The following is a 144,179-nucleotide window of genomic DNA, read 5'->3' as shown; positions in this document are numbered from 1 at the left end:
GACACTTAAATCTATACTCGATGTTAACAAATTTCTCTTCTTCAGAAACGATTTCCTTGCCATTGCCAGTCTACATTTTATATCCTCTCTACTTCGACCATCATCAGTTATTTTACTCCCTAAATAGCAAAACTCCTTTACTACTTTAAGTGTCTCATTTCCTAATCTAATCCCCTCAGCATCACCCGATTTAATTTGACTACATTCCATTATCCTCGTTTTGCTTTTGTTGATGTTCATCTTATATCCTCCTTTCAAGACACTGTCCATTCCGTTCAACTGCTCTTCCAAGTCTTTTGCTGTCTCTGACAGAATTACAATGTCATCGGCGAACCTCAAAGTTTTTACTTCTTCTCCATGAATTTTAATACCTACTCCGAATTTTTCTTTTGTTTCCTTTACTGCTTGCTCAATATACAGATTGAATAACATCGGGGAGAGGCTACAACCCTGTCGCACTCCTTTCCCAACCACTGCTTCCCTTTCATGCCCCTCGACTCTTATAACTGCCATCTGGTTTCTGTACAAATTGTAAATAGCCTTTCGCTCCCTGTATTTTACCCCTGCCACCTTCAGAATTTGAAAGAGAGTATTCCAGTTAACGTTGTCAAAAGCTTTCTCTAAGTCTACAAATGCTAGAAACGTAGGTTTGCCTTTTCTTAATCTTTCTTCCAAGATAAGTCGTAAGGTTAGTATTGCCTCACGTGTTCCAACATTTCTACGGAATCCAAACTGATCTTCCCCGAGGTCCGCTTCTACCAGTTTTTCCATTCGTCTATAAAGAATTCGCGTTAGTATTTTGCAGCTGTGACTTATTAAACTGATAGTTCGGTAATTTTCACATCTGTCAACACCTGCTTTCTTTGGTATTGGAATTATTATATTCTTCTTGAAGTCTGTGGGTATTTCGCCTGTCTCATACATCTTGCTCACCAGATGGTAGAGTTTTGTCATGACTGGCTCTCCCAAGGCCATCAGTAGTTCTAATGGAATGTTGTCTACTCCCGGGGCCTTGTTTCCACTCAGGTCTTTCAGTGCTCTGTCAAACTCTTCACGCAGTATCGTATCTCCCATTTCATCTTCATCTACATCCTCTTCCATTTCCATAATATTGTCCTCAAGTACATCGCCCTTGTATAAACTCTCTATATACTCCTTCCACCTTTCTGCCTTCCCTTCTTTGCTTAGAACTGGGTTGCCATCTGAGCTCTTGATATTCATACAAGTGGTTCTCTTCTCTCCAAAGGTCTCTTTAATTTTCCTGTAGGCAGTATCTATCTTACCCCTAGTGAGACAAGCCTCTACATCCTTACATTTGTCCTCTAGCCATCCCTGCTTAGCCATTTTGCACTTTCTGTCGATCTCATTTTTGAGACGTTTGTATTCCTTTTTGCCTGCTTCATTTACTGCATTTTTATATTTTCTCCTTTCATCAATTAAATTCAATATTTCTTCTGTTACCCAAGGATTTCTATTAGCCCTCGTCTTTTTACCTACTTGATCCTCTGCTGCCTTCACTACTTCATCCCTCAGAGCTACCCATTCTTCTTCTACTGTATTTCTTTCCCCCATTCCTGTCAATTGTTCCCTTATGCTCTCCCTGAAACTCTCTACAACCTCTGGTTCTTTCAGTTTATCCAGGTCCCATCTCCTTAAATTCCCACCTTTTTGCAGTTTCTTCAGTTTCAATCTGCAGTTCATAACCAATAGATTGTGGTCAGAATCCACATCTGCCCCTGGAAATGTCTTACAATTTAAAACCTGGTTCCTAAATCTCTGTCTTACCATTATATAATCTATCTGATACCTATTAGTATCTCCAGGATTCTTCCAGGTATACAACCTTCTTTTATGATTCTTGAACCAAGTGTTAGCTATGATTAAGTTATGCTCTGTGCAAAATTCTACAAGGCGGCTTCCTCTTTCATTTCTTCCCCCCAATCCATATTCACCTACTATGTTTACGATTAATATATGGGGACACAATATTTGTGACCAAAACATAATAAACCGAGTGTTCCTCTAATCAATGTCAATAAAATTCAACCATATCATTTTAATGCTAGAACTGCAGCACGAATTATGAACAGAGTTATTGGAGAGATAGATAGGATATATGTCAGTGGGTTCGTGGTCAGAAACTTTCATGACACCTCAAGTGTACCCAAGGAGTAAATTCGTCCTTCTATGCTATGAGAACCCACAAGTCCAGTACCAAATTTCAGCCAGCCAAATTAGTGCAAATATTTTTAATCAAAAAGGAGGAGCATCTTACAGTTCTCATGCTCAGCAGACAAACGTGAAAAAATACGACCACTGGTTAACGATCTAAGAACACGTCCAATGATCTCTAACATTCTGAAGTGAAAATGATATCAGGACAAAGACACAGCCTTGTATGTTCCTTAGTTAGCAAAGGTATCGTGTATTTCAGTTCAGCATTAAGCGCATTTACTTCAGGTTTCATAGTGCAATGACAGTTAAATGATTTTGAAAATCGTTAATCAAAGACATGCTTCCTCTGTACTACAAGGGCACTTGGCCTAAGCGCGAAACATCTCCCACATAAATTCTGTTAACTCTGCAGAGTGGTTCCAGCCAGCCGCTCGCCTGAGAAAAGTAATGGTGGTGGGGGTTTGTTCAAAGAGACAACGCACCCTCGCCAGCGAATGGAACCCTCTTGACCGAAGCAGCCTGCCCTGCTGGCACAGCTAAACTTCTTCCTTATTTGCTGCACACTAAAGACTGAAGATCCTTGTCTAGCAGACAACTAACTCCCGTCACCTGTGAGAAACACTTTCCACGTATATTTATCATGCATTTGGTTCCATGGGATTATGATACGGGAGAAATGCCGGTATTCTTAACCCGGAGATAGAAACAAAGAATCAAGAGTCGTTTCCTCGAGGATAGCTGCTGTTTCAAACAAGCAGCCGCCGGTAGTAAAACAACAGCAAGACGAAACGAACTATATGAAAGAGATCTAGCAGATTCCTTTCAACATTACATATTTTCATCACCAGTCGCATTATGAACAATTTTGAGAACGAATCACACATCACAATTTACAGAGGGCAGGAATACTAATTTCCTCTGGCATTTTAACTTTAGGTCACGCAAAGAGGAAGCAAAAACATTATCATGGGATCATTAACTAATCACGACCGTAGAATTTGCGCCTGACAGCGCGCTATCCCAAGCTGATTACTGCAGTCACTCACATATTCCAGCTAATGGCTCTTAATTTTGTAACGCGACTCGTAAATGTGTTGTTAATCGGGTCTGAATAATGTTCCACAGACAAATATTACATCTACATTTGAGTCACTAGTCCATGCGGTTTCCCTCGCAGTGCTCCAAGCATATGAGAGTTTATTGCTATATCCCAATATTTGTGCATGAACTTCTACTGGAGATGAAGGTTCCCTTAAGTTAATACCTGTATACGCACATCTAGATTCAACCACGAAGTATGCGTTGCAATAAGATGCGTCTGAAACTTCTGGTGGATCGTATCATTAATCAAAGAAAAGTAAAGGTACAAACTACTTTTATACACTTTCGAGATAATCTTCATTGCTGCTATACTTTTGGCGACGCTCAGAAAGCACATGTCACAAATGCCTTGTTTGGAATTCACCGAATTATTCACTCCGTCTTCAGACCACAAGTGGCCCATCGGGACCATCCGACCGCCGTGTCACCCTCACATGAGAATGCGGATAGGAGGGGCGTGTGGTCAGCACACCGCTCTCCCAGTCGTTATGACAGTTTTCTTTGACCGGAGCCGCTACTATTCGGTCGAGTAGCTCCTCAATTGGCATCACGAGGCTGAGTGCACCTCGAAAAACGGCAACAGCGCATGGCGGCTGGATGGTCACCCATCCTAGTGCCGGCCACGCCCGACATCGCTTAACTTCGGTGATCTCACAGGAACCGGTGTATCCACTGCGGCAAGGCCGTTGCCCACCGCATTACTGATGTCACATAAACACTGTAAATCCATTTAAATGCAATGCTGTGCAAAGTAATTGTTGGCGTGTACTTCTCTGGCTCGAACTAGTGTCACTAGGTACACTCCTCTCATCATTGTGTATACAGAAGGTGGTCCTAGCTCATTCGCGGCATAATGAATGTAGATTCAGAAGCAATATCCGGCATTACACGCTTTGTGCGACATGAATCGGAAAGAAATTTACTCAAATTTTTGACGATGATGACGTTGATTTTTTATTTGCTAATGCCTGTTTTCTCAGGGCGCCCCGATTATGAGTAGGTTTTTAGTATTGACATTGAAGTTGACATTCGTTTAGAAAGCTCTAAGGTTTATGGTATGTGATGACAGCAGTAGCCGAGACGACGTAATAAAGAAGGCAGTTATACTAAGATATCTGGATGGTTTTATTTTCAGAATATTCATGATCGTAGACTCATACAGCAATTTCATATATTTTATTAATAGAAACGTGAGGGTTAATAAGGTAATTGAATCAATAAGGAATTGTAACGAGGTAGGCAAATAAATTTCCTAAACAACTGGGGTTAGCGAAAAACTAAAATTTTGATCCTGGTCGCTTCACAGTGGCTCTTTCACTCACTCATTTACATGTGCTTTTTTCCCTTCGCGTAATTAGAATGCCTTTCAGACATTCTACGCAAATATATACGCAGTAGCAAGAACATCTAATGAATGAATCTTCGCGAAACTGCACAGTTCCTTCCAAAAATGATTCAAATGGCTCTGAGCACTATGGGACTTAACATCTGTGGTCATCAGTCCCCTTGAACTTAGAACTACTTAAACCTAACTAACCTAAGGACATCACACACATCCATGCCCGAGGCAGGATTCGAACCTGCGACCGGAGCGGTCACGCGGTTCCAGACTGAAGGGCCTAGACCGCACGGCCACACCGGCCGGCAAGTTCCTTCCAGAGTTTCGGCGGAAAACAGACTTGGTTTCCATTTAAAAATATTTTTAGGGAATTAATTTCGATACGTACCACGCACACGATAACATCGCCTGAAAAATTGGTTCCTGAGAGTTGATAATGAATTATACTATGAGTCGTTGTTGCATCTTTCCGGTTGCGAAATTTCCGCTGCATTTCCAGAAGGACATACCAGTTCTGAAGCCTCCAAATAAAGTTTTTAATTTGACAATAAAAATAAAGGTTATACATACGACTGGCACACAATTGGCAACTTCACGGTATTATTTTTTACTCTTCAAGTCGGTTGCCGCTCGCCATGTTTAAACCTGATATTATGCGTGAGAGTATTGGATTGTCCACCCCACGAACCCAGCATCAGAGAAAACTTGTTATCAGCATCGTACAGTTTTAAAACATTCTCAAGAAATGTTTTATCAGTTGAAGTTGTCAGTTTCCAGCATTTCCGGTTATTGATGTCAAAGTTTTTTAACAAGTCGGTTGTACGAGTGACTTCTTCTAAAACTTGAGGACGAAAGTCATCACTATTTCCTTGTAAGCACAGGAATAGTTTAAGTAGCAAGTACCCAGACGTTGTGATAGAATATGTACAAACCCAATGTTTTATGTTTACCACTAGCTGCAACAAAGAATTCGTCTTATAACGTCCGTAGAATTTACGTCCGATACTTGCATCCTGTTTGGTCGATGTTGATCACGTAGTCACAATTAAAACCAGTATAAATGTCGCTGTTTATGTGCTGTAATTTTAATTTTGCTCCAAGGAATATAGCTCCGTAGTTCGATCGTTTAGTTACCGGTTCACAACACTCATCCGAAACTAATCTAGCGTAACTTGACTGCGACGTGGACATTTATAAAACCTTACGAACAGTTTCAGATTCATTAGTCTCGACAACTACTAATGAACCACCTTCTACTTCGTCTCTATGAAGCAGTTCTTCGACATAAAAAAAGGTCAGTTCGTTCGTCAGCTCGTAAAACCGCTCGACGACTACCACTTTTGAAAATCTGCAACGCCGAGAAACAGAACTACCCGTTACGGGTAGTGCTTCGAAAATACACCTGTCTTCCAACGGTTGCATTAACCAAGACACAGCAAAGGTGACTTCCTGCTTGCCGTCGCCCGTCACACGCTCCCAAATATTAATTTAAGCGCTGGTAAAAGACTGTGTGTGTCACTATTTTAAGGTCATGTAACTGAAAAATTATAAAACAAACCACTAGATATTACTGCATAAACAAAAATACGTTTTACTGCGAATTCCATACTACACAAGGCATATACTACTTATGTCACAATACATTTTATGTTGATGGCATGCGGTCTAGGCGCTGCAGTCACGGACTGTGCGGCTGGTCCCGGCGGAGGTTCGAGTCCTCCTTCGGGCATGGGTGTGTGTGCTTGTTCTTAGGATAATTTAGGTTAAGTAGTGTGTAAGCTTAGTTACTGATGACCTTAGCAGTTAAGTCCCATAAGATTTCACACACATTTGAACATTTTTTTGTTGATGGCATACGATAAACACGGAGTACAAGTGCGGTAGAAAAATGGCTCTGAGCACCATGGGACTTAACATCTATGGTCATCAGTCCCCTAGAACTTAGAACTACTTAAGCCTAACTAAACTAAGGACAGCACACAACACCCAGTCATCACGAGGCAGAGAAAATCCCTGACCCCACCGGGAATCGAACCCGGGAACCCGGGCGTGGCAAGCGAGAACGCTACCGCACGACCACGAGCTGCGGACAAGTGCGGTAGAGTTTCGGAAAATAACTCCTTCCAAATTAAATACACGGACGTGACAAAATTCATGGGATGCTCCCTAATGTCATATCGGATCTCCTTTTGTCCGGTGTAGGGAAGCAACTCGACGTGGCAAGCTGTCAACAAGTTGTTGGGAGATCCCTGCAGACAATTTGAGCCACGCTGCCTTTATAGCCGTCCATAACTGCTGCAGGATTTTGTGCATGAAATAACCTCTCGATTGTGTCCCACAAATGATCGATTGAATTGATATCGTGCGGTCTAGGTGGCCAAATCATCCGCTCCAATTTTCTACAACGTTCTTCAAACCAATAGCGAACAGCTGAAGTCCATGAATGGCTACACATGGTCTCCAAGTAACAAAACATAATCATCTGATATCAACGAGCCATGTAAACACAACCCACACCATTATGGAACCATCATTAGCTTGCACAGTGCCTTGGTCGACAGCTTTGGTCCATGGCTTTGTGAGGTCTGCGTCACACCGCTAGGTCTTTCTTATTGAAATCGGGACTCATCTCACCAGACCACGCTTTTCCAATTGTCTAGGGTCCAACCGATATAGTCACGTGCCCAGGAGAGCTGCTGCAGGCAATGTCGTGCTGTTAGCAAAGGTACCTCTGTTGTAATAATCACTTTCTTTGTGTTCGAAAACATTATCGGAAAATAACAGGGAACGTTTGTGGCACAGAATTATAGTACCAGAGCTGTGCACATACCTCTAACTCCAAGCTCTTCATTACTATCGCAGAGGTGGAACTGGATGCTATGTCGAGGTGTGGCTGACATGGTACTGTAGGTTCTGCCATGTGTGCTGGTGTGGTCGGGTGTCATGAGCGGATCCTGTGATGCAACATTTACATTCACATCTTCCACAACACCAAATTTCTTCCTCTTATGAATTTCGATTAAAGGAATATGCAGAATTCATTATTTACACCAGTAGTTTCAGTACTCTTCTGAACATGAGGGGGAATTTTCACCACCAAGCAACAGCCCACAAACCCATCGCCATGTTCGAAAGAATCGGACAGAACTTCAGAGTTTGAGTAAATCATTGACTTGATGTCATTTGTCGGATACAGTTTTTTAAAACGTGTATAATTTAATTTCCAGTTGTATAAAAACACAGAAAACGAATTAAAATGACAAATGTAATTTTGTCTTTTATTGACATTCCAAACTAGCTGTACGCCGTAGTTTTCGTTTCATGAGTATTTCAAATCGAGAAACCCTACCTGTCCAAAGCAATGGTATCGCAATTGCTATTTTACTTATGAACCCTGCTACTACCGCGAACTGCCAACTGCCAATAGTAACGAGAACAATTTCAAGAGTAGCCCAATGACAAGCTACTCTGTAAGAAAAGATACTATCGACGAATGAAGGCAGGAGAGTGGGTACTGTCGGTAATGACGATCTGACTGGATGGTTGCACATTGAAACTCTGGGACTTCATATAGTAATGCCCGTGACACATGAGCTGCCAAAGTGGAGCAGTGGTCAACACACTGAACTCTTATTCCGAAGAACGTGGTTCATATCTCCGACTGGCTTTATGTGTCAGAATACGTAAGTGAAAACACCTGTCATGAGTACGATCCATTGAAGCCGGTATAAACGCGTCGGGTACAGGGCTTTTCCTCCTTTCGTGTCTGCGGCGTTCGCCATGACTGTCTCAATGCAGGATCACGCTCTGCTTGTAAAGCTGTATTACAAGAATGATAACCGCACACGTCACTCCGCACAAGTTCTGGACATTGAAAGGTTTGAAAAAGGCGTTGGATCGATGACTGCCGTGAGTCTGGAGCAAATGATTCGGAAATTCGATAAGATGGGTTCTTTTGGTGTGCAACCTGATAGAGGGAGGAAACAAATTGATTCGACGTCAGTGGAAGCAGTGGCTACAGCAATGCAGGAGGAGACGAGTGGTGGTGTGCAAACGTGTAGTGCACGGAGAATTGCCCGAAGATTGGACATACCCGTGAGCACGGCACGTAAAATCCTACGAAACATCCCTCTATGCTATCCATTCAAAATTATCCATGTGCACGAGTTCCTTTCTGTTGACCTGCCAGCGAAAGGCACCTTTGCTTTAGAATTCCTTGCTCGCATGGAAGTGGACGAAGGTTGGCCGAGGAAGATTTTTTGGACAGACGAAGCCCACTTCCATGTGATAGGGGATGTCAATACACAGAACTGTCGAATATAGGCAAAGGAAAATCCACACACGTATCAACCAGTACCACCTCATTCTGAAAAGGTCAATGTTTGGCGCGGATTTCCTGCATCATTTATCATATGGCCACATTTTTGTAAAAAACTGGTGTTTCCTGTCTTGTTACCTGCACTGTCACTGGTAAGCGCTATGAGTGTCTTTCGCGCAACCACGTCATTCCATCTCTCCTACAGGGTGGATGTGTGGATGGGATCATTTTTATGCAAGATGGCGTACCTCCGCGCGTTGCAAATCCACTTAAGCAGTTGCTGAAGCATCATTTCGGAAATGCTACAATTATCAGCCGCTTTCCCAGCAGCGTGGCCGTCCCGATCATCTGATCATAATCCGTGTGACTTCTGGCTGTGGTGCTATCTGAAAGATGTTGTGTTCAGTGTTCCGACTGCAAACCTAGCTGCAGTGAAGGCACGCACTGCGCAACACATTCTGATCGTGACCCCGGAAACACATCGATCAGCTGTGGAACATGCTGTTTCTCGATTTCAACTTGTTGCAGAAAACGGTGGACAGCACATTAAACATGTTTTGCGCCAGTCACACTGAAATTAATAATTCGATTTGGTTTTGATTGATGCTTTTAATGCTGTTTTTGGCCTCAGGACAATCAAAAACCGATTTTTCCCATTCGATGTTATATGACCATGACGTGGTGGATGGGCTTACTTAACTAACAGTATCACACCTGTACACCCATGCACATGAGTAGTGCGGTTTGTTTAACGTCAAACATACGCCTTAGGCATTGTTGTCTGATTCATTTGTCATTTGTAGTCGACCATTATTAGATTGTGTTGCTTACAGTGCAATCTATGGCAGCATTTTGTAACTGTTTATTTTTATTCTGCCACGCGTTTCCTTCCTTCTCCGACAATATTCACTTGCAATTTGGCGCCATTCTGACCAGTGATGTTATTATGATCACCATATATAAATATATATTAAAAAGTATGTCGTCTACATGTGTCTACACGTTTATTATAATAACTTGTAAAAATTTGAAGTAAACCGGAAAGGTAATTTTGAGATTTTGGAAACAATGTTTTCCCTTTATATATTAAATATATATGTATACAAATTATGTGTATTGAAAATATGCATATGTTACAGAATTAGGTTTCTTAAAAACATGCACGTGTTAGAATTCAACGTCTTGTCAAAATTTCAAAGAAATAGGTCAAGAACTTTCGGATATTAACGATCTTACAGAAATTGACATTTACATTTTCATAACGTTTTCCTTTTATTCTACGTATGCATTACATATATACTATATGTCATTCCAATAGGTATATAAACACACCTGAATATTCGAATGCAACGTTCAGTCAAAATTTTGGAGATTTGAGATTTTGAAGAAACGAACATCTACGTTTGTACTTAAATGAAAAACGTACCGTATATGTTCCTAATCATAAATCTCCGAAAGTTTTTGACAGATTGCTTCAAAATTTTGGCACAACGCGCATGAGCAATCGGTCAAGAACTTTCGGAAGTACACTATTTTGAACAAATGAATGTTTAAGTTCAAATGGCTCTGAGCACTATGGGCCTTAACTTCTTGAGGTCATCAGACCCCTAGAACTTAGAACTACTTAAACCTAACTAACCTAAGGACATCACACACACCCACGGTCGAGGCAGGATTCGAACCTGCGACCGTGGCGGTCGCACGGTTCCAGACAGTAGCGCCTAGAACTGCTCGGCCACCCCGGCCGGCGAACGTTTAAGTTTTTATTTATAAGGTGATGGTTATTGAAATATATGAAATAAAAGCGTCGTAACTCCTGAATGATTTGCGTTAGGACGTTGAAACTGCACGGTTGGTCGCGGGGCATGATGGCAAGTAGCATAACGTGAATATGGTTTGGTTTTGCGACGAAGACCACTTTCATTTCGGTGGGTTCGTCAACGAAGAAAATTAAAGCACTTAGGGGACTGTGAATCCACATTCCACGATTTGTGGTGTGCAGTCTACAGTCACGGAATAATCGGTGCGATATTCCTTGCTGGAACGGTGACTACCGAACGGTACGTGAAGGTTTTGGAAGATGATTACTTCCCCATTACCAGAAGTGACCCTGATTTCGAAAATATGTGGTTAGGAGAGTATTTGTTGTCCTGTAGGAGCACTTTGGGGACCGCATTCTGGCTCTGGGGTACCCAGAGGTCACTGGTATGGGCTTCCATTGGTCGTCATATTCTCCGGATCTGAACACATGCAACTCCTTTTTATGGGGCTATATTAAATACAAGGTGTGTGGCAATAATCACAAAACCATCGCTGAGCTGAAAACAGCCAGTCATGAGGTTATCGAGAGCATCGATGTTCTGGCACGTCAGCGGGTTATGCAAAATTTCGCTATTCGTTTGCACCACATCATCGCCAGTGGTGGCAGGGATATCAATTATGTCATAACCTAAATCTGAATATATGTAGTAACGTTTACACGTTGAATTAGGTGTGTGCGAGCCGCAGTTTGTAAATAATTTACGTTTTTTTCATATGCCTGTATGAAATGAACGTTAAGATACAAATGTGTCGATACGGAACATTTGTTGTGAACGAGCCTTAATTTTTTTTGTTTGGTTGGTATGACATCTGTAAAAGATATTTTGTACACATCAAGTCATGGAACAAAAAACATCATATGTTTTCATCGTGTTAACAATGTCGAATTTTGTATCAGAAAGTGATGATTTACGGAAAGCATTAATTTTTTGTTTTCATTTGCAAAAAGTGCTGCAGATTCGCATCGAATGCTTGTTGAGGCATATGGTGATCGTGCTCTATCAGAAGCAACATGCAAAAGATGGTTTCAACGGTTCAGAAATAATGATTTTAATGTAAGAAATGAAGAACGTGGAAGACCACCAAAAAAGTTCGAAGACGCCAAATTGCAAGCAATATTGGATGAAGCTGATACTTTGAGTCAGAAGCAAATGGCAGCAATGCTAAATGTTGCACAACAAACAATTTATGACCGTTTGAAAGCTATGGGAAAGATTCAAAAGTGTGGAAAACGGGTGCCACATGAATTGAATGAAAGACAGATGGCAAACCGAAAAACCATTTGTCAAATTTTGCTTCAAAGACATGAAAGAAAATCAATTTTGCATCGAATTGTTACTGGCCATGAAAATGGATTTATTTTAAGAATCCTAAACCGGAAAAATCATGGGTTAATCCGGGACAACCATAAACATCGACTGGGGCACAAAGAAGGAGCCTCCTAGAAGATTGTGAGCCTAAAGACTGAAGACAGGCACAACGGGCGTACCCTGGAAACGGTGAAAGATTTCACCGGCTAATCCTTCTAACACCAGATCAAGTTAAAGTCCAAAACCAAATTAACATCAAGATGCAACGGTCTTTATCAAGACCACCCCTTGTGACGATCTCGATAAATATTGAGGGATTCTCTAGTCATAAGAGTGTTTTATTAGCAGACATGTGCTATAAGCATAAATGCGACGTATTGTTGGTGCAGGAAACACACCGGGGAGCCACCAGCCACAGACCTAAAATAGCAGGAATGGATTTGGCCACTGAAAGACCTCACAACAAGTATGGGAGTGCGATTTTCATCAGACCCGGGCTCAAGGTAACATCAGCCGCAATGACAGAAGTAAATAACATTGAAGTACTTACCATTCACGCCCAGAAGTTCTCTGTGACGTCTGTGTACAAACCACCAGATGTGGACTTTGTTTTCCATGAACCAAACAATTTTACAAATGACCATATTAATTTTGTCATGGGTGATTTCAACTGCCATGGTGAAGCATGGGGATATAATGAGACTGATGAGAATGGTGTACAGCTTGAATCCTGGGCTGACATTAACGACCTACAACTCATTCATGACCCAAAACAGCCAGCATCGTTCAACAGCAGAAGATGGAGAAGGTGATATAATCCTGACAACATCTTTGTGAGTAGGAAGTTGGCAGCACAGTGCATGAAGCTTGTTGAAGAACCTATCCCAAGTACACAACACAGACCCGTCGTTTGTGTTGTGAATGCCATGGTTAAACCAGAGGAGGTGCCTTCCCGAAGACGGTTTAATTTCAAAAAGGCAGACTGGCAGAAATTTAAAGAGCAATTGGATGAAGAGATTGAGAAAATCCCTCCTCGATCAGATGAGTATGGTAGATTTATCGATCTTGTGAAAGGGATCTCAAGGAAAAACATCCCAAGGGGTTGCCGTACCCAGTACATCCAGGGTCTGACTGGCACCAGCAAGGCCTTACTCGACACGTACCAAAACCTGTTCACTCAGGACCCCTTCAGCGAAGATACGATGGAGGCTGGAGGGGAACTAATGCAGGGTATTGCCGAGGATAAGATATCACGGTGGTGCAAACTAGTCGAGAATCTTGACATGAAACAAAACAGCAGACGTGCATGGAAATTACTGAAAAACTTAAGTGGGGACCCAACTGACCACCAGCAGAAGAACAACGGGGTAACAGCAAATCAGATTGCTAGCCAACTTCTGAAGAATGGGAAAAAGCAAAGGGAAAAGAGAAAGGGAAAGAGTTATACCCCAAGAACAGAAAGATTACGGACTCCTCAATGCTTCATTCACAGCAACCGAACTGGAAGACGCCATTCAGAGTATGAAACTGAATAAGGCCGCCGGAACTGATGACCTTAGAACGGAGCAGATAAAACAGTTTGGGCCCAAAGCTCGAAACTGGTTACTACAAATGATGAACACCTGTATTAAAGAGCTGAATATTCCAAAACTATGGCGGCGGGTGAGAGTGGTGGCTTTACTAAAACCTGGCAAGGAGGTAAAGGACCCCAAAAGTTACAGACCAGTGTCACTTCCATGCCATCTCTATAAGATACTGGAGCGGATGACTCTCAACCGGGTGGTAGAAACTATAGATGGAAAGCTCATAAAGGAACAAGCCGGTTTCAGACCAGGAAGATCTTGTTGTGGGCAAATACTTAATCTCACGCAACATATAGAAGACGGGTTTGAAAAAAAATTAATAACTGGAGCAGCTTTCATAGATCTTACTGCTGCATACGACACGGTAAACCACAGAAAGCTATTGCGCAAATTATATCACCTCACAGAGGACTGTAGGTTGACGATGGTTATTGGTAGTCTTCTGCAGAATCGAAGATTTTATGTCTCCCTAAATGGTAAGAACAGTAGATGGCGACTGCAGAAGAATGGCTTAGCCCAAGGAAGTGTACTTTCTCCCATCCTTTATAATGTGTACACTAATGACCAACCTATACCTCAAGATGCAAGACTCTTCGTATATGCTGATGACACAGCTGTGGTGGTCCAGGGGTCCAATTTTGATGCAACATCTGGAAATTTCTCTAGAGCGCTTGAAGAACTGGCTCAATACTATGACGTAAATCACCTCAAGTCAAACCCTGACAAAACCCAAGTATGTGCTTTCCACCTGCGCAATAGAGATGCTGGAGTTGAGCTCGACGTTACATGGCAAGGTAAGAAGCTAAAGCACTGTCCAACACCTAAATACCTTGGGGTTGCACTCGACAGAACGTTTTCCCTCAAGCAGCATTGCCAAAACACCAAGGCTAAAGTCAGCTCCAGAAATAACATCATCTGCAGGCTGACAAACTATGAATGGGGAGCTCAACCATCAGTACTGAGAACATCAGCACTTGCTCTGTGTGTTTCTGCAGCAGACTATGCAGCGCCAGTATGGGAAGCATCTGCACATGCTAAACAGGTCGATGTAAGTGTAAATGAGACAATGCGAATTGTTACAGGCTGTCTCAGACCCACACCAACGGGTAATTTGTACCTACTTGCTGGAATTGCCCCATCCAAGATCAGAAGGCAGGTGGCAGCAGACGCTGAGAGAACAGATTCTCGACGCCCACTGAATGGGCACGTCACTCAGGCTCGGAGGCTTAAGTCTAGAAATAGCTTTATTGCAAGAACCAAGATCCTTGACGGTTCACAGGAAGATAATAGAGTCCGTAGATGGGAGAATCAACAAACCGCACTGCAGATAACACCAAAAGAGCAAATGGCACTTGGAAATAAAATTCCTTATACAGTGTGGAGAACACTAAATAGGATGAGGGCTGGTGTACCCAGATGCAAAACTAATCTGTGTAAGTGGGGACTGCTGACTAACGATGACGACGTTCTTTGCGGATACGGAGAGGTACAAGACGAGGCACATCTGCTCATGTGCCGACTACTGCCGGAGCCCTGCAGTTTTAGTGACCTGCTACAAGCCAATGACAAAGCCGTTGTGGTGGCTAACTATTGGAAAAATATAATTTGATCTGGACACGGAAAAGTAAAGTAAACTAAAGTATCAGCATCGACTACAAAAGCAGATCAATTGGGCAAATTTTGGTGGGATCAGAAAGGTGTGGTGTATCATGAGCTTCTAAAACCCGGTGAAATTGTGAATACTAATCACTACTGACAACAAATGATCAATCTGAACTATGCATTGATCGAAAAAAGACCAGAATGGGCCAGAAGACATGGCAAAGTAATTTTTTTACGCGACAGTGCACCTACACACAAAGTAAAACTGGTTCAGGATACAATCAAAACACTTGGCTGGGAGCTGCTACCCCACACGCCGTATTCACCAGACTTAGCCCCTTCCGACTACCATTTCTTTTCATCAATGGGACACGCATTGCCTGGGGAACACTTCGATTCCTACGAAGAAGTTGAAAATTGGTTTGCTTGAAAAGACGAACATTTCTATTGGCGTGGTGTCCACAAATTGCCAGAAAGGTGGTCAAAATGTATAGAAAGCAATGGTCAGTACTTTGAATAAAATGTTTTTACTTTTCAATTCAAAATTAGTGTTTCATTTTCACAAAAAAACGCTCATTTCATACCGGTACACCTGGTAGTTCAAAAGTAGTCACACTGAAATCTGCCATCACAAGCATCGGAGAACAGTTACACGCAGAAGATGTGCACACTGAAACGTTTTAAAACTAAATCAGCGTTCGCTTGCCAACAGAAGTATCAGTCCCTGTGCTTCTTCTGGTAGTCTCTGACGTCCTCGTCTAAAATATTTGAATTCTTTGGAAGTTGCAGATACTAACCCGGAACAAAAGGCGTTAGCATGTGTGGTGACCATCTCTGTCTCTCTCCTCTCCTACTAGCTCCTACCCCCTCCCCCACCCCTTCCTGCAGCAAGTGTTGCGCGAGCAGCGTCCGTTGTGCGTGATTGGCTTATTGCCCTGTCCCTCTCTCTCTCTCTGTTGAGACGGACGCAAACACTGGCGCTTCTTCGGAGATTTTAATTACGCGCCGGCCGCAGCGTCCCTGCGTGCCGCACAGATGGCCGCGGAAACCGTATTACTGCCCCCATCCCTAAACCCCTTCCCCCACCACCCGCTTTCGTCGTGTCCAACAGAAGCAGGTATCGCTTTCTGCCACTGCTGCTGACGAACCGCCGCTCTTTGACGTCCAAAAATTGGCTTTTTCTCGCGAAAGGGAGAGCCGCTGTTATTACGAGCATCATTAAATTGCGCCCGGCCTTTAGGCAGCATGCGATCTAGACCTGGGCTTGAGCCCTTTCGGCGCAGAAGTAACGTCGGAGATTGGATCATCCGTGCGTGTATCAGAGCAAGCGCTAATTAAAAGAGGCCGCAGTCACAAGTCTTTTATTATTTGCTGAAAGTCTTCACATTTCCTTAAAACCACAGGATGAATATGCTGAAATGACCCCGAATCCAGAATGCGAATTATTTTATCTTTTGAAGTACAGTCGGCATTGTTCTTCCCTTGAATCTTAATTACTTCTGTTTAATTTCACTGTGTCACCTGCTTTTTGTTGCGTTGTTTTGATGTAGAGCCCAGAATCCTGCATCATTTTTGTGGATCAGAACAACACAGTCTGTAAGTTTTAAACATGGCTGCTTTCTCAGCGACGGTTTACAAAGTAATATTAAAGCAATAACAACCCTCGGTCGCAAAAAGTAAGTTTCGGCACTACTATGAGTGCCTTCATCAGAAGTATAACATTCAAACTGGCCTATAACAAACGCACAAAAAATATGGGAATTTTTTTTTGTATAAGAGTAAGAACTGACTAACAGTACAAGAAACAAACAGTACTTACATATCAAGTATAAAATAAATATCAAGCGATTATTTATTAAATTAATTATTAAATGGTTTATATTGGTTTCATTTCATGTTATATCGTTTTTCTATACGGTGAGTTATTCAGCTCCCTTTGTAATTCTATAATGGCATGCTTAACCTTTAAACTGTGCTTCTAAACTCTTATGTAGACAAGATGTTACCATGTCTGCTGCTGTCAGATGAAATATTTCCTTTTATTTCATGTACTACATAATGTTCATCATAAAATTCGTCTGTCTATATTTTGAATGTTCGGTAGCCTGTTTGTATCTGCGGCTACTAGATGGCACTTTTGGTGTGATGTTTACCTGCCCGCAATTGCTAAAGCAGGCACCTCAGTCTGTTGCTACCTGTCGCTCGACATGTGCGAGCAGCCCATAGTGGCTCGCCTTCCATGTATTCTTTTTCAAAATTTTGTGACTGAAGCTTGATCGCTTGATATTTATTTTACAAGTAACATGTAAGTACTGTTTCTTCCTTGTTCTGTTAGTCAGTACTTACACTTGTATAAAAATTTTTTTCCATAATTTTTGTACTTAATTTATAGGCCCGTTTGAATGTTTTACTTCTGATGAAATCACTCGCAGTAGTGCCGAAACCTAGGTCAAAAGACTTAATTTTTGCGACCGAGGGCTGTTATTGCTTTAATTTTATTTTGGAAACGGTCGCTGACCACGCAGCCATGTTTAAAACTTTAAAATTTTTATATTTCAAGACGAAGCTTGTATGGTCCATTAATGTGACAGTATCATCTATATTATATACGCAATGACAAGAATTATGTAATGGACAGGATTCACTAAGACACGGAAATGCTGTGATGTTTGCAAATAATGACGTCTGTTTCTGGTTTTTGTGTAATTTCTAGACAATGTACGTCAAGCTACATTTGCATTGTGTAAGTAAACATAAATCTCCTGATAATTGCAAAATGTAGTCACACAGTCCGATTGTATAAATTTTTGTATAGTATATTTACAAGTGTTCTGAGGCCTGAAAGGGTGCACAAACTTGGAACACGGAATACGGTAATCATTTAGTCTTATTTGGTAGAACACGAAAGAAGTTCAATATACAGACTTACCTGGTTATATTTATCATGATTATTCCTTCAAAATATTATTATTTCTGTTTCTTAAATTTTAGGTCTGAAGATAATCCTAACTGACCGAAATTAATTACCTGTTTTATTAAAGTGTTGTGGTACATGACTGGACTCATACAAAACAAATATTTCCCAGATCGCAGTACAAGCTTTACGCAACTTTGTCGCAATTCGAATACCATTAAATGCGTTGAATAAGTCACGGAAGATCCCACCTGGTGATCTTTTATCATATAGTATGTGCTCAGTAAATTTATAAGTAAGTGACTCAGTAGAATAGCCCTTTTGAATCCAAACTGTGACTGGCTACGTACCTCAATACTACAAATGTGGGTATATTCCGTGGAAACATTACCTTCTCAAAATTTTTAGAAAATGACTTAAGGAGTGTCACTGGATGGTAGTTACTGACATCTGTGGAGTCACTCATTTTACAGAGAGGTTAATTAAAGCATATTTCATTCATTCAAGGGAAACGCTCTGAGTAATTGAGAACAGTACGTTTTGCACGGCCACAACTTTTTAATGTCTTATTGGAGATATTCCGAACCCCATCTGAATATCTAGTTTTTAAAGTCATAATGATGGTTCTTTCAGATGGGGATCTGAGATTAATTTTCGTTTCACTAAATGTACTCTGTGTTGTTCCTTCAGTGTACTGTTTTTATTTATTTTCTGAACTGTTTGCACCAAGTTTCTGACTTATTTTTAAAAAGCAATTATTAAAAATATATGCTATTGGTGAACTTTCTTCTTCAGTACTCCCATTCTCTTTGACAGAAATACTATTCATCTTCTTTACTTTGTCACTTTTCTCAACGTGTAACAGTATTATTTACAGTAAGAAAGTACTTCCTGGTCGTTACTTGTTCAGGGTATTTATTTGGCGCCAAGGCACATAGTGATGCAAAGTTCAGTTTTTTCCCAACTGTAGTGAACCTTACGAACATCAGTTTTCCAGTAATGAACCATGTATATTTAATAAAGCTCTGAAATATAGTGTGTGTGTGTTGTGGTCTTCAGTCCTGAGACTGGTTTGATGCAGCTCTCCACGCTACTCTATCCTGTGCAAGCTTCTTCATCTCCCAGTACGTACTGCAGCCTACATCCTTCTGAATCTGCTTAGTGTATTCATCTCTTGGTCTCCCTCTACGATTTTTACCCCCCACGCTGCCCTCCAATACTAAATTGGTGATCCCTTCATGCCTCAGAGCGTGTCCTACCAACCGATCCCTTCTTCTAGTCAAGATGTACCACGAACTCCTCTTCTCCCCAATCCTATTCAATACCTCCTCATTAGTTATGTAATCTACCCAGCTAATCTTCAGCATTCTTCTGTAGCACCACATTTCGAAAGCTTCTATTCTCTTCTTGTCCAAACTATTTATCGTCCATGTTTCACTTCCATACATGGCTACACTCCATACTGAATATAGTATGAATACAATAATGGATCGTAGAGCGATTACAGACACTATTATAATTCAGGTGTAAGTTTCAGTTAACTGTTTAAAATTCTCTAAATTTGAACAAAATAGGAATGCAGTCGCAGTGAATAACGTTATCACTGAGGAGTCCAATAGATCACATACAAGTTGCAATACAGACAGAATGAATGTCAATGATGCAAACCATAAGTTAACTTCAAGTGCGGCGGTAATCATGAAGTTAGGCAAACGTAGCTCGATTGTGTTTATAAATACAACTAACTACAGTAACAAAACAAAATAAATTTCTAGACGAAAATAGAATGTCCAAGATTGAAAAAGACGTAACAGTAGCAACATCCAAAAAATTAAATGATTATCTTAAGGTACATAATGAAATGATCACCCATAGAGATAAACAACAACTCGGAGTCAGGAACCCACGGACTCCAGCTTCGAGGGTACAGCTTCAGGTCCATAAAGAACACCTTCAAAAAAAATGGCTCAAATGGCTCTGAGCACAATGGGACTTAACTTCTGAGGGCATCAGTCCCCTAGAACTTAGTACTACTTAAACCTAACTAAACTAAGGACATGACACACATCCACGACCGAGGCAGGATTCGAACCTGCGACTGTAGCGGTCGCGCGGTTCCAGACTGAAGCGCCTAGAACCGCTCAGCCACTCCTGCCGGCAAGAACACCTTCCTGTGAGGCCTGTGGTTGACAGTTATGGTGTTTAAAAAGAGTTATAAACTGTATACAGAAACTCGTCGAGTGCCTATAGCAAATGCTATGAAACTTGTATCCCTGGATATTGTTAACGTTTGTACAAATGTACCAACTGGGAATGATTATTCACCAAATTTGCTGGTTCAGAATACATGATCACAACCTAAAAGTGATAATTTATTTTCTTTAATTCTAACTTAAAATTACTTTAAATTCAGTAACTAAGAGTATTGTAAGAAAGATGGCCTAAATATGGTCAGTGCTATCTAAGGTTCTTTGGCTGACATTTTTATTAACCATCTTGAAAACAAGGTCTTTTCCGAGAATCCCACCCTTTTTCTGACTAACGGCAATGAAAAGAAAATCGAGAAATTGGTAAATCAATTCAGTATGTTACATGAAAAAACAATTTACTTGTGTTATAGGAACAGAAGGGCCCACTGATTTGAGTGACCTAAATATCAAAAATTTGTGTGATAAATAACATTTCCACAGATTTCGTAGAAAACTGTATACAGATTATATAGTAAATTACAAGGCAAATTACCCATTTCAGGCCGAGCGGTTCTAGGCGTTACGGTCTGGAACTGCGTGACCGCTACGGTCGCAGGTTCGAATCCTGCTTCGGGTATGGATGTGTGTGATGTCCTTAGGTTAGTTAGGTTTAAGTAGTTCTAAGTTCTAGGGGACTGATGACCTCAGCAGTTAAGTCCCATAGTGCTCAGAGCCATTTTTGAACCCACTAAATATGCTCTTTATCATTTTCCTTCTTTCAGAGTAACACATTCTCAAAAGGAGTACGAATTAGAATTTGGCACAATCATCTATATCGCAAAAACAAGTAATTACTCTGGTGATTATGTACTTGATATTTATAAACAAAGTTGCTAAGAGGTATAGAAGGAATACAGAACTACGGGCGGATTCAGACTTGGGCGATGAAAGCAGCAACAAGAGTTACATTTACCGTCCGAGTACAGGGTATTTACCATCAACTTTCAGGAAACATAATTTGCATTTATTTTGCAACTCATATTTACTAAATGTTAATTTTGGCTAAAGGAAACAAAAATAACATACATTAATCAAGAGCATATAAAATATTGTGCCCAGTTGTGACGCATGTTGCATCGGACAAACTGGACCCAGAATCAAAGTTTGCTACAGTGAATATGTAGCGCTCAAACGGAGGGATGAAGCTGAAGAATCAAATTTTGCTGCTCAAATGGTTCAAATGGCTCTAAGCACTAGGCGACTTAACTTCTGAGGTCATCAGTCGCCTAGAACTTAGAACTAATTAAACCTAACTAACCTAAGGACATCACACACATCCATGCCCGAGGCAGGATTCGAACCTGCGACCGTAGCGGTCGCTCGGTTCCAGACTGTAGCGACTGGAACCGCACGGCCACTCTGGCCGGCTTTGCTGCTCACCTGATCCAGAGCGGACAAGTAATTCCATATTGCTTGGCACATTGTAACGGCCCCACGTGAGCCGCTACATGGTTCTCTGATTGTTAAGACTAGTGTAGCCAACCATTGTGAAGAGCTTCGAATACGGCTACGTTGGGTCAGAGAGGTATTAGTGGCCACTGTGAGGTTGGTATAGGTAGAAATCGCTTGCGCTCTCTGAGCCCTTCCGGCCACCTTGTGTGGGCCCCGGACGGGAGAGACGATTAGGATACTCTTCTCTAGGACGCCTGTGAGTACGGATGCTCTGAGTAGCATCTCTGTTTCCTGAGCTGAAATGTGTGAGAGCTTTGTTTGAGTTTCCAAGTCACTCTCGTGCGTGGCATTAATAATCATGCCGCACCAACTAACTTAAACAGGAAATGGTGTTAATTTCAGATTTATTTATTTCGCATATGGCATTTAAATACATTTCAGTAGTGGATCACGTTATTCTACATTACATAAAATTACATTTATTCACAGACAAACATCTAGTCCTTGTAAATATTCGATGGGATTTTGGGATGCCACTAGGAATTTCTCAAAGTTCCCCACTGAACGCTCTAGCACTGCATTCTTCTCTGATGTGTTGTATGGTGTGCTTAGGCGCGCCGCAGTCACATGCTGGCGAAGACAGCAGTCCCCATTTGAAGAATGAGTCAGCACATCTTCCATGCCCAGTTCTTAATCGGTTCAGAGTTGACCAGATCTTGAGGGGCTGATCAAACCCAGGATCTGCCTCGGTAATACAAGCCATTAGGTGGCAAGTTGTTGGGGCATTCTCGAGCCATTCCCTTCTCCAAGAGTTGATGTGAGACTCAATGAGGCTGACGAGAGCTAGAAGAGGATGTCTTGAACGAAGCTTCTTGGTTCTCAGATCAGGTATATCGATATGTACCGGTAGTTCAGGGTTTGCTTCGATCTTGTTGTATTCCCTGACCACAGTTGCTTCTCGTCGTATTTTTGGGTGTATATGACTCAAGACAGGTAGCCATATGTTAGGGGTAGACCTAACGGTTCCTGAAATAATGCACATGGTGTTGTTAAGTTCGACATCGATTTTGTTCATATGACTACTGTTTAGCCATACTGGTGCACAGTACTCCGCCGCAGACGTCCTCAGAGTTGCCGTTTCTTCCCAGATGGTTCCGCTGAGTTTATGGATGAGGCTGTTTCTTATTTTCACCTTGGCAGCTGCTTTTGTAAGTTGTGATATAAATGACAGGGTTCTATCTAACATGACCCCTAGGTACCTTGGCTCCTTGTTGTGGTTGAGGCGCGTGTCGTCAAGGTATACTTCCAGGGCTCTGTCGGCTTTTCTGTTACTGAGGTGGAACCAAGTTACTTCTGTCTTTGTGGGTAGCCAAATTTCATACAAGCTGTTTCTGGCACGTCAGCAATGTATAGGCTGAAAAGCAGTGGGGCTAATACCGAGCCTTGAGGTAAGCCATTTTGAAGGAATTTCTGGCTACTGACTTTGTTTCGAATGACGATATGGAATCCTCTGTTACCAATCATGTTACCAATAAGCTTTGTCACTTTTTGACAGGGAATCATCTTCATCAGTTTATAGAATAGGCCTTGTCTGCAGACGGTATCATAGGCTGCTGACAAGTCAATGAAGGCCACAGATGTTTTTAATTTCTTTTGGAATCCTGCTTCAATATGTGTGGCCATGACTTGGTCTGCAAAGCTTCGGTTCGGGAGAAAGCTGGCTTGTTCTACTGGGGTGGGCGTGAGTATTGTCTAACCGATCCTGTTAAGCTCCAGAAGTTTGTACACCATGCTAAGCAGTGCTATAGGCCTGTAGTTTTGAAGAAGATTCCCGGTTTACGTGGCTTTAGGAGGGCAATTATCTTGGCACGTTTAAGTTCTTGGGGTATGTTTTCTGTCTGAAATAGTGATGTGAAGAACTTTGGTAACCATATTTTGATATATTTGCTAGACTTGATAAGAAACTCTCGGAGGATGTCATCTGAGCCAGGGGCTTTACCTGGTTTTGTGTCCTTTAATGCCGCTGAGATCTCTTCTGCGGTGATTTCGCATGAATATTTACTGTCAACACTGGCTGTTGCTTTTAGCTTTCTAAGTCATGTTCAATGAGTATTGTTGTCTCTTGGTGGATTACCCCTTTAGGTGTTTTAACAATGTGCAAACTAATTTTGTTAGGTGTTGTGGGGTTTTCTTCTCGAGTGATACGGCTGGCTCCTCCTAGTTTACGAAGTAGGGACCAAGCTTTTCTGCTGGATACTTTGTGAGTAGGCTGTTTAGCTTTTTATGTTGGTAACGCCATGTAGCGCTCTATATGAAAATCACTGGCTGGGCTGTGTGCAGTCTGTGGCTGCATTGTTGTTTGCTATTGTAGTGTTGGGCAGTTGGCTGTTAATAGCGTGTAGCGTTGCGCAGTTGGAGGTACGCCACCAGCAGTGGTGGATGTGGGGAGAGAAATGGCGGAGTTTTGAGAGCGGATGATCTGGACGTGTGTCCATCACAGACAGTAAATGTGTAAGACCGGATGTCATGAACTGCTATATATATTATGACTTTTGAACACTATTAAGGTAAATACATTGTTTGTTCTTTATCAAAATCTTTCATTTTGCCAACTACGCCTATCAGTAGTTAGTCCCTTCAGTACTTAGAATCTTTTATTTAGCTGGCAGTAGTGGCGCTCGCTGTATTGCAGTAGCTCGAATAACGAAGATTTTTGTGAGGTAAGTGATTCATGAAAGGTATAGGTTATTGTTAGTCAGGGACATTCCTTTGTAGGTATTTTTCAAAGTCAGATTGCGTTGCGCTAAAAATATTATGTGTCAGTTTAAGCACAGTCATGTATAATTTTTCTAAGGGGACGTTTCATATGTCGACCCTTAGCCGAGGATACCTCACTGGAATCTTCTGATTTTTTCTTGTAGTGTAATTAGTGTAGCTTTTGTTTATTGCTAGTGCGTAATTGTAGAGAGAATCTCCTTTGTAGTTGCAGTCTTTTATTGTTGTACAGTAAAACAGTTGTGGCATGCATGTAGATTTGCACCAAGTATTTCCCAGCTGCACTTGCGATTAACCAATTTCAATGCTTTGTTAATGTGTTTTCTTATTTTGTCCTTCAAATTATGCTTTTCTGTGTTATCGTGTGAAATATTGTGACAATAATGGCGTGTGAAAAACGTAATACTAGGCTCCAAAGTAAACTGAGAAATGACAGTGAAGACGAAAGTAGTGTGTTAGCGCCACCGTGTAATGAAATTACTAATGTTCAAACTAGTAATTTGGTAGTTGTGCATAGGGAAGTGGAGCGAGCTACAAATAATAGACAGTGAAACAATTAGTGAACAGGGAAGCATTATCGATCGATCGGTCGGCAACAGCTCGCCTCAGGAATCCGAAATGACAGGACACAATTTCAGAAATACTGTAGATTCAGGTTTTGGGTCCTCACCGTTTTCTCAAATAAGTCAAGACACATTTTCTGATTGTCTAAATGTGAATGTTGCCGGTGCAAATTCACTGCCGAAAAGCACTGAGGAACATGTTTCAGACAGCAGTGCATTGTTATTACAATTAATAGAACAAATGGGACAAAAGCTTCAAAAGTTGGACACAATGGAACAAAATCTTCAAAAGTTAGACAGAATGGAACAAAATCTTCAAAAGTTAGATACAATGGAAGAAAATCAGAGATAATCACAGCAAAAGTTAGACACGATGGAACAAACGCTTGAACAAACACGTGAAGGTTTAACTGCTGAGTTACTTAAAATCGAATCGAAATGTCAGAAAGACTGTAATGATGTAAAAACACAAATTTGTAAGAATTTTCAACCTATTTTTTCGCGTCATGAAAATGCATTACAGAATCACGAAGCAGCCATAAAAGATCAGCAAACTATTGTTTATGAAAATCACGACACCTTGCAAGCTAAAATTGACTTAGTTGCATCTACCGATTCGGTTACGCAACTTGCAAAAACTCAGGAAAACTTAAAGGACATAGTAGATACGATTTGAACACAAATGGACACTCTGAAAGTTGGTTCAGAAAAAACACACTGAGGAAATAAGTTCACTATCGGAGAAAGTAGCCGAACTTTCGGATCAGTTCACTAACATGTCTACAAAGGTGGATGATGATTTGAATGACACAAGACCTGTAGCCTTCACTAACACAGAAAAGTATGAACAAATTAAGAAATTCAAACAAAATCAGACTCAAATTAATACGCAACACAAAAGAGAAATCCGGGAAGTACAATATCAGTTGGCACAAGTAATACAAGAATTACATATTTCAGAGGACACTCGCGCTCCAACACGGGAAGAGGGACTTAGAAATACGGGAAAGCCACAAAATAATAACACAGGGCACTTCGGAAATTATGAAAGAAATTGGCAAGGTACACCGAATTAGGAGATGGAACCGCCGAAAAGAAGTAAGAATGACCGACATGCGACTCGCCGACATGATGATTTTTACTATAAGCAGTTTATTACTACACGTAAATTCAAAACATTTAAGAATTCCGGCAACTTGGAGAATGAACCAGCTGAAAGAATGCGATCGGTAATTCACGATTGCCACAGTGAAGGAGAATTTTATCACGCCTTCCTCTCAGCATATTGGTCTCAAGCCACACAAGACCGAGTAAAACATAGCATCATAATGATGAAACATTTCGAACAATCTGAATTTTCCAGTCTTGTCAAATATTTCGAAGACATCTTACATAAGAATCAGTATCATTCAAACCTATACAGCCCCTCAGAACTCCTCCTCATTTGTTTAATCAAATTGCCTGAACATTTACGACATATTATTTTGGCAGGACGTTGCAAAGACGACATTGAAGCTTTTCAGGGACTGTTACAGGAATTGGAAATTGACACTGACAATCGCGGAACTCAAAAACAGGAGCACAACAATTATAGATCACATCCGCCACAATTCCGCGATGATAGAAATAATAACTGGACATGACAAGGCTATTCTTACAACGTAAATCGAGACCAAAGCAGACACCATCCGTATGACAACCGTTGGCAGAGTAGTAATAATTACAGGGAAAGATCACCTCTCCGCAGTAATGACTATCACAGAGACAATCAGAGAAACAGACAATATGGGAACCAAAACAATTATTATCAAGGGAGACACAATAACTTCAGACGCAACAGTTCAGTGCACAGTTACGATTCAGGGAGAAATTCTCCACCACGTGACCGACAAGAAAGAAATACTGGAATCTACCGACATGACGACAGACGATATAATCGTAACAACAGACCTGAATTGCATCAGAACTGGCGGGATTCAAACGGGGCAGGACCTTCTCTACGAGGTCAATTTGTAGAAGTTAGGTCTCCTAATCCTAATAACGACGCTCGCCAACAAAGAGACACACAATGACTCGCACCGCAGGCAGCCATGTGCACCGGCTGGCTCAGAGAAAAATAACATAGACGCTAACCTTGAGAAAAATTCCAGTATTCTTTACCGACGTATACCACATGATAATTGCGTTAAAGCTGAAACTCTGCGTATTAGGAAGAGTAAAGGATTGCACCACATTTCGCATGTAAAACCGTTTATTGAGAGATAATCTGTTTTTTTTTTTAACTTAGTCTTTGCTATAAAATTTTTCACTTCACGTTACTAGTACTCTTTGTCACACTTAGAAACTGTCAACATGAAAATATGTTTTAAAACTAACTATCCAGTCTAGAACCTAGAGAACATATTTAGACGGTAATTACGAATGCATTGTCATAGTGAACAGACGACACAGTGTTATTGCGTGTGTACATTATTGCTTGTTAGTTGCACGATTACATAACGACTATAAGGCTTACATACTTAGAACATATACTGCTAATAAGATTTTAATGCAACATTTCGGTTTACTTGAAAAGACATTCTTTATTTGAAGCACTTTCTGTGGGATTAGAGATGACTTAGCACTTGGTATCTTTGACAGCTACATGATTATATCACGATGCTACTAATGTGTGACACAATTTACATTGTTGCTTTTGTGCTGTATCTGCTTTATATCTGCACAGTTTTTCTGAATTCTTCTGGAAAGGAAAACATGTTTTAGTAGTAACTTTAGTGGTATAGCTACAATGAGACAGCCTTTTCCGTAGCACAACAACACGTTACAGTATAGTACTTTCTTGATTACGGTGCTGTACGTAATAACTACGATATCTACAAGCATAGCATTTCACTTTTGTTTATGATGAGGTAAGTACATTGACTTCTGCAAAACTTGGCTTACGGAGGACGATAACTACGACACTTCCACAGAAGTATCTTACAGCAAGACGCACATTTAGAGCTAAAGGACACGTATTTGAGTAATTAATTTTGTACTTAAAACATTTATGTTCAAGGATTTTTGAATTACAATGATACAAAGGTTTTCCGTGATACATTTCATTCCATTACTGTAATCTGTAACACCTGGGGGTATAATTACATTAATCCTCAGGGGGGTACACGCTTACTTTGTGTACCATGTGTTTGGCTAGCACAAGGAGCCCTAGCTAGTACGGTATTTGCTTATACAACTTTACACATCAGTACCATATTTCTCTAACACATAAATTACACAGCTATCTGATCATTTAACTGCGAGAGGCAAACAATTTTTTTTCTATGTCAGTGACACATGTTTACGTCGTTACACAGTTGGATAACTTCACATTTATGAAATTGTATTTTGTCTGTACTTTGTGAACTGTTCATATTTTTTTGGGACCATTGTGATACTATGAGATGATGTATTTGGTATGGGATCACGAGCTTTAAAGTACGTTTGAGGTAGATGACACTATTGAAATGAGCAGAGAATTTTTTTTAGTTTCTGAAATTATTGCAGAAAACTACGACGTTTCTGAGATTTGACTGAGGTGTTATGATGTTATTATTACGACGACGATGTGTATTATGCTGCTGAGGTATGTTTAAGATCAGTAAGCTGATGCTATATGAGGAATTTGATTATACTGTTATGATGAAATATTGAAGAAGTGTCGACGAATATGTATATGTGTAATAAGGTAAGGAATAATAAGTAGTTGTTAGGGACTCTGATTTGTGAAAAAGGATGTTGGAAACCAAGAATCGTACTTTACGAGTTATGAAATGTGTGTAAATTCGTGAATGTATCATAATGCCGACGAATATTTTTTGGACACTGTTATATTTATAGGATTTTGTTTCTACACATTTGAAACACAAATTTTCGACCTCTGAAAATTTTTATATGAGACTGTCACTGTAGCGCAAACTGCTGTCGTAAATATTTCGGTAAGGAAGCTAAGTGACCCAGGTGGCGCTCAGGTGTGCCAGTCGCCGGGAGAAAAAGCCATTAGGTGAAAAATGGAGACCATTAACCTCGATATTGACATTCCTTTGTGGAAAGCCTCGCAAATATGACACTTTCTGATATTTACTGAAATGACTAATGAAACCATGAGATACCTTTCACGGCTATTGTCTTGCTAGTTGGGAGATTTTTTACTGCCTTATGAAATTCCATATGGCTGGGAATGACGTTTCACCCCTTGCTTTATGTATTTATTTGCTCATTTTGTTTAATATATAGTTGCTAGTTGCACTGCAGCATTGGTTAAAATAAAATTTAATAGATGTACTAATATCACTATTTTCTGTCTACAGAACCAGTAAAGAATAATTTTATGATGTACTTTCTTAGAAAAGAGAGCACAAATAGACATTTCCCTTCACAGGAATTGCATACATAATTTTTGTCAATAACTGGGTAACTTGTTTAGTAGAGTAAGTCTAGGTAATGCATCACTCTAGTGTTAAGATGTGGCGTAGTTATTAGACATTTCCTATCTTTACTGTAATATTTTTTCTGCTTGAGCTTTGTCATGTTTAGGTATAAGTTATAGCATTTGCTGCTGTTGTTTGCGGAGGCATAGTTCTACTGAATTTTACATTGTATTAAGCCAGTTTTACTACTGATTTATTTATGTTTTTGCTGCACATTGGTTCATATTAGTGGTAATGTTGCATTTGCTTTGCTAATTTAGTTATACTGCTGCTTCCTTTGCCAATTTGCATTCTTTTGTAATTGCTGTTTGTGTTAATTTGTTGTGTGTTGCTGCATTGCTTCGTCCCTTAGTATATATATCTGAGCTTAGTAGATTTAAGTTAGCTTAAGATGGGGTAGGCTACATAAGAGAACGAGTTGTGATGCATTGGATGAAATTCATTGAGAAGCTATAAGAAAATGGTTTGGCCAAAAAAGGATTTTGAAAGAGGATATGAACAAAAAAAGTAGGGTTTAGGGACAACAGGTTTAGGTAGGATTTTCTTGGAAATAAACGATGAGGTAAGATAATGGAAAATAAATAATGAGGTAAGAAGTATGTGAACATATAAATACAGAAAGCATGCTTCGATAGGATTTTTTTGGTGGAAACAAATGTTGAAATAAGAAGAAAGATCTATGGAATGAAGTTTTGGATCGGACTGCAGTAGCAAATGTCACACTGAAAACAAACCCTGACCTGTCCTTTTGCGTCATTCCACTATGTGTCTGTGTACCTTGTGTATTTGTGTTCTTCCTGTCCTTATGTGTTTATCTGATAAAACTTATGTTGTAGAATTTTTCTAATACTAAGCTACATTCACTATGATGAGGAATACTGTTATCCTGAAATATAATTTGCATTAATAATATGTCATTTTCTTTGTAAAGATGTTTACACATTATTAATTCTGTTCTGTTTCAATTCTCATGTGTGAAATTAATGTTTTGAAGACTATTCTCATTATTCCTGTAACACTGATGTATAAGTTTATTTCTATTCTATTGTAAAGCCTGTATTACTACAAATGTTATCTGTACTGTTATGTTCTTTAATGATGTATTTTGTACCTTTGTAATTGTATTCTCATGCTGTAAATGTACAATTGTATAGACACCAGTTCTTCAAATTACGTTACATTTCACTGCACACGTTCTGTTTGTCATAGTATATGCACAATATGTGAGAAGTTGAGACTGTTAGTGTTTGCACGTGTGTTAATAATTTAGCAAGGGACTGGTTAACAGGATTGCTGGTTCTAATGACAATTCCAAAAACTTTGTGAGTGCACAAGTGGTGGTTTATGGACTTGCGATATTGTCTGCAAGACTCTTCGATGGTGATTGTGCACCTGCACAGTCGCAACAGATGGCTGCTGGCCGTCTCTACAACGACTGCGGTGGGTCTGCACCTTTGATGACCCACCAATACCATTATTTCTACAAGGACTGCAGTGGGTCTGCACCTCTGGTGGCCCACCAATGCCATTATCTCTACCAGGACTACAGTGGGTCTGCTCTGTGATGACCTACCTACCAATATTCTTCAAAATTTCGACTGACTCTGCTGTGGGTTTGCTCTGTTGTGGCCCATTACCTGTCTGCATGTCAAGAGTCAGCTTTGTCTTTCTGTTAGAAGGACAACACTACTTCTTCAAGATTGCACGGAAATCCACTACTCCCAAGTGCATTTTCTTTTACTGCTCAGACTTTGTGCATCAAATTGTAATTAATACTGTGATAAATGATCAGGAATGTCTTTATAGACTGTGAGAAAATCTTTGCTTTTGACCAACAGTGCATCAATACGTGTGTGCATTTGATTTCTTTGTTATTATAATTATGAAAAATTTCTTCAAATCTGTATTGGCCACTGCCCAAAACAATATGTAAATTTTTTTGTGGGGAGCATGGGGGCTATGTAAGTAGGCTGTTTAGGTTTTTATGTTGGTAACGCCATGTAGCGCTCTATATGAAAATCACTGGCTGGACTGTGTGCAGTCTGTGGCTGCGTTGTTGTTTGCTATTGTAGTGTTGGGCAGTTGGCTGTTAACAGCGTGTAGCGTTGCGCAGTTGGAGGTGAGCCGCCAGCAGTGGTGGAAGTGGGGAGAGAAATGGCGGTGTTTTGAGAGCGGATGATCTGGACGTGTGTCCATTACAGACAGTAAATGTGTAAGACTGGATGTCATGAACTGCTATATATATTATTACTTTTGAACACCATTAAGGTAAATACAAAGTTTGTTCTTTATCAAAATCTTTCATTTTGCTAACTACGCCTATCAGTAGTTAGTCCCTTCAGTAGTTAGCATCTTTTATTTAGCTGGCAGTAGTGGCGCTCGCTGTATTGCAGTAGTTCGAGTAACGAAGATTTTTGTGAGGTAAGTGATTCATGAAAGGTATAGGTTATTGTTAGGCAGGTGTATTATTTTGTAGGGATTTTTCAAAGTCAAATTGCGTTGCGCTAAGAGTATTGTGTGTCAGTTTAAGTACAGTCATGTATAATTTTTCTAAGGGGACGTTTCAACTTTAAAGTGCATGCCTGAGTAGTTTCCATCCACTTCTGTCGTCGTGCAGTATCAAGGCTGTGTACGAGTTCATCTGCCATTTCTCTGTCACCGATGCTTTGGTAGTCATTACACAGTTCCTCACATTTCTCATCCCCGCCTGGAATGTATTCTTTTCGGTATCCTCTAGTTATGTGGTTTTTTTGCTGTACTGATGTCTGCTCCCACAAATCTTTTATAGCTATCAGCGGATGCACAGATCCATCCCAGGCATTTATCGAGGTCTTCTGAGTAAGCTTTCCAATCCGCTTTTTGTAGGTTACATCTGGGCCGAGGAGTTAAGGTTATCAATGGAATACTTGTGTCGATTTCTACTAGGACTGGATAGTGTTGACTTTGAGAGAAATCTGGCAGAACATTTCGGCTTGTGTTGACCAGCTGGTGATTTTAATCAGCTGTGACAAAGCATAGGTTTGGGTCATACTCTCGTTTCCAAGTCGCTGATCTGAAGGAACCATCGAAAATGAGGTGGATGTTGTTTTCTTCTGCCCAGTTTGCTATGGCTTCACCATTTGTATCAGTTGTTCTCTATTGCAAGTGCGTGTGGTGGCTGTTTAAGTCCCCTACAAGGACCGCGGGATAGCGGTGTGATTGAAGAACATCTGCTGGCCATGCGGATCCTGGTGGTTAGTAAATGTTACTTATGACCAGTTCACCTATTCTGATTATCACAGAGTGGATATTGTCATTTGTGGACGTTATAGCAGGTGAGCGTTCTCTATTTTAATTTTGACGTATGTGACTACTCCATAGGCATGGTGGTATGTTGCACCAATGATATCGTATCCTGGAATTTTTCCTCTGGAGCGTAGTTGATCTTCGTTATCTGTGTGGGTTTCCTGTGGGGCAACCACATCAATGTTGTGCTTAGTCAATAACTTTTGAAGAATTTGGCATTTGGTTTTATTAATGCCCCTCTATGTTTAGTTGGCATATTTTGATACTTGTTCCAACTTTCCTAGATGCTTGGCCCTGAGAAGGGCTTTTGATGTGATTACGAGTCATTTCCTCTCGGTTATGAACTTCTCGTATAGCCAGGAGATCTAGAAAGATTGTCTGGCTGCCAATTTTGTTGCCTTCTTAGCACCACCCAGGGCTCACGTGTGAGGGAAATTTCTAGTTTACACCCACGGAGGTGAAGCAACATCGACCCCCTTAATTTCAGTAATATTTAGTTTATTCGATGAGATCTTTTGTGCAACTGTAACTTGTCGTGGACGAACGGTGACACCACATGATGTACAGCTTTAGTTAGTTTATCGTATTATGTATGAATGTGTTGTGTGCTTTATGGAATGCTTGGGCTGAATTTTATTCAATTTACCGTCCAATTTGTGTTTCATTCCCACGGACGTAATGGCCCATACTCTGGTGCACCATGTATGCTTCTGTGTACACCATGAAGTTCCAATTCGACGTAAACACCTCGCGTGTTCGAGGTGAAGCCTGAGTTTCATGACGGAGTAGATATGTTCTTGTTTGGTAAACTTATTTACAAAATTACTGAGTTGTACGGAATTTTAGAAGTGGACTCCGTTCTCTGAAATTGACCATTAAATTCAATCGTTCCATGACCCAGTGAACTTACTTGTGGAATAGGGAAGCTTTTTTTTTTTTACTAAATCCTTTCTTTCTTTGTGTAAGTGACCAATGTCAACGTGGCATATGTGATCTTGATAAATTGTATCCAGTAATTTAGCAGTCTTGCCCCACATGTATCGGTCCAGATGCTGCTCTGTATAATGTACCATGCGTTGATGCAAGCGCTAGTATCCAAAATAACTGTATTTTAACTTCTGTGTGTGTGTTTTACTGTTAATGAGAAAATAAGTGTGAGTTATTGTTAAATTCTTTGTTATTACGTCTCACAGTACCATTCACCTCTCTAGTCAGGATCCTTAAAAATCTGTCAGTTTGCACCTCCTCCTAGCAATGTTTCAGTGAAATGTACCTTGATTATTGTATATCGAGTATATGAAGTGATATTTTATTACATCATAAAATGATCTGTGCGGTGCCAACTTTTTATCAGTTTAATTAATTAATATTTAAATAAATTTTGTCCACTATTCAGAAATTTGGCGTTTGGTACTTGTTGCAGGCAAGCAGACGTAGCCCCTACTGGCAGAGTCATTCCTGGGAGTTAGGGAATCAGTATAAGGTATTTTTCGTAGCGTATCTTGCCAGTAATATACGGTAGTTAAAGACGGCAGGTTTCATTCAACATGTTGTAACGCTGGGCAGAAAGCGGATGGTTTGTGGAACTATCGGAGGAGTTGAAGATTTTTCGTCACCCGTGGTATAGGCATAGGGTCTTTGATTACTAATCAAAACGTCCTCGGGCCCGGGTTCGAAACCCGCCACCGCTTAAATTTTGATTAATAATCAGCACTAGCGGCCTAAGACTTCCGGCATAAAATGTAACCCTCATTCTGTCAAGAGCATTGTCAAAGAGGGCGTGGGAGCAGACAGAGGTACAGGGCACTCTCTTGTCCTTGTCATGGGAAACTACTGGTAAAGGCGGAAGAATAAGCAAGGATCAAAGGAATGAAGATGCAGAAGGCAGTGGAATCCACTGCATTAAAGACACATAACGTGTATCCACATGACATGTGGCCTGTAGTTGGAAAAAGTATCTTGATGATCTCTCCATAGGCAAAAGATTGGGGAAGAGTCCCCCATTCGGGCCTCTGGGAGGGGACTGCCAAGGGGAAGGTTACCATGAGAAAAAGACAATGTTCTACGAATCGGGGCAATGAATGTCAGAAGCCTGACGTGGTAGGGAAGCTAGAAAATCTGAAAAGGGAAACACAAAGGCTCAATCTCGGGAACAGTGAAGTGAAATGGAAAGAAGGATTTTGATGAATAAAAGAAAAAAAGTAATAACAGCCGTCGGTCGCAAAAATGTCGTATTTTGATCTAAGTTTCGGCAGAAGTAAAACACTCAAACTGGCATGTCATGTATAAAATAAATATCAAGCGATAAAACTTTAATCACAAAATTTTAAAATAGAAAACACAGAAGTCAAGCCACTATGGGCTGCTCACACTTGTCGAGCTGCAGTACATCTACATCTACATCTACATTGATACTCCGCAAGCCACCCAACGGTGTGTGGCGGAGGGCACTTTACGTGCCACTGTCATTACCTCCCTTTCCTGTTCCAGTCGCGTATGGTTCGCGGGAAGAACGACTGTCTGAAAGCCTCCGTGCGCGCTCTAATCTCTCTAATTTTACATTCGTGATCTCCTCGGGAGGTATAAGTAGGGGGAAGCAATATATTCGATACCTCATCCAGAAACGCACCCTCTCGAAACCTGGCGAGCAAGCTACACCGCGATGCAGAGCGCCTCTCTTGCAGAGTCTGCCACTTGAGTTTATTAAACATCTCCGTAACGCTATCACGGTTACCAAATAACCCTGTGACGAAACGCGCCGCTCTTCTTTGGATCTTCTCTATCTCCTCCGTCAGACCGATCTGGTACGGATCCCACACTGATGGGCAATACTCAAGTATAGGTCGAACGAGTGTTTTGTAAGCCACCTCCTTTGTTGATGGACTACATTTTCTAAGCACTCTCCCAATGAATCTCAACCTGGTACCCGCCTTACCAACAATTAATTTTATATGATCATTCCACTTCAAATCGTTCCGCACGCATACTCCCAGATATTTTACAGAAGTAACTGCTACCAGTGTTTGTTCCGCTATCATATAATCATACAATAAAGGATCCTTCTTTCTATGTATTCGCAATACATTACATTTGTCTATGTTAAGGGTCAGTTGCCACTCCCTGCACCAAGTGCCTATCCGCTGCAAATCTTCCTGCATTTCGCTACAATTTTCTAATGCTGCAACTTCTCTGTATACTACAGCATCATCCGCGAAAAGCCGCATGGAACTTCCGACACTATCTACTAGGTCATTTACATATATTGTGGAAAGCAATGGTCCCATAACACTCCCCTGTGGCACGCCAGAGGTTACTTTAACGTCTGTAGACGTCTCTCCATTGATAACAACATGCTGTGTTCTGTTTGCTAAAAACTCTTCAATCCAGCCACACAGCTGGTCTGATATTCCGTAGGCTCTTACTTTGTTTATCAGGCGACAGTGCGGAACTGTATCGAACGCCTTCCGGAAGTCAAGAAAAATAGCATCTACCTGGGAGCCTGTATCTAATATTTTCTGGGTCTCATGAACAAATAAAGCGAGTTGGGTCTCACACGATCGCTGTTTCCGGAATCCATGTTGATTCCTACATAGTAGATTCTGGGTTTCCAGAAATGACATGATACGCGAGCAAAAAACATGTTCTAAAATTCTACAAGAGATCGACGTCAGAGATATAGGTCTATAGTTTTGCGCATCTGCTCGACGACCCTTCTTGAAGACTGGGACTACCTGTGCTCTTTTCCAATCATTTGGAACCATCCGTTCCTCTAGAGACTTGCGGTACACGGCTGTTAGAAGGGGGGCAAGTTCTTTCGCGTACTCTGTGTAGAATCGAATTGGTATCCCATCAGGTCCAGTGGACTTTCCTCTATTGAGTGATTCCAGTTGCTTTTCTATTCCTTGGACACTTATTTCGATGTCAGCCATCAGACTGATGTTTACTGTTTTAAAATTTTGTGACTAAAGTTTTAGCGCTTGATATTTATTACATACGTGACATACCAGTTTGAATGTTTTACTTCTGATGAAGGCACTCCTAGTAGTTGGCGAAACCTAAGTCAAAAGACTTCATTTTTGCGACCGAGGGCTGTTATTGCTTTACTTTGTCTTTGTAAACGGTCGCTGACAACGCAGCTTTGTTAAAAACTTTAAGTATAGGGTAATATCAACAGCAGCAGAAAATGATATAACGAGAGTAGGATTCGTTATGAATAGGAAGGTGGGGAGAGAATGTGTTACTGTGAACAGTTCAGTGATAGGTTTGTTCTTATCGGAATTGACAGCAAACCAACACCGACAACGATAGTTCGGGTATACATGCCGACGCCGCAAGCTCAAGAGGAAGAGATGAAGAAAGTACGTGAGGATATTGAAAGGGTAAAGCAATACGTAAATTGAAATGAAAACCTAATAGTCATGATGGGCTGAAATGCAGTAGTAGTAGGGGAGGGAGTAGAAGAAAAGGTTACAGGAGAAAATGGGCTTGGAACAAGGAATGAGGGAGGAGGAAGACTAATCAGTTCTGTAATAAATTTCAGCTAGTAACAGCGAATACTCTGTTCAAGAATCACAAGAGGAGGAGGTACACATGGAAAAGGCCGGATAAAACGGGAATATTATAGTTAGAACACATCATGGTCAGCAAAGATTTCGAAATCAGATACTGGATTACAAGGCGAACCCAGGAGCAGATATAGATTCAGATCACAGTGTAGTTATGATGAAGAGTAGGCTCAAGTTTAAGAGATTAATTGGGAAGAATTAGTACAGAAAGAAGTGAGATACGTAATTACTAAGGAATTACGAGATACGCTTGAAGATCTCTAATTTTATATACACAACAATAAGGAACAGCTCAGTAGGTAGTATAGTTGAAGAGGAAACAATATCTCTAAAAAGGATAATCACTGAAGCTGGAGAGCAAAACACAAGCACAAATGGTAACTGCGAAGAAACCATGGGTAACAGAAGAAATACTTCAGTTAATTGACGAAATAGTGAAGTACAAAAATGTTCAGGGAACTTCTGGAATACAGAAATACAAGTCGCTGAGGAATGAAATAAAAAGGGAAATGCAGGGAAACCAAGACGAAATGGCTGCACGAAAAATGTGAGGAAGTCGAAAAAGAAATGACTGTCGACAGGACCGACTCAGCATACAGGAAAGTCAAAACAGCGTTCGGTGACATTAAAAGCAAGGGTCGTAACATTAAAAGTACAACGGGAATTCCAGTATTAAATGCAGAGGAAAGAGCGGACGGGTGGTTAGAGTACACTAAAAGCTCCTACGAAGGAGAAGATTTGTCTGATGTGATAGAAGAAGAAACAGGAGTCCATTTAGAAGATACTGGGGATCGTGTAATAGAATCAGAATTTAAGAGAGCTTTGGTGGAGTTAAGAGTCTGATGTGATAGAAGAAGAAACAGGAGTCCATTTAGAAGATATAGGGGATCGTGTAATAGAAGCAGAATTTAAGAGAGCTTTGGTGGAGTTAAGATCAAATAAGGCAGAAGGGATAGATAACATACCATCAGAATTTCTAAAATCATTGGGTGAAGTGGTAACTAACGTCTACACACGTTGGTGTGCAGGAAATCTGTGTCTCGCGACATACTATCAAACTTTCGGAAAAATATCATCCACACAGTTCCGAAGTCTGCAAGAGTTGACACGTGCGAGAATCATCGCTTAACAGCTCATGCATTCAAGTTGTTGACAAGGACAGTATACAGAACAGTGGAAAAGAAAATTGTGGATTTGATAAATGACGATCAGTTCGGCTTTAGGAAAGGTAAAGGCATCAGAGGGGCAGTTCTGATTTTCTCGTTGATAATGGAAGCTAGACTAAAGAAAAATCAAGACACGTTCATAGGATTTGTTGACCTGGAGAAAGCGTACAACAGTTTGAAATGGAGCAGAGTGTTCAAAAATCTGAGGCAAATAGGGGTAAGATATAGGGATAGACGGGTAATGTACAATATGTACACGAGCCAAGACGGAATAATAAGAGTGGAAGACCAAGAACGAAGTGCTCGGATTAAGAAGAGTGTGAGACAAGGACGTGGTCTTTCTCCCCTACTGTTCAGTCTATACATCGAAGAAGCAACTATGGAAATAAAAAAAAAGGTTAAGGAGTGGAATTAAAATTCAAGGTGAAAGTATATCAAAGAACGATTCACTGATGACATCACTATTCTGAGTGAAAGTGGAGCAAAATTATATGATATGGTGAATGGAATGAACAGTATAATGAGTAAAAAATATGGATATAGGGTAAAACGAGGAAAGACGAAAGTAATGAGAGGTAGCAGAAATGAAAAAAGCGAGAAACTTACCATCAGGATTGATGGTTACGAAGTAGCTGAAGTTAAAGAATTCTACTACCTAGGCAGCAAAATAACCAATGACGGACGGAGCAAGGAGGACATCGAAAGCACACAGACACTTTCAAAAAGGACATTTCTGACCAAGAGAAGTCTAGTAGTGTCATACATAGATCTTTATTTGAGGAAGAAATTTCTGAGAACGTACGTTTGGAGCAAAGCATTGTACGGTGGTGAAACATGCGTCAGACGAGTCAGACGATTGATGATTCAAAACATTAAATAAATAAAGAAGTAATAAAATAAAATAAAAATGAAAAATAAAGAATTTCTGAATCCATCTGCTCATTGAGCAAATCATGGTGAAAAATACCCAGTTCTGGGAGCACTTTAGGTAACATCTTGTCAAAAGGAGGGGGTAACTAGAACCAATTCAGTATGACAACAACCTTATCATTTACTTATTTGGCAGATCAACAGATCAATATTCGAGTATGATTATGTTATTTACCTTGTTACAGGTTTCGCCTTCTTAAGGGATACTGTATCTCACTCTGCAGTACATTTAGCATCAATTGAAAACGTCATGCTGTTGATTTGCAGTTCACAACAAGATCCTGGTGAAGATGATGAAGTCGAAGCTCTCCACGTAACACTACAATTAGTTAATACATTGTGTATTGATAGTTTTAAGGAAGTCGAAGATGATTTAGTGGCTGCGGCAGACTTTTGAAAAAGTCCGACGTATTATAAATGTACCTATCATGATGTTGCAGTAGATTGTCTGGTCGACTCACGAAGCAATAGTCGTTGTCTCTGAATCATTCTTCAGTCATGTGAATAGGGAAGATGTTATTGCGTATTCATTTACCAATGTTAAGATTAAAATGGCTATTTGAGGATACAGTGGACCAATTAAAGGTAAAACCATCTTCAAAGTGAATATTGTTGTACATGGAGTTTTTGGGATACCAAACCGCTGTACAGATTTTTGCTAGGAACTGATTTTCTGCTCAACCATTCCGGCAACATCAGTTAACAGTGCAGGTTTATTGAATCAAACCCTGGTGCCAGTTGCAAACGTGTTAATTTTGAAGGTTAGCTTGCTGGTGAAACACTGGTACCTAGTATGTACATAGATACATATTTTGCGGGTCTTACTAGTGTGTGTATTTTATGACACGTGTTTCTGTAAGAAATTAGTCCTGTGCATTGACAGCTGATGTGTCAGTTTATTTGTTGGTTACTACGCATTTCGAGGGTCTTGACTGAGGTGAGATTCTGTCCTTTGATGGGTGCGGTATTGTGTCGGAGTTATTTCAAACTACAGACAACGAGCACAGCATGAGCAGTAAAGAACTGCAATCGTTTGTCTTATTCTCCTCACTGTAGTTGCTCATGTGTTTGTCTCTCTGTTCTTAGGAATTTTCTATGGTGTGGGTTTGGTTCCCAAGTACGGCCTTCTATAGCCTCACCACTGAGGACGTGTTTAGATATGACCATCAGATGGCTCATGGGTTGCACTTGTTTCTATATTAGAGAATGGTCCGACTGGCAAGGCGTAAGAGCATTGCAGTAATGCTGGTGGCACTGAAACAATCACTTCAGCACGAAGACAAACATGAACGGCTAACACCTTTGTGAATTCGATTTATCAGGTACCTCAAGAGTGAGTTTGAAGAGTTTCGAATGTCATTTAAGTCGACAAATAAAACAAACTGGCAGGTGACACAAAAGACCGCATCAGGCTTAGAAAAATGGTGCATTTAATGCCAGAAAAACTGTATTTTTGTAAATTTATTTTAATTGTTTGAGCCGTGCTGCGGCTCGCGTTGATGCTGTTTGTAGGTTTCCGCCCTCTGTTCGAGGCCAGACGGTATCGTTTAATTGGCATGGTTGTGGTTGTTTGTCTTCTTCTAACGTTGACTCGCGCCACTCGATTTCGCAAGCGTTGCCTGTCCGCTAGCGGCAGCGGCGGCGGTTATCGATATGTAGTAACTGTTGCATTGCTTTTGAGACGTGTCGTTGTTTTTTCGGGTGTGAGTGTGCCAGTTCGGTTGGGGACTCAGGAGGAGCCAGGTCTGCACAGTGCCAGAACACGCCGGGACCGCTGGAGGCACACATGGACTGCCAGATGGAGGGGCTGTGGTCACGAGGGTGGACGACCTCGTCGTAAACCGGATCCAGCAAGCTTTAAGACGAGTGCATTTCATTCCCAGTAGAGAAACCTCCACCATTACGATATCTCGCGATTCTCTTGGCTACCAGTAGTTCAGTGTAACGCTCCTTCAGCCCACGCCTTCTGCTGTGTTTGCGGCGAACTACCTTAATATTTCAATATCTGCAAGTTGTAAATTGCAGCGAGTTCTTAAACAATTCTTAATTTATTACCATTCTTGGCGTGTAAGGCCTTCAGCTGTGATTGTGGCCGCTTGCCTTAAAATTCTAATTTGGTATTTGTATTTAAGCAGTAAGCCTTTAAAACCTTATTCACCGCCATTCCTGGCGTCTGATGCCGTCTCCTGTGTTTGTGGCCACTGGCCTTTAATATTTCAATACCTGTAATTTGTAAGTTGCAGCGAGTTGTACACAATTCTTAATTTATGCCATTTCTGGCGTGTAGGGCCTTCTGCCCAGATCACAGTGGCTTGCTTTTAAAACATTATCCATTGGATCTTTATTTAACGGTTATTTGCTAAATCGTAACTAACTGAAAACACTATTATTTACCCTGTTGTTTATTCCTTCATTAATAAAGTGTGGTATTTTTTATGTATTGTCGAGTCTGGAATTACCGGTTTAAAATAAATTGTGTGTAACTGTAAAAGGCAACCAATAGTAACTGATACGGCCCCGCCCACAATCGTAACCGAATCCTGCCTTCCCTTGGCTACCAGGTCACATTGCTTTAATCAGTTCATTTGGAGCACACGCACTGATTGCTTAAATTTGATGAAGCGTCTTTATAAATGTTTTATTTGCCTACAAAGTGCTACTCTGTCGCACACTAACAGGTGCACATGAAATCAGCTTACTTTTTACGTTTCTATATGTGAATATGTTGTTCAATTTATTTTTTAATTGTCACACTCACTACTTTATAGATGTTTAGTTTAAGATTCCAAGTATGCACCACACATACTGACCCTGCCAGTGCACAAAACGCTACACTTTGTTATTATGCTTTTAATTTTTGATTATTTACTGTATAGGACTCTTCTGAGGTTTAATTTTTGATGTTGCTTCACTAATCGTGCTCACTGCATGACAGATAAGTTAAGTGGAGGGATTGTGACACGACGTTCTGTGTCTGAGTATTGGTGGTTGATTTGATTTGAGCACGCTGTGTCGCCGGAGTTACGCGAGTCCGTCTCTGGCGGGTAGCTGTAGGCGTGGCGGCAGCATGAAAAGGCAGCACGGATGGCTGGCATGGCAGCAGCGTGGTGCACCCATGTGCGTCAATCGAAATTCAAATGCTGCAGGCGTGACGAGAGTTCTGTCGTCAGTGTGCACAAAGTATTGATTTATATCATTCGCATTATATTATAGGCACAGAGAAGGACGATATGTGGAGGTGTATTTCTGCTGGTTACCATAGCACGTTGATGGATATAGCAGCCAAGAAGGTGTGTCGTGATCTTCAGTTATTTCAGTGTGACATCCCCCTGCATGATATGACCACGCTGTTGAGGTGCAAACTCATGCGTCAATGGGAAGACGAGAGGCTCCGTGTAGTAAAGCCTATAACTCAGGAGTGGAATACTTCCTTCCAGCCACCCACAAGAGACGAGCTCTTCCTTACACGTCTTCGCATAGGCCACAGCCCTGTGATGTGTGGCTGCTTACTTCGGCGAGAGGACCCTCCAATGTGAGGCGCTTGTGGTGTACAGAAAACTGTGCGCTACATTTTATTGGACTGTGTTTTATTTTCCGACCAGCAGGTCGCGGCAGATTTGCCAAAGGATCTGTCCTCTATTTTAAGTATCGTGCAAACTAAGGTGGTTCGTGTTTTGAAGTTTCGTGAATTGTCCAATATTTTTAACGAGATTTTGGGGGAAATGTTTTTAATGTGTTAATAGGGTGACTATCTAACCCAAGTTTTTTGTGAGTAAGTCAATTTTCCCTGTGCTTTTCTTTTAGTTATTCTGTGCTCTGCTTTCTCTGTGTTTTAATTTCATGTATAGCTGCTTTCCCTCTTCCTAATTTGTTTTAGCGCATGTGAAATGGACCATGTGGTCATTTCGAGTACATGAGTGTACAACAATTTTAGAGAGTTTTTCTCCACATTCGTTTTTTATAACTGCAAGGGCGCTGATGACCTCGCCTTTGAGCGCCCATAAGACCCAAACATACACACGCAACATGATATGTCATGTTAAAAGAGGAGGTGACTAGGATTCTGCTGATAAGCAGATATGCTCTATTATTAATGTGTGAGAGGAATTAAGGCACCGAGAAGATTTAGTTAAATGAAATTTAATAAATAATAACTTTTGCAACTTTTATAGTACAAAGAGATTGATCTGTCAAATTGTAAGCTCTTCAATGCGCATCGACTTCAATGCGCGTCGACTTGGCACGTATCGTAACGTACAACTAACCTGCGAGACTATTCGTAATTGAACTTCTGATTAAAATCAGCGTATTATTTAATCCACGACACCTACAAAATTAATAAGACAGTATATGTTTCAGACGTTATTGCACACGTTTAGTTTATAAGATTTATATTTATTGTCTTTTTTATTAGTTGTTTATTATTTCGTATAGCTTTTGCCTGTAACTCAAAAACTTATACAGCTATATCAGTTCTGACTATGACAATGGGAAGAGGAAGAAAATTCCTATAAGAATGCGATGCTGCATTTATTTATGTTGTAATAACAGACGAGCCAGTGATCATAAACGATTTGCGGTACTGCTGCTGAATTTCGATTGGTTAATATTAATTTTTGGGCAAACCACTACTAGTAGAATAAAGTGTAGGACATCAGATTTGTTTATATTTTTAGCGAGCACCAGATGCCGCAGTCCGATTTTAAGTAGCATTTATGAGTATACAGTTGTAAGAGAAGCTGGTGATAGCAAGTAGATACATGGTTTTCCTGAGGAGGATATAGCCAAGGGCTTAAAAGTTTGGCGACCATATTGCTCGTTCAGACTATTTGGGGTGCAGTTAAAGACGCTACACATATGCTTGTCTGAGCGGTGATCCAGCTGCACTGCTTTTCCTACATCTACATCTACATGGTTACTCTTCAATTCACACTTAAGTGCCTGGCAGACGGTTCATCGAACAGTTTTCATACTATTACTCTACCATTCCACTCTCGAATGGCGCGTGGGAGAAAGGAACACCTAAATCTTCCCGACCGAGCTCTGATTACTCTTATTTTATTATGATGATCATTTCTCCCTATGTAGGTTGGTGTCAACAAAATATTTTCGCATTCTGAAGAGAAAGTTGGTGACTGAAATTTCGTAAATAGATCTTGCCGCAAAGAAAACCGCCTTTGTTTCAGTGACTGACACCCCAACTCACGTATCATATCAGTGACACTCTCACCCCTAATGCGTGATAACACGAAACGAGCTGCCCTTCTTTGCACTTTTTCGATGTCCTCTGTCTATCATACCTGGTAAGGATCCCATACCGAGCAGCAATATTCCAGCAGAGGACGGACAAGTGTAATGTAGGCTGTCTCTTTAGTGGGTCTGACGCATCTTCTAAGTGTTCTGCGAACAAAGCGCAGTCTTTGTTTCGCCTTCCTCACAATATTATCTATGTGGTCTTTCCAATTTAAGTTGCTTGTAATTGTAATTCCTAGGTATTTAGTCGAATTGATTTATGCGATTTATCGGATACCAAAAATGTATCGGATTTCTTTTAGTACCCATGTGGATGACCTCGACCTTTTCTTTGTTTAGTGCTAATTGCTACTTTTCGAACCATACAGAAATTCTCTCTAGATCATGTTGTAATTGGAATTGATCGTATGATGGTTTTACTAGACGGTAAATTACAGCGTCATCTGCAAACAATTTAAGGGGGCTGCTCAGATTATCACCTAGGTCATTTATATAAATCAGGAACAGCAGAGGGCCTCTGACACTACCTTGCGGAACGCCAGATATCACTTCTGTTCTACTCGATGATTTACGATGTATCACTACGAACTGAGACCTCTCTGAGAGGAAATCACGAATCCAGTCACACAACTGAGACGATACTCCATATGCACGCAATTTGAATTTTGACGATAGAAAAATTTCGTGTCGTCGGTCGCGACACTTTGAAATACTTCGCATCAGTGTTGTGGGGACTTACGGACTTTCTGCAGCGGTCAAACTCTGTTTCATTTTTGCCAGTTGTTCAGTAAGATTCGTGTACCTTGCTTTGGCTCACAACACTCTACTCAGATACACATTACGTATTTTAACTCAAAAGATTCTATTCCATACTAGTTCCCCTACTGAATCGCCTTTTTTTTTTTTTAATGAGGAGGCCTTAATCCTTCGAAATATTACCCATTTCTATTTAATATTTTCCAGTTTACTATCTAACATTTCCTCTGTCACGTATATAACTCTTATGACTTCAGACTGTACACTTCAAAATTTTGAATAGATAACAATTCAGAATTTCGATTTTTTTTCAGTATTCAATTTTGTGGAAATTAGTCTTAAGCATGCCATCGAAACTTCTGTAAAATTCCCCTCTTTGATTTCAGACCAACCTCCGTCTTTGATGACAAATCTGCGAATCCACGTACATTTACACTATCAATGTCTGTATGTAACCCGTCTCTCATATTGGCTGTCTCTACTCTGCTGCTGTCGCTGAATGTGAAGCCACTGCCAATGACGAAGTTGAAGATTCTTCTGTTTCTGCCAATTCTGACGGCCCCGATGCTGTAGCCGATACTGAAGCCACAGGCTGGTGTTCCCAATACTATCGCCTCCGCTGTTACTACCGGTGCCATGTACCCAGCAACCAATGCAATGTAGTCTGACACCATCTGCTTCTCTCGGAATTCCGCTCCGCACCTAACTTCCCTCATCGAATTGATGCTACTCATTGTTATTCACGGAACTGCTGCAGAATCCTTAGCTTGAAAGCCCACGCAAAACTGCCTACTTATGCCTTGCATCCAGGAATTATATTATGTAATGTCAGCAGTACTAATTAAAATCCCATTTGCGATTGCCAAGGGACTGAATTTGTGTTCCAGATAAGAAAACTCCAGTTGTAATGGACCAGTACTAAAGCTGTTTAGTTAAAGTAATCCCTGAAGCGAGAAGAAGCACTAGCCAAAGTTGGGTGCTGCATGGCTGTTTTGAATATTGGTTGGTATCGTCATAGGGTCGAACCATATATGTCTGCTTCCATGCCCAGCAGCTCCGGAGACAGTTGCAATCTGTGATCCTCTAGTCAAGTTTCTTTTTGGAAGTAATGCATATATTCGAACTTTGTGCCAACTGATATGAAATTTGCCCAGTTTCACAGCTGCATTCCGACTGACTGTCATATTTTAATACTCACTAAAATACTACACTGTGATTGGCTCAGTCCGGAGCCGCGCGACTGCTACGGTCGCAGGTTCGAATCCTGCCTCGGGCATGGATGTGTGTGTTGTCCTTAGGTTAGTTAGGTTTAAGTAGTTCTACGTTCTAGGGGACTGATGACCATCGATGTTAAGTCCCATAGTGCTCAGAGCCATTTGAACCATTTTTTGTGATTGGCTGCTTCATTCTAATGCTGAGATGGGCTGGAGAGATAGGGGAGAGTGAGCGTGATGGGAAGGGCGTGGCCTTTCACGTCGTGGTGACGTCATTGATAAAGGGTTGCATCATCTTGGATTGTGTCGTCATGAACAAAGAAGGGCAGCACACACTGCACACAAAGTGATTGGTTTGGATTCAGAAACCCCATTGCCTTCTTATTGGCGATTCTATGTCGTTTCTGATGCGCCCAAGGAGCAAGTGATAAATGACCTTAAATCAACAGTAATGTTGATCTTTCTCGTAAACAGGGAATAGATCTCTCTCCTGCAGACTGTAGTAACTCAGAAAGTTGGTATTATGAATTCGAAATACTTGCTTTAATTGCATTTTTCCGGGGCGATGAGCAATCGATCTATAGAAAACATAATTAAGCCCACAATTGCAGATATATGAGAATTAATACACCAGATGGTATGCCAGTTAAATTTAATCATTATAACTTTGTTGTAACAAACTCATATCGATAGGCACACACACAGGCAAACACCCGTATATACATAAAATTGCGCGACATTCTATGCATTGGTGTGTACCGTATCTCATATAATACCTATACCTGCCAAATTACGCTCTGTTGTGAGTGGTACTGGAACGATACGTGGGAAATGAAAATTCGTGGATCAGAGGGCAAATAAAATAAAGCATTATGAAACGGATCCTGGTACTCGCTGACTTTATTCGACGAACGAGTGTACAAATTTTCGTTTTTGTTAATTTTTGCCTGCTTGATACGTATGTTATACTTTATTAAATACACAATATTGGCTTACAAAATGAAAATAAGGGGGGTAAAAGGTCGTAAATTTACTTTTATATAAAAAATTCGGTGTTTCACTCATATAACTTGAAGTCTGTGTATGACAGGGAACCCATGCTTTAGGGCAAATAGAGATCAGTTAGTGAAATATTAGCAGGCTTATTTTGATTTGACGTTAGCCATGCTGCTTTCAACTAAACATCCGTTTTATTATACTGTTCTGCCACAAACCTAAACCACACGCTTAGTTTCATTGTGTCTGTTACTGTGTTTCTTTGTGTAGAATTATCACTAGTAAGTCTTGAAGTGCGGCAGATGATTTTCTTTTATTTCTTCTTTCCGGCAAGATTCTGGGGGAAGATAGTTTATCTCTGACCGACGAAAATGTTGACATACACACATCAAAAATCGCACTGAAGAATGTCAGTCACATGGAAGTTTAAAATATGCAGGCAAGAGGTTTAAGGTGCAGTCACATGAGCAAATTACGGCTCGCAAACAAAAATTAAGTTTTTTCGATGCGTTTAAGGCAAAGCTTGTTAAAAAATTTCAATAATGTTGGTCCCCCAAAGCGATGACGGCTACTCTTTATTAGAACGTGACTGGTTGACCAAGACTTCCAAATACTGAATAATATTAACCGATTTACAATAAGAATGAAAAGAAACTCTTCTACTTCATTTGTATACTTTTTAAATCCTAAATGAAGCGAATCTGTTTTAGTACCTGTAATTTGGTATTACCTCTTTTGCCCCTGAATAGACTGATGTCACACTATTTTCTATTCTCTCTGCTGTTTATAATAAAAATGCTCCTGTAACGACGAAATAGACGCAGTTACTCTCATAGGTATAAACTAATAAGAATAAAGAAAGATTTCAGCAGCAGGGTTGTGGTGTGTGAATCATTACGCCTTGTTTCAAATTAATTCATTTGAACTTACCAATCTTTGCAAAAGCGTTACTTTGGCAGCTAGAGGCAGTGAATTTTCGTGTTTTTAATGAAGTAACTGCTTAATGAACTTGCAGAACCCAACAAATCATAAACCAGAATATCAAATGTTGAAGAGTGGGAACATCAAATGTTCTTAGCACCATTTTTCGCAAAATGTGTTATCAGTACTGTTGTGTGGTACTCTTCGCGCGTCCCTAGCCTTGCTTCAAGAGCCAAATCACGGAGAAAATGTGTAAAACATGATTACTAAAATGGGCGTGATCTTTGTACCAAACAGGTCTTCCCTTCGGAAGCGCTGGGCACCAAGGTCATCTCAGTTCACTTGACGCACAGTTTATGAGGTAAGCGGAGTGTATGCAAGTTTTTGTTTATATCAGTAAAACATCATTGTAATTGGGGAGATAATTTGGATTAAAAAAAACAGTAAAAAAAAGTTCGAGAAGTGAGAAGACAAAACAATGTGTGCCTGTAAAATGTCATACAAATCTATTTCCTCGTTAACAGAACAGAAAGTCCTACAGCAACATCTCATCCTACGAATGGAATTGTGTAAGAAATGGATGTCAGCACTGAAAGATTTCTTTTCCTTGAATTTAATTTTGTTATTCTGTTGTAAAAACGTAAAGGATATGAGATTAACCACAGTTCTACTAGTTACAACATTACTGTTGTATTTACGTACAAGTATTATCACAAATAAACGGTAGTGCATCATATTAATGGCACTTGAAACAAAAACTTCCTTATTGGCACTTAGAACCTATCTGTTCCCTTGTATGGCACCTAAAACGTTCTTAATGTATTACTTATTTTCTAATTTGTCTCATTATTTTTTGCAGTGATGCAGTCAGTTGCATAATTACCTCGTATCAGAATGTCTTCTCAATTTTTTGTATACAGTAAGTTATGTAGGAAAAGAGATTTATATATTTTTTATTCTCCTGACAAACGTGAGATTTGTCACCTAGAAATTTTGACATTTCTACTGTCTCCAGACGGGTAATGAACGTTGTTAAGTGATTAATTCTAATCTAAACGTTATGAGCTGTTTTCATGGCAGCATATGGGATTGTTCCAAAAGCGGACCGTTTTGTTTTTTTACTTATGGTACATTCGTCCCGTGTGTGTGATCCATGAGTAGATACATGGTGTGTTGCTGTGCTTGCGTGTTCTTGTGGTTTGGATGAACCCATGTGAAAGAAGGGAGTAAAACTCAGTGCAACATTGCGCTCTAAGGTTCTTGTAGGGAGCCTAAAGGACCGCCGAAAGGAAGCTAACGGACTTCAGGTTTCGATTACGACATCGTTAGAGATGGAGCACAAGACCAGGCTGGACAGCAGTAGCGAAGGAATCGGTCTTGGTCTTCCCAAAATAATCATCCTGGACTTAAGAGAAACAACTGAAAGCTTGAAACTGTACGGCTGGACGGAGATTTTAATCGCAGTACTTCGGAATACGACCGCAAATAGCGGCCCTATCTCGATCGCTAGTAGAATGTAACACACCACTTGGGTAACATGTATACGGGTACAATGACGAATCCACAGAATTGACTTTCATAATTCTGAAGGGAGCGTCATTGAAGGGTATGTTCACTTACAACTTTTTACTTAACTGATTGTCTTGAGCTTGACTTTGTTGTGTTCTCTTCGGGGTTATGATAATGTCCGCAGATCATGCACTGATTACAGGATTATGAATATACAATGAAGCTCTAATTACGAAATGAAATAAAATGACTAGGTTTTTTGTATTTCCAATTCTTCGCATATCAAACTTACATAATTGTACATCAACTGGCTGACTTGACCATAATTTCCACCTACACACATCTCCTTTCTACAGTATCACATACATGACTTGACTCCACTATACAATACTTCCCACCGAGTGCGAACGAGAAGGACAAAGATAAAATTTGGGGCAAAAAAATTTAAATGATTTACCTCATTTTAAAAGACATTATTTCGGTTAACTGATGCATAATTTAGCAGAACTTAGTAAAAATAAATTTACATGTCTTCCTGTGTAAAACTTCACAATTATTCTTATCACCTAAAATATAAGTAGTTATGCATGAAATAATGAATTTTAATGTACATAGTTTTATGTGAGCTTTTCTGCTTATAAATATAATCACTGATACGCATACGTGTCTGAGGGCTTAAAGTGTGTAGTGGGCTTCATCATAAGTGTCGATCGCAATGTTACTTTCCGACAGATGGATTATCTTCATATTCAATAGCATACTTTATTACTGTGCGGTAAACGGTAGTGTGGTTTCCATATTCGATCCATGACACTGCCATACAATCTGGTGATCATGACGTACACGACCTCGTCTACATCCACAGGTGACCAAATATTATTCAAGAACTTGACCTGGCAAGGATAGGGAGATAAGGCCCTGTAAAAATTCTCTTTGCAGTGAACACTGAAATGAGAGTAGCATATGAGTGAAACATAGTAACAGTAATATTAGTGGATGTAAAAAAAATTGTATTATTAAAATTATTGCAAATACATTTCACATAATGTGTCGTATCAAATGGCAGTTGGTAGAAATGCCAACAAAATTCCAAAAAGAGGTAACTGGTCTTTGACAAAGAAAGAAATAACAAAGAACCGCTTGCAGGTCAGATATTGGAGTAAACATAATAGGGCTAGGAGAAACGAGAGAAAGAGGTGATTAAAGAAATAAATAACAAAGAAGGTGAATAAATCTGGGGAATATTGACAGCCTGTTGGGGCACAGGAGGGAAGCATCACCAAAAATACAGGAGGAGCTATAGCCACCTCTTCAGTTTTGCGTTGATTGGGATCAGATTTAGAGTAATGGGTAGTGCCTCCCACAGACGCATGGCTCAAATGGAAAAGAAGTTGCAAAAATATTTAGATAAAACTGTATCCAGTAGTGGCAAGATTGAAGAGGCCACATGCATCTGCAAGAAGGTAGCAGAAATTATCTACAACATTAATGTCCGATACCAATGATATCCATTTGCCGTACGGTCTCAGAACGTATTCTGATCCCAAAAGAAAAGAGGTATTTCGAACGGAATGTTCCAAGCCGTGTTAATGTCCGAAAACAGCACTCATATGAACTCTGGTTTCTCTCACATGACATCGTGAAATTCATGGATTTATGCAGTCAGATATATCCAGTATTTCTTGACTTCCGAAAAGCATTTGACTTAGTACTATAGCAACACTTATTAAAGAAAGTAGGATCCTATGACGTATCTAGCGAGATTAATGACTGGGCTGAAGGTTTCTTGACACATAGAATGCAAAATGGTATCAGATGCAGAAGTAACTTCAGGCGCATCCCACGGAGCCCTTGTCGTCCGTTTTGTATATTAAAGACCTAGCAGGTAATAATAATACTAAGCTCGTACTTTACGCAGAAGAAACACTTGTCTACAATGGCGTACTTACTGACTGAAAAAAACTGTGCAAATATTTAGTCAGATAGTGCAGAGACTGGTGAGTTACTTTAAATATTCAGAAATGTAAATTGCAGCGCTTCACAAAGCCCAAAACTTAGGAAGTTAACCAGCCACCCGTAGAATCAGTCAACTTATACAAATACTTGTCTGTAAGAACTTGTAGAGTAACGTCTCTTAGCAAAACAAGTATTACATGTGGTTAAAAAAAGGAGAAAAGAATAATTGAACTGGATGATTTAATTGCGTGGACAACGATTGTGTGAACTTTCTGTAATAAAGAGAAAGCATTATGTATCACGTTTTGTCCTTGTATAGAATTATGTACTGATTTTTTTTAATAATATCTGTGTCGGCGAGTACTGAAACCGCCACAGACGATACTTATTAAATATCAAACAAAGATGAGAATAGGTGACTAGTATAAATAGTAAATAACGAACGTTAATTTCTCTGTCGTCTTCTTGTAGTTACGTGAGTAGGAAGAGCCTGTGACGTGTACGCTTGCGTAGCATTCTTTTGTCAAGATTGTGAGAGGGACGCCATTAGACATACCTTTGGAAAGGTGTGTAATAACTTAATTTGTTTAAATATTTTGAATAGAGTTACTTAGTGAAACTTTGCATTATGATTTGCAATAAACTTGCTTGGTATTTTATCCCATCCCTTTAAGACATTTTCAGTTATTTACATATTATTCGTGGTGCGGAGCTGCGCTACGAACGAACGAGCCGCTGCCGCGGCGCATTCAAACTGCATTAAATGAAATCAATCATACCGCAAAGAAGCGGGCAGGTAATAGTGAACTAAAATTATTTCTTTCAGCTTTCGGAATTGCAGAGCAGAGCAGCAGATTTTATGATGTGTTTTACAGGTTGACGCGGGCTGCTGATAATGTATTATTAACAGTGCAAAAAGATAATTTACCTTCATAACATAAAAGAAATCTTGCTGTGCGTAGTTCTGGTCTGGCAAACCTTATAGTAATATCATCTTTTTCTGTGTCAATAGTCTCATGTTCTCGTGTTAGTCGTGGTACTTATTGGTATTTTTACTGTTAACAAAAACCCACTGCAAAATTTTGATGTTGAACAATCATTGCGTACTGTAACATCAGTATTGATAACGAAGTAATTTTTATTAACCTTTTCAATAACTATAAAGTGAGGAAGATATGTTGAACTTTACGGCGAGTTACAGTAACGAAAAAATGTTCCTTTAATAGAAAGCCAGAGCCAGAACAATAAAAACATAATCTATTTCGTTTTGTTGAAAATTAATGATCCAAAGAAAGTCACAGCACAGCATCACTAAAAGGTATTTCGAGGCTCTTTTCGTTGCAACATATTTTATTTTATATATTAGTTGTTACGCGAGTAATAATAAAACAAAGTAAATAGTAAAGAGCCAGCGAAAGTAGGGATATGAAATGGAACAATATCATAGCCTCAGACGAGTGTAAAGCAGGAAGCATACCACCTTCACTGACAGGGTACTAGGAAAATGGCACAGTGACTAAGCGTCTCCACGGGATATTTTGAGAAATGCGATGAAACTCACAAACAAGAAGCTTGTCTGTCTGTTCCAGAAATGACTAACAATGGTATTGTGTCCAGTAGAGTGCTGCTACAAGTGAGGAAGTGTGGCAATGCAAGAACTTCCGTGATGCGTTTGCATAGTCAAAATTCTTACATTTCTACATGCATTGATGATGACAGGCCACAAAAAGTGATAAAGGTACTTACGAATTAGATATTTCCGTCCATTACAGTGATGTAACATCGGACGGTAGCCCACTGAATTACTGGAAGTGATTTTCACTGGAAACAGCACTTGTTGGTCAGGTCTACTGCTGTTGCAATGTACAGTAATGGGTTTGGAAAGTGGGACTCATTGTTTCTGTCAGGTCACTGATATTTTGCGTTCCAGCTCATGAAACAAACATATCATAGACAAAAGCAAAAGAGGTCCTAGTAGTCATAAAAAGTAACAGGAAAAATATTCATGAATCAAACGATGTACGTATCCTCAAGAGAAAAACTTGTTAAAGCCAGATAAATAAAATCTAAAGCATGCGGTTGTTCTAAGTAATATTACGGCCTGATACCATGGGAAAACGACTGCAAACTCATAACATGTCATTGATCTCATCGTTTGATGAATCACAGTAAACAGCAATCAAAGACTTTGTAACGAGTAAAGAAATCAAGACACAATAGGTTACAAGATTCCGCCGGTATAGAGCGCCCTGTTTGTACGAAGAGTCAGCAAAAATTTAATTTCAGGTAGATGTAGCGTTAAAATAAAAACAAGCAATGGTCTGCCTGTGATGAAATTATCGGTAACAGTAATATACACATTACACTATACTCTGACTGATGTGGAGGCAAAATATTCCTTATTTGGTTGCACAGTACTGTCACATCGAAACTTCAATCAGTTCAAATGTGAAGGTAAGGTTGTTACTGGAGAAATGAAGTAGAACACTTAGAATTGAAAGCACCCTTATTAGTGATAGCGACGTACAGTCAGAACAGAAACGAATTCCTAGCCAGTGAATGCAGCTATTTATAGAGGCATGCAATGTTTCAGAATTATTGTATTGATACAAATACTAAATATTTCAAAATGTACAAAAATAAAAAAATATAAGATATTTTAATATCATTCCAGAAACGAAACTTAATGTCAGACTAAATGTGGTGTCACCGGCAGACACCACACTTGCTAGGTCGTAGCCTTTAAATCGGCCGCGGTCCGTTAGTATACGTCGGACCCGCGTGTCACCACTATCAGTGATTGCAGACCGAGCGCCGCCACACGGCAGGTCTAGTCTAGAGAGACTCACTAGCACTCGTCCCAGTTGTACAGCCCACTTTGCTAGCGATGGTTCACTGTCTATATACGCTCTCATTTGCAGAGACGACAGTTTAGCATAGCCTTCAGCTACGTCATTTGCTGCGACCTAGCAAGGCGCCATATTCTGTTACTAAAATAATATTGTGACTCATGTACCGTGAAGAGCGACGTTCATCATTAATGGATTAAAGTTAAGTATCAAACTAATTGCGTCCGCTTTTTTAATTCTAATTCCTTGTCATGTTCCAGACCTCACGTCAGTAGAGTCCTTCCCTCCTCATGCCAGCCTGTGTGAACTAAAACGCGTGCATTTCTGCCTCCTCTAGTAACAAGGTGTTGGCTCTTCTGCCAACACAACACTAAAAATATTTTCCGGACCGTGACTCGAAGCTGGGATCTTTACCTGTTGCAGGTGAGTGCTCTACCCACTTGCCTATTTATAACGACGCAAAACCCGTCATAACAGCTGTACTCCCGCTAATATCACACCTCCTACCTTCGAAACTTCACAGTTCCCCTGCATACCTTGTGGGACTAGCACTCCTGGAAGCAAAGATATTGGGTGACATGCCTTAGCCATAGTGCGGAGGGATTTTTTTCAGAGTGAATATTTACCCTGCAGCGGAGTGTGGTTCCCACGCTCGAATGCAAGTTTCAAATCAGCGCACATTTCGCTGGCGAGGGAAATTCATCCTGGACCTTTCATAAATGTAAAATACTAAAATAAAAAAAACTCTAATAGTTGGGTTTGAACTGGCGACTCGAGACACACCACTGAGCGAAGTTAACCACTGCAACCACAGCACGCTACAATATAGTTACACTGTATCTCTCTATTCCTGCACATGGCTCCACTGAGCTATACTGACGTGAGTAATGCTGCTGGCAGGGTCACCCATGGCTATTTGGTCAGCTGGTGAGACTGTCAGACTCCAGACAAAGTGTAGTCCCCCTAGATGGCTCCCTTCTTGGGAGAATACGGGTGGCAACCGCATGGAACATTAGCTATTACTTCCAATCACTTGTGTCAGGTTTCTTTGTTTTCTTTCTATAGGCCCGCCTTGGTAAACTCTTAGTTTTCTCGACCGCAATGGTATTAGGTTCAAATGGTTCAAATGGCTCTAAGCACAGTGGGACTTAACATCTGAGGTCATCAGTCCCCTAGACTTAGAACCACGTAAACCTAACTAACCTAAGGACATCACACACATCCATGTCCGAGCCAGGATTCGAACCTGCGACCGTAGCAGCCGTATGGTTCCGGACTGAAACACTTAGAAATGCTCGGCCACAGCGGCCGGCATGGTATGGGGTTTCGAGGTCTGGAGATGTATTTCGTTTTGCTCTTTTATGTCTCAATGGGACATCTACCTACTGAGGTTAACAATAGGAACATGTTTTCTTGCAGGAAGAGGAGGGATCCTCAAAGGTAAGGGACCATCTCTGACAGAAAAGGCAGCCGCCTAGCAGGCTGTGAAGGGGCAGCCCCCTCGCAGTTGTGCACAGGAGTAAATTACTTGTTACATAAAAAGTATGTAGTCACAAAAACATCAAACACATATGGAACCCAACAGCCTCTACAATGGCGACCAAGCAACGGACACTGACTAACTTAAAAATGGTTGCTTGGAATGTAATGAGCTTTAATTGAGCATGGGTATTTACAAACTTGAAAGACCAACCGAGAAAGTAGCAAACACGAATGGCATCCTTACAGCAGATTAGGTGGAAGGAGGCCTGCAGCAGGATTAGTATAGTTAAACTTGGAACCGGTTTCTTGGTACACAGGGAATACAAGTCAGCGATATCAAATTTAGGGGCCATAAACGGTACGATTGGAAGAACAGTTGAACGGAATGGATAGTGTCTTCGAAGGAGGATATAAGATGAACATCAACTAAAGCAAAACGAGGATAATGGAATGTAGTCGAATTAAGTCGGGTGATGCTGAGGGAATTAGATTAGAAAATGAGACACTTAAAGTAGTAAAGGAGTTTTGCTATTTGGGGAGCAAAATAACTGATGATGGTCGAAGTAGAGAGGATATAAAATGTAGACTGGCAATGACAAGGAAAGCGTTTCTGAAGAAGAGAAATTTTTTAACATCGAGTATAGATTTAAGTGTCAGGAAGTCGTTTCTGAAAGTATTTGTATGGAGTGTAGCCATGTATGGAAGTGAAACATGGGCGATAAATAGTTTGGACAAGAAGAGAATAGAGGCTTTCGAAATGTGGAGCTACAAAAGGATGCTAAAGATAAGATGGGTAGATCACATAACTAATGAGGAGGTACTGAATAGGATTGGGGAGAAGAGAAGTTTGTGGCACAACTTGACTAGAAGAAGGGATCGGTTGGTAGGACATGTTCAGAGGCATCAAGGGATCACCAATTTAGTATTGGAGGGCAGCGTGGAGGGTAAAAATCGTAGAGGGAGACCAAGAGATGAATACTCTAAGCAGATTCAGAAGGATGTAGGCTGCGGTACGTACTGGGAGATGAAGAAGCTTGCACAGGATAGAGTAGCATGGAGAGCTGCATCAAACCACTCTCAGGTCTGAAGACCACAACAACAACAACAAACGGTACGATATGCATGCTGACAATAAGAATGAAATTCTGCAGTATGACTGTGACGCGCTCATGCTACAACAGAGGAAGCAAATGATTAGACCAGACTCCTTTTATGAACATCTTTAAGGAAAGTGAGATGCGATAGCGGAAAATGGTGTGAAATTGATTCTCGGAGATACGAATGCCGAAGCGGGAAGAGAAACAGTGTTTCGATCAAATCTGGTAAAGTACAGTCGACCTGAAGAATGTAATGACAACGGACTGAGACTGCTTAATTTTTGCGAAGCAGAAACCTCACCATAAGCGGCATCAAGAGAACATCCGTTAAGGGATGTGGATATTTCCAGTTGGAGACACGGTCAACCAATAGGTCATGGGCTTATCCAAAGAAGAAATTTCTCAGATATTAAGGATTGTAAGGTGACGAGGGCGGCTGACGCAGATTCGGACTACTATATGGTCATGATCAGGTATAGGCAGAGGACATCAACGAAAATCTACCCTGCGTCCACGAAGTCTCTCCGCAGCAGTGAGCCACGCGCATTTCGTCTTGCTGGGTTTGTAAAGCTGGCAGCACATTAAAGTCTCGCTTGCACGTGTTACGTGGACCTGCAGTGGTAGGATAGGAGTAGTGGTGTTGCGTGTGCGATGCAGCTATTACTTGTCCCCTTATTTAGTTCTTGTATAAGTTGAGGGTAGTGAGAACGTTCACAATTGCAGAAAGAGCATTTTTAGTGGAAGAGGTTTTCTGTGCAGGAGGAGAATTTACGGAGCATGTGAGGCGGCAATTTATATCGCGATGTCCTGTTTCAAGGTGTCCACATCGAGAGACTGTACGTGATTCAGTTCGCAGATTCCATACAACAGGTTCACTTAATGATGCACCACAAACTAGTGGGCCCATAATTTTAACAGAACGGAAGCTTGACGAAATTTTGGACATCAGGTTACGGAGTCCAACAAAATCAGAGAGGAGATTGTTGCAAGAGGGCAAAGTCTCCCGTACGAAAGCACGTTAAGCCATAACCAAAGAAGTTGGGATGCATCCGTATAAAATTACGGCTGTGCAGCAATTACATTCTATGGACCATGTGAAACGAATTGCGTATTGGGAATGGTTTCAGAGATTTCTTAACCGACATTGCACACTCATCGAGTGACTGCGTAGTCGCTTCGAGTGCATCACACACGCTCTAGAACAAATTAGAAAGAGGGAAAGTAACTGTACATTAAATTAAAACACAGAAATCAAAAACACAGAAGAGCTAAAAGAAAGGCGCAGGGAAATGTGACTGGCTGACCACTTACAAAATACTTGGGTGAGCTAGTCACCCTATTAACAAATTGAAAACATCTCCCTAAGACTTGTTAAGGGGATTGTCACAACGCTAAAGTGAATTATAGGGCAGATCTTTTTCGATACTGCCTTCGTTGCCGATGCCTATTGTTCCATGATAATTTATCCATTTATTGCCCTGTGGAACGAAAATGAAATTAGTCATTCATTTTTCCAACTACTGTTCATACGGAACACTAGTCACTACGACTTTTAGATGAAATCTTTGGAGGCAGAGTAATTACGAAAGATGTCTGGCCTCTGCGCTCACCGGATCCGTCCCTGCTCGACTATTTTCTTTGGGGTGCGGCTAAAAGATTTTCATATCAAAATGACCCAAAGACAACAGATGAACTAAAGACAGCGGTAGTCAATTACCTGCATTCGATTACACGTAAATTATTGTTAAAAATGACCATAAATAAATGTAAACATGTTTAAACATGCCTTCAGGAAAGAGGATATCAGTTCCAGCACGAACTATGATATTGTTGAGAACATGTGTTTAATCGTAATTAGTGTAATTAATTAATTTTGTTGTTCTAATTGTAATAATGTTGAATCCCATCACCCAACACAACTGCAGCCACTGGGAGTGAATCCCGTCCCCTACCTTATGCTGTGACATGTATGTGTTGCCAACCATGCGTGCCCCGCAAGGCGAGACACTCGGTGCTCGCCGCTGCGGAGACACCATGCGGACACACTGTATAACTATGTAGAAATGGATAGGAACTACACAGACCGAAAAAAGTTTTGCATCATCTCGGTTCCGAGAGATCCGGAAACTGTACAGGAAACTGGAAAAGAGATTAACATAAACATCATTGCCGCCTTTTTTATTGCTCATGAAAACCACATATTGCATGTTGTACCGCCATACGGCAGGACCTTCAGAGGTCTGCTGTACACACCGGTACCTCTAATACCCAGTAGCACGTGCTCTTTCATTGATGCATGCCTGTATTCGTCGTGGCTTACTATCCACAATTTCACCAAGGCACTGTTGGTCCAAATTGTCCCACTGCACAACGGCGATTCGGCATAGATCCCTCAGAGTGGTTGGTGGGTCAAGCACTTTTCAATCTACCCAGGCATGTTCGATTGGATTAATGTCTGGGGAACATGCTGGCCACACTAGTAGAGTGATGTTATTCTGAAGGAAGTCATTCACAAGATTTGCACGATGGGGGTGCGAATTGTTGTCCATGAAGACGAATGCCTCGCTGATATGCTGCCGATATGGTTGCACTATTGGTCGGATGATGGCATTCACTTATCGTACAGCCTTCCATGAGCACTAGCGGTGTACTTTGGCCCCTCGTAATGCCACCTCAAAACAGCAGGGAACCTCCACCTTGCTGCACTCGCTGGACAGTATGTCTAAGGCGTTCAGCCTGCCCGGGTTGCCTCCAAACACGTCTACGACGATTGTCTAGTTGAAGGCATGTACGACACTCATCGGTGAAGAGAACGTGATGCCAATCCTGAGCGGTCCATTCAGCCTGTTGTTGGGCCCATACGTACCGCGCTGCATGATGTTGTGGTTGCAAAGATGGACCTCACCATGAACGTCGGGAGTGAAATTGCGCACCATGCACGCTATTGCGCACAGTTTGACTAGTAACACGACGCCCTGTGGCTGCACGAAAAGCATTATTCAAGTGTCAGGGTTCCTCTGAGCCACAATTCGTAGGTAACGGTCATCCACTGCAGTAGTAGCCCTTGGGCAGCCTGAGTGAGGTATGTCATCGACTGTTCCTGTCTCTCTTTATCTCCCCCATGTCCGAACAATATCGGTTTTGTTCACTCCGAGACACCTGGACACTTCCCTTGTTGAGAGTCCTTCCTGGCACAAAGTAACAGTGCGGACGCGATCGAATTACGCCATTGACCGTCTAGGCATGGCTGAAGTACAGGCAACACGAGCCGTGTACCCCCTTCCTGGTTGAATTACTGGAACTGATCGGCTATCGGACGCCTTCCGTCTAATAGGCGCTGCCCATGCATGGTTGTATACATCTTTGGGCGGGTTTAGTGACATCTCTGAACAGTCAAAGGGCCTGTGTCTGTGATACAATATCCACAGTCAACGTCTATCTTCAGGAGTTCTGGGAACCGGGGTGATGCAAAACTTTTTTTGATGTGTGTATAATGTGGACTGTGATGTCCTTGGGTTAGTTAGGTTTAAGTAGTTCTAAGTTCTAGGGGACTGATGACCATAGATGTTAAGTCACATAGTGCTCAGAGCCATTTTATAATGTGGACTCAGTCACCACAACTGAGAAGGAAAGAGCAGAATTCTAAAGAGAAATGGATGGAAGGATGCCAGCGTTGCCATAGAGGATGAAGCCAGTCCCAAAGTGTTGTGGCAGCTGTAGTCCGATCCTCGAATGATGGCGTTTCGGCAACTTCGAGACACGGACGGGGATTGCATTGCTGTCTGTGCCAAGCGACAGTTGCGGTACGCTACATTTTCTCTGCGCTTGATGAAAGCGTCTGTCCAGCAAATTAATGTCTCTCGCTTGCTTGTGCAGAATTTGTCCCGTACCACCTCCATCGGCCATGACACTCACAACAAATGGAATAAAACTTCAATAAATAACTCGCTGTGATCACGTTCAGTGTTCGCTTTGGTTACGACAGTCACAACAGAGCGCTGAGAGCACTATTGAACAATCATTGGTTGTCGGAAAATACGTGAAATACGAGTACATGCGCAGAACAAACGTAAACTCGACCCCTACCGTTCGTCAATCTAACTACAATGGAAGGAACAATCCAGCAAATTGTGAAAGTCACGCTAGAACTTGATTATAGAGTAGGACGAAGTGAGTGGTTCGATGATGACTGTGAGATGGCTACCGAGGAGCGAAATATCGCAATGCAGAAGACGCTCCAGCGAGATACATTAACCGCGAGACAAAATTATGAAGACGTGAGACAGAAATAAAAAAAAGTATTTGAGAAAAATAGATTGAAAACCATCAAGCTATTCAGAAGTGAAGGGGATGTTACAAGATTATGTAGGCGTAGACGAAAATTGTGTTACTGTTCAAAGGATAATGAAATAAAATTCAAATGATTAATGTATTGCCATTAAATGTGGTAGTCAACGCTTAACGCAGTCAAACGTTACTTTATTTATTATGAATTCAATTGTGAGTTTTACTAATTTTTAAGCAGAAATCTCAAATACAAATACGCATACGTACTAGTATATCTCTTGCCCCAGACGAGTACGAATTGCGTTCAAGTTGCAAAGATCGTAAACACGAAACCAGATAAAAGCAGCAACAGTAACATTATTCTGTGACTTGAACACTACTCTCACTCGTTCGGGGTAGCGGCTCTATTTATGCTTGTGTGCATTCTTGCATTTGAGATTACTACCTAAAAATGTATCGGAACTGAAATCGCAATAAATAAAAATAAATTGTAGTAATTTTTTACATGTGTGAGAGGAAACGAACATGGCCAACAATTACATGAATGCTGTGGATTCATCCCACATCAAGTACTATCGTTTAGACAATTCTTCACAATTTCCATAAATGTTAAATTTATCTTTAGCTTTTAATATCGATGCGCCCTGGCTCAGCAGAGGTTCTACTATTTACGGCTGGATGACTTGTCTGGCGTAGAGTTAATAAATTACTAGGGGCGCTCAGTAAGTAATACAACACATGTTTTTTTTTCTCTTGGCTGAAGAAATGGGGAATTTGTTGTGGGTTATCACGGAATATATCCACTTCAGCCCCTATAATTTCAAGAAGCTCAGACAGGTGGCGGTTCTATACTTAGCCTTCAAAATGTTATCTATACTTGAGGTGCATTCCAGACAGCAGTCATCGAGTTTCTTTTGGCAGGATACCAGAGCATCGCAGATACTGATCGACTCTGGCAGAATGTCTACGGAGACCTGGTAATGAATAGAAGCACTGTTAAGGTTGTCGTCATCACAGGAAGGTCGCGCAAACCTGTCCTGCTTGCCGGCCAGCCGCACATAACTGTGACTCCTGTAATGTTGCGACGTGCCGACACTCTCATTGGAGGTGATCGACAGATAAAAAACACCTCGCTCCACAACTGGACGTGTCTGTTGGTAGTGCTGACACACTCGTCCACCAGTTGGGGTACTCAAAGGTAGGTGCCCGCCGGGTTCCTCGACACCTAACAGAAGACCATAAGGACCAACGAAGGACCAACTGTGCGGAATTCGTTGCGCGTTACGAGGCTGTCCGTGACAGTTTTTTGTCGAATATTGTCACAGGCGAACCGGAAACAAAATGGGTGCTATAGTTTTATACTTGCCATGGCCAGACTTCGACATGCAACAGTTTAGCGTCAATAGCTTCTGAAGAAGGCCAAATTGTTTTGGCTGAAACCTAGGTAAGGATTGGTTTCTATTTGCAACTGAGGCTGACGTGTTATATGTTGAACTTCTCATTTTTTGTGAAAACTCAAGGCCTCACACAAGTCTGCGCACGGGAGAGGAGTTCACAAAAGTCCAATGGACTGTTCTTCCTGACCCACCCCACAGACCGCGTCTCGCACCTTCCGTCTGTCTGACCCAAAGGAGAATGCACTCCGCGGGAAGCAGTACTTGGATGATGAGGAGGTTATACGTGGCAGGAGTGGCCGAGCGGTTCTGGGCGCTACAGTGTGGAACCGCACGACCGCTACGGTCCCAGGTTCGAATCCTGCCTCGGGCATGGATGTGTGTGATGTCCTTAGGTTAGTTAGGTTTAAGTAGTTCCAAGTTCTAGGGGACTGATGACCTCAGAAGTTAAGTCCCATAGTGCTCAGAGCCATTTGATTTGGTTGTACATGCAGCAAGACGCTGACTCGGACGTCGACCGGTAGTGTGGTACCATGCGAGCGAGCATACAACCCCTCCCGGTAAGACAGCGTAAGGTCGTAGCGCTGAACGAAGATTACGTTGAAAAATAGGGTTTTGTAGCCAAAGTAGTGGCTTCCAATACGGTGTATTGGAATTCTGAATAAAAGCAACCTGCTTTCACAGAAAAAGATGTGTTGCATTAGTTATTGAACGGCCCTCGTATACAGTGACCGGGCCAAATATCTCACGGTATAAGCATCAAACGAAAAAACTACAAAGAACATAACTCATCTAGCTTGAAGGGGGAAACAAGATGGCGCTATGGTTGGCCCGCTAGATGGTGCTGCCATAGGTCAGACGGATATCAACTGCGTTTTTTTAAATAGGAACCACCATTTTTTACTACATATTCGTGTAGTACCTAAAGAAATATGAATGTTTTAGTTGGATCACTTTTTTCGCTTTGTGATAGATGGCGCTGTAATAGTCACAAACGTATAAGTACGTTGTATCACGTAACATTCCGCCAGTGTGGGCAGTATTTGCTTCGTGATGCATTACCCGCGTCAAGATGGACCGTTTACCAATTGCGGAAAAGGTCGATATCGTGTTGATCTATGGCTATTGTGATCAAAATGCCCAACGGGCGTGTGCTATGTATGCTGCTCGGTATCCTGGACGACATCATCCAAGTGTCCGGACCGTTCGCAGGATAGTTACGTTATTTAAGGAAACAGGATGTGTTCAGCCTCATGTGAAACGTCAACCACGACCTGCAACAAATGATGATGCCCAAGTAGGTGTTTTAGCTGCTGTCGCGGCTAATCCGCATATCATTAGCAGGCAAATGTCGCCAGAATTGGGAATCTCAAAAACGTCGTTGTTGAGAATGCTACATCAACATGTAACCTCCTCCTCACTTATCGACCTTAATGACAGTGAAAAATTAAACCGCGTGTACCTAATGAAAATTTGGGAAAGCAATCGTCACCGAAGTTAATCTGTCGGTAAAGAGGGAGGAAAAGGGTTACATCTAAATGAAAGGAAAAATGCAGATGAAACTGGGGGAAATCAATTTTGAAAAGGGGGTAAAGATGTTGTGTCTAGACAAGACAGCCTAGACACAATGAGAGGAAGCCGAAAGGCACGCGCTTAAACTCACGCAGGCTGGCGTGAGGTCTGAAACAGGATACGTAATGAATGCTATAAAGAAAAGTACGTAGCTTCTGGAATACTTAACTTTAATCCACATTTGTAGAACATTGCTCTTGATGATACATTAATAGAATCTCAATATCAATTGAATACGGCGCCTTGCTAGGTCGTAGCACATGTAGCTGAAGGCTATGCTAACTATCGTCTCGGCAAATGAGAGCGTAGTTATCAGTGAACCATTGCTATGAACGTCGGCTGTACAACTGAGGCGAGTGCCAGTACGTCTCTCTAGACATGCCGTGTGGTGGCGCTCGGTCTGCTATCACTGACAGTGGCGACACGCGGGTCCGACGTATACTAATGGACCGCGGCCGATTTAACGGCTACCACCTAGCAAGTGTGGTGTCTGGCGGTGACACCACAAAAGTTAATAAAGAAAGTAAATGTGCGGCTGTTACGTTAACAATTAACTAGCGGTAATTAGATATGTGAGATTTGGGGGAAATTACGGTCGCCGGTCCTATGGACAATGACTATAGTAACTGGAAAAGAAAGGTTATTACACATATAATTAGCACTAGAAGCGTAGCAACTGAAGGTTGACACGTGTAGTGTGAAAACTGAAAGTTTGTCAGAAGTAATAAATTTCGCTACACTCTGACTTAATTTAGCAAAAGAATTAATAAAACCGGAAAATTGAAAGTTAATTTAGTGACTGAAATTAATAGTGAGCTTTGTTTCTGAAGCACATCGAAATTCAGTAAAATACGGTTAGTCCTGGGCTACCTCAACAATCATTTCAAAAGCTACTTGAATCTACGCAATTTAGAAATAAGAGATTTAACTTTGAACTTGAATTAAATGATTCTGAACAATTAACAATAGTAAAATTTAGTACGTACCAAGTTGAGCTGCAGTCACAGGTAAGCTAAAATACGGTAACAAAACTCGCACTCTTAATTTGTGCTTGTGTAATTTAAATATTGTAGCCAGCTATGAATACCTTAACTGAACTTTGAAATTAAAGCAGTGAAATCGAATGATATTACTTTAATGCTGGCGTTTGAATTTCAACGACAAATGGTTCAAATGGCTCTGAGCACTATGAGACTCAACTGCTGTGGTCATAAGTCCCCTAGATCTTAGAACTACTTAAACCTAACTAACCTAAGGACATCACACAACACCCAGCCATCACGAGGCAGAGAAAATCCCTGACCCCGCCGGGAATCGAACCCGGGAACCCGGGCGTGGGAAGCGAGAACGCTACCGCACGACCACGAGATGCGGGCAATTTCAACGACACTCGGATTCATTCCGGAAATGGAAGGGACCCTGCTTGGTAATGCAATCGGGACAACAAAGGTTCATGCTACGTTGTTGTAATTTAGTGAGAAAAACTTAACAGTTTGAAAAGCTCAGGTCTGCCATACAGTTCTAAAAATTTACGTGCTACCAGTCTTCCTTGTTGGTTGATTGAAGGTTTGAAGCCGTCGATCGAGAAGGTGGCAACAGTCACTCATTGTCGGCCGTCGCTGTAGCAGAAGGTGGATGTTGGCGCGCCTTCTACTCGACACGGTCTCCAGCCGAAACGGGCTCTTGATGTGTGCCAGCTAACGCTTCCCGTCCACGACACCATGTCAGAAACTAACATAGCAAGTCGAGCGCAATTACATGCTGCCAAACCCCGAAAGCGCGGCAACTCGCGGGAGCGTCACACAACACACCTGCTCCACTGCCCTCCTCCAGCCAGACTCTCTCTGCCCGCGCTCCACGCGGCCGAGTTCACACTACCAAAGATCCTAAACACTTTGGTTCTCAAAAATGGTTCAAATGGCTCTGAGCACTATGGGACTTGACTGCTGAGGTCATAAGTTCCCTAGAACTTAGAACTAATTAAACCTAACTAACCTAAGGACGACACACACATCCATGCCCTAGGCAGGATTCGAACCTGCGACGTAGCGGTCGCGCGGTTCCAGACTGTAGCGCCTAGATCCGCACGGCCACTCCGGCTGGCCTAGGCAAGACCCAGCGACCCAGCGTACAAATACAAATAATATTCACAAAACAAACCAATTATACATCGACATAAATGCATATATATATATATATACAAATAGTAAAACAATTACAATATATAAAGACACAGAAATGTCATATCTTTAGGTAACAAAATAAGGAAAAAATTCATAGTACATTAGATGAAAATAGGAGGATATGCATTTCCGGCGTTACAAACATCGATTGCACCCGTACCATATTTCTATGCACCAGGAATTGCATGGTGACGACTTTGAACGTCGTGTACAGTTCTGCCACTGGGCGCAAGAGAAATTACGGGACGATGACAGACATTTTACACGCGTTCTATTTAGCGACGAAGCGTCATTCACCAACAGCGGTAACGTAAACCGGCATAATATGCACTATTGGGCAACGGAAAATCCACGATGGCTGGGACAACTGGAACATCAGCGACCGTGGCGGGTTAATGTATGGTGCGGCATTATGGGAGGAAGGATAATTGGCCCCCCTTCTATCGATGGCAATCGAAATGGTCGAATGTATGCTGATTCCCTACGTAACGTTTTATCGATGTTAGTACAAGATGTTTCACTGCATGACAGAATGGCGATGTACTTCCAACATGATGGATGTCCGGCACATAGCTCGCGTGCGGTTGAAGCGATATCGAATAGCATAGTTCATGGCAGGTGGATTGGTCGTCGAAGCACCATACCATGGTCCGCGCCTTCACCGAATCTGACGTTCCCGGATTTCTTTCTGTGGAGAAAGTTGAAGGACATTTGCTTTCGTGATCCACCGACAACGCCTGACAACTTGCGTCAGCGCATTTTCAATGCATGTGCGAACATTACGGAAGGCGAACTACTCACTGTTGAGAACAATGTCGTTACACGTGTTGGCAAATGCAATGAGGTTGACGGACATCATTTTGAACATTTATTGCATTAGTGTGGTATTTACAGGTATTCACGCTGAACAGCACGCGTTCTCAGTAATGATAAGTTCACAAAGGTACATGTATCACATTGGAACAACCGAAATAAAATGTTCAAACGTACCTACGTTCTGTTTTTTAATTTAAAAAAATCTGTTCGTCTAAATTGTGAGCCATATATTTGTGACTACTACAGCGCCATCTATCACAAAGCGAAAAAAGAGGTCCAGCTAAGGTCCAACTAAAACATTCATATTTCTTTACGTACTACACGAATATGTAATAAAAATTGGGGGTTCCTATTTTAAAAAACGCAGTTGATACCCGCTTGACCTATGGCAGCGCCATCTTGCGGGCCAACCATAGCGCCATCCGGTTTCCCCTTCAAGCTAGACTAGTTTCGTTCTTTGTAGTTTTTTCGTTTGTCGCTTATTTCGTGAGATATTTGGCCCGGATCAATGGACCAACGTCGATACCCAAATTTTCCTTGTGAAGCTATTACTTAAAACTACCTGGAAAGTACCTGCGATTAGCCTTCACATGCAGAAGGAAAACTGTGGCTGGGAACTTTAATTTAATATATATGTATAGGGCAACTATAAATGATTCATCCCCATATTTTACAAAGTGTTACATGTAGGGATATGACTGATGCACTAATAGAACCGTAAAATCAGCGAGTTTGCATTGTGTCACCCGGTTGGCGTTATGACTGCAGTGACTTGACAAAATTACTACAAAGCAAGAAAAGAGGTTTTGTATGTTGGAATACAGGAGAGTTTATCCGTTACAACAGCGCAGCGAGCATTGCGAACGAACTATGGAAAGAACCGCCACGTAAACAGAGCAGTTTAGAACCACTGCTTATTTCTGTCAACAGAGAAGCGTCGGTGGGCCAAGTGCGCCAGGTGCAACCGTGGAGAGGGCGATGGAAAGTCTCGTACGCAGTTCAAACTTAGACTATGGGAGAAATGTGTGTGGAAGATTTTGCGATGTCTGTTACATTACAGACCGTATCATCTGCAGTTGGTACAACAATTACGGCCAGAAGATTAGGGCCAGCGCAGTCGATTTCGCATCACAAGACAGAAAGCACATGAGGATGAACAATTCATATTCAACCTGCTATTCTACGACAAAGAAATCTTCCATTTATCCGGGAAGCTTTGAGAGGGAACAGCTTGTTCTATATCTTTAAAATCAGTTTTTTTTCGTTGCATTAAATAGAATACTGTATATGTTTATCATACTTTCGCCATTTTCTTTAAGTTTAAGAAATATTATAACTCGAGTGAAGAAATGAACTACCTGTTTATTTAATTCATGATTACATAAATGCAGTTCCTTTCCTTAATCCCTCTACGTTTGCCGGCCGGAGTGGCCGAGCGGTTCTAGGCGCTACAGTCTGGAACCGCGCGACCGCTACGGGCGCAGGTTCGAATCCTGCCTTGGGCATGGATGTGTGTGATGTCCTTAGGTTAGTTAGGTTTAAGTAGTTCTAAGTTCTAGGGGACTCATGACCAAAGTAGTTAAGTCCCATAGTGCTCAGAGCCATTTGAACCATTTGAACCCTATACGTTGCTTTGGGTTAGTTAACTTTGGGGTTTGTATTAAGAGTTCGTCTACTGGTAGTGTCAAGGCAGAGATAAGGTCACTCTGTAGGTCGGTTAGTGCCAACATAAACTTGGGGTAAGGGCAGCGATGATGCATGCATATGTTTGCCAGGGGTAGTTTGGGGTTGGTAACAGGTTCCACTCCCCTCCATGTAAGAGAACGGCCGTTGAGAGCCGCCATGATAGCTGTTGAACTGAGCGGACGGAATCGAGGGCGATCTCCATCTTTGCCGCCAGTTTTACGGTGGAATGAGGTATTATGTGTAACACTGTTATTAATCCGTTCTTTTTCAGGATGGAATTAGTTAGTGTTTCGTTACCGCCATTCCTTTTTGAAAAATTTTACCTGTACGGAGGTGAGTATGGGGGCTCATGTTACCCATTTATAGTGCTGCAATCAGTTGGTGCTTTCAGCATACGAGAGCAACAATAACACAAAAAATCGTATAGTTCCACTCTTAGCAGCAGCGTTTCGCAATTTTAAAGTTACCTGGGGCCTCATCCCGCCTAGCTTAACAAGTGGCCGTAACTGCTGATGAGTAATTTAGACGACGATTCCGAGTGTAACCTGCTAAGACATGCGTGTATTGTGTGTGAGCTACTTAAAATTCTAAGCGTATGACGTAATTTTTAGGCCATTTCATAAATTTTGTTCACGGATCTTCTGGTTAATGATAACCCCCATTTGCAAGCAGCACGTCTTAACTACTTTGGTAAATAATAGGTTGTGCGTGTGAATTATTGTATAGAATGGAAAACAAGAACGAGCAGAGGGGTGACTACAAAGAAATTAGCCATTGGTATCGATCACCCACGTAGTGCTGAACTGAACTGTCAGCGAGCTACCAGTTTGTCCTTGAAAATTAGTTAAGGTGAGGATGCTTGAGTGTGCCGTTAAATGTTAATCTGCGTGTGCCAAATTTCACAGGATGTTTTCAGTTTTTGAAGAATTTGTTTTCCTTTTGTGTTTACGGGAGATGCTTGTGTCTGATTTGTTCCCCGTTTTCCCGCCAAGAATCTTTGTTATAATTCTGGCTGTTCGGTCCAAGTAGCAACATGGGGTATGAATTTCGATCACGGTCCGAGCAGACGGACTACAGAGGTAGCAACGTAGATCCCTGCTCTCTCCCAGTGCATGATTACAAACGAGATGTCTGACAGCTTAAGCACCTTCGGTGCAAGAGGGTATTGAATGGATTCCTGCTAATAAGGGCGCCTTCAGTGGTAGACAAAAATAGAAATTAATTCGGCTTGGCTTTGTTAACTGCAATTATAACGTTTGTAAAGTTTCTTTGTATATAGATAATATATGTGTCATATAAATTTGATTTCATGGACTCAGTGATCATAACACCCCCATCCTTCGTAGAGAGCAATGTTGGTGCTAAATTGGAGTCATGATAAACAGGCTGAGAAGAAAATCAACCAGGGTAGAAAATATAGATCATGTTAGAGCGTCGTATTTAGTTACTTGCCCACTAGGTTGCTTGAGTCCTCCTCCACCTTATCCGTTGCGAAACTTTAATATAATAATCATCATCAAATCATCCGACTACTGACTTCGGGCGGGCCCCCTTAAATGAATCCTTCCGAGCATTGAACCAAGCGGCTAAGCAGCGTGTATATGAGGTGCCTTAGCACACATACACATACGACACTCTCTAAGATAGATAAAATGAAAGAGAGGAAGAGAAATAAAGTAACGGAAAATGTAAGTAACCGTTCAGCTTAATTGCTACAGTGTGAGATTGGGGGCCGCTGAACATCCTCATCAAACTGTGGGGCATGAACGAGATTTGCCGAAGGCTTATGTTATATTTCCTATGCGATGTCACAGACGAAGCTGTATGTGACGTTTTCTTCTGTGAGGAGATTGTGACGGGTACAGCCTTCCTTGGTATATTCCTGTTGTGGTCGTCCCCACAACTAACTGCTGATTCCCAGAATTTCATCTTCCAACTGGAAGAAACACTCTCTCGCCGCTACCTAAACTCTTCATCGCTGAATTGGGCGTAGTGGTGAAAATTATGTTGTGCTCCCGTGGCCCATCACGTGACCTGACAAAGTTTTCGGAGTTTTTTTCTTTCGGGATACATTTAGGACTGTGTTTGCGTATCTCCAGTGCCAAGAACACTGGAAGAGCTCAGAGAACACGTTAATGCTGCTGTGATGGCCATCGGCAAGGTTCTGTATGGACTGGAACGGTTTAGACTACCGCTTCGATGTGAGTCATGCGACCAGAGGGGAACTCCTAGACAATTTGTAGAATTCAAAATGGGAACAGGGTGAAGTTATGGTTCTATTCATGCGCAATCGCATTTGTACTTGTAATACTCTAGAAAATATGGAGCCGTGAAAACGAATGAATCATTTATAGTGGCCTTTATAGACTGTTCGTTGCGAATTCTGCCTTGGGCTCATAAAATGGTAGCTGCTGTGTAAAGGCCGCTCGCGTGCGTGGCCGCCCTGCGTCAGCCCTTGGCGCAGGTCGCGACGCGGCGAGGCCCCCGCCCAGCCGCCACTGGCTCTGAGGTTGCGCCGGCGACCCCGCCACCCCGGTGAGAAGTCGCCGGGCCGCACGCGAGCGTACTTTCACTCGCCCCTACATCACACGCCCACACGCAACACAGGTATGCGGCAGTAATTCACTTTCACGATAACCCCAACTTTACTGGGAACGGCCCTTGTCCCAACTTTCAATAAAAAGTAGGTTACACAGAGTCGAAAGTCGATTACTCAGGGAAGGCAAACGGCATTTGGGGCGTGACAAATGACAACGCTAAACAGCTGAATATTCTACGGAATTCATTTTCTTATGGCATGCATTTCGGTTTGTCAGCTTTTCCTTCGTTAGTTAGTCACTCACTCACACTTTCCATAGACCACTTGGCGATTCTTTTATCGAAATGATATGGAACAGGGTATACATGCATGATCAGTGTTAACATTAATAAACACACAATTTACAATAATATTATCTTGGAACTCTTCCATTTGGTCCGTGTTAGCATAGAAAAACGGTAATGTCACAAACTGAGTCCGCCTTGATGCAGAAACACCGTGTTATTTGTTTATTTCTTTACTATCCCAAACTCATTTCGGCGACAAATATCACCATCATCAGTGGGTTTTTTAAATCTAAAACATGCAGAAAGTGGTATGGTTGTACGAACACAGTAAAACAGTATTACATTTTTACAAATCGTCTTTTGAAATACAGTTTTATATTGCTACTTTCATACTACCTTATTTATTGTATGCTACAGCATGTTTTAAGCTATTATTGGCGCTGTTTGTGACATATTTTCTGTGCTCTTTTTTCTGTTCCCGTGTTTATTACTTAGCGAACATCATGTCATCTGCAACCATGTGAGCGGCTGTTAGTAAACAAATTCTCAAAGGTGAACTTCGTATGCCGGCAGCTTTGAGTGTTTGTTTACTAACAGCCGCTCACATGGTTGCAGATGACATGATGTTCGCTAAGTAATAAACACGGCAACAGAAAAAAGAGCACAGAAAATATGTCACAACTTGAGTAAAACGATAAGCAACAGTTTTTCTCACATCAGTCGCATTACTTTAGTGTTGCACCTCGTATATACTGTTAACAATGTCTTAGTAGCACATCCGGGCGTTCGACAAGATCCTCAACTTTGCATTCCACTCGACTCCTTCCTGGCAATCGTACAGGACACATCACCTGTCGTGTATGCTACGTATCGTCCCTTCAATATGACACGTTTCTCCGAACGATGAATGGAAGAGAAAATCTATGAGTGCTTAAGGGACCAAATTGCAGAGGTCGTCGGTCCCTAGACTTACACACAACTTAAAGTAACCTAAACTAACCTGTGCTAAGAACAACACACACACCCATGCCCGAGGGAGGACTCGAACCTCCGGTGGGAGGGGCCTCGCAGTCAGGGACGTGGCGCCTCTAACCACGCGGCCACTAAGCGCGGCAATGGAAGAGATGTTGATTGTTGAAATACTAGGCTTCTGCAGCTGGCGACAATCTCGTTAAAAGCATTCTGTGTAAACTGCTCCATCAGCTTATAAAATACTTAAAAAATTAAAATACACCCACGTTTTATTCGAGTGCAGCGGCCTTCGTCAGGACAAAGACAGTTTGAGGCAAACTTTGTAGCCCAGAGAATCAGCAAGTGTGACTGTGTCCTTGCACAGAATGAATTGGGACGTTAAAACAGTGAAAAAAAGAAAGAAAAGGAAAACATTCAAAGGAGAGAACGTGTGATGCTTTGTCTTGATATCATATCCCATGGTGCTTTGCCAGCTAAATAAGTCATCTGAATTGTCCTTAACTAGCTGTAAGATTGCCATTGCTGTCGCGTTTCGGTGGGGCTACATATTCTGTGGTTCTAGTTTCTCTCCAACGGCTACGTCTTTGCTGCATGAGATTTGGATCTGTCTAGCTATTTCGGATAAGGGCCATCTCCTGGTGGCATGTACCGACAGGAGTTGACACATTGTATCCTATATCTTTTCCCTATGTCAAGGAAAAATTGTGTGATGCTACTTATCTAAAATTGACTTGATATGAAATTTGCTGTATATCAATACAGGTTCATTCTTACTGATTATTACTGAAAGAAAATAGCAACAACCAGTCATTATTAAGTACTGCTGTCGGTTTGAAACCATTAACAGCGCTGTATTTTAATAAACTGACAGTTAAGGGGGAACGACAGGATGACATTCGAAAAACCTCGAAATTTTTTTTTACAGAATTCGAAGGTATATACACTACTGGCCATTAAAATTGCTACACCACGAAGATGACGTGCTACAGACGCGAAATTTAACCGACAGGAAGAAGATGCTGTGATATGCAAACGATTAGCTTTTCAGAGCATTCACACAAGGTTGGCGCCGGCGGCGACACCTACAACGTGCTGACATAAGTAAAGTTTCCAACCGATGTCTCATACACAAACAGCAACTGACCGGCGTTGCCTGGTGAAACGTTGTTGTGATGCCTCGTGTAAGGAGGAGAATTGCGTACCATCACGTTTCCGACCTTGATGAAGGTCGTATTGTAGCCTATCGCGATTGCGGTTTACCGTATCGCGACATAGCTGCTCGCGTTGGTAGAGATCCAATGACTTTAGCAGAATATGGAATCGGTGGGTTCAGGAGGGTAATACGGAATGCCGTGCTGGATCCCAACGGCCTCGTATCACTAGCAGTCGAGATGACAGGCATCTTATCCGCATGGCTGTAACGGATCGTGCAGCCACGTCTCGATCCGTGAGTCAACAGGTGGGGGCGTTTGCAAGACAACAACCATCTGCACGAACAGTTCGACGACGTTTGCAGCACCACGGACTATCAGCTCGGAGACCATGGCTGCGGTTGCCCTTGACGCTGCATCATAGACAGGGGCGCCTGCGATGGTGTACTCAACGACGAACCTGGGTGCATGAATGGCAAAACGTCATTTTTTCGGATGAATCCAGGTTCTGTTTACAGCATCATGATGGTCACATCCGTGTTTGGTGACATCGCGGTGAACGAACATTGGAAGCGTGTATTCGTCATCGCCATACTGGCGCTATCACCCGGCATGATGGTATGGGGTGTCATTGGTTACACGTCTCGGTCACCTCTTGTGCGCATTGACGGCACTTTGAACAGTGGTCGTTACATTTCAGATGTATTACGACCCATGGCTCTGCCCTTCATTCGATCCCTGCGAAACGCTACATTTCAGCAGGATAATGCACGACTGCATGTTGCAGGTCCTGTACGGGCGTTTCTGAATACAGGGAATGTTCGACTGCTGACCTAGCTAGCACATTCTCCAGATATAATTTAAAACGTCTGGTCAATGGTGGCCGAGCAAGTGGCTCGTCATAATACGCCAGTCGCTGCTCTTGATGAACTGTAGTATTGTGTTGAAGCTGCATGAGCAGGTGTAGCTGTACACGCCATCCAAGCTTTCTTTGACTCAATGCCCAGGCGTATCAAGGGCGTTATTACGGCCAGAGGTGGTTGTTCTGGGCACTGATTTCTCAGGATCTATGCACCCAAATTGCGTAAAAATGTAAACACATCTCAGTTCTAATATAATATATTTGTCGAATGAATACCCGTTTATCATCTGCATTTCTTCTTGGTGTAGCAATTTTAATGGCCAGTAGTGTACATTGAGGAATTATTCCCGAAAATATTATGCGTGAACTCCAAAAAGTAACGATTCTGTGAGCGCTTGATGCCGAAAGCGCACGGCACGGCTCGGCATTAGAGAACCGGTTCTGCGCTCGCGCTCCCTGTTGATACCAGTTTGAGTAAACATCATTTGCTGGAGCGTTCGTTTGGGTGGTTTTATCCAAAATGTGAACGAAAGTTTCAATAGTCTTATTTGGAGATACGCTCCAGATATAGCACCCAGCCGAAGCGGAATTGTCCACATTGCTTAAAATTTGGCCGTATGTCTATTCAGTGTAGGACATACTACATTAATACACGTGGCAAATACCTTTAAAATCAAATTGTCGACGAAATGTGTAAATTCTGTGAAGACTGAGACGCCAGCGGCCATGCACTCAGCGACGAAAAGGGCTCTGAGGACGAAAGTGAGGATTTACCAGCTCAAAGTAGCAGAAAGCGGCCATCCACAAGCCGCGGCGATAGTTTATGGACCAGACATCGATGATATCCCGTAACGTTCAAGCTTTGTCCATTTTTTATATGATAAATACTTGTCAAATTTTTAAGCGCGTTTTCTCAAAATCACTTTTTGTGGCATGGTTGTGCCGCTCACCCTACAATTTTCATTCGATTTTAATTAGTCTTGTTCTCCCTTGAAGCAAACAGATTTCCCTTGACTTCATATTATCGATTTTTTTAATGTTTACATTTACTATTTTTTCTGCCAAAATAGAGGGATCCAAAAAATGGCCATTTTTTCAAATATCTATAATTTCACCACATTTTTTTGCGAAGTCCTACAATGAATTAAAATTATATCTGTAAGGATTAAGGTGATACGTTAATTCCATGTTTCAGATAACCACAACCGGAGTTTCAGCGACAACCGTCGACCTACCTCCTTACAGAGTTGCTTCGGGAATATCCGAATTACACAGTGAAGGTATTAATATTTTTCAATGAAAAATAACAATAAAAACTTCAATGAATGCTTTATTCATTGCAGCAAACCCCATTTCTCTACCATATTCCACTATGGAAGAAAAGAAAATTTCGAGTTTGAGCAATATTTTCGTCCTTCACCCTGTCGTTTCCCTTTTACTGCGGGCAACAGGTTGGTTGGTTGCTTGGGGAAGGAGAGCAGATAGCGTGGTCATCGGTCTCATCGGATTAGGTAAGGATAGGGAAGGAAGTCGGCCGTGCCCTTCCAGAGGAACCATCCCGGCATTTGCCTGGAGTGATTTCAGGAAATCACGGAAAACTCTAAATCAGGATGGCCGGACGCGGGATTGAACCGTCGTCCTCCCGAATGCGAGTGCGGGTAACAGTTATTATTTTCAGTAAGATGGTTCAAATGGTTCTGAGCACTATGGGACTTAACATCTGTGGTCATCAGTCCTCTAGAACTTAGAACTACTTAAACCTAACTAACCTAAGGACATCACACACATCCATGCCCGAGGCAGGATTCGAACCTGCGACGGTTGCGGTCACGCGGTTCCAGACTGTAGCGCCTAGAACCGCACAGCCACACCGGCCGGTTTTTCAGTAAGAAACCGGCTTAATTATGTGATGGAATATCCAAGAAACAACTAAACTTATAATGTATGTGCATAAAACACATAAATATTATAACAAAGATTCCTAAGACAATTTCCATAAGATGATGAAATTGTACAGATGGAGGTCATTAAAGAGTTATAGAGGAATTAGTTACCATACATTGGAAAGGAAGAGTGCTGTAATTCTACAAGAGTTTCAGAAGGGCAAGGAACTGATGTCATTCAGCTGTTATTCACAAATTGTAATGAGCCACAATGACCGTATGTGACGGCTTAAAACAAAGAAAAGCCTTCTCTGCAGATATCTACGTGTTGAATAATCGGCATCATTGTGTTTTCATTTGTGGTTATGAAAATATTCTGCTTAGTGTGGACGAAAGAATCTGATAATAAAACGAAACAGATATCTCGGGCGCCATTCACGAATGTTTATTCCGAAACTAATGATGTAATTAGCATCAAAGATGAGGATGTTTTACATTTGAAGTATTCTTAAAATATCTTCGATCAGTGGATACCACAGAATTACAAGCTGCTTTTTCTGAAAGAATGCAAATACTGCAGTGACGTCTTTCATTATTCATCAGGCGCATCGGTAATTAGAGTTGCTGCCAGAAGCACATGGTGAAGCATTTAATAATCCTTAATGAACGGTTAAATGTCGACATACCGTAATACGTTGGAATGGAAATTAAACACGACAGTCTCTATTCCTCTGGGATTTGACAGTGCAGTTCGACAGAAGAATGAGTGACAGTACTCAGAAAAACAGGGCATCACAGTATTGTTGTCTTAAGAGAGAGACTCAGTTCCGTTACATCATTGAAAGCCTTTGTTCTTTCCACTTACACGCTTTCTTTGATATTATCAATGAATGATTTAAAATAATTAAAAAAGTGCGACGTAATAAAGCAATGTAATGTTAGACAAAGTGATTCTCTGTCTTGATTGGTTTTTTTATGGTGTAAAGTTTATCATTTTACGCGTTTCGACATTGAGACATCTTCAGAATCATTTCAGTTTGACATCGATACACAAAATCATGCAGAAACTCCAGTAGAGCTGAGTATCGAGATACTGTGAACCAATGTACTCTCAATATGATTCTGGAAGATGACGTAAAGCCGAAACTATCAACAGTCTAAAGTTAACTAAATAAGAAAGGGATCAAGGTGACGTATTACATTGTCTACTTCATTGTCCTTCTGCTATAAATATTGTGAAACTTCATACAGCCTCAGTGTCAACTGTTTCACCATCCTAAAAGTTACCACACCGGGTTTTTGTGGGACACAGAAACAACTGACGTGTCATGTTCGAGTCGCTCATTACTCACGTTCCAGCCAATAACTTCTTCAAGTCATTTCTCTTCAAACAATCTGCTGATCTTCTATGCAGTTTAAGTGCCTTAGGCTTGTTTTTCAGAATAATACGTATTGCATTTCTGCATCTCTACTTAGCCTTGTTTTTCTCTCATTGACGGCAGCTACATTAGTAAAAGAATAATAGTTGTTTTCATGACGATGAAAACAATGCATTTAAACAGAGTAAGCCTATCCCTCTTGAGAAAGTCATTTACACTGTGGAAAACTTTAATAATGTATACCAGATTCAATTTTCAAACAGTCTGCATCCAACAGCTGCTATTTCTCCTGTCTTCGAGTTTCTTCTCGTTCTTTCACTCCTTGGCTGGATCCTTAGAGAAGGAGCCGACAGAACTCACAAGAATCATAAATGAAACATACTGATCCACTTAAAAATTATTAAGTGAAGCTTTAGTGTTTTTAATTTGGTTATTACTAAGATTTAATTCCCATTTGGTAGCATCAGTTTGGCTCCTGAATTTAGATTAATGGAGCTCGAGCCGTGTGCAGCCTGTGTTCGTGCCGTTACTGCTTGACATCTTGTCTTGGCCGTACTCCCGTCTCGTTTCTTATTCGTTTTACTGGCGCCACAAAGTTTCTGGCGTGCCTGCCCGTGAGTGGCAGCAACAGCGCTTATTCATAACAGCACTGTCGTACTATATTTGGAGCGACCGCTAGTATTCCCGGGTCGTCGTGTGTCGGGAGTTGAGTGGGGACGGAGCAGCAGTGAGGTCCGGATAGCCATGACTCACCCGACCTTTGCCGGCACATATGACTTCAGTGGGGACGACCTTGGTTGGTCGTTCGGTCGGTCGTGTCATCGGACGACGTGTATTTGGTCGCCAGCCGCTTCCGGGTTCTCTGTGTGTGTCGACTTGTGATTCCTCTTAAGTGTTCCACAGTGACTAGTTTTAGTATTGTTCGAGTTGTTTGTGGAAGTGTTTCGTGGTACCGTGTGTAGCTTCTGTGGTTTTGACCGAGCAGTTTTTTTAATGCTGTCAGCATACTGGATTGAGTCTGCCGGTTGGGACAGAGCAGCGAGGAAGTCTCCGCAGCACGAGGTCAGGCCGCTATTGCTGCCAGCGTGCACACACCGTCAGATTTTGAGGCGCTAGCTGCGAGAGCTGCGAAGTTCGTGGCCCACCAAACCTGGACACTGAAGTTGAGTGATCAGTTAATCTGTTATGAAACCTCAAGTGCTTTGACATCTCTTCATTCATTGTCGGTTGTTGCTTCCTGGGCCGTTCCAGCTGGCGGCAACGTATGGTGTGTTGGAGTCGGCGAAATTTTGCAGCCATCTTCCTATAGGTTTTTAACCATTAAATTGGTTGTTACTTATCAGTGAAGTGCACCAGAAGTAGTTTCTGCCTTGCGGCCGTTAACGCCCCAGTTACCTGCCCCGGTCTTTAGCGTAGTTTTCCGGCATTGTGTTTTTCCTCGACGTGTTGATGCTGTCCGGCACGGTGTGTAGTTCGACAGCTTTTTAGTTGTTTGTTCACATTTTTTTCTTAAGAGTGGTTATTGTGCCTTGGCTGTTCTTAGACGCCAATTTGGAAGACGTGGTGCTGCTGGTATCTTCGTTCTTGGCTCATATTTTTCGTTGTCCTACTGTTGGTCGGGCAGAAGGGAATTGTTGGTCGGTCCTTCAGCTGTCCCTGGGTTGGGTTGCTACCCGATCATTTAATCTTACTCTTGGTTGCGTGTCTTACCTCACTTTACGTTAGAGCTATCTCCACAGGCCGACGATGGAACATTTCTGAGCACCACTGTTCTGTTGGTTTTGGATTGTGATTTTCATTTTAGTATGATGTACTGTGCGAGGCCTTCAGCGGTCTATTAATTTAGTTTGTTTTTATTTTAACATAAGGCCTTCAACAGCCTCAAAATTAAAGTTTGAAGACTGATTTGTTTAATAACTAAAATTTTGAAAGTTTGTTCTATCTGAAATTCTTGTTATCCAGGCCCTAAGCCCTGAGTTGTTCAATGTCTTGCGTGTGGCCTTCAGCCGAGTATTTACGTGATTTTTTTTTTAAGTAAGGCCTTCAGTCGCATGTGTTCTTTAAAGCAATTTTTTATAAAACGTGTCCAGGTCTTCAGCCGTTCTTGTTTTTGGTGTGGTTTTGGGCCTTCAGCCCAGGAGGTATCGCTAGTTTTCTTAACTAGGCCTTCAGCCGTATTGTTTTAATTTGATCCTTTTAAGGCAATGTGTAATTAAGTGGTTCTTAGGAAAATAACACTTTGTATGTTTTGCGCAATTAACAGTAACAGATTACGTCCCCCTCCAAAACCATAATCTGATCCGCTCTGTCCTGCGAAACCAGATTTCAGAGCTCACATCAGAAACTTACTCGGAAGAATACACAGCTCAGTTTGAGGCGAGGTATGGGTAGTACGTCACCGCTTTCCGTAATTTGCCAAAACATAGAAGTTCTATGTAAAATTTTAAAGCAATAAAATAATTACAAAACTTTTGAGGCCATCGTGGTCACTTGACGAGGCACTGACTGCTGGATTTCACCTCGGGATATTTGGCCGACGTTTGTTTAACGATTTTTCTGACTCTTCGTCAGCCGGAGTGGCTGTCAATGCCAATAGTTCAGCCTGCATTGTTTGTGGCGCACTGGAATCGTGCCAGCGCCCGGAAATTATAATATGTATCTGTCGTGCGAAAGTCTCTGTTTTTCTCTGGCCATTAAACGCCGTGGTTCTACCCTTGCTACTTGTAGGTACGTATAATCATCCCTTGCCGTTGAGCGCCCATAAGCCCCAACACAGACATATAATCATCAACCGCCGAATCTACACCAAACCACTGTCAGACATGGAGAGTGATGAAGCAAGCCGATTTTCCTCTTATGACTAACTTTTATTATTATCTTATGAACTAAAAATAATTCTTGGAATATTTTAAGTCAGAAACAATCTGACGCTCCATACGGTAGTAATAATGTTAATAGTAATGGTAAAGATAAAGAAATTAAAAAAGACTGTGGAGAAATTCCTTCAACTTACCGTCTTCACGCTCTTTGTCTATTCTGTAATTTTCAGCTGGAGCTTCATCGCGGCTTTTTGCTGGGTGTTTCTGGGAAGGCGACTTCGTTTAGTGGCATGACTCATCCTCGCTGCAGCTTTCTTCCCAGGCCGTGACACCTACTACTTGTGTGATTTAAGTTGAATGAGCGAATTCTGACCCACGTAACATGATAACGCCTTCCGAATGTCAATACGGTAACATACACTCCTGGAAATGGATAAAAGAACACATTGGCACCGGTGTGTCAGACCCACCATACTTGCTCCGGACACTGCGAGAGGGCTGTACAAGCAATGATCACACGCACGGCACAGCGGACACACCAGGAACCGCGGTGTTGGCCGTCGAATGGCGCTAGCTGCGCAGCATTTGTGCACCGCCGCCGTCAGTGTCAGCCAGTTTGCCGTGGCATACGGAGCTCCATCGCAGTCTTTAACACTGGTAGCATGCCGCGACAGCGTGGACGTGAACCGTATGTGCAGTTGACGGACTTTGAGCGAGGGCGTATAGTGGGCATGCGGGAGGCCGGGTGGACGTACCGCCGAATTGCTCAACACGTGGGGCGAGAGGTCTCCACAGTACATCGATGTTGTCGCCAGTGGTCGGCGGAAGGTGCACGTGCCCGTCGACCAGGGACCGGACCGCAGCGACGCACGGATGCACGCCAAGACCGTAGGATCCTACGCAGTGCCGCAGGGGACCGCACCGCCACTTCCCAGCAAATTAGGGACACTGTTGCTCCTGGGGTATAGGCGAGGACCATTCGCAACCGTCTCCAAGAAGCTGGGCTGCGGTCCCGCACACCGTTAGGCCGTCTTCCGCTCACGCCCCAACATCGTGCAGCCCGCCTCCAGTGGTGTCGCGACAGGCGTGAATGGAGGGACGAATGGAGACGTGTCGTCTTCAGCGATGAGAGTCGCTTCTGCCTTGGTGCCAGTGATGGTCGTATGCGTGTTTGGCGCCGTGCAGGTGAGCGCCACAATCAGGACTGCATACGACCGAGGCACACAGGGCCAACACCCGGCATCATGGTGTGGGGAGCGATCTCCTACACTGGCCGTACACCACTGGTGATCGTCGAGGGGACACTGAATAGTGCACGGTACATCCAAACCGTCATCGAACCCGTCGTTCTACCATTCCTAGACCGGCAAGGGAACTTGCTGTTCCAACAGGACAATGCACGTCCGCATGTATACCGTGCCACCCAACGTGCTCTAGAAGGTGTAAGTCAACTACCCTGGCCAGCAAGATCTCCGGATCTGTCCCCCATTGAGCATGTTTGGGACTGGATGAAGCGTCGTCTCACGCGGTCTGCACGTCCAGCACGAACGCTGGTCCAACTGAGGCGCCAGGTGGAATGGGCATGGCAAGCCGTTCCACAGGACTACATCCAGCATCTCTAAGATCGTCTCCATGGGAGAATAGCAGCCTGCATTGCTGCGAAAGGTGGATATACACTGTACTAGTGCCGACATTGTGCATGCTCTGTTGCCTGTGTCTATGTGCCTGTGGTTCTGTCAGTGTGATCATGTGACGTATCTGACCCCAGGAATGTGTCAATAAAGTTTCCCCTTCCTGGGACAATGAATTCACGGTGTTCTTATTTCAATTTGCAGGAGTGTAGTTCATAGCAAGCTAGAAGGTTTCAATCTACTGAAGTGTAAATTGTTTTAACAGCAAAAGCCTCTATCACTACTGAAAAGCCTTATTAATAACTAAAAAACTTGCAGCTTACACAGAAAAGCATTACAACAAATATCAAGTTATCACTACATAATGAAGTAGCCTGAAAAAAGTAAACACAAATTAGCTCTCAGTTGTGGCCGATATTCGGCGAATTCACATCTTATCTGAGTGAACTGCTACCTTCACGATTTGTCAATGAATTCTTCGCCTGCGTGCTAAATGTTAATATCCAACTTAAGTTTATTTTGCTGTGCCACTTTCTGCCTGTGGGCGCTTGTAACTTGTTGACGACCTTCTGCTGTTAAAGAACGTATGCTTAGTAGTTAAAACTGTGTGGATGCCATATGAACTTGCAAATTTTCCACTCGTTAAGTAACAACACGTGTGTTAATACGAATATATAATCAATTTTCTCGTCTTTTGTATACTTGTGGTCATGCAAAGTCACGCGAACGTCTGCAGTGCACCAGTATCTGAGATGTAAGACTTCCTTTTCAGTTTTGAATAATATATAAGCATTATTCATTTTCGTATTCTTAAGAATTAATTTTTCACTCTGTCGACCTTTATTCAGATCTTTACATGTGTTCGCTTAAGAACTACGTTCTTGATCGTACTAGCTTTCGCTTTCGCCACATTTCAAGTAGAGAGAGAGAATACGCTGCCTTCTTATTTTGAAATAAAACTTTCAGCCAGCCAAGTAAGTTCATATTGCAATGGAACTTCAAGCATGTGATTGCAGTGACGGGGAATTAGATATTTTGCTATAATACTAGCTCAAATCGTTTTAGTTTATTAGGTTTTGTAGGATACAGAGTGCATATACATTTACAAGGTGCAATTCAGAGACACAGATAAGGAGTAGCTACATGAGAACTGTTGTAATGGTTACGTCTGCAGATTTGTCTTGGTATAGCTTACATTAAATTGTCCTTTAATTATTCCGCTGCGCTGTGAAGAAGTTCGTTGTTAAATACGAAATACGAAGTTAGTCAGACCGCTTTCGTTCACTTTCATTGATCAGATTTCATATAAAGAAGAAATAGTTCAGGTCTCTGAAAACCGGGGTCATAGTCTCTCAGCAACTCGTAGGTTAAAGTAGTAACAGGCTTTCACAGTTACAGCTGAATATTCATAATGACGTTATAAAACTAAGAACAATTTTTCCTTCACATTCCCAACAGGAAGTTTCGCAATATTAGTTATAGTCGCAAGTCTGTATTCCTGATTTCTTCATAGAAACATTCTCTCTTATTTAAAGTTGCTCTCTCGAAATTTCTTAAAATAGGGAATGTTTTCTTGACGATATTGAGGAAACTTCGAAAACGAACCGAAGTTCACCTTGTAGAGCTATGGTGAACAGAATTCTTTTCAAACGAGACGACTTCTTCTAGAAACGAAAATACTGTCGTTTCCTGTCGCTGAAATTTAAGAATGCGCTCATGGAGCCTTGAGCTAACGTAAATCCCAAAGTAAAACCAGTGCACCCGCTGATCTATTAACGTTGCTTACTGAATATTCTTCTCTCCGTCGAAAGCCATCAAAGTCATTGTCCTGGAAAGAATGTGCAGTCGTTCCTCGTGCTTTAGTTACAAACTGACAAGGTTACGTTACGTTTTTATGAGGTGCTTGGCAAACCAGTTACTTATTCCATGGTTTTATGATTTTTCTACAAATCGTTATGCAATAAATACTTACCGGATTGTAATATCAAGGAAAAGCTTCTTGATGTAGTTTTCATTTAAAAATGTAAACAAAATTGTTCCTCACATTAGAAAGTAGCAGTCAGTGAGAGGGATGTGACTTCTTTCCTCGCTTATGTTCAATGCTCACCTTTGGTGCTCGTCTCGGAAGTTCTTTCTATGGATCTACATCTGCATCTACATGGATACTCTGCAAATCACACTTAAATGCCTGGTAGAGAGTTCATCGAACCACCTTCACTATAATTCTCTATTCCTTCTTAAACAGCACGCGGAAAAAAACGAACATCCTTATCTTTCCGTGAGAGCATTCGGGGGAGAAAGTTGGTGATGGAAATTTCATGAGAAGATTCCGCCGCAACAAACAACACCTTTGCTTTAATTATGTCCATCCCAAAATCCCGTCCCGTATCAGTGACAATATCCCCTATTTCTCGTTAGTACAAAACACGCTGCTCTTCTCTGAACTTTCTCGATGTACTCCGTTAATCCTGTCTGGCAAGGATCCCAGACCAAAGCAGTACTCCAAAAGAGAATGGACAAGCGTAGAGTAGGCAATCCGTTTAGTAGGTCTGTTACGTTTTCTAACAAGGGAACCTCCCCAACGCACCCCCCTCAGATTTAGTTACAAGTTGGCACAGTGAACAGGCGTTGAAAAACTAAACACAGATCAATCGAGAAAACAGGAGGAAGTTGTGTGGAACTATGAAAAAAATAAGCAAAATATACAAACTGAGTAGTCCATGTGCAAGATAGGCAACATCAAGGATACAGTGAGCTCAGGCGCGCCGTGATCTCGTGGTTAGCGTGAGCAGCTGCGGAAAGAGAGGTCATTGGTTCAAGTCTTCCCTCGGGTGAAAAGTTTTCTTTCTTTATTTTCGCGAAGTTATGATCTGTCCATTCTTTGAATGACGTCTCTGTTCACAGTAATAAGTTTAGTGTCTGTGTTTTGCGATCGCACCGCAAAACCGTGCGATTAGTAGACGAAAGGACGTGCCTCTCCAATGGGAACCGAAAACATTTGATCGCAAGGTCATAGGTCAACCGATTCCTCCACAGGAAAACACGTCTGATATATTCTACACGACACTGGTGACGGCATGTGCGTCACATGACAGGAATATGTTGTCGACCCACCTAACTTGTACACTTGGCGAATGGGTAAAAAGATTCTTCTACCTTGCCCGATTTAGGTTTTCTTGTGGATGTGATAATCACTCCCAAACAAGTGATGAAAACATAAGAGTTTGTCACATAAACTGAAAAGTTAAACTTTTTACCCCTGGGAAGGCTTGAACCAAGGACCTCTTGTTCCGCAGCTGCTCAAGTTAACCACGGGACCACGGCATTCCTGAGCTTGCTATTGTTGCCTATCATGCGCATGGACTACGCAGTTTGTATATTTTGCTTATTTTTTCATAGTTCCATACAACTTCTTCCTGTTTTCTCGATTGATCTATGTTCAGTTTTTCATGGCCTGTCCACTGTGCCAACTTATAACTAAATCTGAGGGGGGTGCGATGGGGAGGTTCCCTTGTAAGTGTTCTGCCAATATCAGGCAGTCTTTGGATTGCCCTCCACACATTTTCTACGTGTTCTCTCCAACTTAAGTCGTTCGTAATTGTAATTCTTATGTGTTTATCTGAATTTACGGCCTTTGGATTTGACTGTTTTATCGTGTAACCGAAGTTTAACCCATTCCTTTTAGCACTCCCGTGGATGACCTCACACTTTTCATTATTTAGGATCAACTGCCGATTTTCGCATCGTAAAGATATATTTTCTAAATCGTTTTTGAAATTTGTTTTAATCTTCTGATGACCTTACTAGACGATAAACGACAGTATCATCTACAAACAACGTAAGACGGCTGCTCATATTGTCTCCCTAATCGTTTATATAGATAAGGAACAGCAGAAGGGCTATAACACTACCTTGGGGAACGCCAGAAATTACTTCTGTTTTTCTCGATGACTTTACGTCAATTACTACGAACTGTGACCTCTCTGACGGGAAATCGCGAGTCCAGTCACATAACAGAGACGATATTCCATAATCACGCAATTTCACTACAAACCGCTTGTGTGGTACAGTGTCAAAAGCCTTCTGGAAATCTAGAAATACGGAATCAATTTGAAATCCCTTGTCAATAGCACTCAAATCTTCGTATGAGTAAACAGCTGGTAGTGTTTCACAAGAACGATGTTTTCTAAATCCGTGTTGACTATATGTCAATAGATCGTTCTCTTCGAGGTAATTCATAATATTCAAACACAATATATGTTCTGAAATCCTGCTGCATATCGAGTTAATGATATGGGCCTGTAATTTGGTGGATTACTTCTACTACCTTTCTTGAATATTGGTGTGACTTCCGCAACTTATCAGTCTTTCGGTACGGCTCTTTCGTCTAGTGAGCAGTTGTGTATGATTGTTAAGTATGGATTTATTGCATCAACGTACTGTGAAAGGAACCTAATGGATATAGAGTCCGGACCGGAAGAGTCACTTTTATTAAGTGATTTAAGTTGTTTCACTAGTCGGAGAATATCTGCTTTTAAGTTCCTCATGGTGGCAGTTGTTCTTTGTTCGAATTCTGTGATATTTACTGCGTCTCCTATGCTGGAGGAATTTTGGAAGGCTGCGTTTAGTAATTCGGCTTTAGCAGCGTTGTCGTCGATAGTATTTGCGTTGCTACCGCGCACAGAACGCATCGATTGTGTCTTGCCGCCAGCATTCCTGACAAACGATCAGAATCTCTTTGCATTTTCTGCCGCGTTTCGAGGTAAAGTTTCATTGTGGAAACCATTATAAGCGTCTCGCATTGAAGTCCGCGCAAAATTTTGAGCTTCTGTAAAAGATGGTAAATTCTGTAGATTTTGCGTTCGTTTGAATTTGGATCTTCAGACGATTCATGCAGCACCGAGAGAGAAGTTTTAAATGGTCTCTTAAAGTCTCATTCACGTAATGTTTAATTTTTAAGTTAATTTAATGTTTTATGAATGCGGTGTTGAACGTTTTTAAAAAAGATTACGAACTGCATCCTGAAATACACTCATGTACAGTCGTGGACAAAACGAGCGAGACCTCTCGCCTTTTCGTTATGCTGATCCGCACAACTTTAAAGTCTGCTACGCAGCATAACAGGCAAGGCGACGAAGTGCTACCAACATACTATGCGCAGGCGTTTTTGACAAACTATCCGAATTTTCTCAGACTGCTTTCAATCATGTGTGTGACTATATTCATGCTGATTAGTGTGTTAAACACAACACATAAATATAAGATATAAATGAAAGAAGAAATGCTAATTAGTATGAACTGTACTAATAAAAATAAATTTCAGCTTATCGAGATAACTTAACTGTTTTAGTAAGACAAAGTACCCCAGATCGTTACGAATTAGCAAAACGGGTTTTAAGGGCTGGGTAGACAGACAGACGGTCAAGAAAGTGAGACTAGTAGGGTTCCATTTTTACCGATTTAGGTGACGAAATCCTAACAACGAAAATAGCTAAGACAGTTACTGAAGATGAGGGCTGCATAAATACCCCCCCTCCCCCTACTCTTCATTGGAAATGTTCTAGTTGCAGTCGATACATCAGCATATTACTCGTAGCTATGCTTTCGATCCAAATTACGTTTACAGGAATGCAAATAAAATCCATTTGCCTATACACGTGGTAATTCAGATTCCAGTATTAATGCCAGCGGTGCGAGCATTCCCATTGGCAGGTAGCTTAAGAAACACCACGGCTAATGAACATTTTCTTGCTGTGGCGAGTCTAATGAAGAGTTCGAATCATTGTAGAATACGTTTGGCAGCTATGTAGCTGTTTATTTCCTGGGAGGTGCACAATAATCCTACTAAATTTACTCCTTAATAACAGTATTTTGTTATTTCGATAAACATCCCGAATGATTGTCACATAAGCGGTGACATAAAGGTAGAAAATTCTTGTTTTTGTGTCCAGAAAGCTCTATGCAACGGAAACTGCAGATCACTTTGCCATTTTCATTGCGAAATTGCTCGCTTATTCAAGTCTGGGATAATTATAGAGGGCTGTTTGCCTGGGTTGTCTGCTAGCGTAGAGAAAGGTGTTTACTACTGCGAGGGAGATCTGGTTTGTTTTCGGTTCTAATCTCGATGGAGGCAGATAGACTGGCAGTAAAGCAATTTTATGAAATTCTCGCGCCTCCAATACGTTTTATTGCTGCCTTTATTCTGTACCGGTGTCCTGTGGATGTAAATATGAAGATCTTGTAGAATTTCATACTTCTTACTGATTACTTTTTCAGCTTCTGTCAATAACTGAATTGACTTACGTGTGGCCCTGAATTATTTTTGACTGAATTTCCTTACGAATCTTCATGCCTTGCTAAATTTGCACATTTTCATGGTAGGTCAGCAACGGTAATCCAGTATGACTGGTCTGAACGTTGACGCAGACCGTTTCGCAGCCGAATACGCAAAATATTTTGCTAATTCGCAACTATCTGGGGCACTTTGACTTACTAAAACAGTTCTGTTGTCTCGATAAACTGAAATTCATTTTTATTAGTACAGTTCATACTAACTAGCGTTTCTTCTTTCATTTACATCTTACATTTACGTGTTGTGTTTAACACACTACTCATCATAGTCATACACATGAATGAAAACAGTCTGACAAAGTTCGGATGGTTTGTCAATTTCGCGCCTGTGCGTAGTATGTTGGTAGCAGTTCGTCGCCTTGCCTGTCATGCTGTGTAGCAGACTTCAATGCCGTGCGGATCAGCATAACGAAAAGGCGAGGGGTCTCGCTCGTTTTGTCCACGACTGTACGTCTTTTTATTTTAACAATCGTTTTCAGACTCAATCCGACCATCCTAAAGCCAATAGTATCAAAGGAGAGCTGTGTATTAATTGCATACAGTAACTGCACACAATACCCCATAAAGAACTTTTCATCAGGTAGATATGCATTACGCACAGTGTAAGCACGCACACGCTCGCATGTGTATGTGTGTTATGTTTGCGTTCGTGTGTGTGTGTGTGTGTGTGTGTGTGTGTGTGTGTGTGTGTGTGTTTTCTGAGGGCACCCACATCATTTTAAACTAGTTAAGGATGTACGTTCATATCAATCGTGGTTAAGTACCTTGTGAAACGTCCCCTTTTTGATCAATTTATACAGGACTGTGCTTAAACTGACACAATATTTTTTTTTCCACATGAAACGTCCCCTTTTTGAACAATTTATACAGGACTGTGCTTAAACTGACACACAATATTTTGTTAGCGCAACGCAATCTGACTTTCAAAATTCCCTACAAAAGAATGGCCCTGACTAACATTAAACTATACCTTTCACAAATCACTTACCTCACAAAAATCTTCGCTGCTCAAGCTACTGCAATACAGCGAGCGCCACTACTGCCAGCTAAATAAAAGATTCAAACTATGGAAGGCACTAACTACTGATAGGGATAGTTAGCAAATGAAAGATATTAATAGAGAACGAACAATGTATTTACCTTGATATCATCATATATAAATATAGCAGTTCATGACAAATTTCAAAACTCCGCCATCTCTCTCCCCACATCCACCACTGCTGGCGGCTCACCTCCAACTGCGCAACGCTACGCGCTGTTCACATCCAGCTGCCTAACACTACAATGGCGAGTATTACAACAATGCAAAGCAGCCACAGACTGCACACAGCACAGCCAGTGATTTTCATACAGAGGTGGCGTTACCAATAAAAAAACCTAAACAGCTTACTTACACTTGCTGTATTTCCATTACCCTAAAATTTTGTTTGTGGGGTTAGTGTCAATACATAATTATAACAGCTGGTTTAAGATACGATGATTACATAGGCCAATTAATAATGTACGTGATAAAGTGGGATTTGAAAACGTCGTTTGTAATGATATTCTTTGTATGCTTAAGTGACACTGTGTGTAATACATACTTACTTGATGAGAAATGTTTTAGGGGCACCACATATGGTTATTGTACGTACTTGATGGATAGTCTGAAAGCTATTTGTTAGAAACATCTCCCATACCCTGTATCAGACCGAGAGTTGCGAGTCACTTGCATGATGCAGAGACTGTACTGTCTGTGTTTCTGTCTGCTAGTGCAGTCTCATCTATCGTTATGCAGCATGTATGCAAGCAGCACTGCAAAAGCAGAGCTGTGCCAACTAGCCAGCTCGCTAGACGTTTAGATTCGAGTTCACTTGACCTTCGTGTATACGGACAAAGCAAAGATATTACGTCTCTTCCTTTCTCGCTACACTCGGAGCTCGAGATGCAGTTCACGTTGTGTGCATTGTGTTAAGCTCCTACGACTCAGTAGAAGTTCAGACATGTTGACTTGTGGATGATATGAGATGGGCATTCCTGAAATGCGGCCACCAGGAATTTTGAAGAAAATGTTGCATTGGTGTGATTACATTTTATATTGTTTTCAAGTGCAGCTGTGTTTTTATATGAGTTAGATAAGAAAGGCTCAATATCGGTCTTTCTCAAGCCGTCCATGGATAAAGGTCGAATTGCATCCTTACTGTCCCACTCATCTAATAGTATTACTGAGATTTTAAAGTATATTGTGCTGTTTTCTGCTTCTGTGAATGTATAATAACGTGGTCCGATTGTGGACACTTGTATCTATCGTTCAGGAATTTATATGTTTATTTTGAATAACGACTTTAGATTTACTTAAAATGTCTAAAGCATTACTTTCTGCTGAGATCATTATTCAAGTTTACGAACCATAAGCGACAGTGGCACATGCGCTCTATTAGCCTTTGTTCTGAATAGTAGCAGGTGCGAAAACAACTTACTGTAAACGATTTGCCTTCAGTAGAATCCCTGCAAATTGGAAACCGACTATAGCAAATAAAATATCTACTAGCTTTCTAGATGACTTCAAGGCAAACGTAAATCGCTATTTGCGCTACAACGCACATGCAGCAGCCACGAAGATTTCGAAACTTAGCATTTCAGTAATTCATGTTCGTTGTTGTTAGGCATTAGGCCATACGAAAGGCAGTGGCAAATGTACTGCACGCGACTTTTCTATAAGCGAAAACGCATTACCCTTGCAGGTTTTACTAGCGTGATTGAGAACCTTGAATATAATTTTGTCTTACTGTAACATATGTCAAAAGCCCACTTACATATTCCGTTGCGCTATAAATGTTCGCTTACTACTACAGTTTTCGTTAAAAGGAGTCAAATTGCTTTGCTTGTCCATTCATTGGTTAGATCTCATAAGCAGGAAAGGTCATTAATACTTATGTAACTTGTATGTACTCTTTAAAAAAAACCGTAGCAGCGACAGCTTTTTCGTTTGGTACAGATGGCTGAAGAAGGTCTATTATGTCCGGAACCGACTGTCAAAATAAAAATAAACACAGTCATACATAGCATGATGCAATTGCTATCATTAATTTAATATTGTCACTGTTTTCTTTCTTAGTAATTTTTGAAAAGTTCTGCTTCCTTTTTATATAAAAATAAGGTCTTCAGACTTATTAACATGCCTATATTTACGCTCTCAGCTTCCTATAGCGGTTTTCTTCTCTTAGAAATTTTCTCACTCACTCAGTTAAATACTGTCGAACCTGTGGACTTGGTACAGAACCTGACTATCTATACAGAGAATGAAAGAATTGTTCCTTAAAAATCCGTAGTATCAACATCGAGAGCCTTTCCTTCAAACGTCCACGCAAACATGTCTGTAATTGATAGTTCACAGCCAGTCCTACTAGAAGTATTTTTAGATTTGACCTTGAACAGACTATCATATGGTGGCTCTTATCATACAAAACATCTCGTGGTGCTATTAGACGCATTGGTGGTGTGCGCTCTTGTACTGCCATGTATGGAATAATCGCAGGTCTCTTCGTTACGCGTTAGTTTTTTATAAAAATGTTGCGGAACATTTTGCAGATATTTGTCAGAAATTGTGGTTTGATGGGAAGAGGTGGGTCCAGTAAGTTGTATTTTGCTAACTACACGTCACACTCCTCTCTGTCTGTATTGGGCAGTCGATACTCTTCATTTTCTATATGAAGGTTGGAATTTAACTTACACCTATGTTCTGAGAATTTAGAACATTCGAACATATTGCACCATTTTACATCATATAATGCTCTTTATAAGTTGAGAAACCCTGTGACCGTGTCTTAATTTTTACTTCAATCTTGCTTCTAAAATCAACCGAAACGTCAGAACTGTCCCGCTAGTGCCTTTACCGGCCCTAAAGCCAAACTGATCATCTAACAGTTCTTCAATTCTCTTCTCTATTCTTGTCTGCGTTATTCTTGTCCGCACGAGCTGTTAAGTGGGTTGTTCGATACTTCTCGCACTTATCTGAATTTGCTGTCTTCGGGACAGTGTGCATGATATTTCTGCGCGTTGTCGGTGGTATGTCCCTGAACTCACATGATCTGTAAATCAACTCGGGTACTCCAATAAAATTTTCTCGGTGAAAGGAAAGCCCAACTTTTGAAGATTATCACAATCTCGTTCGCCAGCAGATGACTGTCTGCCACGACCGAAGTCTGTTTCATTTGTAGTGACGTTCAGGATTGTGAGTGGTCGAGTGTGGTAGCCTCTACTGGTGGTGGGAGGGTGAGGGGGGGGGGGGGGGAGGTTCGCATGCACGAGCGCTGGAAATCGGTAATACAGTGGTATACCTTCCTGTCCCAGAAAGCCGCGATTGAGGATCGAAAATTGTACGGAGATCACTTCCAGCATCACTGTCCCATTAAGAGTTACCGTTTTTGTGTATATTTCTTGAAGCTAGTGCACGTGCGAATTTCTACCTCATCTTTTGTAACGGAATCCCAGCAATCGAGACCTGGGAGATGACTTTCGCTTTCTTTTAGTTGATCTTACACTACTGTAAGACTCTTTCTCGCTATCGCTGATTTCTCATGATTATTATACTTCACGTGCCGTCTACGTTCAGTGCAGAGCTCGGCTGCTTTGTGAATTGTCTGCCCTTCACATATTTCGCTATGTTCTCATGGCACATAGTAGACTCCACGTACTCTAAAATTGAGGCTGCCTTTAACTGGACGCAGCGAGTCCTTAATTTTCCGGGAATGCCGTAATATTGATCTAATACTATATTTACATATTATGCGCCAAATCTTGATAGGCGTCGCTCGGCAGAATGGAAGGAATATTATGGTTGTCTTCAGTTGGCTGGATGTATTCGTGCCTAGGCTTATCAGCGAATGCAGCTTTAAATCTAATGTGGTTTTTATCCGTTTTCCCTGTACACATTCTTAAGGTATTCAGTCGGCACTTCCAAAAACGGCACCTTGCCTTTCGTTCCTCTTTCCATAACAAACCTGACGATACCGCACCCCAGACACTTGTGAATGTGGAGCCAATTAGCATCTCGGATCACATCATCTAGGAATGTGCCATTAGACAAGATGTTACAGAACAGGACAGGAACGCAGTTGGAAATGCAATAGTCTATAATAAGAGAAGGAATCAGGAACTTTGGCTTAAGATGAACTTGCTGACAACTAAAATGCCAGCTAATGGAATGCAAGCCTACATGGCTGGTGGACAACCTAGAAGAGGCGATACATCACCATAACGACACGCGCCACTGCAGAACATCCACCTATAACAACCTTCTGGAAGCGCTGAACATATGAGCCTCGGGGAGCACCAGGGAGGATTTCCTGAGACCCTGACTGCCATGTCCCAATCTGTACACCTGGGTGTCACAGCAGCACAGCCCCTGTGAGTGCCGATTTGCATCTCTGCGTGCCTGTGGCTAACCATCCAGACAAATGAGAGATCCACCTACCTTCTTATACCAAGTACAGTAGTGTAGTATAATGTTGTGTAGTGTAGTGCTTTATAGTGTTGTATAGTAGTATAGTCCAGAACTACAAATAACAAATTTTGTGATCCACCAATTGTGGGTTTTCAAATTAAGAAATGTGGTGGCCCTCAACTATGTACCCTCAGACTCAGAGTTGAAATATTAAAAGTTTTCGCTGGTCTCGTTTACGGACCGGGATGCTGAGTCTACAGTATACAATATAAATTTACACATGAATCGAATGGTCGAAGATTCCTATCACTCGGCAATTGCCAATTTTGAATGTAACATAAAAATTTATAAATGAAAGGTTTCAATTAAATAAAATCTGCCGGCCGGAGTGGCCGTGCTGTTCTAGGCGCTACAGTCTGGAACCGAGCGACCGCTACGGTCGCAGGTTCGAATCCTGCCTCGGGCATGGATGTGTGTGATGTTCTTAGGTTAGTTAGGTTTAAGTAGTTCTAAGTTCTAGGTGACTGATGACCTCAGAAGTTAAGTCGCATAGTGCTCAGAGCCATTTAAATAAAATCTGCAGGTACTATATTTAACGACTTTAAATGATGAGTACGATAGCAGAAGTACCTTTAAGAATGCCTTTTATTACTGCAAAACACTTATTGGTGTCGATCGTTCAGCAATTAAATAAAATCTAAGTAGAACAACAGGAAAACAATAGATTCCTACTTCACGTAATTAGTTATGAACAACAACATAGCTCGCGAGATATTCACTTCTAAACGCATACTACGTCTTAACTATAAGAGCCATTGAAACCTGACAAGTGCACAAGTCGGCACTACGAAATATTTCTATCTCCTGTGACCACGTGCAAACTGCTCCACTCTCCAAGTATTTCCTGCGACCGTCCGTCGCGCCTTCCCGTCCAGCACTCCCCATGTCCTGTGCGATCATCCGTCGCGCCGTTCTGATCCATACTCTCCGTGTCCTGTGCAACCGTCCGTCGTGCCATCCTGTTCAGTATTGGCCCTCCATTGACATTGGTAGTCGCCTACCGTAGTAACGAGAGCTGTGATTGTCCAGAGCACTCCCGCCATGTCTGCAAACCAATGCACATTCACAAACATATTGAAACACATACGAAATACTGGATTTACATTTAAATAACTTGAAATTAAATAAATATTCCTACAGCTGGACCATAAACACTCTCAAACACACATTATTAATTACATAAACAAATCAAATAAATATGTATCAAAGGAACAGAAACAAAAGCAGGCTAGCAGCCTAATGTCTCTGTGCTTTCTAAAACACAGTAAATATTTGACTAATTTCTTCATGAATAGTATATATCGGATATAAACAAAGACATAGACGAATAAATGTATTTGTAAGCATGCTGCTACCACTTTTTCGTGTAACTGTGGAGTACTTACGGCCTGACGCGATCAATAGTAATCAGTCACTTTGACCTCCAATAACTCATGTACTATTTAAGTTACACCCATGTAATTCCTACCAATTTATGTTTGCACTAATATCTTTCTAAGGACTCGTCGAACGACAAAATCGAATGAACCGTTCAGATTTTGGAAATTCGTTGCTGGGTGTTACTTGTATAATTTACAGTCGGATACTAAACTTTAATCTAATAAAGATACTGAAAATATGATTACAGCATCAGAATCGTCGCGCAAATAATGGTGATGTACACGTCTCTTTTTAAGGTATAATGATTCCTCTGGCTGTTATTAATTTCTACATGAACTGTGAAATGTCTGCCATTATGGTTTCACAAAGTCCATCATCTTTGGCACTCCCAGCATACAAATCTCCTTCACTGACACAAAGCACAGTCCTCGTCACATCGTCAACATGGAATTCCCAGCCACGCGGTCGGCCTGGACCATGCACTGGGTCTACCCCTCTTGCTCCGGCTAATGTTCGGCACCACGCGGTTGCTGACGAGCCCCAGCTTGCCGAGTGGCCCGTGCAGCCATGCCAACTCCGAACTTGGAATAGTTTCAGAGCACCACAACTCGCCCATTACCTCACACAATGCTGCATAGTGTAAGAGACTAGTGGCATGTTCCTTCTGGATTCCGGATGAACGGATATCTGTGCGCCAGATGACCAAATAGTAGTATATAGACTGTGATTCTTGAGTTTCTCCCGGCGTATTTGATAATCAAAATATCCACGGGTATGCTGCCGGTCTATAGTGTCCAACGGGCACAATATTTCGGCGATCATACATGTCGCCATCATCAGGTGAACTGACGGACTGAGCTCCTGTGAACGTGCCGGCACGGAGATCCGTACGCTATGGCTGCTCAGAGGGAACTGGGTTCGGTCGCGGCGGCGGCCGATTTAAATACCCTCCGCCCGCGGCGCTCTCCCTCCGCCGTCCGCGCCCCGCGCCACGGTCGTGCGGTGGAACAGATTGCGACGGCGTCTGAGATGACGTCGGTGTGATGGCTCTGTCCGCCGTGGCCGTCACAACTATACGTTTGCTCGATTTACTCTTGATTAACCCGATCGCTGGTTCCCAAGCCTTGCTAAAATGATAGCCACAGTCACGGTTTATGAGGTCGTCATTGGTGCGAATTTCGATGGCCTCTCTAACAACGCTGTCCCAGTATCTCGACGTCTGTACCAGAATCCTCGTGCGGTCATACTCCATGGCGTGATTTTCCGACAAACAATGTTCAGCGACCGCCGACTTGCTCGGATACATCAGTCGAGTGTGCCTCTGGTGTTCACGGCATCGATCCTCGACGGTACGCATCGTCTGACCAATATACGACTTGCCACATTGACACGGAATCTGGTACACGCCGGCCTTCCTCAAACCCAGGTCATCTTTGGCGCTCCCCACCAGTGCACGAGTTTTATTTGGAGGACGAAACACAGTTCCGACCCGGTGTTTCTTCAGAATGCGGGCGATTTTCCCCGAGAGTGCGCCTGTGTATGGAATAAATGCAGTGCCTACCTCCTCCCTCGTGACTTCATCCATCTCAACAGGTTGTGCTGCAGTGGTTGGGCGGAGAGCACGTTGAATCTGCCACTCTGAGTACCCACGAGCATTCTGGTACAGACGTCGAGATACTGGGACAGCGTTGTTAGAGAGGCCATCGAAATTCGCACCAATGACGACCACATAAACCGTGACTGTGGCTATAATCTTAGCAAGGATTGGGAACCAGCGATCGGGTTAATCAAGAGTAAATCGAGCAAACGTATAGTTGTGACGGCCACGGCGGACAGAGCCATCACACCGACGTCATCTCAGACGCCGTCGCAATCTGTACCACCGCGCGACCGTGGCGCGGGGCGCGGACGGCGGAGGGGGCGCGCCGCTGGCGGAGGGTATTTAAATCGGCCGCCGCCGCGACCGAACCCAGTTCCTCTGAGCAGCCATAGCGTACGGATCTCCGTGCCTGCACGTTCACAGGAGCTCAGTCCGTCAGTTCACCTGATGATGGCGACATGTATGATCGCCGAAATATTGTGCCCGTTGGACACTATAGACCGGCAGCATACCCGTGGATATTTTGAGTATATAGACTGTTTACAGTTATTATAATATTTCTTTTTATGTAGATATTTTATGCACATTTTCCTCTTAAACAGCATAAAGCTTAGTTATTAGTAACACATTTAAAATTATGCTACAATATTATGAGCTGTATGTACGCCAGTTCTGTTCTTTAATATAGATAACAGACTAAATGAAAAAAGAATATAAATAAATGAATAAAATTTCGTGAGACGAGATTAAAACCTTGACGTCCCGATACCCATACAACAAGTTGGATAGAGAGGAGCGAAAAGTAAAGTTAGTCTTTGAAATTTCCCTGAAAGAAGTTGGAGGTATGTGGTTATAATGCAGAGCGAACAGCTTTACCGTCGATAATTTTGTAATATTTCCTACGAAAAGTAAGTGCTGTTTACACACCATGCCGTATGTGCTCTCCATACTTCCGCCAGGCAGTCCGGAGAATGTTTGTGATCATTGATTTCACATGTGATCACTTACGTTTTCTCGGCGCAATTAATTAATAATGTGCTTCCGGGTGTTCTGCGGACTTGCTTCCGTTTTATGCAGAACGCTCGAAAGCACATTATTAATTGTTTCTAGAGTTTACCTGTAATGTTACATATGACAAACCTGCCATTAATATCATGATATTAACGCAACTTGTTCTAAGAACGAAACCGTTCGTGACACAATAATTGTGTAACAATACAGCTGTGGTGGTTTTCATTAATTATTTAATATTCGTGGACGTGCTCCGAAATTTTTATTTGAAAACTCTTTGAGCTTTTTAAATAAAACCAACGTCGTTCACATTCTACATCTTTATTCACCATGTCTACAAATGTATTTCTCAATGTATTCACCCTGACGAGGATGACATTTCTCCCAATGAGAGACCAGTTTGTTGATAACGTCCCTGCACAGCGTTTGACTGTGTCGACGGAGCCGCGGCCTCACGTCTTCTTCACCGCTTCATCGCTATTGAAGAGAAGTTGCCGAAGGTGTCCTTTAAGTTTCGGAAACTGAGGAAAATCGGATGGGGTCAGGTGGGGACTGTATGGAGGATGATCGATGACAGTGAAACGAAGGCTCGTATTGCTACGAATGTGTGGCCTGGCGTTGTCCTGCTGAAAGAGACGATGCTCGTTTGAATTGGAAACTAGCTTACAGCTTTCTGTTTTTCAAGGACGGACGTAGTTAGTCTTCATACCGTCATGTTGCACGTCGCAATTTGGGCCCCTTGAGCGGCAGAGGGCTGCAGATATGCAGCCGCGAAGAATAAAGATGTAGAATGATATTAACGTTTGTCTTATTTAAAAAGCTTTAAAAGTTTTCAGATAAAAAAATTCGGAGACAATGCTTTTCAGCCCGCCCCCATAAGCTTAAAATTGTTACCCGGACTGGCAAATTTCATTCGTTTGGAAGTAATTAACGAAATATCGGACCTAGTTAACATTGGTATGAGACTGTTGACAATTTGTGAAAAAGCGCTTTGTTCATACACAGCAAACTTAATGTGATACGAGACTACAGAAGGATTCATTACCGAGTGAGTTTTGTTTTGGAAATCAATGAAAGAAAGGACAGGTGCGAGCACAATTCGCGCTCTAATGGTTCCGCACAAACATAGCGATGTATACAGATGATGATAATAATAATTTTGTTTGGTTCAGAGTCTTTCAGTTCGACTCCACTTCGGCTACTTGTGTGTTTCTAAGCTACGCTACTTATTCAACGGGGAATGGGAACCTACAGTTTGACGTAGAATCCGAGCCTCGTGTTCTTTCTGGCGACTCCTCGCATCGTTGAGAGACGAAGTCTAGGTTAAAAGAAAAACTGAAGAATCTGTGGTTCAACAGACATGTGATCCGGCTTATCACTAGATCACCACACCCGACATATGAATAGAGAATTCATGTATAGGTCCCTATGGGTGTGTTATCCGGCCGCGGTGGTCTAGTGGTTCTAGGCGCGCAGTCCGGAACCGCGGGACTGCTACGGTCGCAGGTTCGAATCCTGCCTCGGGCATGGATGTGTGTGATGTCCTTAGGTTAGTTAGGTTTAAGTAGTTCTAAGTTCTGGGGCACTGATGACCACAGAAGTTAAGTCCCATAGTGCTCAGAGCCATTTTGAGCCGGTGTGTTATCAAGTATCAAAATATTTGAGATATATGACCGTATCTTTTGACAGCATTGAATTAGGAGCTTAAAATCTTACCCCCTCTCTACGAGACACCACCTGAAAGTAGCACTGTCGGCGCGGGCGAGAGGGTCTGCGTGTTTCAATCAAGAAGAGAGCTATACCGGCCGTAATATAGCAGGATTCCCCATTCGGGACAGGCCTCTGGCAGAGGAGCCAGACAATAAGTAACGTCCCATCTTTTACTTTATCCGACCCTGAGTTTTCTTTCATGAAATGGTAACATACGGTAGGGTGCACACCTAGCCATAGTGAAAGTAGCCTCCCTACGGGGATAAACTCTGAAGACAACTCCCAGTCCTCCAGATTGGGGATTCGACAGGGGTTTGGCATCCTATCCCGGTAAAAGCAGGTTTTGCTACGTTTCCCAAACAAAATAAGGGAGCCGGACTGATCAAAAGATATCGGCTCTTGCTAAGAACAAAGACTCTGGCTTGTGGAATATGGAGAATATAGGGGTTAGTAGAAATAACTGAGGATATAATTAAAGAAATAGAAGTACTGAAACGAAAAGAAACAAAGAAAAAATCGGACTGAACACAAGGCATCGACTCTGGCTAAGGACAAGGATTCTAGTTTGTGGAACAAGGAATATACAAGTGTTGGCAGGAAAAATTGAGGATATAGTTAAAGAAATGGAAGTACTGAAAAGAAAGAATGTGGACAAGAAGTAATTGGAAACTATATTCTGTTTTGGAGTGGAGTGGAAAAGACCGAAATAGCAAAATCAGTAGCAGCAGTTCTTATCTTATAACAAGAAAATGGAAACAAGGAGTAATTAAATGAAAGGAAGTAAATGAAAGGATAATCAGTGTAACAATAAACATTCATGATTCAAAACTGAAATTAACTGGGGGAGGGGGGTTGGCCATAAAGAGGAAGCGCCTGACGAGGGGAAGAGGGATTTCTTCGATGACTTAGAAGAAGTAGTTGACGGATGTGGACGTAAATTATTAATAATGGAGGACTTAAGCAGACGAAATGGAAAAGAAATTAAATGGTGACGTTTTAGGGCCGTGAGGAGATGTAGAAAACGATAACGGAAGGGAAATGTCAAATCAAACACCTTTCAGCCGTCTAAATTTCCAAATTGTTATTTTAGTGGGTTACCAGTTTCGGAGATATATTACGCCATCTTCAGACCCCTGACCGACGTGTAGGAAGATTTCCTCATTTGGCCCAGTCGACATAGGGAGCAGCATTCATAGACTGGTATCTGTAGTTTTTGAGACAGCGATCACTTCAAACGTCTCCTGCCGACCTTGAAAATTTAGACGGCGGAAAGGTTGAAACTTCTTTATTTAATTCTGAAATTGCTGAGAGAAACTGAATGCAAGTGAACCTTTTAAAACTGCTGAGTGAATCTGAACGTAATGTCACTTTCTATTTTTTATCATTTCGTTTTTGACCTACAAAATTATTCCTGACTAATACAACTCAAACTTATTCATTTATTATCCACATAATAACGCAATCTGACTATTAATTGACACAAAAGAATGACCCTGAATTAGAAGGAATCCTAACAATAGCCCATACAATTCATAAGTCATTTAACTCACAGAAAATCTTCATGACACTCAACAGATACAGCAAGTAAACAGCTAGCTAAGTAAAAAGATTCTAGCTGCTGTAGGCTCTAACTACTAATAGGGATGTGTTTAGCAAAGGAAAGATTTTGTTGCAGAGCAGGCAATGTATTTAGCAGATTTTACCTTAATCATGTAACATCCAGTTCGAAAAATTATATGATCGTCAATAATTATGATACTCAAATTTTACAGTCCATGTCCATCCAATATTAAATCTCCATGACGAACACACGTCCAGACCGTCCGCTTGCTCTAACACTGCTTCTAACCTCCATCACTGCTAACTATTCACTTCTAACTGCGAGTCCGACCAGCCACAGAGTCTCTTAAAAAGGGCTCACAGCGCTGTCAGAGTAATAAATGCAACATACAAACACTTAAACAGGCTACTTACTAGGTGTTTGATTTGACATTCTGTACTGCCGAGGTCCCGCAACCATCTGTGAAAATATGGACATACAGGGACATAACGGAAGGAGGCTGATTAACTTACGACTCAGAAGTGTTCGGTTATGAATGGCCAATTCCAGCACCAACAAATTCGTAAATATGCCTGAACCAATCCGTCAAGGAACCTAAACTCAATTATAGACTAAAAGTGAGAAGGCAACGAGTGATTAAGATACAAAATGTAAGAGTAAGAAGAGGATTAGTGTGCAGCTCCGATCATTTTATACTTACTCCGAAAATTGTTTTTCCGATTAAGACCAAGATGAAAGAGGAAGAGAAAGAGGAGGATGTTGGAAGTAGATGATCCAAAATTTAGGATACATCCGCTACAAGACGAATGTGTGAAAACTTAATATCAGAAAAGATTAAAGTTATGATTGGATGAAGTGGTGAAGTGCTAATGAGCTATGCAGTTTCCTGACAGTCAATTAAGGAAGCAGCGGAGGAGACTTTGGGAAGGGAAATGGAGAGAAGAGTAAGAACTGAGTGGATGACTACGGAGTTGTTGGAAGTGGTTGAGGAAAAGAAGAAACTATATCATATATGTTTAAGCTCTGGGAGTGAAAAGGACTGGAATAGATACAAGGTGCATAAAAAGAGGGCTAAGAGATTAACACGGAAGTGTAAGGAAGAGATATGGGAAAGAGTATGTGAGGAAACAGAGCACTCGCTTGGATACAGGAGATCGACAGAGGCATGGAGCATAACAAGAAAGCTCAAAATGGCGAGCAATCCCGCATCTACAATACTACCTACACCTATTTGACAGCGGAAAAACATTTTGAAGAACTTCTGCTCGAAGAAAGAAGATACAACGTGATAGAAGTCAACAACAAAAAAAGTACATTAGGTAATAAACCTACCCCAGAGGAAGAAGTAAAAGAAAAGAAATGGAAAGGCAAGTGGACCGGGAGGAGTTGTGAAGGAATTGTCGAAATATGAAATCCCTCAAATGGTAAGATTTATATGTAACTTGTTCAATCGCATTGTGGAGAGAGAGGAAATAGCGAGAGAGTAGTATGTACCATACATATCTGCTATCTAGGGAAGGGAACCAAGAAGCACCAAATAATTACAGGAGAATTAGTGATACAGTATCTGTCAGCAGAGTTTTAGGACTATACCGAAAAACAGTTTGCAGAATGAGATTTAGGGAAAGATTTGGGAGGAACAAGAAGGTTTTACAGTTGGACGATCTTCTATGGATCAAATACACCGAAGTGACAAAAGTCGTGGGATGGTGACATGCAGCTGGCCGCAGTGCCCGAGCGGTTCTAGGTGCTTTAGCCCGGAACAGCGCGACTGCTACGGTCGCAGGTGCGAATCCTGCCTCGGGCATGGATGTGTGTGATGTCCTTAGGTTAGTAAGGTTCTTAAACCTAACTAGTCCTAGGGGACTGATGACCTCAGATGTTAAGTCCCATAGTGCTCACAGCCATGTGAACCATTTTTTGATAATGACATGCACATGTGCAGATGACAGTAGTATTGTGTACACTGGTTATAAAAGGCCGGTGCGTTGGCGGAGCTGTTATTTATAGTCAGGTGATTCAAGTAAAAAATTTCCGACGTAATTATGGCCGCGCGACGGGGATTATCAGACTCTGGACATGGAATGATTAGGCAGAACTAGACGTTTGCGACATTCCATTTTGGAAACCGTTAGGCAATTCAGTGTTACGAAATCCACAGTGTCAATAGAGCGCCGTAAATGCCAAATTTCAGTCAATACTTCTCACTACAGACAACGTAGTGGCCGACAGCCTTCACCTAACGACCGAGAGCAGCGGCGTTTGCGAATTGTCAGTGCTAACAGACAAGCAACACTGCGTGAAGTAACCGCAGAAATCAGTGTGGGACATACGAAGAACAAACACATTAGGACAGTGATGAGAAATCTGGGCTTAATGATCTACGGCGGCAGACGACCGATGCGAGTGCGTTTGCTAACAGCAGGACATCGCAGCGCCTCGTGACCGTATCGATTGGACCCTAGACGAAAGGAAAACCAAGGCCTGTTCAGATGATTCCCGAGTTCATTTGGTAAGAGCCAATAGTAAGTGAAAAAATGATGAAATTTCACATGTAAAAAAAATTATTTTGTTATGTTTTTGAACTTCCGCTGCTACGAGTGTGAATCCTGAATCCTTCCTGGTCATGCTGACAAAGTTTTATGAATTTACTTGTAAAAGTATAGACAGTAGAAATTAAAATGTCCTGTGGTGCCTCTCCTGCTCCAAGTCGGCCCGTTTGACGTCCTACCACCCTTAAGTACGTCAGAGATTTAGTCTTACATGATTTTTCGGTATTTCGTGTGATTTTTGTCGGAAGTATTCTATCGGCGCGGGGAACGGAGCTGTTTGGCTACGTACAGGCAATATTTTACCCGACAACGTTCCAGCTTCATACTTTAAATGTCAGACGCCACTTTCCACGCAATACAGTAGAAGAATCCTTATCTAATTATCGGATTAAATTGTATCAGTTTGCCTAATTAAGTTTGTTGTGAGTGCTTGTTGCCTGTTTAGATCGTCGATATCTTGTTGGATTTGTAGCACGCATTGCTAATGAACATTTTCTGCAATCAACTCTCACTCGGTAGCGTATAGAAATCGGTGAAGATCGGTGAACGGCGGTAGTGAAGTGGGGGGATACGGGTGGGGGCGTGGTTTTCCCGTGCGCGCGTTGACACGCTGGCGCGCGAGCAAGATAGTCAACGGGCGCGGCGGCGGCAGGTGGCCGTGTATCGAAAATACAATTATCGGGCACACGTCCGCACAATGACAGCGGAATTCCATTCTGAATCGCGCCTAATTTGACAAGCTTTTAGCGGCGCGGCATCACGTAGGCCGCGCACGGTCCGTCGCCTCCTTTCTCGCGGGAAGAATGAAATGAAAATTAGCAAGTGGTCGCCCCATGCAGCGGCGTTCGATTGGAAACGCGGGTATTAGCATACAGAATCCGGCGCCATTGTCAGCTCCGCGCCGGCTGTTTCCTTGCTTTCGCTTTCAGCGAATCGCCGAGCACCGCGACGGGCTACCTGTAGCCTCCCTATCTACCCGGGACGGCGCTCCGTGCGTCACGCATGCAGATGGACACAGCTCGCGCTCTGGGGTCATACACACCGATCGGGCAGTATCGTTCACAGCAAACGACGGGGGAGCTACCAGCCAGACAGTTTCTCCACACAGCAACAGGTGAATCTGCAATCATTGCCCACAAGTACCGACAGCAAATGAATTTACGGCGTCATTTGTTCTTTCCAGTACACGCTCAGTCTTTGTTGCCTTTATTGTCTTCGATTTCTGTATCATATTCAGTGTCGGCTTCAATTGCAGTTTACCAGAATATCTATTTTGCATTCATTTACTGATTCATTCACTCACACATCGTGTTTTCGAGATCTCACTCTCTGTCTCTCTGTCTATGTGAGTTGACCTTCAACTGCCATCTTTTCATCAGAAAATTGTTTCAAATTTATGAGAAAAAACTTTGGTACTGTAAGTTGCTATGCCTATGCAACTACCCGTGTTCAATATGAACTGATTAAATTTGACATTTGATACTTACGGTCGTAAGTTGTGATGTTGTGGCAATGATTACTGACTGCAGGCAGTGCTCCGCTCTCCTCGGCGATGTAAAATGGCTTTAAGGTCTCTGAATCGTGGTATTACCCAATCCTTTAGAAAATCAAAATTACAATCTCACCACAGTTATTTAAAGGAAATGGGAAGCCCGGGATCACTGGTGATGGACAAGCTTGTGATTGTTTTACAATTTTAATTTTAACTCAAAACAGACTTTATTATAAACTTCAATTCGGACATTTACCCTCTTACTGATGCAATATGCAATTCTTCACTTTGAGTGAATTACATAACCACGAATAAGAATCAGATTATTTTGCGTCCGCAACCAAAATCATTGATAGTAGGCACGGTGAATAATCAATCACAAACATTTGTTCTTATTTAACCATGTCTCAAGAGACCAATAACACTATACACTTCCAACCCAAAGTTACACAGCCACATAATACCACAACTTAATAAAGAACAGAGAGATCTTAAATCTTAATAAAACTGAACTGCCCACATAAAGGTCCTCAGTGAAACATGCTTATACTAAAAATACAAAGTGGGCCAACCAAGTTCGCAAAACATGCACACAGTAATAATAAGAAGTTGCACGTTCATTAAAGTTCGTCGCGCGGGATTAGCCGAGCGGTCTCAGGCGCTGCAGTCATGGACTGTGCGGCTACTCCCGGCGGAGGTTCGAGTCCTCCCTCGGTCATGGGTTTGTGTGTTTGTCCTTAGGATAATTTAGGTTAAGTGGTGTGTATTCTTAGGGACTGATGTCCTTAGCAGTTAAGTCCCATAAGATGTTGCTAAAAAAAAAAAAAAAAAAAAAAAAAATAATTAAAGTTCAAATGGTTCAAATGGCTCTGAGCACTAGGGTACTTAACTTCTGAGGGCATCAGTCCCCTAGAACTTAGAACTATTAAACGTAACTAACCTAAGGACATCACACACATCCATACCTGAGGCAGGATTCGAACCTGCGACCGTAGCGGTCGCGCGATTCCAGACTGTAGCGCCTAGAACCGCTCGGCCACTCCAGCCGGCGTTCATTAAAGATACACAAATGATTAACATAATTGTTAAATAAGAAGGGCTAGTAATAACGCAACCAATAAGTTGACTTACAGAAACGCCAATATTAACAAGGTGGCCTCACTTAATTAACGGACATAATGACTCAGAATGACTCCCAAATTGCACTTAACTTTAGAGAACAGCGGTAAGGTCCATAGCAGTGTTTGGAAGCAATAACGCTACGGCGGACAGGCAATACGAGCGTTCACTCGCCACGGCTTGTGCACAGGGTAATTTTTTTTTCTTTGTTGTCATTTTGACACCTTATACAGGTAGGCCGGCAGCTGCAAAACTACGCCGCTCTACGGCCACAGGTATAACAATTAGTACATGTGAAGACACAGAAAAACAAAACAAAACGGTGCACAACAAACAGTAGACACACAAAGTAAAAAACATGGAGCCGTTCACAGGCGAAGTGAATTAAAAAAACGTTCAGCACTCGTACACAAATATAGGCGACAGAAATGACACATGTGAACGATAGCGCCCGGACGGTGAAACTCTAAGGGATTGACACGATGGCACACAAAAAACCGATGGCGATGATCTCCGGCGCCACAGGCTCACATAGCAGGCGGTATATGTTTGTATATAATCCGACCGGCCCCACAATGAGCGGTCCTGACAAGAATCCATAACCGCGCCGACGCCAGGGAACGAGCAGTCTTAACAAATTGCCTGCAGCACACATAGACTGCGATCAAAACAAGGTCAAATCACAGCCACATTGGAATATATAATAAGCACGCCCCCAAATTCTTAAGCAGCAATACTCCAACATTATCCGTCTCCCAGCAAATTAGCAGGAAACTTAGAGATCACTTCCAGTTGCCTTAGGGCACTTTCCACCATAAATAAACATACCAAATGCTGTCGTGACAAATGATTAAACCATTAACTCTACGGCTGCCCGGCACCTACACAACCGCCACGAGTTCCAAAGCGGACAATATGTCCTAAAACAAGTTAAAATTTGCATGATAATCACTTAAAACACTCCACGGATGATCAAAAACGAAATGAAAGACATCGGCCCCTTAAAATAGCCACTGTGGAACCAAGTTCAGAATCATCTCCGGCAGCTACCCGTGCCACAATATGTTTCAACAATCTTCTTAGTTAAACACAGAATAAAAGTCATACGTAACTTGGAACTTGCAAATTACGATCTGGGAAGCTGTTCAGCGTGAGACGACGAACCCACAACAATTCTGCACGTCAAGGCGCCCAATGAACGGCACCGTACATCTGGCGCGCGCCAAAAGACAAGGGCGGCGAGCACGGCGAAGCCTATGTACCACGGTTAGGGACGCGGGCTTCTTTTCAACGCAAGTTGGCTCGTTGAACGCCGACCGGAGACTCACTCGTCACACGTTCACCCGGAAAACCCACCAGGGGAGCAGTCAAAGATAGTAGGACAGCCGAATATCGATATCAGCAACGCCAGTCGAAAACCCTAGCGCCAGCTGCCACGGTTCAGTCTCTATCTCTTATAAGACCCAAAAAATCTAAAATTAACGTATGGTATGCATCTCCGTAATATCGGGTAATGCTGAGTGAAATCCGCTACCAATCACAATTGCGACTGGTAGCAGATTTCATTCAAACATCCGCCAGGTTAGCCGGGCGCGCTAACGCACTGCTACCTGGACTGGGGTAGGCGCGCCAGCCCCGGATCGAATCCGCCCGACGGATTAATGACGAGGGCCGGTGTACCGGCCAGCCTGGATGTGGTTTTTAGGCGGTTTTCCACATCCCCCTATGTGAATACCGGGGTGATCCCCACGTCCCGCCTCAGTTATACTTTCGCACTATTCCATGGATTACGCTCGTCGCAGACAGTTGGGATACACTAATTCCTTCCCGCGGGGGTACGGGGTGGCGGCAGGAAGGGCATCCGGCCACCCCTTAAACTAACATTGCCACATCCGATTAACCATGCCGACCCTGTGTATCCGCGGGAAACACGACACAATCAAAAGAAAGAAAAGAAAGCGGATTTGATTCAACATTGCGTCTTACCGGGTCTCGGTGTTGAGCATCATCCGTTATGGAAAAAATACCCCGTCTACAATATAGAGTCGTGTCTTGCAGCTCTCAAATATTGAAGGAAAGGCATTTTAATTGTTTGAACCAAAGCTGCTGGGATGAGGAGTTTCGAACTGCCTATTTTCACAAGCCACGTATTTTGTATTTGAAATATATTTGATGTAATCAATTCCACAAACAGGGTGATTTCATGATGACGCTACAAACTTTCAGGATGATGGAGAAGGGAAAACGTATTAATTTGACGTTCGGAAACGACAGAGTCGAAAGTTATAAGATAAAATCGTTCTGATACCTTTGCAGTGGACCTCATCTACTGCAATCTCTTCGCATTTCATAATTTCATAGGAGGTAATATTGACCAAAAAAGAAAGTAAACATGGGCTCAAAAAACGGGTATCTTAAGATCTACGAGCACTTGTTCATTAGAAGGGAGGCATTTCACAGCGGCAAAGTTACGTTAAAATCTGACAAACTCAAATGATTGCAACAAAATGAACAATATAATTATATAAATTGAAAGTGAACAATTTAACTTAGAGATAACATTGGGTTTCATCTCACTCTGATGGCTCCGTTTCAACGTGAGTTAAATAGAGCACAGTATAAACTAAAATAGAGAGAAAAACGTTTCACTTAACTATTGTTCCGTACTAATAAACCCAAATGAATAAACATCTAGTTATCAGATCAGAACGGGTAGTGAGTCACTATAAAAAACACTGTGGAATAAATGGGCAACGACAAAAGATGTATAAAGAAATTTTAAAGAACAACGACCACCTGGTTATAATAGACAGCAAAAGTAACCCTGAGTACCGAAGGTAGCGCAAGTAATACTGAAAAGTTACAAACCAGGCTCGAAACAGACAGATCTCAATGCCTGTAACATGGAAGGAAAGAAACGTTTAGCAATGTATGTAGCTTCTTTTTAAATTGAGGCTACTGATGCTAATTCCATAAAAGAGTGTACACATAAAATTTGAGTGAGAACGCCCACGTGAATTCAGTTAAGAAAGGAAAACTGAACTTGTATTTATGCTGATTACACAAAAGAAGCAACTCATATAACACTCATGAACTATCAACAGCACTGAAAGCCAATAGACACAAATAACGGTGACGTGAAATAATTTAGCTGTAGAAGTTGGTGCGACAGGTAAACTCCGTTTAAATAACACGGGGGTTAATTCAAGTCTAAAATTCACAGCGTAAAGTTTCCTACGGTGCAGCAGATAGCTACCAGTAGCAAGTCCTACACTCAACACGTTAAGGTGCTCACCAGACATGTTCATAAGGCTCAGCCATTCTACTTTGCCAGGGAATTCTGTAGAGACCAAAAACCAGACGCATTCCAATGTCGTCTTCCACCAAATCCGAAGACGTATTTCTCAGGCATGTAAAGCGACTCGACACACACACCCCTAGGGGCTCAGCATTCATTTGCTGAGTACGGGCCTGTGCCCTGTCAAATGTTTTTACAAAGATTTTAGGGAGAGGATTTTAATTTGCTCACTGTGTGACAAGCTCGCCCATATTTTATGTAAGTGGTCAGCCAATAACAATTTCCTGTGACATTCTTGTTGCTATGTTTCCCCTTCCCTTAGGTTTTACTTTCTTACGTAGCATTTTCCCTCTTTTCCTGCATTCTTTGAGTGTGTGATTTAGTTTTCTTAGGTCTGTCCACATTCGTTCCTTTTCATGTGTGTCAGGGCGCTGATGACCTCGATGTTGAGCGCCCATAAGCCCCAACACACCACCACCACCACCACTCGACACACACTCTCTCACGGAAGACGATATTCAATTCCGGCAGTTGCTTAAAGCCTTCGTGCCCGAAATAACTACCAGCACTTACTGTTGGATGGCCATCTTCCAGTTGTGGATGGCGAACGACTGAGAGCAAGCTAATCCAGGCAGCCTAAATTACGGCACGAACTACGGCACCCAAGTTCCGTAGCGGGGCGCAAAGATAGCAGTTGCTTATTACAGGAAAGCTCTTACATCGCGCTTGCGATTTGACTTCGAAGCAGAGGAACGAAAGGGCAGTACCCATGTCACAGATTCGCTAACAAGGATGGCCAGAGACTGATCGGGCTACACTGTGAGCCAAAACGTTATTACCAACTGCTCAGTAGCTTGTTGGGCTATCTTTGCAGCGCAATCTATCACTCTGGCTTCGAGACATGGACAGTAGTGCTGCTGGAAGATGACATCAACATCAAAGGAAGACATTATACACGAAGGAATCCAGGTGGTCAGCGGCTGACACGGTGTGTTCGTTTAGTATCACAGGTCTTATACAGTGCAGGAGAATGTCATAGCATAACACTACTCCCAACAGCCTGTGTCCGTGGCGCACTGCTCGTTTCGATCCGGCGTTCACCTCCATGTTCAAGAATCACAAGACGAGGAGGTATAATTGGATAAGGCCGGAAGATACGGGTAGATTTCTGTTGTATTACATCATGGTCTGGTACAGATTCCGAAATCAGATACTGGGTTGTAAGGCGTACCCAGGAGGAGACATAGACTCAGATAGCAATTTTGTAGTGACGAAGAATAGGCTGAGGTTTAAGAGACTAGTCGGGAAGAATCACTGCGCAATGAAGTGGGATACGAAAGTACTAAGGATTGAAGAGATTCCCTAATAGTTCTCTGAGGCTATAGACATTGGAATGAGGAACTGCTCAGCAGGCAGTTCGGTGGAAGAGGAATGGACATCTCTAAAACGGGCAGTCACAGAAATTAAAAAGCAAAACATAGGTACAAAGATGGTAACTGCGAAGATACCATTGCTAACAGAAGAAATACTACAGATGATCAATGAAAGAAGGTAGTACGAAAATGTTCATGAAAATTCAGGAATACAGAAATAGAGGTGACTCGGGAATGAAATAAATAGGAAGGGCAGGGAAGCTACGGCGAAAAGGCTGCATGAGAAATGTGAAGAAATCGAAAAAGAAATGATTCTCGGAAGGACTGACTCGGAATACAGAAAAGTCAAAACAACATTTGGTGAAATTAAAAGTAACGGTGGTAACATTAAGAGTGCAATGGAAATTCCACTGGTAAATACCGGATAGTTGGACACAGTACATTGAAGGCCTCTATGACGGGGAAGATTTGTCTGATGTTATAGAGGAAGAAACAGGAGACGGTACAGAACAGATAGGGGATGCAGTATGTATTAGAATCAGAATTTAAGAGAGCTTTGTAAGACTAAAGATTAAAAATGGCAAAAGGGAAGACAACATTCCACTATAATTTCTAGAATCATTAGTGCTAGTGGCAACAAAACGATCATTCGCAGAATGAATGAATCTGGCAATATACCATGTGACTTTCGGATAAACATCATCCACACAGTTCCAAGGCTTTCACGACCAGGTAAGTGTGACAACAGCAGGAGAAATCACGGTAGACATTTATTTTGGATAATAATAACAAGTGTGAGAATACCGCACAATCACCTTAACTGCTCATGCAACCAAGTTGCTGACAAGAATAATATTCTGAAGTATAAAAAAAAATTGCATGTGTGTTAGGGGACGATCAGTTTGGCTGTAGGAAATGCAGAGGCACCAGAGAAGCAATTCTGACGTTGCAGTTAATAAAAATCAAGACACTTTCACAGGCTTTGTCGACCTGGAAAAGGCGTTCGACAGTGTTGAATGGTGGAAGATGTTCGAAAACTGATGGAAGATAATCGAAATTCTGAGAAAAATAGGAATAAGCTATAGGGAGAGACGCTAATATACAATATGTACAAGAGGGAACAATAAGGGCGGAAGACCAAGAATGTAGTGGTTCAAATGATTCAAATGGCTCTGAGCACAATGCGACTTAACATCTGAGGTCATCAGTCTCCTAGAACGTACAACTACTTAAACTTAACTAACCTAAGGACATCACACACATCCATGCTCGAGGCAGGATTCGAACCTGCGACCATAGCAGAGAGGGGCTGAGCTCTTCCTGCCAGTTTCCAGCAGGATAACCAAAAATGAAGAAAAAAATCACCTTGTGTCCTTCCACACGAGAAGCTAAACACAGACAGCAATTTTTCCCGCCATTTTTCCAGGTGAGTTTGGGAGGGGTGAATGTATGTGGGGAGGATAGATGGGAGGGGAAGTCGAACCTGGGACCCAGCCTTTATTAAAGATGGTCAAGGAGCCCAAAATATCCACAGCGGATCATACAGACCCCAAAAAATTTATGCAGAAAAGTTATCACATATACCTCTAGAGTAACTCAATAAGGCGTTGCATCTGTAGAATATTAGAATATTACATGTCATAACATTATTATCAATTAATTACATCTTAGAGGGCCAACAAGCCAAACGTGTGACCACCCTCATCGCTAGACTTAACTTGAGGCAGATACACTACACTGACATGTATCTCTAACCAGCTCTGTTTTTCTTGCACATGTTTTTGTACTTCATCTAAACGTTTCCTATGTAATCTTCTAATGCTTGGATCTTGTAGCAAATGTATTGACTTCTTCTGGATGTTTGTTTTTTGATTGTGCTTTTATTGCAATACTGTGGGATCCTTAGTTGATATTACTGAAAATTGGACTGTACTAACATCATATCCTCTGCAGACAATGGTCCCTTCTATTAATGGTATGGACTCCTTGTGCACAGTAAAATTTTCTACTACATGTCTAATACCCCTAGCTCTAAATGTAAATTAATGAATATCTTTATGGGGAAGAATCTATTTGACATACTTAAGTGGTTGAAGGCAAAAACATCTCAACTGATCTCCATTATATTTTTTAGATGCTCTATGTTCTTCATGTGGCCCACTATTCCTTCAATGATAGATTTATCTATTACCGTTGTATTAAAATCTCTATCAATTATTAAACATTCTGTTTTAGGTATTCCAATAATCATCGCCTGCATGCATTCGTAGACTGCATCCGTTTCTTCTCTCTTTCCCTCCACTGGCGCATATACAGCAACTTCCCAAACGTCTTTAACCTTGAATGTATCAATCTATCATTTATGAACGCACATGATTGCAACCACTTTCTTTGGGTACTTTTGATGATAACTGCAACTCCAGCTATTGCTCATTCAGTTCTACTTGTTCACTGTTTATCATACTTCAAATGGTTCAAATGGCTCTGAGCACTATGGGACTTAACATCTCAGGTCATCAGTCCCCTAGAACTTAGAACTACCTAAACCTAACTAACCTAAGGACATTACACACATCCATGACCGAGGCAGGATTCGAACCTGCGATCGTAGCAGTCGCGCGGTTCCGGACTACAGCGCCTAGAACCGCATGGCCACCGCGGCTGGCGTTTATCATAGTATAACCATTGATTTCTTTAGAACCTTGAAGTTTCTTCTTTCTTTTTCTGATATTAAAGCTACATCAATATTCAGTTCTCTTCTAAGTTGTTCTCTTCGGTGCTTGTTCCTCTAACATTCCATGTGGCTAGTTTCAACATTTTCCCACTCAGTTTATTCTTAATCTTTTGGTTTGGTCGTCGTCAGAAGATCAATCCACTTTTATACTTGATTGTTGTAAGTAATGTTATAATTCTCCTGTTACAAAAAATGGCTCTGAGCACTATGGGACTCAACTGCTGAGGTCATTAGTCCCCTAGAACTTAGAACTAGTTAAACCTAACTAACCTAAGGACATCACACACATCCATGCCCGAGGCAGGATTCGAACCTGCGACCGTAGCGGTCTCGCGGCTCCAGACTGCAGCGCCAGAACGGCGCGGCCACTTCGGCCGGCTCTCCTGTTACAAGATATCAACCTATAGCCAGGGTTTATAGATGGTGAGGCTGCCACCTTTATGTGTCACAGCACGCGTGTCTTTCTTTAGAGATTCTCTCCCTTTAGACGGTTGCCTTCATTACTGCTATGGATCCATCTCTCCAGGTTTTGTAGGGTGTCCTTCTCCTCTAGGACGGTCGGCTCCCCTACGGCTAAGAGGCCCCTGCGTTGTGGATAGCTCTTCGTCTGACTCTTGCGTAAAAGGTGTGTGGCTTGGGTGGTTTTTATTTACTTACTTCGTATGCATCAAGGATACATTACTTAGACTGAACAACAGTGGTGTCGATGGTAATCCTGTGTACATAAACTACAGATAAAATAAATTACATCAGTCCTGATTTGGAACGTCTTAGATTAAGTCGATAAGACAATATCATCTATGTGAACTGAATAAATTTGAACAACGCTTGATTGAATTATGCATAAATTAAAAATATATAATTTTATAAACAGAGTAGGTAGTCTAAGTTTAAGAAAATATAATTTTATAAACAGAAGAAGTATTAAATGTTTAAGATTGTAATAGTGTAAGTAGGCTGTTTATGTTTTCTTATTGGTAACGCCACGTAGCGCTCTGTATGAAAATCACTGGTTGTGCTGTGTGCAGTCTGTGGCTGGTTTGCATTGTTGTCTGCTATTGTAGTGTTGGGCAGCTGGATGTTAACAGCGCGTAGCGTTGTGCAGTTGGAGGTGAGCCGCCAGCAGTGGTGGATGTGGAGAGAGAAATGGCGGAGTTTTGAAATTTGTAAGACTGGATGTCATGAACTGCTATGTATATTATGATTTTTCAACACTATTAAGGTAAATACATTGTTTGTTCTCTATTAAAATCTTTCATTTGCTAACTATGCCTATCAGTAGTTAGTGCCTTCCGTAGTTTGAATCTTTTATGTAGCTGGCAGTAGTGGCGCTCGCTGTATTGCAGTCGTTCGAGTAACGAAGATTTTTGTGAGGTAAGTGATTTGTGAAAGGTATAGGTTAATGTTAGTCAGGGCCATTCTTTTGTAGGGATTATTGAAAGTCAGATTGCGTTGCGCTAAAAATATTGTGTTTCAGTTTAAGCACAGTCTTGTATAATTTTTCAAAAGGGGACGTTTCATATTCGACCCTTAGCCTAGGATACCTCACTGGAATCTTCTGATTTTTTTCTTGTAGTTTGTGTAATTAGTGTAGCTATTGTTTGTTGCTAGCGCGTAATTATAGAGAGAATTTCCTTTGTAGTTGCAGTCTTTCATTGTTGTACAGTAAAACAGGTGTGGCACGCATGTAGATTTGCACCAAGTATTTCGCAGCTGCAATTAACTAGATATTATTTTCAGTGCTATGTTAATGTGTTCTCTTAATTTTGCTCTTAAAATTGTGCTTTTCTGTTTTGTCGTGTGAAATATTGTGACAATAATGGCGTGTGAAAAACGTAATACTAGTCTCCAAAGTAAACTGAGAAATTACAGTGAAGACGAAAGCAGTGTGTTAGCGCCATCATGTAATGAATTAACTAATATTCGAAGTAGTAATTTGGTAACTGTGCATAGGGAAATGGAGCGGGCGTCAAATAATGGTATAGACAGTGAAACAGGTAGTGAACAGGGAAGCATTATCGATCGATCGGTCGGCAACAGCTCACCTCAGGAATCGGGAATGACAGAACACAATATTGCAAATACTGTAGACTCAGGTTTTGGGTTCTCACCGTTTTCTCAAATGAGTCAAGACACATTTTCCGCTTGTCAAAATGTGAATGTTGACGGTGCAAATTCACTGCCGAAAAGCACTTAGGAACATGTTTCAGACACCATTGCATTGTTATTACAATTAATGCAACAAATGGGACAAAAGCTTCAAAAGTTAGACACAATGGAACAACACCAGAGACAAACACAGCAACAATTAGACACAATGGAACAAACTCTTCAAAAGTTAGACACAATGGAACAAAATCTTCAAAAGTTAGACACAATGGAACAACATCAGAGACAAACACAGCAACAGTTAGACGCAATGGAACAAAATCTTCAAAAGTTAGACACCACACTTGAACAAACACATGAAGATTTAACTACTGAGTTACATAACATTGAATCGAAATGTCAAAAAGTCTGTAATGAAGTAAAATCACAAATTTGTGAGCATTTTCAACCTATTTTTTCGCGGCATGAAAATGCATTACAGAATCACGAAGCACCCATAAAAGAACTGCAAACCATTGTTCATGAAAATCACGACACCTTGCAAGCTAAAATTGTCCCAGTTGCATCTACCGATTCAGTTGCACAACTTGCAAAAACTCAAGAAAACTTAAAGGACACAGTAGATACTCTGAAACTTGGTTCAGAAAAACACACTGAGAAAATTAGTTCATTATCAGAGAAAGTAGTTGAACTTTCGGATCAGTTCACTAACTTATCTACAAAGGTAGATGATGATCTGAATGACACAAGACCTGTAGCCATCACTGACACAGAAGAGTATGAACAAATTAAGAAATTCAAACAAAATCAGAATCAAATTAATACGCAACACAAAAGAGAAATCCGGGAAGCACAAGATCAGTTGGCACAAGTAATACAAAAATTTCATATTTCAGAGGACACTCACGATCCAACACGGGAAGAGGGACTTAGAAATACGGAACAACCACAAAATAATAACACAGGACACTTCGGAAATTATTAAAGAAATTGGCAAGGCACAACGAATTTTGAAATGGAACCGCCGAAACGACGTAACAATGACCGATATGCGACTCGCCGACATGATGATTTTGACTATAAGCTGTTCATTACTACACGTTAATTTAAAACATTTAAGAATTCTGGCAACGACATTCATCCACAAGTGTGGCTCCATCAATTCTCTCATTGTTTTCCTCCCAACTGGTCATTAGAGCACAGATTAGAATTTATGTGTGGCTACTTAGAGAATGAACCAGTTGTAAGAATGCGATCGGTCATTCACGATTGTCACAGTGAGGGAGAATTTTATCATGCCTTCCTCTCAGCATATTGGTCTCAAGCTACACAAGACCGAGTAAAACATAGCATCATGATGATGAAACACTTTGAACAATCAGAATTTTCCAGTGTTGTCAAATATTTCGAAGACATCTTATATAAGAATCAGTATCTTTCAAACCCATACAGCCCCTCAGAACTCATCCGCATTTGTTTATTCAAATTGCCTGAACATTTACGACATATTATTTTGGCGGGACGTTGCAAAGACGACATTGAAGCTTTTCAGGGACTGTTACACGAATTGGAAATTGACACTGACAGTCGCAGGATGCGAAAACAGGAAAACAATCACTACAGGTCACATCCGTCACAATTCCGTGACGACAGAAACAATATCTGGACACGACAAGTCTAGTCTTGCAACGCAAATCGTGAACAAAACAGACACCACCCATATGACAACCACTGGCAGAGTAATAGTTACAGAGAAAGATCACATTTCCGTAGTAATGAATATGACAGAGACAATCATAGAAACAGACAATATGGCAACCAAAACTATTATTATCATGGGAGACAGAATAACTTTAGACGCAACGGTCCACCGTGCAGTGATAATTCGGGGAGAAATTCTCCACCACTTAACCGACAAGAAAGAAACTACAGGAACTACCGACATGACGGCAGACGATATAATCATAACGACAGGCCTGAATTTCATCAGAACTGGCGGGATTCAAACAGAGCTGGGCACTCTCGACAAAGTGAATTTGTAGAAGTTAGGTCTCCTAATTCTAATAACGATGTGCGCCAACAAAGAGACAGACAATAACTCACACAGCAGGCAGCCGCGTGCGCCAGCTGGCTCAGAGAAAAATAACATAGACGCTAACCCTGAGAAAAATTCCAGTATTCTTTACCGACGTATACCGAATGATAATTGCGTTCAAGTTGAAACTGAGTACTATGAAGAGTAAAGGATTGCACCAAATTTCACATGTAAAACCGTTTATTGAGAGATAATCTGCTTTTTAACTTAGTCCTTGCTATAAAATTTTTCACTTCACATTACTAGTGTGCTTTGTCACACATAGAAACTGTTAACATGCAACAATGATTTAAAGTTAACTATCCAGTCAAGAAACTGGGCAACTTATTTAGACGAGTATTACAAATGCATTGTTATAGTGAACAGAAGACACAGTGTTGTTATTTGTACATTCTTGCGTGTTAGTTGCACGATCACGTAACGACTATAAGACTCACATACTTAGAACGTATACCAGCACTGCTAATGAGATTTTCATGTAACATTTTGGATTACTTGAATAGACATTCTTTATTTGAAGTACTTTCTGTGGGATTAAAGATGACTTAGCACTTGGTTTCTTTGACAGCTACACAATTATATCACGACACTACTAATGTGTGACACAATTTACATTGTTGCTTTAGTGCTGTATCTGCTTTATATCTGCACAGTTTTTCTGAATTCTTCAGGAAAGTAAAACATGTTTAATAGTAACTTTGTGGAATAGCTACAATGAGACAGCCTTTTTCGTAGCACAACAATACGTAACATTATAGTACTTTCTTGATCATGGTAAGGTACGTAATAACTACGGTATCCATACGCAAAGCATTTCACTTTCGTTTATGATGAGGTAAGTATATTAACTTCAGCAGAACTTTGCTTACAGAGGACTATAACTACGACACTTCCACAGAATTATCTAACAGCAAGACGCACATTTAGCGCTACAGGACACGCATTTGAGAGATTAATTTTGTACTTAATCCATTTATTTTGCAAGATTTTTGAATTACAGAGAAAGTTTTCCATGATACATTTCATTCCATTGCCGTAATCTGTAACACCTAAGGGTATAATTACATTAATCCTCAGGGGGGTACACGCTTACTTTGTGTACCATGTGTTTGGCAAGCACAAGGACCACTAGCTAATATGGTATTTGCTTCCACAATTTTACACATCGGTACCATATTTCTCTAACACATAATTACACAGCTATCTGATCATTTAACTGAGAGAGACAAACTTTTTTACTACGGCAGTGACAGATGTTTACGTTGGATAGCTTCACACTTACGAAATTGTATTTTGTCTGTACTTTGTGAACTGTTCGTATTTTTTCGGACCCATTGTGATATTATGAGAGCTTTGAATGATATATTTGGTATGGGATCACGATTTTTAAAGTACGTTTGAGGCAGATGACACTTTTGACATGAGCAGAGAATTTTTTTTAGGTTTTGAAATTATTGGGGGAAGCTACGATGTTTTAGGGATTTGACTGAGGTGTTATGATGTTATTATTACGATGACTATGTGTATTATGCTGTTGCGGTATGTTTATGATCAACAAGCTGATGCTATATGAGTTATTTGGTTATGCTACGTATCTGTTATGATTAAATATTGAAGAAGTGTCGACGAATAGGGTAAGGAATAATGAGTAGTGGTTGGGGACTCTGGTTTGTGAAAAAAGTTGTTGGAAACCAAGAATCGTACTTTAAGAGTTATGAAATGTATGTAAATGCGTGAATGTATTACAATGCCGACAAAAATTGTTTGGACACTGTTATATCAATAGGATTTTGTTTCTACAGATTTGTAACTCAAATTCTTGACCTGTGAAATATTTTTATATGAGACTGTCACTGTAGCAGAAACTGCCGTCGTAAATATTTTGTTAAGAAAGTTAAGTGAGCACCTTCATGTAATGCGTCATGGGCACCCAGCTGCGCGACAGATGCCTGGAAAAAGCCATTAGTGTGTGCCTTTCAGAGGCACAGGTCGAAAAAAAAAAAAAAAACAGGCCATTATCCTCGCTATTGACATTCCTTTGTAGAAAGCATCATAAATACGACACCCTCAAACTTGAAAAGATGATTACACTGTACAGTTCTTAATTTATGATATTTACTGAAATGAAATGATGAGAAACATTTCATGTCTGTTGTCTTGCTAGTTGAAAGATTGTTTACTGCATTATGAAATGCCATATGGCTATTGAATGACGTTTCACGCCTTGCTTTGCCTATTTTGTTTAATATCTAGTTCCTAGCTGCACTGCAGCATTGGTTAAAATAAAATTTTATAGATGTACTAATATAAATATTTTATGCCTACAGATCCAGTAAAAAATAACTTTATGATGGATGTACTCCAAAAAATTGAGGGAGCACAAAAAGACATTTCCACTTCACAGGAATTGCATACATAATTTTTGTCAGTGACTTGGTAACTTGTCTGCTAGAGCAAGTTACAGTGATGCATCACTCTAGTGTTAAGATGTGACATAGCTATTAAATATGGCCATTTTTACTGTAATATTTTTTTCTGCTTGAGTTATGTCATGTTTAGATATAAGTTATTTCATTTGCTGCTGCTGTTTGCCAGGCATAGTGTTACTGAATTTGACTTTGTGTTACTCTGCTAAGCCAGTTTACTACTGATTTATTTTCCTTGTTTGCTGCTCATTGCCTTATATTAGTTGTAATATTGTTGCTTACTTTGCCAATTTGTATTTTTTTGTCCTTGCTGTTTGTGTTAATTTGTTACATGCTGCTGCATTGCCTCGTCCCTTAGTTTAGCATCTGAGCTCAGTAGATTTAAGTTAGCATAAGAGGGGGTAGACTATATAAGAGAATGAGTTGCGATGCATTGGAAGAAATGCATTCAGAAGTTATACGAAAAAAGTACAGAAAGCAGGTATAGATAGGACTTTTGGAAATAATGAAGAACGAAGGGAGATCTCCGAGAAGTAAAGAAAGTTTTGTTTGCAAAATACTGCAGTAAAACAAACCCTGTCCTTTCCTTGTGTTATCCTACTATGTGTTTGTGTACCCTTGTGTATTTATGTTCTTCCTGTCTTTATATGTTTATCTGATAAGACTTATGTCGTAGAATTTTTCTAATACTCCGCTACATGAACTATGATGAGGAATACTGTTATCCTCAAATATATTTTGCGTGAATAATATGTTATTTACTTTGTAAAGATGTTTAGACATTATTTATTCTGTACTGTTTTAATGCTCATGTGTGAAGTTGATGTTTCAAAAGTTATTCTGATCTTTTATGTATTTACTTATGTCATAATTCCTGTAACACTGATGTATATGTTATTTCGATTCTTTTGTAAAGCCTGTATTACTACAAATGTTATCTGTATTGTTATGTTCTTTGATGATGTATTTTGTACCTTTGTTATTGTATTCTTACGTTATAAAATTGTAATTGACACCAGTTCATCAAATTAAGTATCTTGTAAGTTACATTTCACTGCACACGTTTCTGTTGGTCATAGTATATGGACAATATGAGAGAAGTAGGGACTGATATTGTTTGCACGAGTGTTAATAATTCAGCAAGGGACTGGATAACAGCGTTGCTGGTTCTAAGGACATTTCAAAAAAAATTTTGTGAGTGCACAAGTGGTGGTTCATGGACTTGCTATATTGTCCACAAGACTCTTCGATGGTGATTGTGCACCTGCACAGTCGCAAGAGATGGGTGCTGGCCGTCTCTACAAGGACTACAGTGGGTCTACACCTTTGATGACTCACCAACACCATTATTTCTACAAGGACTGCAGTGGGTCTGCACCTCTGGTGGCCCACCAATAACGTAATCTCTAACGAGACTGCAGTGGTCTGTTCTGTGATGACCTACCTACCAATATTCCTCAAAACTTCGACTGACTCTGCGGTGGGTTTGCTCTGTTGTGAGCCATTACCTGTCAGCATGTCAAGAGTCAGCACTGTCTCTCCGTTGGAAGGACAACACTACTTCTTCAAGAGTGCATGGAAATTCACTACTTCCGTGTGCACTGTCTTTACTGCTCAGACTTTGAGAAAAGAAACGGCAGTTTTACTGTGATGAATGATCAGGACTGTCTTTATGGACTGTGAGAAAATTTTAGCTTTTGACCAACATTGTATAAATAAGTGTGTTCATTTGATTTCTTTGTTATTGAAATTATGAAAAATTTTATCAAATCATTATTGGCCACTGCCCAAAACAATTCGTAAATTTTTTTGTGGGGAGCATGGGGGCTATGTAAGTAGGCTGTTTATGTTTTCTTATTGGTAACGCCACGTAGCGCTCTGTATCAAAATCACTGGCTGTGCTGTGTGCAGTCTGTCGCTGGTTTGCATTGTTGTCTGCTATTGTAGTGTTGGGCAGCTGGATGTTAACAGCGCGTAGCGTTGTGCAGTTGGAGGTGAGCCGCCAGCAGTGGTGGATGTGGAGAGAGAAATGGCGGAGTTTTGAAATTTGTAAGACTGGATGTCATGAACTGCTATGTATATTATGATTTTTCAACACTATTAAGGTAAATACATTGTTTGTTCTCTATTAAAATCTTTCATTTGCTAATTATGCCTATCAGTAGTTAGTGCCTTCCGTAGTTTGAATCTTTATTTAGCTGGCAGTAGTGGCGCTCGCTGTATTGCAGTAGTTCGAGTAACGAAGATTTTTGTGAGGTAAGTGAAAGGTATAGGTTAATGTTAGTCAGGGCCATTCTTTTGTAGGCATTATTGAAAGTCAGATTGCGTTGCGCTAAAAATATTGTGTGTCAGTTTAAGCACAGCCTAGTATAATCGTTCAAAAGGGGACGTTTCAATAGGAACGTTCTTTAAATATTGCAACCAGGTGGTTATAGGTGGATATCTGAAGTTTGCAGCCAGGGGATTGCATCCACAGAGAACTAATGTTTGCTGGATAGAGTTCAAGCATACTTCCGTATAGGACATTCTGTGATTATGTGCCATATTGTTTGTCGCTAGTGTCCGCAGTCACACTTGGCACTTTCAGCAATTCCTTATTCGAGCTTCAAGTCCTGGCATCTACCGTGCTTGGTGCATATGCGATTTAGGGTGGTCCACAACACCCTAGGTAGTTGGAATCCACGAGAGGCTTGTGTGGGATCGACAATGAGATCTTGAGAGTCAGGATATCCCAGCCATTAGAGTATACATAGCAATGAACTAACATAGTTCTCGTTGTGGTAAGGCGGCAGTCCTCGATGAGTATGTAAATGATCTGGAGGCAAGCCCTCTCATGTTTTTGCAGAAGAGGCTGTAATTTACTGCCCTGATCAAAAGCAATTTAGACAAGATATCTGTATGGTGCGAGGAGTGGCAGTTGACTCTTAATTATGAAAGGTGTGAAGTAATCCACATGGGTACTAATAGGAATCCGCTAAATTTCTGTTACACTAGAAATCATGCAAATCTAAAGGCTGTGAACAGTTATTAAATACTTAGGAATTACACTTACGAATGATCTACATAGAAAGGTTCACATAGATAATACTGTGAGGAAAGCGAACCAAAGATTGTGATTTATTAGCATGATGCTTAGAAAATGCAACAGGTCTACTAAAAAAACTGCCTACATTACGCTTGTCCGTTCCCTTGTGAAGAATTTCTGTTGTGAGATCCGCATGAGGTAAGATTGACGGAGTACATCGAAAAATTTCAGAGAGAAGCAGCTCGTTTATTACTATCGCGAAATAGGGGAGGGAGTGTCACAGATATTGTACACGAATTAGGGTGGCAGTTATCAGAATAAAGGCGTTTTTCGTCGCGTCGGGATCTTATCAGGAAATTGCAGTGACCAACTTTCTCCCCTGATGCGAAAATGTTTTGTTGGCGCCCACCTACGTAGGGAGAAATGATCATCATAATAAAATAAGAGAAATCAGAGCTTTCACTGAAAGGCTGCAGTGTCCGTTTCCCCGCGTGCTGTTTGAGAATGCCAGGAAGAGAAATAGCTTCAAGGTGGTTCGATGAACCATCTGCCAGGCACTTAATTGCGAATTGCAGAGTGGTTATGTAGCCTCCCGAACATGCCATCGAGGGACAAAGGTACCGACAGGCCGCCATGGCATCCTCAGATCACAGGCGACACAGGATGCGGATATGGAGGGGCATGCGGTCAGCACACCGATCTCCCGGCCGTATGTCAGTTGCCGAGACCGGAGCCGCTACTTCTCAATCAAGTAGCTCCTCAGTTTGCCTCACGAGGGCTGAGTGCACCCCGCTTGCTAACAGCGCTCGGCAGACCGGATGGTCACCCATCCAAGTGCTAGCCCAGCCCGACAGCGCTTAACGTCGGTGACCTGACGGGAACCGGTGTTACCACTGCGGCCAGGCCGTTGGCCCTGTAGCGCCTATGGGTGTATAACTTATAATATAGAAAATACTGTATGCAATTTGCGACCATAATACTCTGAAAACATTTCAGAAATTGTGGAGAAAACTTGCTGGAATTGCCAAAATGTATAACCTGCCCCTTACATCCTTTTAGATTAAGTTGCAGTGATTGGACATCGGTGGTAAATGCTTAGCAGAGAGAATACGGTCGTTGCAAAATAAATGTGATCGTATTACCTCTTTATATTATGAAGGAGAAAATATAAAAATGCAGTAAATGAAGCAGGCAAAAAGGAACACAAACGTCTCAAAAAATGAGATCGACGGGAAGTGCAAAATGGCTAAGCAGGGATGGCTAGAGGAAAAATGTAAGGATGTAGAGGCTTATCTCATTAGGGGTAAGATAGATACTGCCTACAGGAAAATTAAAGAGACCTTTGGAGAAAGGGGAACCACTTGCATGAATATCAAGAGCTTTGATGATAACCCAGTTCTAAGCAAAGAAGGGAAATCAGAAAGGTAGAAGGAGTATATAGAGGGTCTATACAAGGGCGATGTACTTGAAGACAATATTATGGAAATGGAAGAGGATGTAGATGAAGATTAAATGGGAGATATGATACTGCGTGAAGAGTTTGACAGAGCACTGAAAGACCTGAGTCGAAACAAGGCCCCCGGAGTAGACAACATTCCATTAGAACTACTGACAGCCTTGGGAGAGCCAGTCGTGACAAAACTCTACCATCTGGTAAGCAAGATGTACGAGACAGGCGAAATACCCTCAGACTTCAAGAAGAATATAATAATTCCAATCCCAAAGAAAGCACGTGTTGACAAATGAGAAAATTACCGAACTATCAGTTTAATAAGTCACAGCTGCAAAATACTAACGCGAATTCTTTACAGACGAATGGAAAAACTGGTAGAAGCCGACCTCGGGGAAGATCAGTTTGGATTCCGTAGAAATGTTGGAGCACGTGAGGCAATACTGACCCTACGACTTATCTTAGAAGAAAGATTAAGGAAAGGCAAACCTACGTTTCTAGCATTTGTAGACTTAGAAAAAGCTTTTGACAATGTTGACTGAAATACTCTCTTTCAAATTCTAAAGGTAGCAGGGGTAAAATACAGGGAGCGAAAGGCTATTTACAATTTGTACAGAAACCAGATGGCAGTTATAAGAGCAGAGGGGCGCGAAAGGGAAGCAGTGGTTAGGAAGGGAGTGGGACAGGGTTGTAGCCTCTCCCCGATGTTATTCAATCTGTATACTGAGCAAGCAGTAAAGGAAACAAAAGAAAAGTTCGGAGTAGGTATTAAAATCCATGGGGAAGAAATAAAAACTTTGAGGTTCGCCGATGACATTGTAAGTCTGTTAGAGACAGCGAAGGACTTGGAAGAGCAGTTGAACGGTATGGGCAGTGTCTTGAAAGGAAGATATTAGATGAACATCAACAAAAGCAAAACGAGGATAATGGAAAGTAGTCGAATTAGGTGATGCTGAGGGAATTAGATTAGGAAATGAGACACTTAAAGTATTAAAGGAGTTCTGCTATTTGGGGAGCAAAATAACTGATGATGGTCGAAGCAGAGACGATATAAATGTAGACTAGCAATTGGGAAGGAAAGCGTTTCTGAAGAAGAGAAATTTGTTAACATCGAGTATAGATTTAAATGTCAGGAAGTCGTTTCTGAAAGTATTTGCATGGAGTGTAGCCATGTATGGAAGTGAAACGTGGATGATACATAGTTTAGATAAGAAGAGAATAGAAGCTTTCGTAATGTGTTGCTACAGAAGAATGCTAAAGATTAGTTGGGTAGATCACTTAACTAATGAGGAGGTATTGAATATAATTGAGGCGGAGTTTGTCGCACAACTTGACTAGAAGAAGGGATCGGTTGGTAGGACATGTTCTGAGACATTGAGGGATCACCACTGTAGTATTGGAGGGCAGCGTGGAGGGTAAAAATCGTAGAGGGAGACCAAGAGATGAATACACTAAGCAGATTCAGAAGGATGTAGGCTGCAGTAGGTATTGGGAAAAGAAAAAGCTTGTACAGGATAGAGTAGCATGAAGAGCTGCTTCAAACCAGTCTCAGGACTGAAGACCACGACAACAACAACATATTATGAATAGTACAGTTTCTCAGAATTCCACATAAGAATCAAAATACACTGTTACAGCTTTACTTAGATTTTATAAATACAGCCAGAACAATTCACCTGTCTACACAGGTGGTAGTCATACACACAATAATGCGGTTATGTTGAAAGTGTTATATACGCTTCTTATTGAAGTGTGCAGTTGCACTCGGTGGGGTAAGTGGTGCTGGTGATTTTCCGGAGGGCCCAGTGGGAACGTTGTTGACAGTAGAGAAGGATTTCTTCAACTTCTGTACATTTTTTTTCGTAGTTCAGCCAGGCGGAACACGCTACAGTCCGTTGTTCTTAGAAGGCAAGTGTAGAGGCGGTGGCTTGGGCGGCTGTGAGAGGGTGCTGCACAGGCACCGTTTGTTGCTGACGGCAGACCCGTGGACGTCCGACGGCCTCTGTGGACTACAGCCACGACGTCTGCGGTGCATTTCTCCTCCGTTGACGATGGTACACGGAAGCAGCTCCTCGGCCCCGCACGCATTCACCGTGGTGGCGCTCGGAGAGTGCTGTGTTCAAGATTCGACGAACTGCCCTTTGGTGGGAGCCGGATGACCCCCTGATGCTGAGACACTTCAGTCCCCTGGGAATCCTAGTGCTGTCGGTAGCTAGCTTGGACGGCCGTTTGGCGGTGCTGGATACTACTGTTAAGCCCCAAGAGGAACTCAGCGCTGGTGGCGATAGGCACATCCTGGTCTCAAACCCACGGCTGCTGCTGTGGGCGCCCAGTAGTCTCACTGTCTGGCAAGGCCCTGGCGTCGTGGTGCTGCTGGACCCTGGCGAAAGGAAGTACCTCTGTCTCAAAAAAATTCAGATGTATTGACATCGCTTTTAGGGGCATTTGTTACACTAAAACTTGGCACCTACTATCGTCACCCATAACAAGAGACTTGCTCTGGTGTGATGACATCCACGTTCGTGCTACAGTTATTAACACTGCGCGGTGCAGTTTTCCGCTGAGTGCGGCTAGCATCATCTCGCAGTCCCCTTAAAAGTCGACCACATTGCGGTTAGCAGCCTGCGGCTGCTAATTCCATACCAAATGACGGCTTGCTCACCACAACTTATTAATTTTACTCGTACCCTGGTTAGCGACACTACAATACCTAATATTTTTACCATAGCATTCAACAGACTGAAAAAAGCCGGCCGGTGTGGCCGAGCGGTTCTTGGCACTACAGTCTGGAACAGCGCGACCGCTACGGTCGCAGATTCGCATCCTGCCTCGAGCATGGATGTGTGTGACGTCCTTAGGTTAGTTAGGTTTAAGTAGTTCTAAGTTCTAGGAGACTGATAACCTCAGAAGTTAAGTCACATATTGCTCAGAGCCGTTTGAACCATTTTTTTAGACTGAATAATAGAATGCTGAAATAGATAGTGGCACAATTCCATGTATCATAATGAAGTTATATTATACCCCGGGTGAACATTTACAAAACCGACAAACTGCAGGGAAACTGTCGAGATGCAGCGCGGCTATACCAAAAATAGTACCCTCACAGACACGAAACACATCACACGACATTTCAAACCCTTTTTTAAGCGTTCGTGTGATCAGGGGTCCTTCCAGACAGACAAATGTGCAGAGAGGCGTCGGGCTGTCCGTAAACCAAATTTGGAGGATCGGGTTTTGCCTCTCGACCGCTTCCACCTGCTTTGCCGTGTACAAACACCATATCGCCTTGTTCCTGACATGAAAACCGGACCATTCTGCTGCTCACTGTACGCTACGCCAATCACACAGCCTGCAACCCCCGAGGAACACAGGCGCGTGGTCAGGGGAACTTTCATTAGTCAGCACCATCTGCCGTGGCTACGATGCATTTCTGGACACATGTTCATAGGAGCTTTTTTGTTCTATTCCAGTCAAGAGTCCGTGACTGCCGCTTGTCGGTTTTATTCATGTTCTCCCTGCATAGACACATGGTGATGAAGGAGAAAGGGCGATTGCTGAACCCGGGTGCCGATATAAGTTATGAACAACGTGTAAAACCTGCTGATGAATGCGCAGAGAAACTTCACAAAAGCTTACCCTTCAGGACGGACTCGGTAAGGTGGTACCGGCAGACCGCGTACTAACAGCCGGGGACGAAGCAAAAAGCACAGGGGTGGGCGCGGCGCGCGTATTTCACTCTTAGCGCCGGCCCTGGAGCGGGATTACGACCGTCCGTCACTTGCCGGCTCGGCCGATTTGTCTCCTGGTCTGCGGCCGCCTCCCCGCCAGCCACCTGGGGCCCTTACACTCGTCTCCAGCAGTCCTGGACACCAGCGAGTCGCCACTGAAGAAACATGCTAAGTGCAAGCGATTGTTTCAAAAATTCTGCATTTTGACAAAAAGAAGACATATCCTTATAGGTTATAAGAAGAAGGAGAAGAGTATGAGAACCTAAGTCTCAGGATCGTGGTTTCGTGTTGCATATGGGACGAATATTTTTACTTATTGGGTACGCCTTAAAGCCCGCCCGGTTGGCCGTGCGGTCTAGCGCACGGCTTTCCGGGTGGGAAGGAGCTCCCGGCGGATTTGTGTCGAGGTCCGGTGAACCGGCCAGTCTGTGGATGGTTTTTAGGCGGTTTTCCATCTACCTCGGCGAATGCGGGGATGGTTCCCCTTATTCTGCCTCAGTTACACTATGTTGGCGATTGCTACGCAAACAAGTTATCCACGTACGCGTACACCACCATTACTCTACCACACAAACATAGGGGTTACACTTGTCTGGAGTGAGAGGTTCCCTGGGGGGTCCACGGGAGGCCGAACCGCACAATAACCCTGGGTTCGGTGTGGGGCGGAGGAGGGGTGAAGTGGACTGCGGTAGTCGTCGTGGGGCTGTGGACCGCTGCGGCTGCGGCGGGGACGGAGTCTCTCTGTCTTTTCTAGGACCCCAGTTAAGATACAATACAATACAATACGTCCTTAAGCGTCAACACCGAATACCAGTTCGGTAATGGAAGTAACTGTGGGGATAGCAGTTTAAAATTGTAGAGGTAAACCAAGGTTTGAGTAGAGTACGCGTTTTCAAATGAATAGGCTTCTGTAACGTGGGGAACAGCTTCAAGCCAGTATTACGAATAAAGGCCACAACAGTGACAGCAACCACCACAAAAAGTGCTTACTTTTTTAATTAGGTAAGTGAAGTTAAAATAATAAAGAAATATAAAGTGCACATTGAAAGGAAGACAGAACATCGGATCCATTAATTTGCTAGAAAGATGCTGTAGCAGATGAGAAAGTCCAAACCGAAAAAAAGCTTTTTGGAGACATTTTTCGCAGTCGGAGACACCACAGCGAAGAGCACTTTTGAATTATTAACTAGGGTCTGGTCACACATGAAAAGGAATATCAGCATCTGCAGGAGAAAAAAAAAGGAGATACAATGAAAGTGAGTATACCCCAGTTAGAGGAAACTGAATTAATTTTTTCTATGTGTACCTATTGAACAAAGACCTTATTGTTTTGACGGTGAAAATCTCAGCTCGTATACGCTATTTTCCCGTGTTAAAAATATGGTTCGGCTTGTTATTGGCTCTGAGCACTATGGGACTTAACATCTAAGGTCATCAGTCCCCTAGAACTTAGAACTACTTAAACCTAACTAACCTAAGGACTTCACACACATCCATGCCCGAGGCAGGATTCGAACCTGCCACCGTAGCAGTCGCGCGGTTCCCGACTGAAGCGCCTAGAACCGCTTGGCCACCGCGGCCGGCAGATTGTTATTATTCTGATTGATTATAACATTCAAACATCATTTATGGTGAATATTCTCACAAAATATTTGTTATTTTTATGCAATTAAAGCTTAAAAATCAGTAAATATCAAGATCTGGTCACGTGATCGGAAACGCTCTGCCTCTGGTTGATGCTCTGGTGACGTCTTAGACTAGGAGTAAGACGAAGATACACATTTGTTGTAGGATAGTTAGTCGAAGTTATGAGGTTTTTATGTACTTTTTCTCGAAAGAGTTTACAGTTTAGCTATTACAACTTTTAAGTAACGATAGAAACGAGTATTGTGAACGGTGATAGCCGAAGCCATGCGAAAGTTGATGCGTTTATGCCCCATCCATTTAGAGCGACGATATGTGCAACGACGGACATTCTTTTCACTGCTCCCTGCAACGTCATTAAACATGCTCAAAACTAAGGAACTGTAGAACTTTTGCAAATGGGTCCGTATATTACAACTAGATTGTCGAGTATCAGTCATGAGCTGCGATCTAAAACACACTGAAAATATTCTTGGCTAAACTTAGTTCTGATTTCCTTCCTACAAGGAAATCAGCAGAGATACTGTATTAAGCAGGTTTCGGGTGGCACATCGGGTAGCGCAGTCGATTGCGAATTAAGAAGCCAAGTGTTTGAATCCTGGATAGATCAAAATTTTAAACGCTTTTGTTTCGATTGTGGGATGTGTTATATGTAGCTTCAGATTAATCTTAGTCTGAGAAATGCTCAACAGAGGATAAATGCGTTTACTTCGCGAACAAACAATTCGCTCTTTTGAAAAGCATTGCTAGTAGTGAAGAGATCTCCATCTGCTCACTGTACAATGAGGTATAGGACGATGAGGTTATATGCAGAGATATAAAGCGTGTACAACATGCAGTTGACACAACCCTAAGTGCTTTGATGGTTGTATGTATAAACGAACGTTAGTGTCTGAAGTTGACTTACTTCATCTTTTTTAAGATAATGAAACTGCAAAAGCTTAACCAATAAGGATCCTAGCTGGACAGTACTAAGATAAAAATATTGTTCCTAATAGAGCACAAAAACGTGTGGTCCCATTAATTAGAAAATATATTTTTGAATGTGACTTGAGTGAAGAGTGATTGAAAATGTAAGCGCATGTAAACAGCAAGGAAAACACCATAATATTCTGTTTCTGATCGGTGTGGTGAAGTTTTGTAACTGTGATTTGGTTTCCATATGAGAGGTCGGTCGAGTCGTTTCACAAACAACTTAAAATATTATTTCGGTTTAGATTCGAGCCAGCAATCTACGGAGATTGTCGTATGAAATTCGTCGGTCTACCGCTCTGACAACTTATCTACCGAGCGGTTCAGGTGTAGTTAGGTAAAATGACAATTTTCACGAGGAGTTTAATTTCGTTGAATATCACTGTCCTCCGTTGTAACAGTGGGAGAGCATATGTCGGAGGTAAGTTAATGTTGACTTCACAGCGCAACACGTTTTTAATTAAGTTAGTGAATGTTGTGTACATAGTTCCACGTAGTCAGTGCGTGCACAACTTTCCCACTAGAGCGCGCCCCACTAAGCACAACAGCGCAGGCGCAGCGCTCGTCCGTCTCCGCACTACGAGATGGCGCTGCCTTAGAGATGGACCAAATTCTGCTTCCGCCGATCCGCATATTAATATGTAACGCAGCCAATGAGATTGCTGCTAACGTAGAACCTTTCCTCCTCGCGGATCACACTCGCGCAGTGATACATGAATGCGCGAGGTATTATAACGAGTGTACAGACTTCCGATTAGTCAGTCTGCATTAGTCTGCATTTGTCTGCACCAGTCTGCATTTGTCTGCACTAGTCTGTACCAGTCTATACTCAAGTTGCAGTCTGCGCCTAATAAGATTATCATATTCCTGTACATAGCCATGAAGATAAATGTATAGAGGAAAACTGTCAAGTATCAGCTATATGCGAGAATAAGATTAACGTACCAAGACCAAAGGAACTTCAGATTGTCAATTGTAAATAGCATCCAGAATCAAGTTAAGTAAGGTCTACGCTTTTTATTATTTTAATAAATGTGTGTGAAAATTAATCAAGTTCTGTTTAAAGTTGCTACTGCTACTCTAAGCGTGCAAGTGGCATTTCTATCGTCTGACCTAATGGCAGAAGATAAACACGCCACAATAAGACCACGAGACGTATTGCTGACACTCGCCTACTTCGTTAGAGCGACAAGTCAAAGAATCTGATGGTGTGTGTACCGAAGGTCTTACAGTATGCACGCCACAGTGAACTTGCGCGTCGATGTGGTGGTAATTTGCTGGTAGAGTGTAACCACAATTTGCGCGTATTATCATTCTCTGCAACACTCAAAAACCACTTTTTAGGAGTTTTTATAGATGTGTCATTTCCAAGACAAGACATCTCTCTGAATTAGTATTATGACAGTAGGAGTAGCGAGCTAGCCAGTAACGTCAAAGACTCGAATGGAGCGCTTTAGCGGGCTTCAAATTATTTGAATTTCATTCCCGTTTTTATAAAAGAATACCTAAACTCAAGAGGAAAACTGTTTAGAGCATAAAATGAAATAATCAGTCATTTAAGACAATTTCCAGAAAACAGTCAAATACCATACTAGCAATCTAGTTCGATAGGGATTCTCTCTAAAAGTGAAGTTATAACTTTGTGTAAATATGTTACTTAACAATGTCAATTTTGATGTGTTTTGAAGTTACTCATGAAACTGAAATTGTATGAAACATGTGAGGCAGTTTTGTACAAGACAAGAATTAATAAGAAAGACTTATTGATTATTACCGAAGGAGTCTTAAACAGTGTTATTGATAGATGGTATGCCATCGGATGTGCAGTAAGGTTATCCATTCTATATTTTGGCACGAATTTCGAAGGCTCGTCAGAGCTTTTCGGGAGCTGACATGGTCACAGGATTCGGTATAGTCATGTTCCAGTCCAAAACAGAACGCGTTGTTACCTCACAGTGCAAGGATGGAAAGTGATCACAGAAAACGCCTCCTCAGGAAGCTGCGACGGCTTGATGTAATCTCACTAAATTTATTGATGTCCAGCTGAGAAACCTGGCGTTGCCAGAGTATTTATTTATTCTAATCTTCTAAAAGTCACCTCCTCTCTTTCTCCCCTCCCTCTCTGTCAGCCTCCTCCTCTCCCATTCTCTGCCCATCTCCCCCGTCTGTGTCCAATCCTCCTCCCCCTACTCTCTATCCATCTCCTCATCCCCTCTCTCTGTGCATCTTCTCTCCCCCCACCCCCGCCCTCATCTTTGTCCATTTAGCTCGTTATTACCCACACCGTAATGAGAATCTTATGGCTTTGTCGCCCGCAATATTTCTCTCCAGACAGTAAGTACAATTTGAACCAAGTTTACTTGATATCGATCGAGAGGCTTAAGAGGAGATGTTGAGCATATCCGTCGGTGACACGCAGATAAGTGTGATTCTCTGCTGTTCTACTCAATACTACTCCAGAGAGGATGTTAAATTTGTCTGCGATATTTAGCCATATGGCCTGATCTTAGGTTCTAAATACGTTAATAGAAATTATTGGATTGCGGTTTCATTTAGTGGTTCGTGTGGATACTGTCCGTAAAATGTGTAGCGAATAGTTAGCGGTAAAGAAGTAATAAATTAAAACGTTAGGCATAATGCGGTAACTTTTCACGCACCTCGATGTTTATGAAATTTTATCTCCTAAACCACGTGCCGTACAGTGATATAATTTTGCAGATTCATTCAGTGCAAAATGTGTTGTCATTACATTTAACCCTAGATCTGTGTATTCTGGGTATTTGCGCACAGTGAGTTACGCTTCATTTACACATACACCTCTATCCCTTTGAGAGGTGTGTTGTTCTTACCCCTACACGGTTTCTTTACAGACAACAAATGGTAAGCGTACCACGTTTGGTAGAAATCGTACTATGGTTTAGGAGAAGTTGTTGAACATACATACATACATTCATACATACATGAATCCATTTTTATAAGATACTGACTGGAGAACAGAAAGAAGTAACACCACAGTCTTAGTACCTGACGGAGTAGCCAACTTGCAAGTTGAAAACGTCGATCGTGTGCAATTTACGGCGGGATGGGCATTTTGTTGAACCGTGTGGGATTGCAGCATCTAACCCGAACGAAGAAGAAGAAGCAGCAGCATCAGCAGACCGTATACACGATAAATAGTGTTTTATTAGCAGTAATTTCTGCCCCTTAATGGAGAATAAACGGTACATACGCTGGAAGTTCTCTAAGCCTGTAGATAGAGCGATAACGAGTAGCTGAGTAGGCAGTTCAGTTGAACGGGAATGGAAGAGTAATCGCAGAAGTTGGAAAGAGAACCGTGAGAATCCTGAGGCTGTTCAACCTCAATCGTGGTTGTCGGGCCGTATCGGGTTGATATCCCGCCACTGTACGGGGCGCCTCCAGAAATGTCTTCGCTGTTCGAAGCGGGACTCATCACTGAAGACATTTGTTCTCCATTCATTGAGATTTCACCCTAACCTTACTGTCGTCCGCCATACGGTCTGACAACCAATGGTGTTCTTTTCATAGCAGGACCCCTCTGATTGTCATCTGCGGAACACTTACAGCGCAGCTATATGTCGATGATATTCTCGTGTCCTCCCGCACATGGTGAGCGTTTCTGTTGCTTGTCTTCTTGCTTGCCAGACACTACGACGGCCAGCAAGGATCTCTTCCCCAATTGAGGAAGTTTGGAGCATTATGGGCAGAGCCCATCAACCAGTTCGGGATTTGAGTGTATAACGCACTAAGTGGACAGAAATCGGCACGATATCCCTCATGGGGACATTCAACGACTCTCTGTTATGAAGATAGTACTTTCTCGAAAGAACAGATAGCATTGATGACCGTGCAGCATCTCTAGAATAAATGGTAATACACTGAAACCCTCAGCTGTCGACAGGTGTTGTTGATACACCTCGATGGGGACAGCTGAAAATGTGTGCCCCGACCGCGACTGCAGTGACTTATCCCTTGCAGTCCTCGGTGGCTCAGACGGGTAGAGCGTCTGCCATGGAAGGCGGGTTCTAATCCCGGTCGAGGCACACATTTTCAGCTGTCCCCATCGAAATATATCGACAACACCTGTCGGCAGCTGAGGATTTTAATTAATTATCCTTTAACGGCTCTATTAGTCAATGCGAAGCCGAGTAAATGCTTGTTTATGGACCAGAGGTGGACCAGCGCATTATTGACTTGGTCATTTTGTGAAGCTCTTTCTCTTGAGTAATGCATCCGGTTTTTGAGAAATTGTATTGATTTATTTGTCTGTATATGTATATCACATCTACCGACTTCCATCCTATTCCGATAATTCCTTCGTGATGAGCCTTTTATTTCTTTTTTCTTTTTTTTTTTCCTCACAGCGTGTTTACTTTTGGTGAGTGTAGTATTTAGATAATTTTCTAGAAAGAAAAAGGACCAGGAGGAAGCAGTGCCGTTGTTTACTAGAAAGAACTCCTTATATTGAAAACGACGTATTCATGATGGATTCGAAATTCTTCGTAGAAATATTTGCATTGAGATATTGACTGCTTCAGTATACCCCGTCACAGGGGCGGGGACGATGCGAACGAATTTTGTGAACTAGGGGAGAGTGCGTGGGATGTAAATGTACCACCTGTGGAGAGCTGCGGCAGTTAGCTGGTGGGCCCTTGCGAGCGCTGTTACCTGCGACCACCTGTGCGCTCACAGGCTCCAGCTTGGAGAGGATTCTGTGTGACTCCGTCAGAATATGGAGTTTATACATGCATTTTAACGGGCTGTTCGCAGTTGATGCTACATTCTTCTAGAGGTTTTAGAGGGACTTCATCGATCAAGTTTTATATAGGAACCCAGATCCGCAGACGCCATCCACCGACGCTAATGAGTGTCAAAGTTATAGGCGCCGGCGCCTGTAATTCTGTATATATACTAGGTGTTCCGTGATGACGCTACAAACTTTCAAGGATGACGCAGACGGATAAATATATCAATCCGAGGTAAGGGTCCTTGCCCCGGAAACCAACAAGTGAAATCATATAAGCGAAAACCGTTCTGATACCTCTGACAGTGGAATACATGTACAGGTAACGTTGTTGATAAGATTGTAGGGTAGGCAAATTTCAGAAGTCGTAGTATGGACCAAAAAAAGAAAAAAAATGTGCATTAAACATGGGCTCTAAAATACATACTCTAAGAGCTATGAGCACTTACTCGCTAGAGGAGATGTGTTTCACACTAGCGAAGATGAACAAGTGCTGACAGTTCCTCAGGTACTGTGTAGTGTTTTTGGATGACGTTTCTGGAAGTAGGTTCCTTTGTAAAACTTGATCTACTGAGTCATTTCTACATAACATAAATTGTGAAACGCCCTGTATAACAAGTCTTCTTACTGCTCTGGTATTTGAGGATCACGCGATGTTTTAAGCAACATGTGAAGATAAGCTTTAAAACCACACATAGGAGATTAAACTTTCAGTATCATATACATGATGAGTAAATATATCTATAAGCGATTTTCGATAATGTGAAGCATCTCTTTGTTCACGCAAATTCTTTTTAAAGGTTGTAGCTGCCACATAATAATACCATCTCTTGAAACTTCCTGGCAGATTAAAACTGTGTGCCGGACAGAGACTCGAACTCGGGACGTTTCGCAGGCAAGTACTCTACCAACTGAGCTATCCAAGCACGACTGACGCCCCGTACTCACAGCTTTACTTCTGCCAGTACCTCGTCTCCTAGTGCTAGTTCTGCAAGGTTCGCAGAAGAGCTTCTGTTAAGTTTGGAAGGTAGGAGACGAGGTACTGGCAGAAGTAAAGCTGTGAGGACGGGGCGTGAGTTGTGCTTGGGTAGCTCAGTTAATGCCGGCACGGTAGCTCAGCGTGTTCGGTCAGTGGGTTAGCTACCCTCTGTAATAAAACAAACTGAGTTAATGGATCAACAACGAACTGATACGGGTGTCTTTCGACGTCCGCCCAGAGCAGATACAAAGAACGAAAAGGAACAAAATGAAAATAAAAAATAAATAAATAAATAAGAATATTGGTAGAGCACTTGCCCGCGAAAGGCAAAGGTCCCGAGTTCGAGTCTCGGTCCGGCACACAGTTTTAATCTGCCAGGAAGTTTCATATCAGCGCACACTCCGCTGCTGAGTGAAAATCTCATTCTGGATACCGTCTTTTTTTTTTTTTTTTGTAAATGGAACTGCACGAGAGTTAGACAGAGTTTTGTCCTCGAAAAATAGTATTACATTTGGTTTCACACAGAGGATTTCACAAGCGCATTTCAGGTAAGATCAAACATTCACTGACACTTTTGCATACTCACTTAAAAGAGATTGACGTAACAAAATTAATAAAGCAGAAAAGTCACATTTCACACTATAAAACAAAACAACAAATATTCTAAACTACCATAGATATGTGTACAGAGTAAATGAAGCAGAAGAAAAGGAAGAAAAATTATCTCTCGTAATTAGCAATATCTACCAATTTCGCCCGACGCACAGCCGGCACTTCGTGTCCTGTCCGCACACCCGTATATGCGCCGCGCTGGAGGCGCCCACTGGAGCTTGTCCACTCGGGACAGACTCCGCGCTCCTGTTGACAGCTGGAACCTTCGTTCTTGACAGCCAGACAGAGACAGCGCTATGAGAGCCCGATACGCCTGTAAGGCACCGACAATGGTCGACAGACGCTGTCGTCTGAGGTCACCCGATAACATCGGCCGATAGCGTGCTCATAGTGCGTCCGATCTCCTTCGTCAATTTTACACAGGTCCAGAGGAAGTTAGGTTAGATTAGGTTGGAATCTATTCCAAGTATGAAGAAGCTTAGATTTTAACCTCCTAGGGTGGGATAGATAGCACGACTCCTCTGTGCTTGAATACGAGTGCTGCATAGCGACTTCTGCTGTTAAAGGGACGCCGAAAGGATTTGAATGAACTTTCGTGTCTCGTAAAGCACGTGGCGAATACTATACACCTTGTCCTCAGTCATCGAAATAACTAGACAAGTTTTACGAGTATATGAGATGACGGGAGAAACGTTCTGTTACACCCACGCGGTAACTCGGCGTGACGTTGAAAAGCAAATTAAAACACACTGTTTCGCTGTTTTTGCTTAAAGTTGTGCAGACTTATGTTGATTAACTTTCAATGACTGTCATTTAGCACACGAATGAAAGAAAAGCATAACTGTAGCATAAGATACTCTGATAACCTACAGTACTTAAAAGCGGAAATACGTAAAGCACATCACGTTTGCAAACCACTCCATCTTAACTGAATAACTACCCCACTGGCATGAAACGACAGTAAGTGGTAATAATAATACGCAGACAACTAATGGCAACCCACCACAAAAAAGGTGTATTACACTAGCTATAAGCATATAAGATGCGCCATCCTTTCCACTTGAACAAAATATTTTTTGAGCTCATAATCTATGCCTAAAATTACCAGTAAGGATTTTGCCTATTTGAGGTTTCGAATAAACCTGCGATTCCGAACTGTATTTTCATTCTCAGGATGCCACAAACTCAATATTCCTTAGACTAAACTTACCAATTTTGCACGCTCAATATTTCGTCTGCCAGAACGTCGGTTAACCGAAGAAAACAAAGTGGTTTGAATTTCATAGATTGTGAAGTATGCACGTTCGGGAGATAAGATTGACTATAATGTGGCTGGTCATGTAGTGGTGTACTGATTTGAAAAGATCCTCCGTCTCCGGCCGATGTTGATCGTCGGCGGAATCCATCGACTTCACCGACATCGGAGCCCAAGGCTGCGTTCACAGTGCCACCGGCAACAGTCGTCAGACGCTGTTGCCAGAGGTCGCCCGATACTATCGGCCGACGGCCTGATCACAATACGTCCGATCTCCGTCAGTTTCTGGCGAGGTCAATGAAGTTACGTTAGAATCCATTCTATGTATAAAATGGGTTGGATTTTAACCTCCAGTGGTGAGATGGACACTATGGCGCCTCTGTGCTTGGGGACGAGTGCTGCAATGCTGCGTTTTCTATTATAAAGATGCCGAAAATGTAAATAAGCTATATCTGGCTCAAAGAGAACGTGGCGTGCACTGTACACTGTCCTGAGTTATTGAAATTACGTACGACTTTCAAGAATATGTGAGATGAAGGGAAAAACACCACGCCATGAAAGTTAAAGACGGTTTGTCACACCACTTTCCATTTCCTCCACCCATTAGCGCCAGAAGGGTCTGCCACCTTTGAAGCTAACGTGGCTTAATTGATATTTTTCATATATTTTGTACGTGTGTATTACGAAAATATGTAGTTTCAGTGATAAACCACATTAAGGATCTCTTCAAAACACGTTATTGCGGGTACGGTATATATTCTACAGTGGTGGGATGTGCGACTTCGGTGTAGAAAAGTTTTGCCAATGAGGTTAAGAGCATACAAAGGTTAATCTACGTATTGAAAATAAATGTTGTTTCTATTACATTGAAGCATGGATAAAATTTATGTGTGAGTAAGGAAGTATTATTTAATGAAACGTAGATTTGTGGTTTCACAGCAGCTGACTTTATTTTAAAAATGGAGAACTTAATGTAATACTAGCAATATATTCAGATAATCAGACAATAGTACTGGAAACTTCCATGCTCTTTAAACTTTTGCCCTATGTTTTACCTTTTAAATTAGTCTTTAGGCCTTCTTAAATAGCGTCCCACGTACCACAGACAAACATTGGAGTTGTACTTTTGAGAACGGGGCATGGGCTTAAATATGGGATAGATGTAATCGCCAGATGTCGATTGTTGAAGTTTTTCTTCTAGTTTTACTTGAGTCAGAACTGAATTTTAATGTGAGTACCCGGTATTGGATTTTTCAATACAGCTCGACTCACACTTTCACAAGTACTCGAAATTAGCTTTCGTTATTCAAAAGCGTTTCATACATAGGTCTTCGGTATTTACATACTCGAGATAATTCGTGGTTCAAAATGGTTCAAATGGCTCTGAGCACTATGCGACTTAACTTCTGAGGTCATCAGTCGCCTAGAACTTAGAACTAATTAAACCTAACTAACCTAAGGACATCACACACATCCATGCCCGATAATTCATGGTGACCATTAAAATCAAGATTACAAACACTGTTTTTGGCTGAATTTATTTGGGGTTGTGCAGATATGCGGCAGTTAAACTTGACTGACTGTCATTCAGAATATGTGCGAAAGACAATCAAAGTTTGACTAAGATCATCTGAACACATACGGCACTGAAAAGCGAAAATAAATATACCAGATTTGCAAACTTGTTCACAGTTACCACCCTACTGGCATACAATTACAAGTAAGCAGTAATAATAATTTGTAGATAGCCCTTCTTCACTTGAACTGCCGGCCGCTGTGGCCGAGCGATTCTAGGCGCTTCAGTCTGGACCCGAGCGACCGCTACGGTCGCAGGTTCGAATCCTGCCTCGGGCGTGGATGTGTGTGATGTCCTTAGGTTGGTTAGGTTTAAGTAGTTCAAAATGGTTCAAATGGCTCTGAGCACTATGCGACTTAGCATCTGAGGTCATCAGTCCCCCTAGACTTAGAACTACTTAAACCTAACTAACCTAAGGACATCACACACATCCATGGCCAAGACAGGATTCGAAACTGTGGCCGTAGCGGTCGCGCGGTTCCAGACTGAAGCGCCTAGAACCGCTCGGCCACTCCGGCCGGCTTTAAGAGCTCTAAGTTCTAGGGGACTGATGACCTCAGATGTTAAGTCCCATAGTGCTCAGAGCCATTTGAAACATTTCACTTGAACAAATTTTCTTTTTTGAGGTTATATTTTGCACCCAGAATTACCGATAAAGATTTTGTGCCTAATTGTGGTTTCCAATAAGCCTGCGATTTCAGTCCATACATTACGAACTACATTCTGATTATGATATTTTCATCCACAGGGTGCCTACATACTCCTTTGACTAAACTTAGTTTCACGCAGTCAGTGACTCGATGTTCCGTGTTGAGACATTCGACATGGCAGAAGAAAACAACCTGGTTTGAATTTCACCAATTGTCATCAGAAATCTGTACATACTGGCGATGAGATCGGCTGGGCGGTGACCGCGCAAGTAGGACGTGCTGTTCTGAAAACATCAGCCGTCTTCGGCCGAGATCGATCATAGGCAAAATGCACCGATTTCCGTGCCACTGAGACCGCAGCCTAGAAGACTCGGGATTCGCTGCACACTCCCTCTAACCGCGCTGGTGCTACGGTCGCAGGTTCGAATCCTACCTCGGGCATGGATGTGTGTGATGTCATTAGGTTAGTTAGGTTTAAGTAGTTCTAAGTTCTAGGGAACTGATGACCTCAGATATTAAGTCCCATAGTGCCTAGAGCCATTTGAACCATTTTGAACACTCCCTCTCGCACTCCAAGTGCAAAGCCATTGCTGGGTAGCAGTCAAAGATAGTAATCACGTGCAATACCGATAAGAACAGGCACGGCCTACGAGGAGAAAACGGTAAGTGCCATAACCCGATTTACGAGCAACCTCGCTCAGTGGGAGACGAATCAAAGTAGGCAGACACGTGTCTCGGCTTATTCGCAGATAACCGTTTATGAAAAATCGGAGGTCATCGTTTGCGAGGTACTTTACGTGTCTTTTAGAGAGTACGTAGTTAAGCTGAAGCGGTGAAAACGTGGTTGGTGTTGCGGATTTATAGTTTTACGCCTCGTGTTCGAAACCCGATTATTGTTTTCCTTTTAGTTTTTCATTTGTCTACTCACGTCCTTAGAAGATTCGTGCACCAATGTTTCTTATCACGTTAGGAGATTCAATGGCGTATATTAATTTTAATATTACAACTGGGTTTCTTAGTAAGTTTCATACATTTATTGTATATGTTTGGGTTGTATTTTCACGGGTTGGTAGCTTCTTAAATTTCCATATTCCTAAATTTCATTGTTATATCAATTATTATATTAATTCTTACATTTTTATGTTAATTATGCAGGAAGATTTGCTGTGTTCCCTTAGATGACACCGATTTTAGAAACATTCGAACCATAGGAGTTCGCAACACAACGAGTGAAAGAAGTTCTGCCACAGTTACAGTTCCCCATATGAAACTCTCTCGGAAAAAATGATTGCTGAATATTTCATGCATTGGCAATAATTTCGCGGCAAATCAAGCATAAGGAATCAGTTTTCCAAAAACTGGTGCTTCCAATTCTTTATCACTGAAAACAGTTTCAAATAATTTTCTTACTCGTTTATTCAAATGTTCTCTAACACCCCACCTGTCACTTATCTGGTTTTGGCGTGTGTTCACCCCAGTGTTCACCCCAGCTAATTGACTAACAGATCAACAGAGAGTGCAAAACTGCCGCAATATCGGATAACGCAAAGAAAGTAATAAGGTCCTGTGATTCCTGATTGAACTGCGGTGGCAGTGTTGACATTAATTGATTCAGAATTGATCACTTTTAATTAAAAAGGGTGCACATTGATGTTATTTTAGCTATTGATCACCAGATGCATATGTTGAACATAAAATTAATTAAGAAAGTGACTTGGGATTTCAACTACTTGATTGAAAACAGATGCAGTCGATTAGCACAAATTTATTTTAACTCTCGACCTTCAATCACCACATTACATGACTCTCCTATCAGGCAGTGGTACTAAATTGCGTTTATGTGGAGTAAAGTGCGATAAATCAAAATTAATTCCTATCGACTCACCCAGGCATAATGCGAAGTGTGAGAAGAATTCCCCAATACACAGCCCATGAAACTCTCGTGGAAACTTTGCCGACGTGATCCAACAAATTAATCAGTGACCTAATTCAAGCCGGAGCAGGTGTAATATCACCAAATTCAGCATGGTGGGGCGTCATCGTTGTGAGGACTTCGGACGGCCTCGTGGTGCTGCAAGGCTGCACTCATCTATTCACTCCTAGCTATCTTGCACAGTTTATAGCTGAACCAAAACTTTCTATCTCCAAGCTCAATCGTTCCATTTGCTAAGTCCTAAAC

The 144,179-nt window shown here is 41.8% G+C and overlaps 1 pseudogene; it reads right to left on the bottom strand.

Moving 5' to 3' along the window:
• Positions 1–125,166: 125,166 nt before the first annotated feature.
• Positions 125,167–125,284, bottom strand: LOC126425849 (5S ribosomal RNA; annotated as a pseudogene).
• Positions 125,285–144,179: the final 18,895 nt, after the last annotated feature.

Source organism: Schistocerca serialis, chromosome 1, assembly GCF_023864345.2.
Source record: "Schistocerca serialis cubense isolate TAMUIC-IGC-003099 chromosome 1, iqSchSeri2.2, whole genome shotgun sequence".
Taxonomy (NCBI): Eukaryota; Metazoa; Arthropoda; class Insecta; order Orthoptera; family Acrididae; genus Schistocerca; species Schistocerca serialis.
Note: the sequence above shows the minus strand (reverse complement) of the source record. Positions and strands in the feature narration are given on the sequence as shown.